Source organism: Episyrphus balteatus, chromosome 1, assembly GCF_945859705.1.
Source record: "Episyrphus balteatus chromosome 1, idEpiBalt1.1, whole genome shotgun sequence".
Lineage (NCBI taxonomy): Eukaryota > Metazoa > Arthropoda > Insecta > Diptera > Syrphidae > Episyrphus > Episyrphus balteatus.
This window is the reverse complement of record NC_079134.1, coordinates 3,833,073-3,975,348: the sequence shown is the minus strand read 5'-3', so window position 1 is coordinate 3,975,348 and position 142,276 is coordinate 3,833,073. Positions and strand designations below refer to the sequence as shown.

The window sequence follows — 142,276 nt, the reverse complement described above, 5'->3', positions numbered from 1 at the left end:
ATGCAATCTTATGGGAACTCGTGTTACGGAAATTGATATTTTAAGCTTTAAGGCAACAGATGGATGATTGGGGTCGAAGCAGTGGATAGAGGGACCGATAACAAGTTAAATGATGCATTAAAGTCAAAATGTCCAAAAATGCAGATTCGCAGTTTTGGCTTTGTGCCGACGATTTAACCTTATCACTAAATCAGGAATTACATCAACGTATGTTTCTCGTGCGGCTTGGGGTTGGAAAACCTTTTTATAAAATTTCGTTCAAACATTTAAATATACATGTGCTTTTCATTCATTTCCTTAAATATCCATTTTGAATAAATGTAAATGCAATGAAAAGCGGATCTACGTATAAACTTTCGTCACAGCAATTTTCAGACAAAATAGAAGCAATCAGGAAAAAAAAAACTTTAATCACCAGCTTGTTACAGTAAATAAAAAAAAAAGAAAACGCCACTCCCAACATTTGGTCTCAATTCTTGGACTACAAAATCTAATAACAATTAGTTTCACGGTTGAGGGGAAATTACTTCGTCAAAATCAACATTATATCGCCCCTTGAGATCAAGTAGGTAATTTAATTACTTTGGTTTTGCCATTAAGCAACGTTCATTCTCCTGGGATCTTGTTAAGTCAGCATTTAATTTGTTTGCTTGTATTTGAAAGAGAAAGGAATGTTCAATTTGGTTTATGGCAAGCTACATACATTCATAAACTTGATACGATGATTGAGAATTCAAAAATAGGAGCATACTATTTGGAAATTTGTAGTTACATTTCAATAAATAATGGTATGCATTCTGTGTTTTCAAAACTCTTGTGAATTAATTAATAAGATATCGAAATTTAATATTTATCAACTATCAATTTATAGTTGAAAAGATTAAAAAGGGGAGTAACATTTTTGAATTTTTTTATTTTTTTTAGCGAATAAAACGGTCAAAAGACAACTTAAATTTTGGTTCAATTGCCATTCATTTAGTTCCCTTAGCTTAAAAGTTAGCCTTAGATCATTTTTCTAAACCTTTCTCATTTTCATACAAAAACCCATAAACCAAAAACTTTAAACGACGATTACTCAAAACTCGAAATATGTCACTTAACCACACAGTACTGTGACTTAACCCCTTCTCATTCTCAACGCTTCAGTTGTAAATCGCAATAAGGGTGATATAAATTTTTTTTTATATCACCGTTTTCATCTGATTTAGACTAGGTAGATTTGAGTTTCTGCGTTAAAAATTAATTTTTTCTTCATATCGTTTCGCTCGAAATGATTTATTTATACTTTTCTGTACCTAAATAAATCAAAAACAAAATAGAACAAAAACATACAAAATATTAATAATAAAGCGATTTATGATGGTATAATCTATCAAAATGCCTTTTGAACCTGAGAGCGAAAACCCTAATTTAAATGTATGTACCTGTTAACAAAAAAAAAATCATCCAAGTTATAATCATTAACAAATTAAAAAATCCATTGCAAACTTGAGTTATCACATATTTATATACCTGTGTTTACTTTATTTATCTACAAGAAGTCATTCAGCATGTTGTGTTTGGTGTTGTTGCATTGAAAAACGCATGCAAAATATAATGTCACCACCAAAACCATGAGTTTCTCATCCGCACGCACCCTCATATCCTAACATCCATATACAATGGCCTACTCATGAAAATTATTTGAAAATGTTAACTTATTCAACGAGTTATTTTGACAGTAGCCTAAACAAAAGAATGTTTTTTTCGATTGGACGTACAGAAACATCTGAAAGCATTTGCAAACTTTCGCAGAACAATTCTCAGAAGAGAAATTAGCTTAACGTAAAAATGCACTAAGATGGATTTTTACTCTAGTGCAGCGTTAAACACAGATTTCTTGGTGCTAATGGTATTAGAATTTTGTTTCATTATTTACCAACACCGATTTAAGTTCTTTGAATTGAGTGAACGGTAATGAATGATTTCTAATTATTCCGAAAATTAAATGTTCTGTTAAGACACATCTGAACCAGTTGAAATTTCGTTAAATATTTCGGACGCAAAATTGAACTCTTTATCATGAGACAGAACTAGCATCCCGTTTATGGAAAAAAACTACAAAATATATTCAAGCTACTTTCAAAATAACTCAAAATTGTTTACATTAATCAAAGGCTTTAATCATTGTTTTTCATGTGTGCACGTAACTAAACCATATCAATAAATTATTCTTACACTTTCTTTCTTTCTTTATTTTTTTTTTTTTTTTTGAAAATTAAATTTAGTAAATCCCGGAGCCAAAGAGAGATTGGTGCAGATTACTGGACCAAGCGAAGAGAAGATTAAGTAAATTTTATAATTAATAACACCTGAATCATTTTGAATGCTTTTTTTCTCCAACCAGCTACGCTAAACAACTTATCGAAGATACAATACGCAGAAATGCATCGCCTGTTCGTTTGGATCCATCAATGGGTGGCGGACATAGCGGCGGTGGTGGTGCTGGTGGCTCATGTAGTTCTCTAGCTTCATCCGCATCGGATGAAGCCCAACCGAGAACTGTTAGTGGCAGCATTTCTCACAACATGCCCAATCGATTGAGTCTTAATTCGACGTCAGCTGGTAATTTCCTTACTGGCTCAACAAACAGTCCAAATTTGATGTCTTCGACCCCATCAACCAAAATGATGCGCAATAATCAACAAGCGTTACTTCATTCATTCTCAACGAATGATGCTTCACTTGGTGAATACAAGTATACAGTTAATGTGGGTCAGCATTTAATCAAAATAACAGGAGATTGTTGTGATTTAGTTCGAGTATGTGTTAAAACAATTTTTGTTACTTTGGAGATAGCATCTTTTATATGCATTTGTTTTTAGGTAGCTAAACTGGTACTTGATGACTATTTTAGCAGCAATGAGTTTCTGGCATCTGTGGAAGCAGGTGCAGCCTTCGATGGATCAATGGTCAGTCCAATTTCAACACCAAGTACTCCAATGGGTGGTCCCCCTCAGTTTATAATGGGAACACCCCTTCAAATGGCTCCTCCATTGGCCGACAGTGGAATTGGCTTAAACTATATGGCTGGACAGATTTCCAATACAATGGCCGAAGGCGATGATGATGTCTTTGTAGATGGTAAAATATTTTATTTGCTTAAAAAAAAAGAGAAACAGAATTTATCATCATTTATGTATTTCATCAGCTTCATCGCTTAGCAATGGTTTAGCCCGGTCAAGAAGAAGCCATTTTTCACGCAAGGATTCAGTGCCAGAAACTAATCGTATCAAAAGCGAAGGATCAAATGCGGACTCTGGTAAATAAAAACAAACAAATTAGGTCATTTCTAACATCCTTTTAACTTTTATAATAATTAACAAAAATTTCAGTGCGAATTATCCACGAATACGAACACCTTTTGTTCTATTCAAAAAGTCCACATTCATGGTCATTGCCCAGTGATTGGCAGAAAATCTGTGAGCGATTTCCAAAGATCATAAGGAACAAGGTAAAGCATGCCAATTCCAATACTTCTCCTACTACCACATCTAGTTGTGATAGGAATTACGATGATATCATAAGCACATTGCCACCACCGAATATCAAACGCAAAGGCTTCTTTAGTCGCAGCACATATAGCATTGATGAAGGCTCATCTTATGAATTTAATAATTACAATAACAATAATAATAACAACAACAGTATTACTAGTAATAATAACAATAACAATGACAATTCCAAAGATGAAAAAAATCATCAAACCACTGCTGGCAGTGGTGTTAGTAGTGGTGGTGAATGTTTTGATGATAAACAGAAGAAAGATGTCGATTATGTTCGACCAAAGCTTTCAATGGATTTTCGTTCAAATTCCACTTGCGATTAATTTTGTTTTTTTTTTTGTTTTTTTCGTTTTCGTTTGGAATGATATCCTTTTTTTTGTATTCTTTTCTTTGACTAACTTTGATTTTATTGGAAGAGAGACTAACTTTCAAATTTTCTTTTTTAATGTTTATTTTTTATTTAAATAATCTAAATCTAACAAATCAAACAAAATGTTAGTACTTCATTGATAAAGTACTTATCGCATTCATCCAATTAATGTTTTATATTATTTATTTAAACCTTGTGCCTGAAAAAAAAACGGTATTTCAGGTTTTTGTTTGCTTTTCAAGTAACATTTTATAAAACGAACAAATAAAATATTTAATTTACTCGAATTTCTTTAACCCTAAACTATGATCAGATATTCGATCCTGCATCGTAAAAGAGTAACTTTTCTAGTTGCTTTCCTACAAGTGTGATGTAAAGCGAGACTTGAAGTTTTGCTTAAAAATATTCTTTTTAACTTCAAATAAAAGTTTGAACTTGATAAACTTTCATCTTCTTACCTGTATTTCATTTTAAATTTAAAAAGCTAAATATTAAATGAAACGCTTCAAATTCAGATTTCAATTTTTAAGAAACTTCAGGTATTTATTCTTTGTTTTTCTTTTTTTTGCTGTGCATTATTTTTTTTTATTTAGTTCTAATAGTGATAAAACTTTGCTAAATGCTTTCGTAAGCCACCAAAAATACTACATTTTCTATGGTGCTAAGTCCTGTTGTTGTAAATTCATGCAATTAATTCTTGTAAAATCTGAAATTCTACTTGATATGCAACTGTTTTTTGTCACACGTATATTGCACTTTTTTTATACCATAACAACAGCCTTATGAATTAAACAAAATACATAGTCTCTCCATTGTTTTTTTTTCTCTTGTGCCAAGCCATATTAAATCCCCTGATTTTGGCTTAATTGATGAATAAAAACTTTCGCTGAATTGTGTCAGGAAGAAGAGCTCACAATCGAAAAAATCTCGTGTTTGCTATTCCTTTCGATTGAAAGTCTTTTTTTTAGGAAAAGCAAACATTTTTTACAATCTCCGTTAATATTTCGATTGGAACCTCCTATCCCGAAAACATTTATATTCAGAGTAGGACCGTGGCATACTTTTTTGAAAATAATCAATACAATGCTGAACGAAAAATTTGCCAGAAAAGGGTATTAGGAAAAGCTGAATTACCAGTGACTGGTTTTTTATCGTTGCGTCTAAATAAGAATAACCAAAAAGGTAAAGAAAAAAAAAAACAAATTTTCCGGGAACTTTCGGATTACGTTGAAGATAAATTTCTTCTTTGTTCCTTCTAATGCTCTTTCGCATTGTCGAAGCCGAACGAAAAATAGACCTATTTTTGTATTTGAACTAAGTATTTTTGCAATTTTGTATATGCTTAATTTAAAGTATTTTTTGTTAATGTTTCATCACTATTAGAATTTAAAATTAGCAAAAACAAACAAAAAATATCCACCCCAATGCACAACTCGTTGTTTTCGTTTTTTTACCTCTTTTAATTCTAAACGTTTAATTCTAAAGCGTATTCAATATCTTAATATTTCTGAAGACATAACTTTGTCAAACGGTTGCTCAGTAAGGAATTATGAACAGTTGCAATAGAAATTTTATTTATTTTTTTAGTTGTAGTGAAGTAAAATCTAATCAAGAAACAGAATAGATTCTATTTTTTTTGTTGTAGACACACGAAACATTAGGCATAAGAAAAACCTTGAAAGTGCATAGATTTTTTTTTCGTCGGACAGAAATCGTTTTCAGCTTTTATTTTCATTAAAAAAAAAAAAAACAATTTTATAAAAATATATTTGTGCAACACTTTTATATTAAAAAGTATTAAATCATCAAAAGTATTTATCATGTATTTGGAAAAGGTTCTCATTAAAAAAATCATCCCTTTTTTTCATAATTCACAATTCAGTATTACTAAATTATTATTATTAGCTTGGCTTGCCACAAAATCAAAATTTAAACAAAATTATAAAAACAGAATCTGTGTTTGGCTGTGAAACAGAGGAAAATTAAAAAAAAAAAGTAACAATAGCAATAAATGTGTTGAACAAAAAAAAATTCTGTATAACAGAACTAAAACAAAAAAAAAAAACTCATATACAAATAAACATATATATTTTTGTATTTAATATATAGTATATATTATTAATATATATTTTAAATCAAAAGAGTTAAAAAATGATTCTCAATGATTTAAGAAAAAAAAAAAAACAAATTACTTACAATTCATCTTAATCTGTTTTTATACTCTTGGGGTTGTATACTAATAATGATTTTATGAATTAATTTATATTTACATTATATATTTTTTTTTGTTTTGTTTCTTTTTAACTACCTACCAACTGGTTTATGATTTTTTCGTTGTTGTTTAACTATATAATATATTTATACATATATAATGCCCCATAATAATATATATATTTTTGTCAATAAAAAAAAAAATAAAGCTATGAATTTCGATTCATTTTGAACAAAAAAAAAATTATTATACGTTTATTAATCGCATGTCGTCTTAAGTCCGGGAGTTATAGAGTGATTTTCATAAAATTTAAAATATAGCGTCATCTATCGAAATATTACATACATCGTCGAAAATATGAAATCCAATTTCAATTGATAATGCAATATTGTAAGTCGGGTTTATTTTAATTATTGTGAAAATTGTTCTCAAAAAGCTAAATTATTTAAATATTTTTTTAATTATTATTACTTGTGTAAATTTTCTGATGAAGTTTAAAATTACTGAAATCAGGTATCCATGTGTCAATAGTAAAAGTCCAAGAACTCCTAAGATCAGAACCTCATTATAAAAAAAAAAAAAACAAGAATTGATTCTATACTCTTTTAATGTTGATAGCGATGATTTTTCTTCTGAAAACTCCCTTTATAGTCAAGTACAGACAAATCGAACTACTTTTATCCAAATAATTGAAAGTTATTGCAGATGTGAGAACAAAAGTTGAAATTTAGTAGTCATTTTTAAAATATGTTGGTTTTAATGAACAAAAATATTGATATTCGAATTTTTGGTTTGACGCTTTGCCATGGCAAAACAATCATTATTTAAAAGAGTAGAGAACAAAAATCAAAAACTAATAAGTGTCATATTTTGTTAATAGCTGCACAAATCAAATTTTAAAATTCCACGGTGACTGTGGTGTATGCGTAACTTTTTTTTTATTTTTGATTAAAAACTATTTTTTTACTAAATAAAATAGAAGCAGTTGACCTTTTGTAGCCAACTTTTTTGATAATTAACATTTATATCGCAATGAAATTATAAAGACACGACAAGCTTTATTTTATAACTTTATTGTACGGATTCATACTTATGACTAAAATATAGGTTATTATGAAACCCAAAATAATTTTAAATCTGACTCTGTCTTATAAATGTATCGCAAGATGTCGGAACTGGTGTTGTGCGAGCACCTTCGTCAGAATGTCTGCCTCCTGACTCGTAGTTATTACATAATTCAAACTGATTTCGCATTCTTCTATCTTTTGCCGGATGACGTGGTGTTGCATTTCTATATAATTAATTCGTTTAATCTCCAAACTGATTGCCATTTTAATCAAAGTTGATTACCTTCCATTAACAAAATACTTCTTACTTCAATCACTAAATCAAAAAATAGTCCTAGCAGGCATACGCCTTCCTGTAAAGCTAGGGCAAACACTTAATATTCGGATTCAGTTGTGAAGCAAGCAACGACTTTGTCCAAGAATGTGTGAATTAATTCATAAATTGTTGCTTTGAGGCATCTTACCAATCTATAAGTACTTTGCCAGTGATTATCTTCTGGAGTATCTTGATGACGGCTGAGCAGAGAAATAGCAAAGCAAATACAGAGCCTGAACATTAAAAAAATCACTTTTCCAATTACCTCTCAGTTTGGGCACTTATTTTTAAATTTGCATCTTGCTCTTTTTAGTGAGTGAACAGTCCATCAAAAAAGACTGTCTCATGTACGCCAACATATTATAATATTGATCGATTTGTTACATTCTTTTTAATCGTATTTATTGTTTGAAACTAATACACAAGGGATATTACAACTTTAAACTTCATCAGAAAAATCTTAAACTTTTAAAACGAATCGGACAACCAAATAAAACTAATAAATTTGAATTGAATACAGCATGTTGTTTTGCACCTAACTATATCACCAAGATTTCGAGTCCTCTATCACTCGCTCTAAATCTTAACATCATCATTCCCACATTGTTAACGCTCGACAGTCTCATCAATCGATCATAATCTATCACATCATCCTAATTGCTTGTGCTTCATTGTCATCATGGTAAGATATATTCTACACACATAAATCTATAATAGATGCTCGTCGTGCTTTGAATAGTATTTTATTGTTATTATTTCCAGGTAAGCTTTTTTTCACACATTTTCACATCAAGTTTTTTTTGTATGTAAAGATTACAAATCTATGCACATTAATGCATAATGTGTACCAAACAACTTTTAATCAAATATACAAAATCCAAAAAAAAAAACAAAAAAATATTTATTCTTTCACAGAACATCAACGATGAGACGGATCGATTTGACGGTGAGAAATACTTGCAGCTGGTTAAATCAGCCAGCAAACGAAACATAGCAACAGCTGATGAAACGACAAATGATACAGACAACCCCCATGATAACGAGTGAATCAAAGATATTATTTTTGTATTAAATTATTATTATTTTTTTTTTATTTTCAAATTTTGTTATTTGATGATGATGGGTAAAATCATTTAACGCATCCTTTTTTTTTTATTATTTTTAAAACTTTATTTGTGCGAAAATTATTATTATTAACGAAATGTTCGTATAAGTGCAATTAGAGAGGCGCGTTTTTGTGATAAAATGTATAAACTTAGTCACAGTTCAGGAATTTGTATCTTATTTTGTTTGGAAAAGAGACAAGTTTTTGAATGAATTCATTTTTGACTTGGTTAATAATTACTCATGTTGTACTAGGTTTTTATACATTTTAGCACAAAAATACGACCTACAATAATTTTTGTCTTCAATATCAAAACACGCGTTGTTTCATACAAGATTTAGACCTAAGTTCTTATCACATTTATACACACATATACACACACAATTTTTATCTATTAACGACGATTAATTAATTTTCCTTTTTCCAATTTGATTTTTTTTTTTTTGGTTTGATATTTTTAATTTTGGGTTCTTAGTAAAAATTACTGTCCTAGTTAAGAATATTAATTAAGTCACCTATACTTATTACTAACTTATTTTTCTGAGTTTATAAAAGTGCTGTACATACAAAAGTAAAGATTTTTAAAATCTTAAATTATGGTCCTCCAGATTAATTCTCTGATTCAGTTAGTTGCATTCACACCACGTTGTTGTGCAGGATTAAGCAGCATTCATTATGTATGCGAATCTTAGAACAAAAAGTTCCTATGTACCGTTAAATAGATAAGGAGAGAACAGAAATCAATTCTTGAATATTTTTCAAATAGAATTTTACTAAAATCATATAAAGAAAATCTTTATTAATAGAAAAATGCTCAATATTAAAGGGACTGCAAACATTGTTCCGATTTAACGTGATGTAATGGCACCCAATTTTGTGTGTTTTGTTTTGAGACCATTTTTTCAAGTCTTTTGATTGCACTTTTTATTTTTTTCCAAGAATTCACTTCTAGTTCGTTTGATCTACAAGACCCTTAAGTTGAGAATTATATCACAGTATGGCATAGGCAAATACGTTGATATACATATAATTTTTCTCGGCATTCCAAAATCAATTTTTTCGAGTTAAGCATTTTCCAGTTTTAGTCATTTCATAATTTAAAAAAAGAAAAACAAAATATTAAACAACAGGTGAATATCCAGGGAAAAAAACTTCACACATTAAAATTAAACAATTCCTAGAAAGGCCAAAATATAAAAGAATTATTACTGTCATGTGAATACGTACTGTGATTTAGAAAGTACTGTGATTTAGAAATTTTCATAGTAAAATATGTATGTAACTTGCGAAGATGTTAATTTTCCTAAATAAAACTCATGGCTCTAAGATAAAGTAAAGGCATTCAGGACATGAGCAAGTGGTATTTAGAGAAACCTTTTTTGAGTAAGAGGCTTGTACATTGAGTATTCTGCTGGAAGAAGTCGATTCGGCTCTGCTGGTCTGAATAAGAACCAAAGCTTAAAACAGCAGCCTGGCACATAGACGGCTTTAGGCCCTGTGAGTTTTTGGTATATTCCAGAAGGCTACTATTGGTTAGTAAAATTTAAACGAATTAACAGCCGTTTATTTTGAGGCACTAAATCCCATTTAGCATCACAGAATCCAAAACGACTCCTTTCATCTTGTCTTTTCCGGAAGTCTTTTTTGTTCTATGAATTTCTTTTGGTAATGGTACTACCTTTTTGAAGAATTTCCGTTTTTGAAGCGTATGTCGACGGACGGTGTACTCTCATTTACTACAAGATGAACAATTTTAGTCTGTTCTTGAATTGCATCTACATTCTCTGCAATTGAACAAGATTGGAGAAAAAAATAATAGCGCAACTCTTTGCCAAAGTTCTACATGATTTGCATATTTTGGACGAGCTATTTCCCAGTGGCATATTGCAATGTCATTCGACACATCCGGATCAGTTTTTTTCGGACTCGATTTGAAATTCGTTCGTCTACAAATAGTGTGGTTATTTGATAAAGTGATTGATCTACCTGACGAGAATCCAAATATTTACAAGGTGCCGTTTTTCCCCTGGACCGTTCAGTTATTCTAAATCATCGAAAACAATGTTTTACAAAAATGTTAATAAATAACAGTGATTTGTAAGCCTTTTATGCTGCCCCTTAGGAGAACTTTATTTGCATTAAGCCCTGTGATATAATTCGAAGCAAAAAAAAAATTACTTTATTTTCACTTTTGAGGTTTTAATCCCGAAAGAAAAATATTTTCAATTTTATTGAATCTTTATTTTAACTGTATGTATTTGATGTCTTTTTCCTTCCTTAATAAAGAATTTGATAAATTAAAAGCACATTAACTGCCCTTAGAGAGGTCTAAAATTTGTATAATCCTTTTTATAATTTTTGTTTTTAACATATTATTAATATATTTTGTTTTTAATTTTATTATAATTTTGTATTTCCTTTTATAATTTATTTAATTTATTTGAAATCAAAAGCAAAGCATGCATATATCGAAAAATTATCTAGTCTTCTAAAGAAATTAAACAAACAACAAAAACAAAACTAAATTTAACATTTAAAATTTCATTATTTTAAATAAAAATAAAATACTTAACAAAAAAAAGTTAAAAAAACAATTATTTTATAATAATAATAATTTATAAATTTCTATTCTATATAGAGAATTCTCTTATATTGTATATAAGAAACAAAAAAAAAAAAAAAAAAAACAAAATTTAAATACTTTCCAATTTATTATTTTTATTTTATTATTTTGTTTCTTTTGTTTTGTTTTATACTTGTGTATTCAATAATAATATTTTAATAATTATATATAATAATTAATAATTTATAAATCTTATATAATACAAAAATAATCAAGTAACGGTTTAAAATTTAAATATTTAAATTGCAAGGCTAGGTCCAGATTGAGTGCCTTTGAAAAATAAAAAAAATGTATACACTCGAAAGTTAGTTTTTAAAATTGATTTAGCATGATAATAAATAAAACAAAGAAGTAATTTTTGATACACTTAAACAAAAATGGCTTTTTATTAAAATGAGAAATATTCTTTTTCAGTCGGTCACAGTTTTTGTGATTTTGAATAACTAATAACACTGGTCGGCAAAAACAAAAAAAAAATTTGAGAGCAAGAACTTTGTTACGTGATTTGAATTGTATTTAGTGTGTTGAATTCAAAACAGTTTACAGATATATCCTATCACGTCCAGTATCCGAGCTGTACTCAGTACTATGTTCGCTATAAGATCTCAATGAAGCTATAAGGTTTTTAATGAAGTTCTTTTTAATGTTTAATCAAAAATACATAATATATTTTTCCGTTATATTGCTTTTTTACTTGCGATATAGGTACAGCTGTGTTCAAAATAATAGTAGTGCCTGCAACAAAATAACATTTGTTATATTTACGGTGCTTCTATGGTTAAAAATTTAATTTCTTTGATGTCAAAGTTTGTAACGGTCAATTACTAATAAATGTATCGTAATTTTAAAATGAAAAAGAAGGTGCCAAATAATTTTTCATTGATTTTTGGTTGTTCCTTCGAATTTGACCTGTTCAAAATAATAGTAGTTAAAGTTATTTTTTAAGAATTTAAAAGCGGTTTATAACTTAGAATATTTATTTTTGGTTTAAAAATAAGTACTCATATAATTTAAATAATTTTTCAACAAAAAACGATTTGTTTCTGTTTTAAACTATTTAAATTTCGAAGAGCAAAACACTGCAGCTCGGATAACGGAAACTTATACGAAAGCTGCTTGAAGAAGGGAAAACCCACTTGGAAATTCAAGTTTATATTAGGATGCTCCCCTACAATGGTAGCCAATGCAATAAAGTCAACGAAAGACCCGAAACGCGCGGTTGAAAAAGAAAAAAAACCGCCGTACATGACAGGCGTATTGTCCAGACGAGCAAAGTTGAGCCTTCTGCATCGTTGTTTCACATCCAGAAGGCTTTAAGCCTGGATTGCAGTGCAGTGAACATTCGGAGGCGAATGTTAGACACTAATTTGTACGCTTGAAGTCCACGAAAAGTACCGCTGTTAACAAAGAAATATGTTAAAATACTAAAATTTTCGACCCTCCATGTTTAACCGTTTCCGTCGTATACTTTGGAACATATTACGTATTGGGTGGACGCCGAACGTATTGTGGAGATGCAGTACCACCAAAGAGGACAAATTTGCTCTCATCAGTAAATAATATGTTACGCCATTACTTCGCTGGCCAGTTTATGTGGTCTTTTACAAACTGGATACGCTTTTTAACATGTTTCGCTGAACTTTTCGTGGACTTCAAGCGTACAAATTAGTGTCTAACATTCGCCTCCGAATGTTCACTGCACTGCAATCCAGGCTTAAAGCCTTCTGGATGTGAAACAACGATGCAGAAGGCTCAACTTTGCTCGTCTGGACAATACGCCTGTCATGTACGGCGGTTTTTTTTCTTTTTCAACCGCGCGTTTCGGGTCTTTCGTTGACTTTATTGCATTGGCTACCATTGTAGGGGAGCATCCTAATATAAACTTGAATTTCCAAGTGGGTTTTCCCTTCTTCAAGCAGCTTTCGTATAAGTTTCCGTTATCCGAGCTGCAGTGTTTTGCTCTTCGAAATTTAAATAGTTTAAAACAGAAACAAATCGTTTTTTGTTGAAAAATTATTTAAATTATATGAGTACTTATTTTTAAACCAAAAATAAATATTCTAAGTTATAAACCGCTTTTAAATTCTTAAAAAATAACTTTAACTACTATTATTTTGAACAGGTCAAATTCGAAGGAACAACCAAAAATCAATGAAAAATTATTTGGCACCTTCTTTTTCATTTTAAAATTACGATACATTTATTAGTAATTGACCGTTACAAACTTTGACATCAAAGAAATTAAATTTTTATCCATAGAAGCACCGTAAATATAACAAATGTTATTTTGTTGCAGGCACTACTATTATTTTGAACACAACTGTATATATTAAGTTATGCATTCGTACAAAAAAAAAGTTCAGATAACATTTTTCATGACATCACGATGATAGAGAATGCCAAAAAAGTGGGTCCCGGAAGTCCGTCTGTATACAAAGCTACAGCCTAAACAGATGGACCGATTAACATCAATCTTTCTATGTAGCGTTTTTTGACGACTTACCAGAGGGTTTTTTGGAATTATTTTTTTTTTGACCAAAAATAACGGTACCTATCATTTATCGATGTTAGTAAAGTTGAATTTGTTCAAAAATGGCTCCAACGATATTGTTAAAAAATTCCAATGTAAGTTTTAAGACATGGTCTACTTTTAAGAATTTTTTTTTTTGAATATCATTAACGGTAGGTAACGTACCTACCTGCAGGCCATTGAACGGTTTTTTTTTTTCTTCAATCCGATTTGCTCCGAAACTACTAATTCGATTTCAACGATACTTTTTACAAAAAAGCATTTATATAATTTTAATAAAAGCCAAAAACAAAATTTTGAAAAAATTAATTTTTTGATTTAAAAAAAAAAATTGAAAAATCAAATTTTCGAAAACGGAGCATTGATTTTTTTTGAAGTTTTGGTTTTAGATGTTGATTAGTGATTTCTACAATACCAATTTTGTTTTAAAATATTTTTTTTTCAAAAAATCATTTATAAAAAATTAGTTTAAAAAAAAAACGGATCTAACGATTTTGCATCTTAATAAAACAAATGAAATTGCATAGGCACTTGTTTTTTAGGGCAATTTGATATCAGATGTTGTTTTATTATTTTGAAAAACGATTTTTATGTTCAAGTTCGTGCGACCGAGTCGCGCATTTCATTTAAATTCATATGGCGTTTGGGGTTTTGGAAACAAAATTAATGGTGATGTAACTCGACGTTAAAAGTACCCAAAAAAACGCCTTTTGGACCTGTTAACATTCTAATATTTGAAAAAAGGTGACTTTCCAGTGAAATTTTGACTTCGGAATTCCAATCAGCTCACAAAGCACAAAGTGGTTTAAATTTGTTATAAATAAAATAACCCCCATTTCTCGATTTATTTATTTAACAACTATTTAACTAAAAAGTACCTTGCAATGAGAAACAACCAATGGAGGCTTTTTTAAGCAGAAGAAATCCATAAATTAACTTAAAAGAAAATTCAAAATGTGTGCTTTATGAGCCCATTTTTGTTCTTTGCTATTTTTTTTAAATTTTCAATGGGACCATTTAAAAAAAACTCATTTTTGACTTTTAAAAATTCAGATACATAAAATACCTACCATCAAATTGTATTATGATCTACATTCTAGAATATCACATGAAAATAGAAAAGGAATAATATATCTTTTTAAAACACTTTATATTTATTTTATTTTTAACATCAATTCAAATTTAATTTTACGTTTTTGTGGCTTGTGGAATAGTTTCTCCCAGCAACTCTTTCCTCTTCTGTTTGCCACGAAGAATGGCAGCTTTAAATAGATTACAATACAATTCAATTGCTGCCGGTGAATCATCATTCCCTGGCACAGGATAAGTTATAAGACTGGGATTACAATTTGAATCAACAATACCAATAGTCGGTATGGCCATTTTAGCTGAATCCCTTACAGCAACATGTTGATGCAACACATTATTCTGTGTATTAAGGAAAATACAAAGATCTGGTAACCTCGTGACAGCTCCAAATTGAACATTGGCATTGGTGAAAATACCACCACGCCAGAATCGTGTGTGTGAGAATTCTCCAGCTTCCATGGCTTTTTTCTCCACCAAATGGGCATTCAGCGCATTACGATTCAGAAACAGAATTATGCCATCTCTAAAGGCAATATGCGCTGTTACATTGAGTGCATCACGTAAATGTTGAGCGGTTTTGTCTAAATCAAATATGATGTGACCTAAGCGACTGCCATACACATAGGGAAGCATTCGTTCATCCAATGATCCTTCCTTGTGGCCGTAATGCACTCGAGCATTAAATAAATCACGAATGGTGAACAAGTTGTGGACTTGGAAATAATCGGGATTTTGTAATGCACGTTTTTCTTTTGAAGAAATTGAAATATACAAAATTGAGAAATAGAAAACAAAACAAACTTTATGTGGAATTATGTAAAACTCACCGAATTCGGAAATGTCTTCGGGTTCAGTTTTGATTGCTTCTTGTGCCATGGTTTGTTGCCATCGTGTCAGGCTTTGTAGTGGCCTTATGGCACATAATTTTTGTACTTGAAACATAAATAAACATTTTATAATAATTAATTGTTTTTTAAAATTTAGGATTTTACCTTTTTTAATTGAATTTAGCATCTTTTTTAGAAGATCATGAAAATTTAACCCAATACTTTACGGCACACTACAATATTTTGACAGTTTTAATGACAGCTGACATTCAATGCAGGGATGTTAGCTATGGTTTGGGAGTTTTTAAATATTAAAGAACACGTTACATTTAAAGAGAAAAAAATCCCACTATAATTTTTGGGCGATTTGAAAACAAAATTCTTTTTTTTTTTCACTATTTGGATCTACAAAGATAACATTTTGGAGAGGGTAAACATCTCATGCAATATTAAGCTTAGTGCCAGTTGTACAAATGTGGTTCAGATATTTCAATTTGCCGATTTGGGTGGATTAGCTGTGGTTCAATATTAGTTCGAGCATGGATTTGGCTATTTTAACATACATTATATGGATCTCAAACCAGTGCTAACCTCAGCATTAGTACCGATTTTAGAACATAAAAGTTGCTGAACCACGGATTAAATATTTTTAAAACTGACCCTAATCAGAATAAAGAAATTACTGGATCTGTTGAAGTTAAATGAGACAAAAAAATGATAACCACGGTTTTTTTCTCTTACTTTTCTTAGAAATTTTTCCATTACTGTTATGGACATAAACTAAATTAATGCACAGTTCCCAACTAACGCATAAAGCTTCTGTAAATTTAAATCTCGAAGGTAAAAACTTTTATAGAGTTTGCTTCAAAATTTAATTGCTTAGTCAGCTATTACATGAAGCCTCAAGAGGCGCGCCTCTTTTCAAAACTAATGAGTGCAAAAGAGAAAGAAGATAAAACAAAAAATTATTCGACCGGAGAGTCGTGGGCCAAAATTCTGAGACTCTTTTTTGACGTTTCTTTTTCCACTCTTTCTTTTTTCAACATTCCCTTTGATTTCATTTTGCTTCTTGGTGGAATACAACAACAACAATACTTAAATCAAAAGAGAAATGTCAAATTTGAGTCTTTGACTCAAGAGGCATCGTGTAATAGTACGCGCCTCACAGAATGATTATCAAAAGAAAATTCGAAAAAAGAGTCAAGCCTCTTGAGGCTTCATGTAATAGTTGACTTAGGTGTTCGAACTTGTAAAAAAAACTTCTTATAAGTGTTTAAATTCTTTTATAGCCTATTTTCGCTACAGTCCAAATTAGATTATTTCGCAAATTATCTCATTTCGAATGTCGTATAGAAAAAAAAATTTAATTGAAACCAGTGCTAAACAGGCTATTAATTGCTGAAAACAGGCTATTAAATGAACTTAACTGAAGAAAGCTTAATGTTCGGATAAGCTTCGGTAAATTAACTTATAGATGCTTTACATAAATAACTTAACATAAATAGCTGTAGTGAAAACAGGCTATTAAATGAACTTAACTGAAGAAAGCTTAATGTTCGGATAAGCTTCGGTAAATTAACTTATAGATGCTTTACATAAATAACCAAGTTTTGTATTTTTTTTTTTTTTTTTTTTTTACATTAAAAAATAGTATGCGTTTACCACATTTACCATTTCCCAGGTTCACCTGGTTTCATAAATACCCCTGATAAAATTATAAACAAAAAACACAAGAAAAACACCAGAAAACAAGTTTTAAAACAAAAACAAAAAAAAATTAAATTTCGTTTAAGATTTCATTGTGCTATTTTTGTATGGAAAATTTCTTTTCGTTACAGCAGCGTTTTAGGCTTAAAGGCTTAACTACATACACCACTTTTTGAAAATGTACAAAAGTGAAAATATTTTTTTTCTGGTTAGCGCAATTGTTTTGTGAAAAAGAGCATACAAATTATTTATTAGACCATAAAAATAAGCTTTCTGCATTATTTGTTTTAATTTTTCAGGCCGAAAAGCTATTCAAAAATGCGTTTGAAAATGTTCACTTTTTTACTTTTTCACTTTTTGAGCCAATGTAGTTAAGGCTTAAGTCAGTAAAAAAAATGTTGTGAGGTTTTCGCATCTCAAAAACTTTCGAATTTGTGATCTCCTCTGAAGGAGGTCACAAATTGGACTTTTGCTATAAAGAAGTGAGAAATAAATCCTTACAAAATATAGTTATGATCACCTTTTGAGGTTTTTGTGACTTTTGAGGTTTTCCAGAAAAAAAATGTCAGCTAAAATTTTAGTTCGGCTAAATTCTTTAGTGCCAGTTGTACAAACGTGGGTATCAGCCTTGGTCCAGGAACTTAACCCGCCGATTTCGGCGGATTAGCTCCGGTTATGAATGTGGCTATTTTTACACATTTGAACCTTGAACCGGTGCTAAGCCTGAGCCTTATTACCGAATTCAGAAGATAAAAGCTGCTGATCCACGGATTAAAGATTTGTACAACTGGCCCTTAGAGTATATTGAATGTCAGCTATAATTTATGTCGTTTTCTATTGACGAGATTCAGAATGAGATTTGTGAATCTGACAACTGTCGTTTTCTATTGACGAGATTCAGAATGAGATTTGTGAATCTGACAGCTGAAAGGGGGGGTGAAGAGGGGAAATAGTGGCAAAATCTCAGATTTCATGATCTATTTGCGTCTTGAGATTCAAAAAAATGACAAAAAAATGAATCTGATGTCGAATTCCTTTAAATTTTTTGAATCGCCTCAAAAAAATCGAATTTTTGGTGTTAAAAAGGAACATGAAAACAGATTGTATGTGTGTCATTTGACAACAATTTTTACACGAACGTCAAGCTGAAACCAAAACAATTTCTGCAAAATAAAACCAGAGATTCCTTTGATCAATAATTTTGTTTATTTTATTCGGTAATATAGATTTATTTTAATCAGAATCAAAGGGAAATTGCAGTTATTATTAAGATCTGAGTGAAAATGAAGTAGAAGGTTATTATTTTGGCCGTATGCTGTGGTTTTACAGAGAACAAATTTTCTGACGACAATTTGTAACCGCTTTAGTTATTGTATCTTAAAAATTGTATCTAATATAAATAAGAAGGCACTTTGTTTTAAAAGAATCGATAGATTCATGTTGTAGTCGCTACTGCAACCATGTTGTACTTGATAGTGCAACAATGTTGTACTCGATAGTGCAACAATGTAGCAATAAATTGTGCAACCATGTTGCTGTAAGTGAAGTTGAGGCAACAACTGTTGCTACAAATGCCCAAAGAGAATGTCCAATAATATCGGTAAAAGAAGCTTTCTTTTATTATAAAAATTTTTGAACGCTATCTTACGGTAGGAAAAAACATTCGACAAATTACCGTCATCACGAAAACACAAAAGTGGTACTTCTCGTGTGTGAAAAGAAATTTAAAGAAATTTAAGACAATTAAGATTGCAAGATAGTTAAACTATCCTTTTGATATATAAGTTGTGAACTCAAGTTTTAAGGTAAATTAATTGACCCTTAGTTTTTGATTTTTTTGTTTAATTAATAAATTTTTTTAAATTATAGGCGGTTCTTGAATATAAGAGCCGTCATCTATTCTACTCCGGTGCTAGACAAGAAATTTCCATTAGGAAAATTGTTTCCGGAAAAACCCGGAAAAGTCTCACCGAATATCCCTAATAATACCAGGCGAGCAGGAAAATTAGGCAGTGACATAACAAGGAAATACATAAGTTGAAATCAACTAAATTTAAACCGACCGAAACATAATACCTGTCGACTAAAAATAGTCCACCGATTCTTCAGCAAGTACATAGCTCAGAGGTCTTACGCTCCGATATATGCGAACGAGCTGGGAGGGTTCGACGTTCAAATCCCGAGCCGAACCAATTCAAAAATAATTTTTTTTTAATTTTTTTTATATTTTTTTTTTAATTTTTAAAATAAGATTTTTTGTTTAATAAGTAGTGTTTCTGATAATTCGCTATATTTTTGCTCACCGCGTCGCTTTAACAAAAGAAAAGTGTTAGAACAATTTTATCAGTACGCGAACCGTATTTAAAGTAAAGTAACTCACGAAATTAGAAGTGTTGTATATATATATAGTATCAAAATTTGAAATTTGTGAGTGAACGAGGGTTGAAATCCTCAAAATCAAAAAAATCAACACCTACTTCAGCAGTGGCCACTTAAGAAGGGAATAAAGGGTGAGTTTTCTCTTTAAAATTGATTTCATAAATACATATTTACTTATATATATATATCTACTTATTATAATAATTGCGGGAGTTAAAAGGGTATATATTGTGTGGGGATCAATGATAAATTAATTAATATTAAAATTGAATTAAAGAGGATTTTTATATCCCAGAACTATATAATAAATCGAAGACGTATTTATAAAATTGCGAAGAACAATTATTTTAAGAAAGTGATTCCGTGGCATAATAAAGCAAATTAATACATGAACTTACTTAAAACTTAAACTTATATATCTATACTAAAAAAAAAAAACTTAAACTTATAAATCTATACAAAAGAAACTTAAACTTTATATTTTTTTATTATAAATATCAAATTACATTTGAATTTTTAAACGAATTTCATCTATAAACCTAAAGTAGTAAATAAAAACATATGTATTAAAACCTTAAGTAATAAAACTTTTTTTATTTAAAACCAATATGAATACAATTTATCTATTTTCATGAAGATTTTGAGAATCTCACTATGAAGAGTGAATAGAGTAATTTTATAAAGAGATGGGGAGGGCAGTTTGAGAGAATGATGTTCTGGGAGTGAGAAGATACCTAGTTAAGGGATCGTCTAAGCGAGTACGACGACAATGGTAGGGAGGGCAGGAAGGATTCTCGCGCATCTTCAAACACCTATAGATGCTTAAAGTCTGATATGATTAATTTTTTTTTGTAAGGTATAATAAGGTCAAACAACCCACCCCACCGACGAGCTAAAATGGGAACTAGCATATCAGCACTGACCGAAAGCCTAAAATAATACGTTACAAATTACGAGAAGAAAAGTCACAGTAATTTGACTTTTTCACAAGAACTATGCCAGTAAAAAATATATTTTGATCGCACATTGTTTTTTTTTTTATTTATTTCATATTTTTCCGCAATAAAAATGCGATATTCTATTAAAATTTACTCTTTATTTGAAGTTGGTGTTCTCAAAAAAACAAACAACACGAAGAAAACTTTCAGCTTGACGTTTGAGAAATGTCAAATGTTCCAAGTGTGTGTGCATATCCGTGTAAATCTCTCAAAAAAGAGGGATTAAAAAAAAATTCGAATTCTGCTTCGTTTGAGGCGAATTTTTTTCTATGGAACATGAATTTCAGAAAAAATTCGCTTCGAGATCGCCGAAAATTCGATTTTTCAATTGAAAGGAATTCGACATGAGAATCAGAAATCTGAATCTGGATTTTTATCAAGATTCACGCATACAAACACACGCACTCCTCTGTTTGACCTTTTTTTTTTATACGCACAGATTTCGTACACAATTACAAAACTAGATTTCATACTCTATTTGCAGTGGAAAATCTGAGATTTTTACACAAAAATCTCAAAAGTCATCAGAAAACGACATTAGTTGGATCTGCGTACTAGGCTTTCAACTTAATTAAGATCGTGGTGTTTTTTTTAATCTGTTCCTTTCGTTTTGTCCAAAAGAATTGAAAAGTGATACTTCATAGACCCCTAATTCATAAAAATAAAATATAATTTCCCATTATTTTGTCCACCATATGTATTTACCATCCCTGTCCTGATAATTGACAAATCATAAATCAAAATTATTTTTTTTTGTTTTTTTTTTTACCTTTTTCTCTACATATCCTCCCTGCTTTCTGACCCTGCTCGATGTACAAAAAAAAAAAATTCTTTCGATCTCAACAACTTTTATCTCCTCACACAAAAAGTTATTTTTTTTTTTAAATTGTAATGTTTAAATAAATCAACATTTATCTTATCTTGTGGTTCATGAATATGTTTAATATGAATAAACAAAGATAAAATAAAAAATACCTAACCCTTTTCTTTTTTCTCTCTGGTGTCTTATCGTTGTTCGTCGTTGTTATTTTCGATTCCGATATAATAAATGAAAAAATCGGTCACGCATTCACTTTCAGACGACGACAGTGGGAGGAGGAATGTTCATTTTCATTTTCATTAGTGTGACTCGTCCTTCCAATAAATAAATTTTAAATTAAAACGAAAGAAAACTAATTAGAAACCACCAAAACCATTACAAAGTCACAATAGCCCAAAAAGTCTGTGTTCCCAATTTAAATGATGATTGGCCATGAAGATCGACCTCACCCTCGCTAAATAAAATACATAATTGTATTTACAAAAAAAGCTAAAATAATAAATTTTTAGGTAAAGATTTTTCTTTTATTATTTGGTTATTTTATTTAATAAAAAAAAAATATAAAATATTCAAGTGTCCTTGGAAGAATTTGGTGGTGAATAGAAAATAAAACAGAAAAAATACAAAAAATGCATTGGACAGTAAGATTGGATGGTGGACCAAGGCGAGTGAATCATGCAGCTGTTAGTGTCGGCGAATTCATTTATTCATTCGGTGGCTATTGCACTGGCGGCGATTACAAAATCTATGAATCTATCGATGTTCATATATTAAATACCAACACTTTGAGATGGTCACTGGTGCCAACGAAGAAAGATGAAAGTGGACTTCCTTGGAAGTATCCAGAAGTTCCATTTCAAAGGTAAAGTATAAGTTTGATCTTTTTATATTGAATCTTGATTATAATTTTATTTTTTTATTGAAATATTCTGGAAATAGGAAACCTCTTTAAAGTTTGTACATAAGCCTTTTTTGACTTTAACAAGTGACCCTTGAAGGTCAAAATTATAATGCGTAAAGCTTCTCGATTTATATTGATATTGTCATTTGGAACGACCTTTTTCATTCTTACCTGAGTTAATGGCTGATATGCATAAAAAATAGCAAATGCTTTTACTAGAGAATTTTCAAGAATATACTATTTTTCATATGCATAACAATCAAGTAAATGCTGGAAATTAAGTATTTATAATCATTCATAGTAACTACTTTTTTGGATGAACTTTTTCAGTAAATACTTTTTAGGAATTACTAGATTTTTTCAAGATTACAAAATACCAACTTGTAAAATTGATAGTATATATGTACTTTTTTGTTTTAAAACCGCAATTATGAAGCCATGAAACTTATGAATAGAAGTCTTGAGTCATATTTTGACGCAATCTTTTCATGGTATTTCTTAAAAATGGATGGTTGTTAATATTTGTCGAAATGGCAGAATTTTTATGTATCAATTACCAAAAAGTTTAGAATGATCGATTATCGGGCTCAGAGTTAAATTTAAAAAAACTTTATCAATAAGTCATTATTGTAAATGAATAGTAATTTTTTTTCAATAAGTTTTTATTTTAAGTAATGTCAAGTTTCAAAACTGTTGAGATAATTTCATCTCTGAATCATATTTGAATTGCCAACAGTATATTAACTTTACTAGCCATGAATAATATATTTTAAGGAATTCGCAATGAAAAAATAAAAAAATGAAAAACTGTGTCGCACGTACTAGCTCTTATGTCAAAAGTTGCTTGAAATATTAAAGCTTTTTACAAATTCATAAAAGATTATTTTTAAAAAATATAAAAAAAACTTTAAAATCATATAAAATTTGGTTTAAAGGTAAATAACGTTTTTTTTTTTTTTTAATGCATCACAAAGAATTGGAAATCTAGAGCCGCTTTTTTAAAAAGAAGTTTTTTTTTTCATATAAAAATGTTCACAAATTTTTTTTTAAAATAAAAATGGTATTCCATTAAAAAGAAGATATATTAATTGATAAATAAAAATAAAGTTTCAATAGATAGATTTTTCATACAAAATTTCGATCTTTTTTAATCCAAAAATGATTTTATTGAAAATTTTGTTTTATTTTAATATTAAGGCCACTAAAAAGTTTTTGTTCATATTTTTTTTTATTGAAATTGGTCGTTTACTAGTCCATATTTTCAATATTAAATTTTTTAAAGAAAATCGTTAGAGCCATCATGTAATATCTCATTGTTATCTCAAGTTCAATTTTTTTATGCTGCTGTTAAGTTCACTTTTGACTCACAAAAAAAGCACGAACAGATGTTCACATCACAAACTCAAATTTAAGAAACAGTAAAAATTTGTATTGGATTACACGGTAAAACTTTCAGAACAATTTATTTGTAAGCCCTAGTACGCTGCTAAAGCTAAACGAAAATTTGTCTAGGTCTCCAAAGTCAAAAAACTCTTTATGCTAGTGACAAATGATTTTAATTTTTCCAAATGTGCGGGCATAGCTAAGAATTTCGTTGGCTAAGCTGAAAATAATTTTTCGTTCAATTTAGTTGTGCTTTTTTTTTGTAAGAAAATTTTCGTATCGCTTCAGCAGCATACGTACCAGGCTTAAATTCGAAACGAATACCAATCATCTAAAAAAAAGTATTTACTATCATTTTTGGGTGAATTCTAGTATTTACTTGGATGAATTTAGTATCTACTTAAAGTATTTGCCTGCTAGCAGGTACTTTTTTTTATGAATACGAAATTAAGTATTTAGTATTTACTATGAATTTTACCTTTTACTAGAATTTATAGTATTTACTTTCACTACTTTGAGTAAGTACTACTTTTTTATGCATATCACCCAATATTTAAATTCAATTTTAAAGTTCAAGTGACCTCAACTCTTAATTTATAAAGCGTTTAGCTCAGGTACGCTTTATAAATTTGGAGTTGAGGTCACTTGAACTTTAAAATTGAATTATATTCAATCGCTCCACTTAAAATAAAAATAATTTTAATAATTTTTTATTATTTTTGTTATTTTTCTTCGTTAGGTATGTTAATATTTAAATGTCGAGGTATGGAAACAAAATAAAGTTGTCAAAACTAGGAAGTGCCCTCTGATCAAAAATGAATTCATAATATTGTATTCAGAGTTCAATTTGAATGATGAATTTTTGTCATGCAAAACATGTACCGAACATACCCCAAATGACCTGGCAATTATTTGGTCGGGCAGCAGACTAAATAGTCGGCTAGGTAGGAAACATTTTTGATTGAAGGCAATTATGTAAGAAAACAAACTTTTTTTTTCGATCTTTCAAACTTTTTGATCGGCCGATACTTAGTCGTTATAATGTGCGCACTTTAGTACATTTTCATATTGATTAAGAAACCGACTAACTTGTCGGCTGATAAAAAGTTTTGTGCGGGAGCTCTAAGAGCCCTCGCACACTACAAACTTTCTATCGGCCTACAGTTTAGTCCAGTGTTTCCCAACCTTTTATTGTAACGTGCCGCACCAAAACCATTCCGAAATCCCCATGCCCCCCCTGCCATCATGAGCTCACAAAATTTTAAGCCCTTGAAATTTCAAATCTTCAAAATATTATGAATTATGAAAATATAAATAGAAAATAAGTACCTACACAAGTTTTTTTTTGTTAAAAAATATAGGTATTATTATGTAATTGAACTTATAAATTGAATTATGTAATTATTTTATAGTAGGTAGTTATTTTTAAAATTTAGTGATATATGTACTTGTGATTAGAGCCTTCTGCAGATGGCTTTAATATTAGGTTCAAGGCCTGAAATTTTCAGTCTCAAGACTCCCCATTTTACAATATCAAGACGATCTCGTTTTTATAACAGCAAGTCATTTATGGCACTAAATCCGCAATTCGTCAAATATAAAGAGGGAAAAGGTAGTAAAAGTTTTCTAGCTTGTTGTCCGTTCCTTTTATGCCAAATAAAGTTTTAATTGAGTTCTTCTTGATACTCGTTGTTGGAAATATCAAAAAGATTTACTAACATGGGTTACATCATCACATTTGGGAAATCGATTTGTTTTAAATTTGAAGAATCTTTCTTTAAAATCAGCTGATACATTTTTCAAATGGTCGACAATTACATTCATAGCAGTATCAGTGTCTTCTTTTATGTAGCCAAGGAAAACTTTCAAAATTTTTGTTCATAATTTATTTCTAGCATAGTTCATAGTTCATTAACGAAAGCAAATATCTTTGTTTTGGCTTAAACAATAGTTTTGTTTTTTCCTTGAAGTTGCTTAAGGGTGGACACACAAGAATTATAGGTTTTTGCCTGTGCGCACACTAGGAGCCCAACCCGACTCAACTATCGGCCGATAGAAAGTCTGTATTGTGCGGGGGCTCTAAATGTAATAAGTAAATATGACATTTTTATTTGACAAAAATAGAGTGTATCTTCTGTTATAAAACTTCTTACTTATAACAGAAGTTACTTCTTATAAGTAAGAAGTTATACCCTGTTACTTTTTACTTATATTATAACAGAAGATATGGCATTCTTTAAGATTTAGATTTGGGGAGATCCGCCTTTTTCATGATTTTAACATTTTGGTTCTAAAAACTCTAGACTTTTGATGAAGTGTTTATTGACGTGATTATTCTTGTAATCTTTTTTTTCTTCATATGAGTTTCAAAAAAATAAATCTGGTAATATAAGATCTGACCTCTTGGTGCAATGGGTAGTGCGATGGACTATGGCGCCATGGGTCTGGTTTGGACTCCCAGCCTCCAATACTTAAAATCCTGCGAGGATTTTAATGTAAATGACATGATACTCCAAGAGTATCATGTCATGAAAAAGTGCATCTCTGATTAGCTTTTCGGACTTGGCGGTATATAATTGTAGGTCCCTTCCATTCAAATTAATTAAACGCACACAAGAATGGTTAAGATTTGTTAGTCCCTAGGCCTATCTTCTTCATAGATTGTCGTGCCACAAATGTATTTATTTATACATTTTCTCAGTTTTGAAAATCACAAATTTTGTTTGATTAACGTCTTTTTCAAAACTTTTTTATCAATTTGTTTAAAATATTTGAACGAAACGAATACCTGCCATAAACTACAACATATTAGAACGCTCAAGATAAGTATTATTTTAAATTATATTAGCATTTTTTAGAATTATTTTAATTTTTTAGTCACGCCAAACGTCGACGAAAAAATAAAAAACAATTCAAACTTAGACCTAGAGCCAATGAAGAAGATAACTTATTAGTTAAAGAAAAGGTCACGAAAACAGTAATAATTTAATGAAAAAAACAACAACAACAAATCTTAGCGTTAAATTAAAAAATATTGCACTCCAACTTTTTAAAGCTCTCAGGTAACAGACTTACGATTATTTCTTAAGAGCGATTTTAAGGATTTAAAGGAACCTCCTACTTGAATTGAAAAATGTACAGCCCATTTTAAATCCTTTTCATATATCATTTCACGGTTTTATTCACCTTATCGTCGGTCATTTGCATAAAGAGTTTTAAATCCTTCATTTGAATTAAAAACAAGAGTTAACATTTCCAACACTTATTTGAAATCGGCTCTTCCAGTTTTTCTTCCTTAAATGTGTCTTAAATCAATCCCTAGCATTGTCATATACAATTGCGTTTTAGGTATCCAAGCAAAAAAAGCTGTCTTTTAGAATTAAAAAAAAAAAAAAAATGTATCCATCAGCGGGTTTTTTTTTTCGGCCCTTATTTAGCTTTAAATGAAAGTTATTAAATTAATACACTTTATGAAAGTTAAAACGCTTTAGAGTGTTGCAAAATGTCCTAATCAAACAAGTGTGATATTCTCCCATCTCCTATTGAAAAATTATTTACTATCTTGTAAAGTTAATTACGAACTTGATATTAAATTTAATAACTAAGTGTTTAACTTAAGATAACATCATACTACCCGGATTTTTACTATGACACTTAACTAATTTGGTTTAGAGAAAATTGTTGTCACATATAATAAACAATATCACAACAAAGTATCTTTGCAATGCAATTACCTACTATCAGCCCTCCTACAAAATAATACAATTTATTAACTATTCAGCCAACTGTTCGCTTACCTTAAAAAAAATCACCTACAAACACAAAATCGCAAAATACAACATTTGTAAGTACACAAATTGCAACAAAGTTTGCATTTTGTATTAAAAGAGTGAAAACACACTCAAAAGGGGAACGACCAGCAGCACAGAACGCCACCGCCGACCGTCACAACCATCACCGCGACCGAAGCTAACATGCACTTATCACTTAATTAAGCCACTTTGTGTATGCATTCAACTTAAATTGTTGTGCTGGAAAATACAAATTACTCACAATGTTATCCGATGTTTGTTGCTTTGTATGAATGAAGTACAAACAAAAATATATGCGCGCATGCAGTATAGACTGAAATTAATTACATTTTTGCAGATTATAACGAAATTTAGTTTTTTGAAACATTGTATGGAGCAAGTTATATCCGCTTGTTAAGTATTATTTGGCGAGATAAACAACAGCTTACGGTGCTGGATTGTTTGCGTAAAAAAATACTCTATGGGCCCTAAGGGCAGGAGTAAGATTAACTAAAGTACTTGTTTCTTCTTCCATAATAATGTAAAGCTAATGCAAGACCTTCCAGGTACATTGTAGTTATAATGGTATATCATTATATCCTAAGAGCGTACCATCTGCATTCAGGCCATAAATTATGCTTCAATGTAGCTTTGTATCGATAAAAAAGAATTGAAAGGCACCTATTACCTTATGCCCTGGACTAAGGAAAAGGCAATTGGTTTTAACGCTGCTACATTGTACATTCTTTTGGTCAGCAGTGTCATTTCTTTTAATGGTGTTTAGTTTGTATCGGCGTGTCGGATTAATTTGTAAAACTGAGAGACCATTTTTCCATTGATTTGATTGATTTGAAGTTTTTATGTTTTCGTATGTCATTTTCTTCGCTAAAACTACAACTGCTTTAATAAAAAATATGATTTATGTATAGCCATTTCAACTTGTTTTACAGCTTGTTCGTTCTCCTTTAGATAGTTTTTTTTTTTGGAATGCTTTATCAAAGAATATTTTGGGGCATTCCATGAAAAATGGTAACTTTTTATAATTATAAAAAAGAGTAATAGATGGGATTTATTGCAATGAAAAACTTCTTTAGAGGCAGAAAACTCTTTATCAAGAGTTAATAAGTATTGTTTGCGAACTTAACTCCTAGCCAAACTTTTCATCAAGTTTAAAGTAAAAATAAACGCTTAAACGTGGTTGACTTAATGTCGCATACGTTACACAACATACATACATATTTATCTAATTTATGGTAACTTTATTTGTTAAACTGCGACTTGTGGATGCTTCATTACATAGAAGGGATAATCTTTTACGGCACTAAAATTCTAATTCAAACACCAAATAACATGCAAAAATTTCATATACGTTACAATGGAAAACTCCTTTTAATCATTTAATTTATTTAAGAACCAGTTAATAATATTTTTTTTATTCCTATTCAAAATTAACTTCTCTTTCCGGTATCTGAAAAATTTTCGTTTAAAAGTTCTAAACTGGACCTTAAGTCTTGCATCCTATATGCACAGCATTTAAAATAATTGCTCTAGAACAGATCAATAAGTATTTTCACTAAATTTCAATGCAAAATATGTATCACATACGCCACAGTGACCCCTGAAGCTTACAATAAATATAATGCCTGATTAGCACTAACACGAATTCTTAAAGCTTATATAACACACAAATTTATTAAATGAAAATAAAAAACAAAGTTTTGAAAAATTGTTTTTCCAATTTTTTTTTTATTAATCCAAAAATTGATTTTATTTTTGATTTATTTGATTTTATGTTTATAAGACTGGACTAGTCCTTTGGGAGAAAGTGTTTTAAAAGATTTTTTATAGTTATTAGAATGTAAATTAAACTAAATTAAAAAAAAAAATGTTTCTATTATGTTAACTATTGAAAAAACATGGTGCATTAACACAAGGTACCGAAACGTTTACCCATAAAATAATTAAATTTTTTTTTAAATAAAAAACAAACGACTAGAAAGTTATGTTTCAAATAAAATTCCATTTTTTAAATTTGAAAAAATTTTTTGGAGTAAATATTCCACTGTAGTTAGGCTGTTTTTGTCTAGATTTAGAAAAAATAATAAAGCACCAGCTTGTATATTTATAATTTCAAAAAGTATAAATTTAGCCCATTCACATTAAGTGGAAAAGTTAAGTTATTTAACCCCCCGAAAACCGTATAAAGCACAAAATTAGAGTTGTCAGACATTTGAAATCGATATTAAGACGCGTATGGCTGCAAAACTGCGTACTTATATTTTGGTTGTACCTCTACTCCCAAAATTTGCTCGGCCTACTAGCAAAAAAACAGCTTTTTTCTTACTTTTGACTAGTACATGGAGAGATTCGGAGTTAGATTACTTCTACAATACGATGGTGACAATAACGATTGTGGGCTCATTTTATAGGTAATTATAAGTACTACAATTCATTCATGAAGAATTATCCAAACAAATCGAAAGTTCGTCAGATATATGAAAAAATGTCATTTTGTCCCAACCTTGCGATACAAAGCCGCACTTTGACCAACTATAAAATTTTATTTAATCAACTCACGGAATTGTTTTGTATATCATTTCTTAGATAATTTTATTGTTAATAAGTCTTACCTTTGTCATTTTTTGTTAAAATGAATAACAATTTAGCTATTCAATAAAAACGATACCAATCTCTTTTCCAAGATGGCGGCTGTTCCCAACCTCCAATTATGCCAACAAATTGACTTTTATGATAAGGACAACCACCCGAACACATTCCATGAAAAAAATTTTGTCCCGCGAAAAATGCGATTTAAATTACTAATTTCCCTGGGCTATTCGTTTTTTTTTAATTTTTTTTTTTTCGAAACTTAACAAAATCTTAAATTGCCAATAGATATTTAAGATAAAGATACTTTGAACTACTATTTTAAAATTTTGTAAGAAAAAATAAATAATCGATTGTAAGTCGATTTTTTTGTTGTTTGGAATTCGACACTAGTTTGAAGAGTCATCTTTTGATGGGATATGAATCTCTATAGTAAATAGTCTACATTCCCTGTACATGTAAAACCACATTTCATAAAGTGTCACTTGAAGTCTGCCTCATAAGCAGACCTAGTAACTGCACCTTTTAGTGAATGATGAGTTTGGAATGAAAATTGGTCAGTTGGGTGTTGTAAAAACGAAGTACCTATATAACCTGATCGTTTCATTTTCTAACTTTTTGCTTCAAAAACCCTACAATTTTTTAAATGAAAGTGCATTTGTTTCACTTCGATTTTTTATATGAGAAAAATATCGCTGACGCCTTTTTATAAGGTTTCCTTGTTAGTTTTTTGCCTATAATAATTGAGCTGGACAGTTCAGTGTTTAGAAGTCAATATCCCAGCTAAATCAGTCAGGCCAGTTAAGTCGTTTACATAAAGATTTCAAGTATTCAGTGTTTTTCCTTTGCTTTCTGGCTTGTCTTAAAACTGCTCATATTTTAACTGTTGATATAATCCTTAAGAAAGCAAACTACCAAGCTCCACACATAAAATTGGGTTATTAAATAATATGGTTCTAGACTTAAATACATTTTTTATTTTTATGATTGAAAATTACAAATTTTCTGAATACAACTTCTCGCTTTGTATTTTACTTACATTATAATTTCATTCCTTTTCAGATATGGCCACACAGCTGTTGCCTACAATGACAAAATCTACCTTTGGGGTGGACGCAATGACGACAATCTATGCAATGTTTTGTATTGTTTTGATCCCAAAACCCTAACTTGGTCCCGACCAAAAGTAACAGGCTCAATTCCCGGGGCACGTGATGGCCATTCAGCATGTGTCTATGGCAATTTTATGTATATTTTCGGAGGATTCGAAGATGACATCAATGAATTCTCTTGTGATGTTCATAGTTTGAATTTTGACACAATGGAATGGAAATATAATCAGACATTTGGTGTAGCACCATCATTTCGTGATTTTCATTCGGCAGCTGCTATTCAAGATCGAATGTACATATTTGGGGGTAGAGGTGATAAGCATAGTCCTTATCATAGTCGCGAAGAGATGTACTGCCCAGAGATAGTTTATTTAGATTTGAAGACAAAGGTATGGCATCGACCATCGACAACGGGAAAAGTTCCAGTTGGTAGAAGGAGTCATTCTATGTGTAAGTTGTTTGTTTGTTATACAAAATAAATTATTAATATTTACTTTTTTTGTTCTTTAAAGTTATTTATAACGGACTGATATATGTATTTGGAGGTTATAATGGACTTTTGGATCAGCATTTCAATGACTTGTATACATTCGATATTAAAACGAATCTATGGAACTTAGTCAAGCCCAGAGGTAAAGCACCATCTGCTCGTCGAAGACAAGTCTGTCTAGTCAAAGGGAATCGTATGTTCTTATTTGGAGGAACGAGGTAAGTAAACAAAGAATTTCAACATTGATGATGATTTTTTTTTAAATTTGTTTTTATTTCTTTTAGTCCCTACAACTTTTTACCAGATCTTCCACCGCTCATAGATAATAACGACACTCATGTTCTGGATTTCGATCCAAGTCTCAAAACGTTAGCATTATTAAAGGTTGTTGAGCATCGAATCGACACATCTTGGCTGCCTAAGGAAGTGAGGTATAGTTCTTGAAATTTACTTTGTGTAGCCTCAGAATTCATATGGATTTTTATGTCTTTTGTTTAGGTGGGAAATTCGTTCGATGACTTTGCCCAACTCAATAAGTAGGCCCATCAATCATGCTGGTTAATAAGATATAATTTTTGTTTAAGGCCTAAAACAAATTGGTTTAGTCAGTAGAATTATGATGAAAGTTTTTTGAGCTAAGAGAAGAATACAAAAGTGTTCCGAAAAGATGATAATTATTGGCAGCTCAATCAACTAGCCAACAAAATATTATTGTTCTATCTTCGAATAACAACATCTCTGCCACTTAAATCGATTCATATCAATTTTCCAACGAGTAGAATTTTTTGTTTGTCGAGGACTCATGCTTCTTTCGACTCTTTATAAACTGCTTTATGTCTCTAAGTTTAATTTTTTTTGTTTAAATAAGAAACCACCGACAAAAGCGAAAGGTTATTTTTTGAGAATCGATTACAATAATATTGTCCAAGGAAACTCGTAATTGCATCATCAAACAAATTCTACTGACTCAGCTAAAAAAAAAATCAATGGCACAAAGACATGAATGATGGCTTCACCATAATAAAGCTCCAATTCTGCCCAATTAAATTATAACAAAATGAAAAAAAAAAACTTTACACTCGCCACATACGTAAACTTGTATACCTATTGTTCAATTCATAATCCTTTTTTGCATTATTATAATAATAATAGAAAGATGTACGCACTAAATACCGTAAATACAGTAAGCTTCTACTCTCTATTTCGATTATTATTTGAGTTTAATTATCTCTATTTAAAGGCACAAAACATAATAAAAAATCGAAATACCGAGTAAAGCCAAGTTAGATTTGTTTTTATTTTCAAGTTAATATATATAAAAGAAATATAAATATGTATTCTATATATAAGAAAAATATAAAAATTAATTAAAAACAAAAAATGACCCTTGGTCCGACTGAAAATATATATCAATCTTCTCTTGACACAGCCCACATAATAATAAAAAGTTCAGTTGTTATATATCGGGCTAAAAATAATATAGTTTGCATCATTGTATTACATCTAGGCAAAAAAAAAAAAAATTGTATTTGAATTGATTCAATAAATTTGTTGTGTTCTTCTTCAGTTGTTAGTTTTAAGTTAGTTTATTTTTTTTTGTTCTTTTGCATTTTCTTTTGAATTTGTACAAAAAATTGCAATATTTATAATAATTTTTTAATGAGACAATTTATTATGAATACAAAAATTAACGATGAAAAAAAATTAAGAAATAGAAACGTTATTTATTAATTATGAGTATTGTGTATAATGTATTAATAAAATTGACTATTTTTGATTATTATTATTTTTTTTTTAAATAAATAAATTTGTTTATTGTGAAAAATATAGAATTGTGTGTAATATTTTAAAAAGAGTGTACAGAAAAGAGAATATATTTTTTTATTTCAACAGAAACCATATTTTGACGGGAAAATTTCAAGAATTACTAATGTACATTAAGCTTGTTTTTTCATGCTGCCTAATTGAACGGTTTTTAATTTATGCCAAAAATAAAATGCATTGAATCTAATTTATTTATATTTTGCGAATTAATGAAATTATTTACGCATCTACATATTTTTCTTTATCTACAAATCTAAAAAGCGACGTTCCCTGAATTTGAATAATTCTTTCCAATATTGGCCATTCCTCTAAACCCTCGCCCTCACTCCTTCTCATATCATTCCAAAAATAGGCCCGTCTCGCTGAACCAGACAGTGCACGTGCTTCAGCCGTTTGGGCTTATGATTTTATTAAAGTTTTTGTATACATCATTATTTTATAAAGTAAAAACCGTTATGAAGACCATTTTTTTAACCGACTTCCAAACAGGAGGAGGTTCTCAATTCGTCTGTATTTTTTTTTATGTTTGTTACATCAGATCTTTTTACAGGGTGAACCGATTTTGATGATTCTTTTTGAACTTGAAAGCTGGTAACGCTAGGTCCCATTTAGTCCAGTGTTGACTATGGCATCGATGACAAAAAAGTTTAGATCCATAGAAGTCGATTATATATTTTTTTTTTTTTTGATAAAAAGGATTTTTTCTGAATATGAAATTTCAATTTTAAAATTACTTAAAATTTTTTTTAGAAAATAGTAAATTCTTAATTTTTATTTTCACCAACTCGTTACAACCGTTAACGCAAGCCTGTTTTTAATTTAAAATCATGTCTTAAAATATAATAAAACGAATATGAATTTAAAAATTACCATCGCTAAAGTTGGTCACTCTGACGTATACGTACTTTTTTGTATTTGTATGAAAACTTACCTGAGAGCGCAGCAATAGAGCTGTACTGTTAGGCAGAAAATTAATTCTACCCTTCCTAAGAAAATCCGATCACCCTAATCAAAATTTCACTATCTGATTTAAATGAATTAAAAATGATTTCACACAGTTTCGTTTCAATGATGGAGTAGAACATGAAATCAAAGTTATAGACAAAAATTTTATATGGCATTGGCATGTTCGGACAATTTTTGAGTTTTGTCGGTTTGCAGGCATGTTTTGAATTTATCACTAAAAATGATAAGGACCAAGTTGCAAACAAAATTATTTATTGCTAATAACTAGTAACCAAAAAGCCGAAAATGAAAAATTTATGAGAATAACATTTTTACCATGTGCTTTCTGAAAAAAAAAAAAAATTTTAAATTTCCATTGCTAAGCAAAGGAGCATGAGAAAGAGGTGAAAATTATCACGAAGTTAAACTAATAGAATTATCTTCAGTTATAATACATTTTTCTTACTTGATATGACATAGCCGATATCAAATTTTGGTATAAAGCCGTGAATTTATGTTGTACTCCATCACACATTGGTATCTAATTGTGTCAATAAATTTCATAATTCATTAAGCTGAAAAATATAATTCTTAGATTGACTGTGCTATAAATGTTGAAACAGATGAGAGTTATTTCCTTCACATATCCTTCTGTTAGGACAAGGCAACATCCAAACAGGGTCAGGTTTAAAGTAGGCAATTTAATAGAAATGAACAACAGTTCCACGAATCTTTTCTTACCTTTTCTGACAAAAAAAGCAGAAGCACGCAATCACTCGCTTTTAGGGTTCCGTTATCTCTTACACAAAAAGTCAGCTCCAAGCTTTCCAATACAAATTATAAAAATATAAACAACTTTTTTAAATTATTTGGTTAATATTTTTGCTTTTATTATATTGCAAAAAAATAAATGTCTTCAATAGTTTATATTATGTATAATGCCTAGATGTGAAGTTGAAAATGACCATTCTATATATTTTTGTTATTATTTTATATTTTAAATTAAAATTAATTCAGAAATAAAAAAGGTTTTTGTGTGAGGCACTACTTTCTAAACTACAACAGAAGGCTCTCAAATAAATACCACAAATTTACGAACAATGTTTCTAAGATGAATTTACGAGGTGACAACAAGACTAAGACTGTTAATACCAGGCCGAGAGCTAGCGCGATCCATGTCAGCCGCCTCGACGTCTCCAACTATAACGATTGCTTGTGATTCTCGTTGAATTTCTTGCGAGCCTCATTCCAATCGACTGCTACCTCAATTGTCTGCCAGTTGGGTGAATGGACATCGGGGGAAAGCCAATTAAAATCAGCAATGTCAGTGTAGTTGTTGATGGTCTTATCCAGTGCGGCTTTTGTGAAATCACAATCAATCTGGGGATAGGTGTAGTTGTACGAGCCAACGTCTATTTTGGTGCAGTCTTCAATGATGGCGCGGCATGTGACATGCAGGAAAAGCCGACATCCGAATGAGGAATGCAGTCTGAGCTGTTGACATGCGGCTGCTACGTGTGAATTCTTACAGTTCTCGGCGAAAAGTGATCTGGCAATGGGACCACAAAGGAATGTGCAGTTTTCCATGCCAGATATTTGCACTGAACCAGCATGACCTTGGATCTCTACAAAGCAATTGCTAAGGTTGGAAATGGTGATGTCTTGGCCATCAACTTGATCTGGGGTGAGTAATAGATATTCATTCGATTTGTTGGCTAAGGTCCAAGTGAACGCAGACGAAGAGATGCTACTCTTCTCGCTGAGATCAACCTTGTCAGCGGCAATCACTTTTGGATTGACGACAACTTTGGGGGCAACTTTCTTGCTGTTAAAACCAAACTTCTTCTTGGGCATCAACTTCTGACGAACCTCATCAGCATGAGCACTGATTTCATTGAGAACGTTCTGACTGGCTTTGATTTTGTAGTCGGGCAAGAATATAGTCGAGTTCGACAGATACCTCTGTAGTTCCTGGATTTCTACTGTAATAGCTGATAGAACTCGAAGAAGCTCAGCTCCTTCGGGTTTCGAAATGCTGACATTGTTGATGTTTGCTCTGATTTCCTTTGAGCGGTCTCCAAATGTTTGTGAGAAATAATCGATTCCCTCAAGATCTAAGTTTTCTTTATTACGGAGCTCAAGTTTCACATCGATGTAGTTTTGTCTGTCTTTGTTGCGTTTATTTATGCGCTCCAAAACGGTTTCTTTCTTGGCATTAACATCTAAGCTATTGTCGACTTCCATTTTTGTGTTTAATCTTTCTTTGCAAGATAGACGGGTTTTTCTTCAGCAGCTTGTTTGAGTTTTCTCAAAAAGAGGATCTTTTGTTTTTCCTGTTCGGTGAGAGATGATACAGGTGTTGATTTTCGGATTTCTTGTAGCTTTGCTTCAGATGGTTCGGTTATTTTGAGGAGAGCGTAACCAACACCGCCTAGTGATAGCAACCATATTAAAGATTTAACATATGGATTAGAAGCCATTAATTGAACTTGTTAGATTTTTTTTGAATGTATATATAGAATGGAGATAAGAGGATTGGAAAGAGTTGTTTTGGATTTAACTAGATTGTAATAAAAAAAAAATGTATTTACTTCGTAGAATCGGTTATGAAGATCGTGATGGTGAAGTTATTCTGATTTTTTAGCTTCTGCTCGCCAATATGTTGAGTCAATTGAACGAATATTGCTGTCGCCAAGTGTTTCTCCGATTTTGTAGTAGTAATCGAGGACAAATGGGAAATTTGTGTTCATGTATTGACGAAAATCTGTAAAAAGAAGAACAAAAATTAAAATTATTATGTAGAGAAAAATGTATAAGGAGTAGAAATCAAATGGACGTTGTATTATTTCAAACGAAATGATATAACAAAAATGTTTGGATTGTAGATGTCTCCAAAACCTCTTCAGAACAGTCGAAAAAAAAGAAACGAGCGATCGAAAAAAGACCCCTAAGCTGAAAGAAAGGCTCTAAACCTTCGCGTCATAAATACCGTTTTCAACATAATACAGCTCAGCCGAGCAAGTTTATACTAGCTGTGTTTTTTGGCATTACTATCCGTATCCGCAGTGGTGTCCGATAGGAATAGAAGCTAAACCAAGCTACTGATAGAATTTTGACAAGATTTAAAAGTTTACGTTTTCACGCCTACTGTCATGTAAAAAGAATAAGTTCTGAAGAAAAAAAATGCAACGACACTTAGATTAAGTTGGTCTCAGACATGGAACACCTGAATTTGATTCTGAACATATTTTCTAATAAATAAGTCAGATTTATTGCTATTCAGCCATCTTCACTAAAAGTTAAAATTATTTAGGGATATTCTAAGAGAAATTTCAAAAAATTAAATATATTTTCGTCGATTCGACGAAGCCAAACCATCTAGGTTTAAATTCGATTACATTTTTGTATAATTCTTGGCATTCTAGCGATAAGTTTCTAATTTTTTTTGTGGTATTATTCCAAAAATCTTGAAGTATATTTCAGATTCTTATGAAATACATTGACCCCGGACCATTCTATACAGCTCCTCGCACAACAACTCTATTAGTTTTATAAGCGGTGATTGCGGTGGTCATATAACTTGACTTGAAGAATTTTTTCATCTAGAATATTCTATTCTGTTTCACGGTTATAAGGACAATGGCTTATTCAGTGTTGTATTTATTTTGGCACGTAAGAGTTTTTTGACAATCTCGTTTGCTTGTTGTTATATATATATATAAGCAGATCTCGGCATGATTCGGACGAAAGGGTCAATGATGGCAGAGTTGGAAAGTCTTGCAACCGAATGCGGTATAAATTTAATGATCACTTCAAATGAAGGCCCCCACTGAAAATTAAGTTTAGCTCCATGCTTGAAAAATTTGGAAGTGTCTTGCATGACAGAACTGTAGTAGAAGCAAAATCCTCGCTGTTTAGATGCTTTTACAGACGTCTTGAATATAATCTTGGATATAGTACTTATTTACTGAATAGTAGCGAAGGAGCGAGAAGATACTTATCATTATGCCCTGGGGGGTCATTCCGTAACTTTCAAAACGATAATCGTCAAAACGTTAATAGAGGACGTGATCGTCCACAATTTGCTTCACGTAACTCAGCGAAATTCGTTTCGTCTACGTTTATTTCTTGACACAGTTTGAAAGGTTTCAAAAATTCTCAAACTGCTTTAAATGTCATACTGACTCTGTCTGGCACTAAGCAAAAGAAGAAGAAGAAGCGTGGTTGCATTTTATATTTGTGTTTGCGTCCTGTCATTTTTTTTTGTTGGTGGTATGAATTGAATAAAAATGGAAAATAAATTTTGTGGTAATTTTTTTTTCTTTGCATTTTTCTAGCAAAAAGAATTTTTATATGCACATGTAAATGTAACAAATAATACATTGTACGTTTGTTAGGACAAACTTGTCATTTTAATTTTTTTTAGAGTAACCCCAAAAATTAACCATCGTTTGATGGTTTTTGTATTTAATATAATAATAAAAAATAAAAAAAAAACTTAAAATGGGTATAAACGTATAGAAAACGTGAGCTATTTAGCTATCGTCCAAACGTCAACGTTTTTCCGTGTACGTTTAGACGATTTTCGTCTTCCGTGAAGCAAACAAATTATAGCGAAAACGTGATCGTCCAAACGATTGACGTTTTCAATTTTACGTGAAGCAAGTCTATCGTCCAAACGTTAACGTCTGACGATAATCGAGATACGGAATGACCCCCTGTTTTGAAGTTTAGGATGATGTATTTCAAGAAGAGCTTCCTGAATGATGATGAGTTGCTTAGTGCGCTAAATAGAGAGAAAGTATGGGATGAACTAAGTAGCTATATGTTGTTGCTGCACTACGTTTCAGAAATCTTATAATTGAAGAAGACTTTTTAAACAATATATCTTATGTAGGTATGTAATTAGAAATTTTGTTTCCTTTTTGTTATAACTGTCAGTCTGGCAGACGGCCATAGGCCAAACCATAAAGACTTAAGTATATATTATAATCACAATGTACAATCTTTTTGAAATAAAGTCAATAACTAACTAATTAACTAACTATAAGCAGATCCTTTTGTTTAGCAGTCGTCCTAATCACATCTCACTAAAATCCATATACGTCGATATTTATTTTAAACAAAAGGCCGCACTGTGGGCTAGAACGCTATTTTAGCTGGAATTAATTATAGAAATTCTCAAAATAGTCTAAAATTGCAATTAAAGGCATTAAAATGATGTGGAATGATATAATAATGATAATTTTATGGCACAACAGACACTAATGATAAGAAAAACAACAAAAATAGGGGAATTATTATATAAAATGAGGTTCTCAAATTTAAAACACATATTATTGGTCTAAAAAACAAAAAATGGGGTCTTTAAAGTTTGAACGCATCAAATTCGAAAATGGTATCATTGAAGCGAACAAAAGTTGTTTTTACTTAATATGGAATGTAAAATGTTAATGCAAATAAAAAAACCGTTATATGAAAACATTCAACTCTTTGTTTTAATCGTAAGTGGTTTTTCTGAATATTTTGCTCCCTATACTTTCGGAGTTACAGCGAAAAAAGTTTGCTCTTGTAGGACATAGTTTTACATATATAAAACATAAAGCCATATAGGCTAGCTACTTTTTAAAATTATTTCTAGAGTGTGCCTACGCGTGCCTTTTTTTTAAAGCTTAGGAACATTCGTTTTATATAAAATCGGTGCTAGTAACATACTTTACTTTAAAATGTATACACAAAAGTTCAATATAATAACAATTTACTAGCAAATACTATATTTGGACACATCACTCGTTGATAAACTAGCAAAATTATCACAATCAATCCGTTAAAACAAACTCAGTAAAAGAATATCTGGATAGAAGAAAAAAAGGCCTTTTTTGTTTTTTTTCCGAAAAATTGCTTTCGATTGTGTTTTTTGATGTAGCCAATGAATGTTTTGACCTCAACTTTGAATGAGAAATTATAGCTAGTTCATTTATCTATCGAATGAGACCAAAATTATCAATTTTGGAAGAAGTTGACATTTTAATTAATTCCAGCTAAAATAGCTTTCTAGCCCACAGTGGGCCGCTTTCAAAAAAAAATATTTGATCAAAAATCCAACCTTTACTAAATTTTCGTGTGGTATATTGTTCAGGTAATAAAATATTTTCATTCGATATGAGCACACAAACCATTGCACTTGGGTAGTTGCTACAACTTTGCAAAAGACAAGAGAAAGATAGGATGGAAAAGTGGGCCTCAGATAAATGAAGTTCAATCCTTACGTATAGAATAAACAACAAAATTCTCAAATTTTTGCGCATTAAAATCAAAAACGAAAGAGTTCATAAGAACACCAGACTGAACAATTTTACCTAAACTGCAACAGAATAAAAAAAACTCCAGATCAGAACTATAAACAAGTGTTTCATTTCCTGCATCAGTAGAAAAGACCGTGGGTAGTATCTCTAAATGAAGGCAAATAGACGCCATGAAATTTCTTTAGATTCTTAATTTATTGAAAGAAATCTAAAAGGAAGAGCAAGAGCTGCAACACGAAGAACCATTGCACTCGGTTTAAAGGGCAAAGTAGTTTTGTGGGTTACAGATTACAGTGCATGTTACACCCTTTTACTTTAAATACTGCGTCATTAATTTGCGATGTTACAATTGATTTTGCAAAAAAGCTTTTATATCGACTAGAATGCGAATATTACAAGATTTCTAACGCAAATTTGATTGACTTGTCTTGTGTTATTGATGAAAAAAGTAATTAGACCTATTTGTTGATTAAAAACCTAATTTTATTTTCTAAAAATAGGATTGAATTTATTTTTAGGTCTTATAAGGTGGTATAATGCACTTGCACTTCTTTGTTCACATACAAATAGTAACCAAAAAAAAAAAAAATGGGCAGGGTTGGGTTAAAGATTTTCTTCAGCCCAAATTACAATTTCTATAAACAAATTAGTAAATAAAAGCAAGAAACTCACGTATATTTTAGATTGCAGAAACTTTTATATTTTTTCCATAAATTATATTTGTTTCTAAAAAACCAGAAACAAAAAAAAAACTATCGGAAAAATTCACCTGCAACACCGAAAAGGATTCCAGAAAAACAGAAGATATAACCAAACCAAAGAATAGAGAACAATAACAACAACAACAAACGACCATTCACCATAGCAAATTTGGTGTGTCATAGAACTGTCAGTGAAAGAAGGAAATTTTCCTACTGCGACAAGTTCGCATATATTTCCCATTGCCCAACCATCTGTTTTCTTTTTTTCATTCTTTCGATTGAAAATTTTCAGAATATTCGGGAAGTATTACATAAAAATGGAAAATCACAGTTCTAATTTCAAAAACATTAATTATACAATAAAAAGATATCGATGAAATAGATGAATTTTTGCTATATAAATTCTAACCTCGATTTGTGTTCATGCGATAATAAACACCGTAAGTAACAGCAAAGCACACAGCTTCAATGACAAATAATGTTTTAGCGCCGCCTTTAACGAATTTCCAGAATCCTGTTTTTTGTGTTTTAGGTAACATAGTCTATATTATTTTACAATTAATTTATTGTAAAATATAAAAACACATTTCAATTGAAAAGAAAAACACACTCACTTGACAAGGAAAATTTTGAGAATTTTCTGCTGCTGCAGGTTCGATGACGGATGATGACGAAATTAATTTTGTGACTCATTCACAATGCGGATATATTTTTATTTTGTGTTATGGGAATTTTTTTTATTGGGGAATTTTTATTTTCAGTGGAAACGTTCAGTCTACGATTTAGGTTTTTGGTTTAATTTTTTGTTTGGAAAATTATTAAATAAAAAAATTTCAAAAGCATCTTTCTATATTTTTGCACATCAGTTAGTCAAAAACTTATTTTATTCAAACATTAGTTCTGTTTCATTGGAGGTGGTAGTTTACTACTAGTAGATGTTTTGGTTAATCTAGTACTTTTATCTACTTATGCTCTTCCTACTAACAATTTTGCTTTTTTAATGCTTTACAGAAGCAACAATTGCATCTGTAAAGCTTTATAGAACCAAAATTGTTTGTCGGGCTTCCCGCGTAGATACGATTTGTATTGAATTCGTTGAAAGTACGTTCCATTGAAAATCGCAAGTAAACTACTAGTAGTACTTTGCCACCTCCCAAAGGAACAGGGCTATTTACATTATGGTGGTCGTTATTTAAAAAAAAAAAATGGAATTTTTATGTTCCCAAGGGCTTATATGGTTGTATAACAATGCACAAAACTAATTAAATATATAGATAACTATGAATTAAATATAAATTATTTATTACTCGTATATAAAAATCGTGAATAAAAATGTTTATTTTTGAATTTTTTGACATTAAACGTGAAAAAAGCGACTTTTTGAAAATGTACGAAAAAATTGTTTTCTTTCCCAAGCTAAATCTTCAAAATTGTAACAGTTACGGCCATATTATTCACTAGTTTAAAAAATACACCTGGATGTAAAGAAATTGAAATATCAAAAATAAATCCAAATCCATAATATTCACTATCACACAGAGAAAAAAAATAGTATTTTTTAACTATTTTTTTTAACTATTTACATAGTGAAAATATGGATAACTATTTTGGATTTTGATTTATTTTTGACATTTGACAATTTTACATCCAGATGTATTTTTTAAACTTGTGAATAATATGGCCGTTAAACATCTGAAAAAAATCCATATGATAGCTACAACTATAAGGTTTAAGTTTGCAAAGTTTTAAATTTTTGAAACAAATAGTTTGGCTGGAATTTAAAATTGATCGGACAAGGTCCGAAACCCCATGTTATTCCCATAAGAAACTTCAACCGCTTGGCGGCACGGGTTAAAATTAAATTAGAGACTTGAAACTTGGGGAATATTTTTTTTTTAATTTATTTCCAACCATTTCCATATTCATATTCGAATTTTTTTTTTAAATAACGACATTATATGTCTTTAAAAAGAAATAACATAGGAATTGACATACAGAAAATTAACAAAGCGTGTCCCACAACCCACACCAACGACGACCGACGCGCGACGACAAGAAAAGCTTCTGAAAGCTTTTTTTAATTTAAAAATATTTAAAACCGGAACATCGACGTTCAGGTGTGAAACTTTTTTCATCGGTCGTCGTTGCCAACTAACAATGTTGCTTCAATAAAGCCATACAGATGCTAATGACGCTTCTGTAAAGGTTTATAAAAGGAAAATTGTTGGTTGGGTGGTGGAGAACACCCTTAAAAGTAGCAGGACTAGCTGGGAAACCTCACAAGTCACAAAAACCTCACAAGGTGATCATAACTCAATTTTGTGAGGATTTATTTCTCACAAACTTCTTACTAGCAAAAATCCAACTTGTGAGAGTTGTGATCTCAGTGGCTTCAGAGCAGATCACAAATTCAGATGTTTTTGTGATACGAAAACCTCACAAAATCAATCAATCAATCAGCTCACCTTTCGAGCTTGTAACTTGTGAGGTTTGCCAGAATAGAGCTGTAAATTAAATTTTTTAATTTAAGTGAAAAACCTCACATTTTAATGGAAATATAAAGACATTTTATGAAGTTAATTCCAGTGCGCAGCTGACTTTTTTTCTGTTTTTCTTAACTAATTTTTTTATCGTATAGTTGAAAACGAATGAGATTTTCTTGCTGAATTTTCGCACAATGCGACTGAAATTCTTATATAAATTTTAACTCGGCTAAACTTTAAAGATAGTTGTTATAGGAGCTAATATTTATCTCAATCTGGGTACTAGGTACGATCTTCGGCGATCTTTCTCAAAATCAACCAATACGATATGAAAATTTTTCAAGTAAGTCAACGATCTTAATAGTGGGTTACATGAGATTTATCGAAACGGTAAATATCAAAACTTTGTGTATCATCCTTCTCCTTGTAGACTTTAAGTAGGAAACTTTTCCTCCAATGATAAGGCATGTCTATAAGCATGGAAACAAGAATCATGAGCCATCTAAACCCGATATCTCTCATCTCATTTCCAAAACTCTGAGGGTATTTCGTCACCATACTCTTCCCACCTGTGAAGAATTTCATCGTCTTTTACAAGAAGTTAGTCTTGAACATTGTTGATAAAGGAAATGGCTTTTTATAAACATGAAGTGTATTGAAGAAAAAAAGTTCAAGGACTTGGAAACTAACATGTTAAATAATTTACTCTCAGGGTAATTTAGGGCCAGCCCCTCTATAATAAAATAATAAAAAAAAAACAGAAACTAAAACTAAAACCCAACTACTCTAAACTTAACTCATTTCATTTCGTTAAAGTTATTCCTAAGTTATAGTTCTAGATTTCATACCAATTTCATTATTGTCCACCTATTACGTTCATAATCCCTAATCTCCTTTATGTTTTTGTCACTTTTGACCTTTTAATTTTCAGCCAAAGATAGTTCTAGTCTATCTAGATTGGTTCAAGTTAAAAGTTAGAACTTTGAATCGGAATTGGTTCTTACCTGAAATCGTAGCTGATATAAAAGTTTCCGGTTTTGAAGGTCACCTTTTCGATTTTCTGATAAATCATTTACTAGTAAAATCTTATTATTTTGAAGAAATGCCTCGTAAGTATGTACCTTGTACCTAGTAGATCCTAAACAAAAATATTGATTTATAGTTTATCAAACTTTTTTAGATTAACAAATAGCCTAGTGACGTTAATCGGCTACCAAATTGTTTTTTTTTTCCACTATCCATTGATAGTGTAAATCTAAAGTCATTGATTGATTTTTAATAATTTCACAGATTTCTGTGTAACTTCATTATCGAGATTTCTAAAAGTTGTTAAAAAAGTTTTGTGTATTTAAGTTTTATCTGCTCTTAAAAGTGCTGGAAGTGAAAATTTACAAGGAAAAGATAAAAAATTTGTTTTCGTTTTTTAATTCTATAGAAAAAGGTTACCTATTTAAGATTAGATCAATCGATAGTTGTTATGTCGATTGGGTCTCACTAGAGAGGAAAGAAATTTTGAAAGAAAAATACTGACATAAAAATTTTTAAAAATAAAACATAACCCAATATTTCTACAAATTTTGTTACTCATACGCCCGAGTGACTGTATACTCTTAGCTACAGCTCTTTGTATGGGAAGTCAACGGACAGCAGTGAATTTGTAGTAATTTAAATTGTAATTATTGTAAAAAATAACTTTGCAAAAATATTGAAATATAAACAAAAACATTAAATTATCTATTAGCGTTGTTTTGCCCGGAAGTGACTAAGCATGATATTCTTTTGAAGAAACGCCGCGTACGTACTTTGAACCCAGTACGTATCTTGTATGTTTATACAAAAAACCACTTATTGATTAAAATTTTGTATCACTTTATCAGCTACTAATGATTGATTAAGTTGAACCAAGCCCTCAATTAATACTTTAATGGAAAGATAGTTAGTAAAGATTACTGAATTAATCTTTATCCAGATCTTGGATTTTGTTCGAAAAATTATGCGTTCAAATTTCATATGTTTCTTAAATTAAGAAAAAGTACCTACTTTATCTGTTTTTTAAATTAAAAAGAAATTTCAGGCAAAGTAGAACATTTTACTGGAAGTGCAAATTTACAAAGAAAAGATAAAAATTTAGCTATCGTATCTATTCTAATTCTCAAGAACAGGGTAACGCGTTTAAGATTGGACCAATCGATATTGAAAAAAAAAATGTTTCTCATACGCCCGAGTGACCTTTCTATCAGCTGCAGCTACACAAAAAGGGACGCTGATCTGTAGGCTGTAAAAGCACAAGAGTGAAATCTTAATATTTTTAATTTTTCATGTAAATTATAGTAGAGGTCTATAGGTATTTTGCAAAAAATAAAATGATAATAAATTCTAAGATTTGGCTTGAAATTTGTATCCATTAAATTTTGATGGTTTAACTTGCCAAACATCGAATTTTTATTAAAAATTCTCTTAACCTTGTCTTACCCGGAAGTGACTAAACATGATATTCTTTTGAAATAGTGCTTAAACTTTGAACCTTGATTAAAATTCTGTATCACTTTCTTAGACTTTCACTATGCCTAGCGCCGTTATCAGCTTCCAATACCATTGATAAATGTGGATCACTAATAACTTGAATGAATAGATAGATAGTAAAGTAACATACGAAAGTAAACCACTAAAGATTTCTAAGGCACTCCTTATCGAGATTTCGAACAAGTTGGAAATGTGGTGTGATCGTATTTTATCTTTATTTTAAATTAAGAAGAAATATTGGTCAAATTCACTAGAAGTAAAAGTTTACTAGGAAAAGATACAAATTTTGATTTCTTTTTAAATTTTGTTTAACTGGGTTATTCAATTAGGATTAGACCAAAAGATAATTGCAAAGGTTAGGTTGGGACAATAAACGTGTTTATTTCTCGTTATTTAGGTTAGAAGGACATTTTTGACAAGGTTTAAGAAAAAAAAACAGGTAATAAATATAAGAATAAACTAAATTATAGAATAATGCATATTCTGTTTCCCATAGGTATGACCGATTATTTGAAAATTATTTATTTCAAAAAAGGTGATTTTATGAATTTCTAAAAGATACCTGATATTTGGTATCTAATAATTCTATCAAGAAATGAATCAAAGAAATAGAACCCAAAACATTATTATTCAAAAATTCGTGCCAAAAGTGCAATCTTACTGAAAATTTAAAAGTAACTTTAACAACTTTAAACGTTATAGACGCACTATCATATCGTTGCTTTTGTATGCAGCACTCTGTTTCAAACATGTGTTTATGTTTAAAATGCACTAAAGCTTAATTTAAATAAAAATAAAAAAGTACGTATACGCCATAGAATATTCTTCAACTAGTACTTTTTCGATATAAATTTATTTAAAATATACAAAACGTACATATTTATAAAAAAAAACACTCATTACAAAAATATGAATATACATCAAACTATAGCTGAGAGTCTCTTCTCTCTGAAAAAACACCGGGAGTCATACCATAAATAGATACTACCCCAAGATTACTTTGGAAAATTCAATCTAGTCTTTTAGTTTAAAGGGGGTTTTATTATTCAACTGTTTATTATTCAACTGCTTGAATTTAAAAAGGTTCTTTAATTAGTTTTGTCATGAATTTGTCAAGCGCAAAAAGCTTAAGAACCTTCGATTGGATTGCAAGTAAGATTACATTTTTCAATCAGCAATTCAACTGTAGAAAATGGTGAATGCATTAAACAAATTTTCAACTTTCAATTAAACTGTTTATAAATTAAACTCGTTTCTTTAAGTGGAGCTATAATATGTATCAAACGGGTGTGATAAATTCAACTTAATTTATCTTCAGTCCTGTCGATAATATCATGTTAAAAAAATTTCTTCAAAAATTTAGACAGCTCCAATTTTGATTTTACATATTTTGTTCAAAGTAAAACAACTAAAATGTTTAATAGTGCAATGTTTGTATTAGCTAATGAAGAAGCAACGTAAGTTGGGAGTTTATATTTTTAACGTTTACCTCAATTATTATTTTTAGATTTAAAAAATACTATCGTACAAATAAGTCGATGTTTATTTTCTTGTTGGAAATTCTGACAAGTTCATTTCCAAAATCAAAAAAAACATTTGGTATTCCCCCCATTGTAAAGCTAAGTGCATGCTTGCGCTTCTTTGCAGAAGGAGGATACCAAAAAGGAGTTGGAAACGACCATAACGTCGGTCTAGCTCAGTCTACGTTTTCAGACGTTCTTACGGATGTATTGAATATATTTGAAGACAAGTTATGTTCAACTTGGATAAACATGGACATGACACCCCAGGAGAAACGGAACACATCCATTAAATTCTATGAAAAATATCGTATTCCAAGCGTTATCGGGTGTGTAGATGGTACACACATTCGCATAATCGCGCCTAAACAAAACAAACACTTATTTTACAATCGAAAAGGATTTTTTAGCTTAAATGCTTTATTGGTAAAAAATTAACAATATACTTACTGAACACATTCATTTAAACATTAAGAATAGATTTGTGATGCTGACATGCGAATTCGGTTTGTTGATGCTAGCCGCCCGGGATCATCTCATGATGCGCTCATTTGGAAGGTGAGCGAAGTAAGATCATGGTTGGAACAAAAGTATTTAAATGGAGAAGAAAACTCATGGTTGCTGGGTAAGATCATTTCATGGTGTAATTTTGTGAAATACATTTTTTTTAAATAGTTTTTTTTCTATTTAGGAGACGCTGGTTATCCACTAGAACCATGGCTTTTAACTCCCCATAGAAATCCAGAGGTTGGCACATCTCAGAGCCGTTTCAATATGAAACATAGGCAATGCCGCAACATTATTGAGAGAGTAAATGGTGTTCTCAAAAACAGGTGGAGATGCCTGCTTGGTGCAAGGGAACTTCCCTACCAACCTGATAAAGCTGTGCAGATAGTTAATGTTTGTTGTGCATTACATAACATTTGCATTCATTTCAACGCTGATTTTGATTCAATGGACCTTCCAAGAACGAGAGATGAGGTCAATACTGATATCGAAGAACCAGAAAATCCCCTTAATAATTCAGAGTATATGAATTTAGCTCAAACCATTAGAACGCAAATTGGAGATTCAATTTAAAATTATGTTTATTCAAACAAAATAAATAAATTTAAAAAAAAAAATCATTGTACAAAAATTGCTTAATTTAAAAGTCGAAGCTGGGCTTCTACATTTTCAATTCCTATTTGCTTATATTGAATATTCGTTTCAAGTTTACATTTTCGAAATCGTTCCATTTCAATGTTATTACGCTTTTGTTCGTCAAGCTGACATCTTCGAAATTGTTCCATTTCCAAATTATTACGTTTTTGTTCTTCAAAATATTTTTGCTGGTGGTCACAGAGACGATCAATTGATTTGCATATTTTTTGTAGGCTAATTTTTATTTCATTATGTTGGACTTGATTGTTTGCTCTTTCTTTGTCATATTTTTCTATTGCTAGCCCAATTTTATCACAAATTTCCCTATGAAGTTGAAGTTCTTTTTCCAAAAATTCAGCAGTGCTTTTTGTTGCTGTTGCGTTTTTAGATGGACATGAGATTGGCTTTGCTATATGACTGAAAGACTCACTTGTATTTGCATTAATTTGCCCGAAGTCGTCGCCCTCAGACATTGGTGAAAATTCCAATTCTTCAGCTGTGGGTATGGTCTCCGAAGTTTTGTATTTTTTAGATGGTGGAGATACTAACACATTTTCTATTTTGGCATCTTGGTTTTCATTTTGTCGTTTTGAGCACGAAGGCAACCCAAATTTCCGAGAATCAGAACAACCTTCTACAGATTGAGTCATTCCACATAATTTGATTATTGTTTGGTCCAAAGGAGCAAATTTATACTCTCGGAATGGGCCCCCTCCAGTTGACTGCTTCATTTTAAGGTTTTCCGATATTTTATTTTTTATATACTTCCTTTTATCTGTCCACACCTAAAAAGATAAATACCTAATAATAATTTTAAAAATTGAATTCAACAAAAAACATTAACCTTTTTCCATTCCAATATTGACTTAATAGGTGGTCCAATACTGTTGAGCTCACGTTCCACAGTTTGCCAAAAACTTGTTACTTCCTCCTTGCTCTTTTTGGTATATCCAGAGGCGATATCCGGATTTTTCTCCATAAAACCAACCAAAGTTTCCATTTGGTTTTTGGTGGTTGAACTCGTCCTAAGAATGTAAATAATTGTACCTTTATTTTTTACAGAATTTTTTTTGTTTTGTTTTTGAAAAAATACTTACATTTTTTGATTCTAAAGATCTGTTCCCTATCAAAACAAAAATAGAAATAACTCGAGTCTCGAGGGAGAAACTTCATTGCCGATAGGGATTTTCATTAAAAGGTAAGTTTTTTTTACATTGTAAAAAAAAAACCACCAAATCATCAAGACATCATAGTAATACAAACTTTACCTACATCTGATAATTCATACAACTGCAATTGTATAAGCGCCAGCAAACAAACCGATTTACAACATACTGTCACACACTGCCCGATCCCAAGATAAGATTTTTGTTTGTTTTTATGAATGAAAAACTGAAATCATCCGTATATAGTAAAAGATGATTCATTCTTCAACAAATTAAAAACGATTCATATAAATTGACTGCAACAATGTTTCGATGATAAAACCTAATAATTCCAAGAAGACAAAAAATTGTATCTACACATCAATCCACAAAAAAAAAAGTGCTTTGCAATATAATTTTCCTCTCTCCCATTCAACGAATCTAACAATTTTTCTGAGAAACAATGACGCAACCACACAATTGTCTACCAAAACTCAACTCTATACAACCACCGATCGTTTTTTTAATAGCAGACGGAATCCCATTTGGGAATCTCCCCAAGTGAACTTTTTATAATGTATCACAACAACAACAAAAACATTTGAAAGCGTTGAAAACAAGTTTATTTTCCACGGATCTCTCTCATATGAATCATCAGTCTATTTGTTCAATGTAAACGTCATCGATCGTCGGTCGATTGAACATTGAACGGCAAACGACCTATGTGGGGAAGAGAAGGGAACAAAGCGATTGAGAGTTTGAAAAATTTCCTACACTCAACATTTGAACAATTTCATTCATAAAAACAAATATTGCATGAGAGTTGAGAGAAGAGAGTGATAAAAGCTTTTCATTTTATACTCTCTTGTACCTAAATGATGATCGTCATCGTATTTCTATTTGACTTTTATGGCTTTTATGAATGGAGTCACTCTGAGAGAAGACCATTGATCGTGTATGAAAGAGCTTAATTCTCTCTGCGATATTTCTCTCAATGAATTTAATTGAAGACTTCAATAGCTTACTCATTTGAAATAAGTTTTATTTTGAAATTGCGAACCCGCGAAGAAGGACGCGTTTTTTTGTGAATCAAAGGACACCGGTTGGATCTTTGAAACGGAAACTTATCCGCCTTTGGGTTTCAATTATAAATTGTTTGTTCATTTCTTTTAAAACTAAACTTATTGTTTATAACGGTTTTTTGTTATTTTGTGTTGAGTAAATATTGTAAAGCTTTCTCTGTGTGTGTTGTCTCTATGTTGAATTTGGAACGATGGTCAAGTGAATCATTTTAATGACTTTTTCGTAGAAATTTTCTTAGAAATCCAAGTTCAAAATAGTTTATGCTGATTCACACTATTTCCGATAGTTGTTCGATCGATTTTTCGTTGTGGCGGTTTCTCCTTTTTTGAATAAAAATACAAATTCAGTGACAGTTTGATTGTGTTTACCATAGAGAGGGAGACTGTCAAACTAAACTTACCACAATTCACCGCGACAGCGTCCGTGACGGCGACGATGTTATGCGTCTATATTGAGCTTTCCAGGAATTTTTTGACTTTATTTTGGCGCCGCTGAGTGAATCATTAAAAGCCAAATAAATTAACCAGTGCCAACAAAATGAATTTAACAATAATTTTGAGTTGTATGTGTGATCTTGAAAAATAACAAAAATACTATACATAATAACAACATTCTTGATATCATGCAAGAAAATGACCCCCAGCGGTATGATGAAAGGACGTTTAGGGAAAGTGACGAAACCCACGTGGAAGAGGCGGAAAAATTAAGTAGAACAAGTGGTAGTGAACGTTTAGATTTAAGTCCTAGTGAGAGTAGTAGAATTAGTGAAAAAGACAAAAAGGAAACAGAAGACAAAGATGATGATGAAGAAGATGACGAAGATGAAGAAGAAGGTGATCCTGTACTTCCAGTCGATCCAAGAGTATGGGACTCTTCACACATTCGTAGTTGGGTTAAATGGATGACTAGAAAATTTAACATCGATCCCAAGCCGGATCTTTCCAGATTTCCAAAGAATGGAAATGAATTGTGCGAACTGTCAAAAGCTGACTTTTGGGTTTGTGCCGGCTCTAAAGATGGTGGAATATTGGTGGCGAAGCATTTTGCGTATACATTGTATTCGGCGACGGGAAGAGAAACTAGTCCGATGTTAAATGATAATGAACCAAGTGAGTATAAAGAAGATTTATTATAACTTACCATAGTTTGTGTTGTGCATTATGTAGGTATACCTTACCTACCATTAACTTTCTTAAGAGATGAGTAATTTCCGGTTGACATTATTGTGTGTTATTTGGCTTGAATTCGAAAATATAATCCTGTTTGAAATAGACAAAAACAAGATTCTTCAATATGGCTTCAAATTTCTTGGAAAATGAAACTTGAATTTGTTGAAAATGCCATACAAGATATAGACTTTCTCATTTTTTTAGTTTAGTGAATAAACTTTAGGAAGATATTGGTGATATTTAAGAAATTTTAATCAGTTTTACATTTTATAGAACACTTTTGTGTTAATTATGAGATCTTATTTGTGCATTTTCTTGATTCTATTTAAAAAGCGGAACCTTTTAAAATAAAAAAAAAAAAACAACGGAAATGGCCGACGGGATGTCGGTATTTTTTTTTTTTTTTTTGAGTTTTTTGTATGAAAATTAAAAAAATACCAAATATTAATTTGTCCAGAACTAACAAAGGTTGGTCCTTATATTGATGGACATTAATTAGTTCTCTAATTTTTGTAGAATTTTATTTCCACAAAACAAACTCTGTTTTTCGCAAGTTTGATTGTCGAACTGGTTACAATGAGTTTAATAGAATAGGTACCTGGATTTGTTCAACTGTATATATGTCCGTTAGAAGAATCATCCTTCCTTGCATATATAGACAAATTTAAAATTAATTTTTTTTTATTTTAAGCAAATGTTATTTTCTAAAAATAACAAAAAAAGTTTTTCAACATGATTTAGAAAATTTGCCTACATTTTTGAACCCAAGTTTACGCAACGTGTTCAGCGTGGTTGAATCTGGATTACATAAACAAATATTTTTTATAGATAGATACATACATTCGTATCTATCATTTAATATATGCGTGATCATTTCAAATATAAGTGCGGCACAATTGTATAAGTAGATTAAAGTGGCGCCATCTTGTTTTCGATAGTAAAAGGATAATTTTCATATTGTGTATAGGTACTTTGTTTACTTATCAATGGCATTATCTTTTTGATAACTCAAAGGCCGGCACTTACTTATAGAAAAAATATTTTCATATCTTTAAATTTTTGTTTTATTTATTTTTTTAATCATATAATTTATATTTTTAGGTTAAACTTTGTTCCTATTTAATATTTAAAAAGCGTTTGGATCTGAAATACTTTGTAGATTTTCACTAGTGACAAAATTTTATGAATTGTTTCAAGCTCTTAGGGCCATTTGCTGAAACGAAACCTAAACAGTTTATGTTGAACATAAACTCTTCTCTACTTTTTCTTCACATAAGGATTTTTGTTGAACTTAAATGTTTATATTAAGTCTATTAAGTTTCGATTCAGCAAACGGCTCTTAATAATATAATGAAAATTATATCTCAAAAAGAAATCAGTTTTTATTTTTTCTTGTTTTCCTCCATTTAAACGGCTCCGTGAAACTATTCAGAAAATAACTAATATGAAGTACAATTCAATAATGGCATGGGTCTAGTTCTGAGTGAAAATTTAATATCAAAATAGGTCTTTATAGGGTCTTTACATTTTAGTTAGGTTATCATTAGTAAATCATTCACTATTCCAATGGTGTTTCCATGTTTTTTCGACTTAGTTCATGTTAATTATAATTTGTTTTTGTTCGCACGTGCAGTATACTAGAAAAGAAGCAGTTCCCACTATTTGATAGTGAAAACGTTAAAAAATATCAATTATTTTGCAAAAAAAAAGTAAACAAAAATTATAGCGCAAAATTTTAAACGAATAAGTAAATTGCTAAGCCATTTTAGTAAGTTACTAAGCCAAAAAGATGACTGATTTTTAACTTCGTAACTTACTAAATGGCTTTAGCAATTTACTAAGTCGTTTAAAATTTTGCGCTTATATTTTTCAGACCCGGTTTGATAAAAATATTTTTTAAGGTACTCAAAAACTAAACCAAATAAAACATAAACCATTTTTAACATATGTATATTTCAGCATATACATTAGCGTGGGTCAAAAAAAATGGAAATTGGTTTTTTTGATTTGGTACTTCGAGAACTCGATTGCTAGACACCTCTAGAATATACTCACCAAATATGAGCTCTTTATCTTAATTTCTTAATGGGAAGGTCCTCCGCTTTTCAATTTTTCTTTTTACATCAAGCTTCTACTAAAAAAAAATATTTTTTTTATTAATTGAATTTTTAGCCAATTTTTTTACATATTCTTGTAGAAAATTTAACGCTCTACAAAAAAAGGTTAAATACACTTTTTTGAATTATCTAACCGTTTTTGTAAATCGAGAAAATCTTTAAAAATTCGTTTTTTGTTCTTAATTTTGTGACAAATTGAAAAATTATAATAATCAAACGCGCATGACATATTCTTGTAGAAAACAGATTGCTCCACAAAAAAGGTCCTAATAACTTTTTTTATTTATCTAACCATTTGAAAGATATTCGAGGTCAAAGTTAAACAAAAATATAAAAACTTTTTTTACTTTTCAAAATTTTCTAATTCACTGAAAAGTCATTATTATTAAATTAGTAAGATGGATTATTTTGGGGGCTTAAATGTTCTACAAAAAAGTCACTGGCCTCAAATTGGTTGCTTTAACCGTTCAGAACATATTCGCATCCATGCGCGTTTGATTATTATAATTTTTCAATTTGTTACAAAATTAAGAACAAAAAACGAATTTTTAGAGATTTTCTCGATTTTTGAAATTTTTTGATAATTCAAAAAAGTGTATTCAACCTTTTTTGTAGAGCGTTTAATTTTCTACAAGAATATGTAAAAAAAATTGGCTAATAATTCAATTATTAAAAAAAATATTTTTTTTAGTAGAAGCTTGATGTAAAAATGGAAAATTAAAAAGCGGAGGACCTTCCCATTAAGATAAAGAGCTCTTATTTGGTGAGTATATTCTAGATGTGTCTAGCAATCGAGTTTTCGAGGTACCAAATCAAAAAAACAAATTTCGATTTTTTTGACCCACCCTAATATACATAATAAACAATAAGATCTTTATTAAATCGAATTTTAATCAGTTAGACCCCCAAATAGCCTTAAAAAAGCAAAGTTCTTACTCAAGCAAAGTTCTTACTCAAACAAAGTTGAGGCGGTAGAACTTTGTGAAGAAAGGAAATTAAACGAAGTTGCGTTCTATTTTTGCCTTAAACCAAACTTTATGAGTTAGAATTTTGTCGAGCGTGTTTTAATTTTTAAACATGTGACACGCCAAAAGAATTCAGTTCAATTCAATTTTTCAACGGCACTTTTGGCTATTTCGTTTATGACGCTCCATTAGAGGACTACTGGTGTTTTGTTGGCTATGCTATGACCCTGAGTAACGTCTTTACGCTCTTTGCGCCCTCTGCCAACCTTATATATGGTAATGTGTCCAATCAATACACACAGAACAACGAAAGGAAAAATTCAAGATTTTGAGCAATTGTCTCATATTCCAGATAAAAACTTCCAAAAATGTCAATATCAATTAGGTATGAATGTCAAAATGCAATTTCAATATTGCAATTTCCTTTACCGATAACCCTTTTCGTAAATTCTTTATAATTACTATGGTTACATTTGTATTAAATAGGAATAAAGTAAAATCACTATCCATTGTTTTTAAAACAAAGTTAACGATTCTTTTATTACCTACCATTCCATCAGATTATATGATGAAAGTTAATAAGATTTTTATCCACTCTCAGTATGATATCTTAATGAACACATGAAATCCTCCATACACTTACACATCCATAAATAAATTCGTCAATACCTTTACCTATACAAAAGTTCATCAAATCGACAGATACATATAGCTATTTAAAAAAATAGATAACACTTTCATTCGTTAAAAAAAGAAAAGACAAACAACAAAAGTCAATGACAGCCAGGAAGGAAGGTATAAACTAAATCTAAGGAAGTAGGAGTAAATTGTATACCTACTCTTTTTCCCAAATCAAATCACGTCACTGCAAACATACCTTCAAACCAATACCCACACTGCCAACTAATAGAAAAAAAAAACACATATTACACTGCATCTTATCCAAGAAGAATCTTTCTCTACTTTATACGTTAACCCATTATTGACCGATCTAAAACGTACTTTAGCGAAAGAAGGGGTGGATAAATTTTCCTCATAAAAGGATTCAATTGAAATTGCAATGTGATTAAATAAATGGTCATGGGAATTTCACGCTCTCCCATCTCATCAAGGGTTAGGGTGAAAATAAAAGAAATCCGTTTTGGTCAAGTGTGTAAAAACCATTCTTTTACTTCTTAAAAGATTTATGCGGTAAGTGATAAGAGAGTGCGGCAACAACGGTAATTGCACACACTTGAATTGAAAGATACAATATTTCATCATACTCGTACCTTTACGATACAATTTATTCCCCTTCATTGAGTTTGTTCTGATGGTTGTTTAATTTAAGCCGCCCTCTCTCTACTCGACTACTCATTCAATATGATAATAATTATTCATAACAATCACGCCAAAAAGAACAAACCCATCATATTATAATATCATAACGGTATATGAAAGCTCACCGTTATAGAGAGCAGCACAGGAGTTAATAAAAAAGTTCAAGTGAAGTTAATAAACGACGTAAATATGATAATTTTTCACAGAGTGTGGTATCTAATAATAAAATCACAATAATCCTCTGCCGAAAAATATGCAACCCCACCAATGAAAATGATCACAGCAGGTGGTTTGACTTCCCATCTCGCATCTCGCAGTCAAACAATGGGATCGCTTTCCGTTTCCTTGGCAGAGTGTGTAAGTATAGCATCCTTCCTTCCTGTACTAGCATCAAACAGGGATGACAGGATTGTTATAGGATTTTTGTTTTGTCAAATGGAAGAGAAACGGGAATAAAGGTACCATAAGATAGTTAATGTATTGAAGCTATGAGTATTTTGACAGCAGCTTAGTGACTACCTACTTGACAGCTTGTCAGTATTGAATCTTCCTGTTTTAAAAGTTATGGTACTGACTTAAATTTTGAGGCAGTAGTGGATCTCAGACAAAGTCGACGTTCTATCGCAATCCATGATGTAGTTCATCTTCTAGAAGACTGTTAACAGCACAAACTTTGCCTTTTTTGAGGGTTTTCACATTCGACTCAGAACCATTTTGATGTCTATGTGTTCCTTTTTTACTAGGACTTCACGGTCGTTATTTCTTTCTTATCAAGAAATGCAATTTATAAAGCAACACAGAACGGTGTTCACATTGGCTTCACTCCGCAGTCTAATTTTGACGTTTATTTGTTGCTTTCTGACTTGCACTTCATGGTGAGAAAGAGATGTCAAAATCAAAAAGAGGCAAGAAATTTAAAACTCATTTAAAATCTTCGCCCTTCAAGCAAACAGGTCCGACCTCGGTCCGAATCCGCTCAGCCTCAGGCGGAGCTGAGTCCGACTTCGAGGCAGAAACTGGTCCGAAGGCGGCTCAAATTAGTATGGAAATTAGAATCACCGCGGAGCCGATTTTATATGTATTGGTTTTTTCACCACGATTTCTCCTTCGACTTTGTGTTCATATACAAAAAGTTGCAAGTGTGTGAGTACAACCCCGTCTTTCGCGGTCTCAGGTCCGAGTGTCTTTTCTGAACTCCGTTTTCTTGCTTGAAGGGCGGACTCACATAGCTGTCAGAATGAACACCGTCCAGAGATGTCAAAACAAGTCGAAGGACTGAGTTCAATGTCAACTGCGTCTAAATGCAATATGCACTTACGACTTAACTACTAAAAAAAAAAACAATTTTTCTTCTGTAAATCTTCACATGTGCTTCTAAAACTTCTGTAAAGTTTTACAGAAGCAAAATTGTTTATTGGCTAGTCCTCCCGATTATGTTAATATTATTTCTGCAATCTGTGTAAACACGCCTAATTTTGTTTGAATTTATCATACTTTATACACCACGGTTTAGATTTAGAATATTCACGTCCGTCAGTTTGTAGGTAACCTAAACAGGGTCTTAGACGTTTTCTACATAGGCCTCAACTCATTTTAATGTTTCTGTCGTGCTTTCTCACTTGCACTTGATGGTGAGAAAAAACCAAAAGAGGCTAGACATTTTAAACTCATTCAATATCGGAAGAGTGAGTATCAAATAATAAAGAAATAAATTGCACGACTGGGGTCGCACGTACTTGCTCTTATGCTTAAAGTAACTATAATGTTAAAGCTTTTTATTCAAGAAATTTAAAATTCGATATTTTGAAGAAATTTCATAAGTTATAAAATTAAATCTGTTTTTATAATTAATAAAACTCCGTTTTAAAATATCTTAAAAAAAAAAACAAATATGCCATTTTATTTCTCGTATAAAAAGGTATTTTTAGAAAAAAAATTTTGAAAATTGTAGGAGCCGTTTTTTAAAAAAATAATTTTTTATATATAAAATTTTTTTAACATTTTTCAAAAAAAAAGTTGGTATGCCATTTTGAAGAAATAATTAATTTACACATAAAAACTAAATTTCAACATTTTTCATTGATCCGTTTTCAAAAAATTGATTTTTCAAAAAAAAACTTTGAAATATTTTTTAAAAAACCAAAAATGCGTTTTTTGAAAATTTTCTAAAATTTTAATATTATCTTTACTTACACACTTTTGTATAAAAATTTTCATTTAAATCGGGTTAATTTTGTACGAGATATTCAGAAACGAAAAAAACCGTTCTATGACAGGTACCGTTAATAACGGTACAAAAAATATTTTTTTTATTTAAAAAGTTGGCCCTTATGCGTAGTATTACACACAAAAATTTTAATCAAAATCGTTAGAGCCGTTTTTGAAAAAAATTAACTTTTCTATTTCCGTTATATGGCAGGTACCGTTAGTTTTGGTCATAAAAAAAAAATTTCAATTTCCCCTCTAGGGAATCACCAAAAACTGCTAACTACCAAGTTTGAAGAAAATCACTTCACTCGTTTAGGCTGCAGCTCCAGATAGAGACAGACGGACAGACAGACAGACAGACAGACAGACAGACAGACAGAATTGCCGGACCCACTTTTTTGGCATTCTCCATCATCGTAATGTCATGTAAAATTGTTATCTCGAGTTCGATTTTTTTTACGAATCCTAAACTTGCCCTATAGTACCTATATCGCAAGTAAAAATAATGTGACAGCTGTCAAAAATCCGTTCATTAGACGTGTTTCACTAAAAGAGATTTCTGACCTACAGAAGAGTGTCATATTTTAGCTAGGAAAATTGACAAATATGTAAGTGAAAATCGTAAGAAAAAAAATAGATAAATGTACTATAACAACGCTGGTTATAGTGATAGGGACTGTCAATTCGGTCGCTGTTGCTCTCGTCACCATTGACGAGGGTGTCATTTAATTGATTTGTTTTTTATTCATACAGGGATCATTGGTTAGATTTGCGTTAATCGCCTAGTAAGACATATGTTTCACGTCCACCCACCAGGTGATGTTGATGTTATTGCAAAAAACTACCCCTTGTTGACTTATACTATACCGTCATCCATGCCCTTTCGCCCCGCATTCATGACGATGGCAATCCATAAATGGTGTATGAAGGTGGTGGGTGGATGATGATAGTGAATGGGTGTTTTCTTTTAAGGATGCTTAGACGAACTTTGTGCTTTTTTATTCATTTCAGTTTCTTCGGCGAGTTGTTGGCGTTTGGACGTGTTTAGAAAATTTTAGTCATTGTATGCTTTGAAAATTCGGTGTGTTCACAAAATCAAAAAGTTTATAACAAATTCCAAGAAAAGATTTTGACACATTTTGAAAAAAAAAAAAAAAATAAACAAAAAATACTGTTAAAGCTTGAAATAATGAGTGTGAGTGTTGATGTGGGCGTAATGTGGCGCCTTTCAGAGGATTTTAATCGGCGTTTTGGCGTCCGGATGCAACCGCATCACCCTCACCATCATCATTACCATCATCCATCTGCAGCCGCGGCCGCCGCTGCTGCAAGGCCAATGCTTTATAATGGTTTGTCTCTGTTAAAAATAAAATGGACAGAAAAATTAGCAATACTCGTAGATGATGGTTTTAAATTTATTAATTTTGTTTTTTATTTTTATCAAGGCTTGGCTGATGGTATAGTTCAGCGTCTTCTTGGCGCATATACAATTTTTAACAATAAATTAGTCATACAAGTTTGTGTTGTTTTGTTTTCGCAATGTCGAATTCTAAGAAATCCGTTTTGACTTAACATACATATGTGTGTGCGGTGCGGATAACGAGATCATGAATTAACGATTATTTCAAAATATTTTTTTTGAGATCGAAAAAAGATTATGATTCATACGAAAAACCATTTGTTTTGTGATTCATTATATTATTTTGTTTTTGACGAAAATATAATGAAAGCTGTCTATGTTATGGGGATTTTTTTTTTCCAAAATTAACCGACTCTTTCCGGTCTCTTGGTTGTTTATGACCAAAAGTTTTAAAAGGTTACAATTAGTATTAAGATCTCTTTAAAGTGACCAACAAAATAATTGTGATGAGTTTCAAATAATAATTTTTTTGTATGCCAAAGCAATATCAATGAATAAGTACCTGAATTTTAAAGGACTCTATAAATTTTCTATAAATCCTTTTGTATTCAAATACTGAAATAATGAGTCTCAAGATTCGTTCGGTTCCAAGTGTTCTTAATATCAATCAAAATTTTAAAAAAGTAGGTATCTAATTTTTGGAGTTCCATTTTTGGAGCGCCATATTAAATTTAATGTAACGGTTTATAGCTTATAAACTGCAGAAAAGGAAGACGCTTTCAATGTTCCTCAATTTGTGAATTTAAAATAAGAATTTTAGAACTTATGATGGAACAAATGAACCACTTGAAACAAAATGAAATTTTACTTTTTTTTTCAAACCAAGTCCTATTCAGTTCTGTTCCTTACATTTTAATCCTCAATTAAATAAGCTCAAGTTAACTGAAAACAAAAAATCAACCTCTCAAATCGAGGACTGAAAATATGCAAAAACTTGAAATCATATGAAAAAGTACAACTTCGTTTCTTGTTTTTGACAAAAAGTACATAGTTTTATTACTCCTCATACATTCCTACTTTTCATTTCACCGTAGTCGGATAAAAAGTATTAAGTTTATTTTTAGTTGTTATGGTTTGTAAAAGATAGCATCTCTAATGCCGAATTTTTACGAGTCGCACAATATGACACACGGCTAAAGTCGACTAGGATTCTTCTATGGGGATTCTCACTTAAGTCACCTGAGGCTTACGTTCAAAACAGTCGACTTACGCCAAAAAACTCCGTAGCACGGCAAAAATCGAAACGTGAAAAGTCAGCATAATTTGATTAAAAAAACTTAACTTAATTTTATTCTATCTCAAAGAATGATTCCAGGAACGCTTGCAGAAAATTTAGAAACCAAAATGAAAGTTACACGACTACAAGTGTTGTCAATTTGGTCAAGAAATTTGTTGTGGATTCCATCACCAGGGGTCTATTTCTCGTCAAGCTACATCAGCTTCATTAACTTCATCAACGACTTTAAACTTTAATGTATCCGCCCAACCGGACCTCACGTATAAAATTTTAGTATTTTTGAATTATTATGACCGCCAACTATATTTCGAAATATTAAACGGAACTTTACTATTGGTTTTTAGGGTCGTCGATATAGTAAATGTAGCTGATGTAGATTAGAACATAGTTTCAAAAATATTTTCTTTTCTTTAACGATACAAAGAAAAAGACAACAGTTGTTGTCAAAACATCATTTATTTGAAACGCGTCATTTCCTTTTCCTTATCTCAAATCGATCAAGATTGATTTATCTATTTCTCGAACTCTAAAAAACCCCATATTATACAAAAATTTAATAGACAATATTCAAACCGTTTCCAACTAAATTTTCAATTTAAGCGATTTGTCTCACAGATTAAGTAATTGATTGCAAATTTAATCAGTGACACTTTGTCTACAAAACTCATTGATAAGGTAAATTGGAAGTACGGTCGCAAGACAAAAGTTCGATATGCAGAGATTTTTACGTTATTTTTGTCTTCTTTTTATCATGATTTAAAAACAAGTAGACAAAACCACTTAAATACTTATAATTTCCTACTTGTTAGATATGCAGAGATTTTGCGGACTTTTGGCTTCTTGTTATCTCAAGACAAGTAGACAAAACAACTTAAATAATTTTTTTTTCATACTTATTTTAAAATCTTGATAAAAAGAAGCGAAAAGTTCGTAGCAATCTTAGCATATCGAACTTTTGTCTTTTGTTATGAACTATATACTTACAATTTACTTTATCAAAAGTTTTTTGAAGAAAAAGTGTGGCTGATTAACGTACTAAAGTACATAGGCTGTTTATTTTATATGTTTGAAAAAAAAACTTTTTAATCAATTTTGTTTTTACGAAGAAAAAAATAATAGAGATCTTTTCTCCTGAAGTATAAAGTTTAATTAAATATATTTAATATATAAAATGAATTTTGGTTCTGTTACCTCCGGTTAAAATCAAATTTTGGAAATACTGAACCCGCATTAAATATAAAAAAAAATATTTTTTTAATGGAAGCAGGTGACAGTTCTTTCCAATTTTATGCAATACTTGGTATTGTCTTCTCTAGCGCATATGGCAACTTGGAGTCTTCTGTTCATTCCACGAGTTGAATCATTTATTTTCAAAACATGATAAGTCCACTTTTTTTCAAAATTCGTTTTTTTTGACTAACTTGTTACTCTAGGGATAACCACGTCTATCTTCAAAATAATGAAGTATCTACTCCATCTATATCCGATTTTACAGCTAAGCGAAATATTTTTTAGTATCAAAAACAGGATAAATCCAGGACTTATCATCTTTTGAAAATAAACAACAGCTTTTTTATGTGTAAATGCTATATTAAGCTACTGGCTGAAAATCTTAAGTTTAAAGAGTCTTTAAAGTTAAAGAAGTACTCCGGAAATTATATTTTAATCTCATATACAATTTTGTGATAGACTGGGGATGAAAGCAAAATTGTGTACCCATTTTAAAACTAATTTCACATCCGTTTATTTTCAAAGCATGATAAGTCCAAAAGCGTTTTTATTTTTTATCTTTTGAACTATGTCTCCAAAAATTAAAAACAAAACGGTATTTTGTACCTAGGCTAAAATTCTACAGAATATATTTTTTATAAATTTTGCTACACACATCAAAAGAAAATAGAACGTTTTTTTCTTCTCCTGCAAAATTTAAAATCATGGACTTATCGTGTTTTGAAAATAAATGATTCAATTAACTTAAAGGTTTTTTCACTCCAGTTTTCAGTTGATCAAGACTGCTTGGAGGTGGATTTCGGTCGCGAATGTATTTCTGGAATATTTCCTAGACGTCTTCTATTGAATTTAAATCCGCGACTTCTGTGTGGTAAATCCAAAGCTGGAATACTTAAATCTTGAATATATTCTCAAATCACTCTAGCATGCATTATCGTGCAGCAGACTAAACTGTGGACAAAATCTACAGGGGATTGGAAGCGCATGCTGTTCGAGGATAAAAGTCAAGTATCTTTGGGTTCTTAACGTAGGCCTAGGAGAGCTCACTAACTCTGTACGTGTACGTGTTGTAAAGCTGATTTTACTCCATAAAAATGTATGACTCTCCTCTAAAAGATTCGCGGGTTGACAGACAGACTTCAGCAAATCTCTCCCCAAATCTTCCCACAAACATTTTATTCCATACCTTGAAAATAAGATCACTCCATAAAATTGAAATAACTTATATCTGGTTTGAAAAAAAAAGAATTATTAAAAATTTTCAACAGAGATTTTCTTGAAATTCAAGTTATTCACAAAACAATTTTTTCGTATGAGTCCAAATAACTAAATTTTTGTTCCATTATTATAAGTCTTTTCGTTATTTTTGTTCATCTTAAAAAGGTTTTAAATAAATTAAACAATTTTTTTTTCTTTGTCAAATGAAACACGAAATAAATTGCCACCATTTTGAACTTCATTTACCATTAACTTTCAAAAGAAGGAGAGGTTTTCTTTCTCATTAACCATACTTGTTTAGCCAAAAAAAAAAAGTCTTAATAATTCCTCAATCTCACCACACAAACAACCACTCTACATCAGTTTGTCTTTATTTTTGTCTGTTTTTAGATCCATATCAACTGTTAAATGCCGCTTCACACCGATTGGTGGCACAAGGTTCGGGGCAGATCCAATTGTGGCAATTCCTGCTGGAGCTACTAGCCGATTCGTCGAATGCCAATTGTATAACATGGGAGGGCACCAACGGTGAATTTAAGCTCATCGACCCAGACGAAGTTGCAAAGCGCTGGGGAGAGCGCAAGGCCAAACCAAACATGAACTATGATAAGCTCAGTAGAGCTTTAAGGTAAGTTAAAGAAGAACTTTTTCTCTCAAACTCTCATGAAATATTTTTTTTTTTTATTGAAATCGCATACGATTGTGTTTAAATTTTGATATTTATTTTAAGTGGCAGTGCCACAGTACATGTCGTCAATAATTCTTGAAATTATCTTCGGGGGCTTCTGTTCTTTGGGTGATAAAAAAATTTCCATGAACTTGAGATTTTCATAATTAACGTCATCAAAGTCTGATAGACCTAGAGACGTAGAAATTTTTATATGACAAAGCAGTTTTTTTTTGTAGTTTGTAACCGAAACGTGAACGAGTGAACGTGTTTAGGAAAAAGATAGATACGAGTGTAGTAGGTACAATCAAATACCGAAGAGGATTACCTACGTTGCTGAAGAGATGAAGCAGTGTGGTTAAATGGTGACTCATTAGATTGGGATTTCATTTTAACCGGCTCTTTCACGGATTTTGTGCAAGGCAAGCACAAACAGGATCTTTATCTCGAATATAGAAACAGTTTTTGCGGTTTTAACTTTCAAGCCTCTATTTATGCATTTCAATGATTTCTTGGAATTTTCTTGGAAGTGTCTAGAGTTGGAAATATATTGTGCGTAGGTTTCTAGATACCGCTGTATGTGAGTTTAATTCATTCATAGATACATAAAGTATTTTGTTTGCCAATAATATTCAACACAACTTTATTATTAGATCCTGAGTTAAAAAAAATCTAGAGTACCTATATGTTTAAATCTTAATGAGTACTTACCTACCTAGGTATTCACTTATTCTAAAATCTAAAGGGACACGTTACAATGTATTCCACCATTGCATAATTTATAGAAGTGACACCGGGAAAAAAATCCGCTATGAATAAGATGTGGCGCTACAGTCAGTGTTTAGTCGAAAGCGAAAAAATCCATTAAAACGAATTTGTTGGTTACTAAGTAGCTAAAACTATAAAAAAAAATCTATTTATATTTTTGTATAGTAGAGTAACTAAAGCAAACGGCTTAGGAACCCGACTTATGGCTCCGATTTTGATGATTTGTTTTTTCAAAACGTAGGTTATCTTATCTTATCTTTAACCTCTTTTAGTTAAAAATGTAGTTTAAACTTCATATACTAAATGATTATTTAAAGAAACAAATTCTATGGAAGTCAGGGACAATTTTCTATCGTCTCCTTTTTATTTTTCAGTTTTGCCCAAGAGCCTTTTGAAATCATTAAATTTATGAAATTAAAACAAAATTTTTGAAAAAATATTATTTTTGTTCGTAAATATCTTAATTTTAATTTTTAAAACTTAAAAATATTTTTTATTATCGATGTTTAAAAAAAAAAATCATCTCAATCGGAACTGTTCAGCTCGGTTCCCTAGTATTGCAATTTTTTAGCTTTAGTGACTCCACTATTATTTGTAGGTATTTGTTTTTATTAGGTTCCTATTTTTTTAATTTTTTTTTTCGTTATATTTAAAAATAAGCAGAATTTACGAGGGTGAAGAAATTTTTTTTTAAATTTGATTATTATTAAAGTACCTACTCTGTTTTTTTAAATTTAACATCACAAAAAAAACTTGAAGGTTTTGTTCAGAGTTGAAGTGTGCCTTAGTTGCAATTCACATTATTTTCAAGTTGTTCACATTCACTGTGGCGTATACTTGCTCTATTTTTCATTTATATGTAAAACCGCTTGTGAAAGCGTAAGGAGAAATTGATTTACTATAGATATAAGCCGTGTTTTATTGGTACTCAGTATTTGACTGAGTAAACATTTTATGCTATAAACAACAAAAAACGATTACTTTTATGTGTTTTTAATAATCCTTTTTTATTGAAGGGTCAAAAATGTATAAGTTTAGAAAAAAATTGTCCCTGTAAATCAACAAATAAAAAACTTTTGTTTATCCTAAGCAATCATTATTTGTTGTTTACCGTGTAAAATTTTACTAAGTTACCAATAAAACACGGCTATATTTATTACGCAGTTGTTGTTTCAATATTTTTGTTTGACATTTTTTGTTGCATTGTTGATTTTGAATGCATGAGTAAAATGCATTATTTTCTTTTTTCTGTTATGGGATGACGAAGTGTCAATAGATTTATTTTTGTTTGATATTGGTTTTCCTAATATTTGTATACCTAAGTGAAATTTCCATTTTTATAAACAAATTTTTGGAAGCAGAATTATCTAGGACAAGCTCCATTCTCTTTGTGGATTTTTTAATACATCTGATGAAAAAAAAACTAAAATTGTAGGACTTGAGAAACTATCGGCTTCACTTCTATACATATATAATTATAATTATTCAATGCCTATATCAAATACGAAAAAGTTATTTTTTTGCGCTTACTGATATACAATTTAAAATTGGCTTTAAAAGCCAATCAATTTTTATATTCGATTTAAACACAGATTTCTCAGTTAAGATACGATTTGTTGTTAATATCTTGATATCTTGAAGTGCTGCTGTTCGTCATTAATCGATTGTAATCAATTTTATCAGTACAAATAAATTAATGTTAGTATCACATGTGTTTGTAGGTACATTTGTTGAAACGTGACGAAAATCAAAACAATTTATATTTTAACTGATTTTCATAACAGTTTTAGAGATCATTCAATATTCTTATTGGTAGAAATCACAGAAAACGAGCAAAACAAAAAAATTATCAAAAATAACTTTAAACTCTTTACAATCAAAAAAATATTTCGGGTCACTTGGGCGTATGAGAAACATTTTTTCCATAATATGTAAGGAATAAATAAAATTAAGTTTAACAAATGATGAACACTTAAGGGTTAATAAGGGCAATTTAGACAATTTAACTGGCATGAAAAAAACAAAATCAAGTTCAACTTACTTTTTCATTGCGCAATCTATTACAAACAGGTTCAAGTTCAAAACCCATAAGTTTTATTAGATACTCACATTTCTTTACCAGATTACTTATTTTCCCATTAACAGTTTTATATTCTTGACTTAATTTGTTTTTATATATTTTAAAACATAATTTACTTATTTTCATTTGTTTTCTTTCTAGATATTACTACGACAAAAACTTCATGACAAAAGTTCACGGCAAGCGATACGCCTACAAATTTGATTTCCATGGTCTAATGGCAGCTTGTCAAGCTCAGGCTCAAGGCTGTGATTCTGCTGCTGCATACAGTTCCTATAAACATCTTCATCATCACCATCCTGGCCTACAACCTGACCACTCTCCATCGTCATCATCCAGCCTGGGCTATCCCTGACCATCAGCAACGATGTCATCGCCCATTACCGCCGCAACTTCTCATTCCCCGAGTAATATCACAACCTCAAGTACAAATCTTCTTCCACCATCAACGACTACTTCCGCACCGATGTTTCCATCTGGTCCATATTGGCCCTACTCACCACCGAGTTTTGAACCTCGCCCATCAGCCAATGGATTTAATTAAACGTAACTTGTTGAATTACCTCATCTCAATTACAGCAATCCTTTTAATATTGTTCCTTAAATGCATCATCCTTGTCGTCTCACATATCCATATAAAAAAGGTATATTTTATGAGTGTGCTAGTGGTCATTGGGAGTTCCGGTATAATATAATAAACTCCCAATTCATTAAAAGACCACCCATGGATGGGACACTGGAGCTCTAGTCCAGTGTCTTTGTCCTTGCACTCATAATAATTTAATTAGATGCTATGATAACCTCTTCTTGTGTGATAACAAAAATTTGTCCGAAAAGGATTACCTTGAAGTAGAATGGTTACCGTTCGTTGAACGATTATGTGTTATTTTATACTAATTGTAATTGTTATACAATCTTTTTTCTTGATAAACCTTTTTGTCTCTCCATTTGAATAAGTTTAGTTTATAAGCCAGTAGATAATATGTTTTGTGTACTTAATTTATTAAAATTAATTAAATGTAAATAAATGATTGTCTTTAAAAAAACAGTATACATATGAATAATGTAGTAATTATAAGAAAAATATAGAAATTGTTCAAAAGAATTGTTTTTGTTGTTTTGATTTGAGAACGAAATTTCAAAGGAAGAGTTGTTAGGTTTATGTTGAAGTCGTCGGTTGGTTGGTTACACAGTCATTAATTTATGATTTAAATGACTTAACAACATTTTCATTGCAGCCAGCGGTAGATAATTTTGTTTTAATATTCGGTCACTGTGGTGTATGTGTAACATTTTTTTAAAACATTCTTTATTGGTTAAGAAAAAGTTTTGTTTTGTTGAATAAATTTATGAACTAAGATGATTTTTGAGGCAAGTCAAAAATTTACATAACTGGTGGTCACTAAGGACTTTACAGCGGCCCCGTTGATAAATTTAAAGAAAAGAAAAGGACTTCAGAAACAGTGTGTTTTATTCTATGGTATCAAAACCCCTTTGGATATTTTCAATTACAAGAAGTATTTAACACTATTTCAAAGTGTACAGATCGTTTTCAAAATCTGCATGTCTCTTTAAGGCCTCTTCGAATGTTTTATACAGAGTGTGAGCAAAAATAGTTGATTATTTTTTATCAGTCAATAAAATCAAAATAGTTCAACGTTAACGTGCTTCCATTATTTGAGATAACGTCCATGATCATGTCGAAATTTTAAACTGAAAGGTAATCGCTAAAGGATCTGCACAGGTATATACTTTGTGGAAATTTTCCGCTTTTTTCATGAAGTCAAATAAAATGCTCTAAAAGAAATTAAGTGTCAAAAAAAGACCATCTTCTTAATTGAAATTTTGCGCAAATAGAAGCCTGTCTATTATTTTTCCTCCCTTTTATTTATCTATCTATACAAAAAAGATACAAATAAAATGCATGACTGCACTTACTTGCTCTTATGGTAAAAGTTACTTTAATGTTAAAGCCTTTTACTGAACAAAATTAGGGAAAATTTGATATTTTTAAGTAGTGAAAAAAAATCTGTTTTTTATAATTAACTAAACACCGTTTTAAATGATCTTGTACACATAACCAAGTACGCCATTTGATTTCTTGTATCCAAAAGAATTTTTAGAAAAAAAAATTCTAGGCTTAAAAATTAATTTTTTATATGTAGGTATTATAAAAATTTTCTAACATTTTTCAAAAAAAAAATTGGTTTGTCAATTTAGAGAAATAATTAATTCACACATAAAAACAAATTTTCAAAATTTTTGACCGAACCGTTTTCAAAATAATTGATTTTTCAAAAAAAAAAAATTTAATATTTTTTAAAAATGCAAAAATGTGTTGTTTGAAAATTTTCCAAAATTTTAATATTACCTTTACCTAAACGCTGGCAGGGACCGTTGGTTTTGGTCGTTAAAAACAATTAAATTTCCCCTCTAGGGAATCACCAAAACTTTTAACTTCCAAGTTGGAAGAAAATCACTTCAATCGTTTAGGCTGTAACTCGAGGTACATATATACAGACAGACAGACAGAATTGCCGGACTTGTAAACTTGTACCTATATCTTTGCGTCTATTGAAGATATCGAGTTGATTTAAGATTTATTTTGTTCAAAAATATCTATATTTAATATTTGGTTAGTATAACCCTCCTACATAGAATAGCTAAGGTTCTGAAGCCAGTCAAAAACCATGAAAAATCAGCAAAATTACCAGTTTTTCAAAATTTGTTTTTAATTCAGGGATAATAAATACGTATTTTTACTTGCTCTATAGGGCAAGTATTGGTTTCGTGTCGAAAAAAAAAATTGAGGTTTTAATCAAAACCAACATTACGATGATGGAGAATTCCGAAAAAGTGGGTCCCGCAATTCCGTCCGTGCGTCTGTACGTCTGTGCGTCTGTGCGGTTGTGCGTCCATCTGTACACATTTCCACAGCCTAAACGGGTGGATGGATTTTCTTCAAATTTGGTACAGATGATTTTTATGGAATTCTGAAAGTTGGTTTTTTTTTGTTTTTTTATATCTCGTTTAGAACGTATACCTCCCATACAAAAAAATACGATATTACGAATTTCTCGAAAACGGCTCTAACGATTTTGATTAAACTTTGTATACGTAATATTTAAAGCAGTGGCAATAAAACTGCATTTTTATTTTTTTCTCAAAAAGTCAAATAACAAAAAAAAATTTTTTCATTTAACAAAATGTTGCCCTAAATGTCGGCTCTTCCCCAATTTCAGTTTTTTTTTAAATTTAGATCCAGCTTTTAAAATCTACAAGTAGACTAACATAAAAATGCTTTGAGCTGCAAGAGCAAGTACGTGCGACCCCAGTCGTGCATTTTATTTAAATATTTATTCAAAAATTACTATTCTTAAGCGTTAAAATACCGTTTCCAACAAAAAGATATCTTCAATAGACGCAAAACTATAGTAACATGAAAATGACGTTTTGCAAAAGTTCAAATGCGGGTAGCGGGGAAACCACGCAACTTAAAATTAAATCATAATGGATTTGCTTCCTTACAGTCCTAGAGAACATCCCTACAATGTTTGAGCAAAATCTAAAACGAGACAGCAATTCCGATTGAACGCTTGTAAACGGTCTTTAAAAATTGTTGTAATCGAGAGCGGTGAAATTGTTTTTTTACTTTCTTATTTGACCTATTTATAATGCAGCCCAATACTAGTTTTACAGATTCAGCGACTTCCCTGGACTCCGAGATTTTACCAATTGTATGCTTAATTTTACTCGACTATTTCCGAAAATTCCTAAAAATAGAAAAACTCTCAAAAATACCCTTTAAAAATAGTAGTTTTTCATCCATATTTCATATTTCGAATATCAGGGCCCGAGAAAAAATTTGTATTAGACCCTAATTTTTGTATTTTATTACCTTTCCATTGGTTTTAACTCAAATATCTGAAAAAAAAACTTCCCCTAACTAGGTATAATAATAATAACCACTTTGTGGAAGGCTTGCCTCTTGCATAGTTAAAAAAAACTTTTCTCTACTCAGTATTGAATTTTTCAAAACGTTTGCCATTCTACTTACAAATTTATCTATCGATTAAAAGAAAATTCAATAAATACAAAACAAATCCCTATTTACCCTAAGTAATGATTGAATTTTTAGAAACCCTTCCTTGTTTTCATTTTCAAGTAATAATCTTTCAAATGTGATACATATAGTGGATTTTGTCTTTAAGATGAAATTGCAATCTATATTACACTGGTTACAGTCGGGATTCATCGATTTATAAGACGTTAATATGTCAAAAAAAAAAACTAAAGGTAAGTACTGAAAAATGATAAAAAAGTTAGTTTGACAATCAATTCCGATAAAGCCGTTGAAATAAAATGAGAAAGTTTTTCAGTTTGAAATAAAGTTTTATAAATTTTGAAGCAAGCTGAGCTATTCCCTTTTTTTTTTTTCTTTACTTCTGGCAACCCAGTTCATAACATTTCATAAAATTTAATTTTAAGTGACTTTATTCAAATTAGTATAATCGTTATTAGATACAAAAAGAACAAGCATTATTTTACACTGAGTAGGTTATGGCCAGAATGACAAATACTATGCAATAAAAGATGAACATTATGCGATCTATAGCTGTGGCCAAAACGATCCAATCAAATTGGATTGATCTTGTTGTCGATGCGAACATACTTTGTTGATCGTCAAAGCCTGGTGATACATCAGGTGTTTGTTCGGTCAATTCATTCTGCGCGTTATGCTTTGGATCAATATCTGGACTCAAATGTGACAAAAAAAGAAAATAGCTCAAAGGTCCATTGAGAAGATTTCTTATAAACGATGGCACCCGTCGACGATGTTTAGCACTCGACAAGTAGAGTACAATCACAGATACAATTGTTGATAAACTAACAAGCAATAAACTGCTACTGTAAAACAACACTGAAAAAAAAAGAACAACAATTTTGAAAAATAATTTTCATGATTTTTGAAAACATACCAACTAAAGGTGTATTTTGTGCTAGCACAGGAAGCAGCTGAGCAAAGTACATTAGAAATGCTGAAATTACAATGATAACGATTCCATTGAGTAACAGTTTTTCACCCATTTGAGGAGGTAACCAAAAACTGGAAAGCACCAGAAGAACTATACAAGATGCTGGAGTAAAGATCAATGCTTTGTACATGGCAGCACGGCGATCAAGTACAAATTCAAATTTAACAAAATTATAAAACTGCTCGCTAGTTTCGAATTTCGTCGAAACTTTTCGAATGGCCCATTCGTTGTTTTCCACCATTGAGTCTACTTCAGTTTCAGAATCCTTTCCACCATAAAGACTTAATTTCATATCAGCCATTGACCATGAACCGATTTTCAAATTACAGACTTGAGTATCGAATGGCCAAAGTTGAAGATCTAAACTGCAAAAGGCTGTGAAGACTGCTGGTGGCACCCACAAAACAGTGCCTGTTTGGGCAACAATCAGCTGACTTCCACCTAAATGATCGTCACGATCAGTAGCACTGTTGAAGAGGGCAATATCAGGTCGCCAAACATCATCAGCAGCTACATGCATGGTTGCAATATTTCCGTAATCCGATGGTGACCATTTGAATTTATCATCTTGCCATTGCTAAAAAAATGGACTCTAATTGTATTTAATCAGTATTTACAGAGACAGAAAACAACGCCAGGGATAGCTTTACTTCTGGTATATTTAATCATACAGTGGTTAAATATGTATATCAGAAATTAGTCAAATATACCAGAAATAAAGTTAAATATACCAGAAGCAAAGTTATCCTTGCGTTATTTTTTCTCCGTGTATAATCATTTTTGGTGTTACCATTCTAATCCACCCGTAAACAGTTATTTTTCCTTTTAATTCGTCTATATCTACATGACGCACTGTTAGTCCAATTTTAACGTCGGTAGGCTTGTTATTAAACATTGGCAGAGCAAACTTGTTATAGTTGACAAAAAGATCACGTTTAAGGTTGTCATTGAAGGTGGAATTCCACAGTACGTTTGTTTTGTTATGCACATCTATAAGAAAACAAAATATAAGTTACAAAGTTATCATTGGAGAATAAAACACGAAAGTTTAGTTTCTTCAGTTAATTTTCAATTTTGAAAGAAATTCACAGCCCAAAAAAAGTTACAGGTTTACGGTTTTTGTATTGACATTTTTTTCAATTAAAAAAAAAACACTATTATCAAACTTTTGCTTTGTTTTCGAGATAGATTGAAAAAAGGGGGCTTTTGTACCCCCTATCTTCAGTTTCCATTTTCCAAGCAGACCTAAAGCTATGATTACACGGTCAACGAAATCGGTCAACGCGTTGACTCTCTGACGTCAAGATAAAATCCATATTATCTCTGTCATCTCACTGTCAACGTTCACAGTCTCTGAAATGTAAATATTTCGAGATATACCTACGCAATCCACTAAAAAGTTTTAAATGAATTCTGATAAGATTGTTGAACAAATATAAATGTAAAATTACTAAAGTTTTGTAGAAAAATTAAAAAAAAAAAAATAAAAAAGTTTCGACACTTGATTTTAAAAAAATTGAAAAAAAAAATCAATATGGCCACCTTCAAACGCTTATAGCATAGAAACTTCGTACCGAATGTTAATGGTTATGGTCTTAAAATGTAGCTTAGAATATACAAATGGTTTTTGTTTTTTTGTAAAAAAAAAAAAATTTTGCATCCATCATGGATGCCATGGCCATACCCAAAAGTTTCTTTTTTTTTTTGAAAAAAAAAGGTGAAATATGAGAACCCCTCTCCCTCCAAAACGGTACACCATTAAAAAATCCCAATCCAACTTTCATCACACTTCTATACAAAAAAAAAATTTTAATCTGAAACGATGACACGGTATTAAATGACGAAACGATGTTTTTTCAAGAAAGAAAAATGTAGAGGTTATGAACTGAAATTTTATTTGGAGGTATTTTCAGTAGATACATAGTAAAAAAGTTGAAAGTCTTTTTAAAATACATATTGCTGCACGTTTTAACATCATAAAGTTTGAAAAATTTTACCAAAAGAAAGAGGGCATTTTTGGACATTCGGCAGCCATTGAAATCGGTATCAAACTATAACTAAGAAATAATTTATACTATGGACGTTTCGCTTTATATCATTTAGAATGTAAAATATTGCAATATATGTAAGTAGAAAAATATAGAAATATAAGCTAATTGTAAAGTATAAATTGAGGTATGTTTTCATTTTAAGTACTAAGTAGGCACAGTGTTCTGTCGTTTTTTTATGAGCCTGAAGACCACAATCTTGAATATTCGACCAATATAACTCAAAATTATAAGCTCAAGAGTTTTTAAGAAATCGAACAAATAATCTAAAAAAAAAACTCCAAATGGTTTTTGTTTTTAAATTTATATTTTTAATTTAATCGGTCAGATATTCAACATTGAAGTCTTCAGACTCAGGGAAAATGACAAAGTACAATACTTTGCACTTTAAAAATAAGCTTCAAAGTGAGAATATGGAGAAAATCTATATTAAGTGTTAAATGCAAAATGCATATTATCCAATTGTGTATCCATCTTTGCCAAGGAACGTTCCATGCAAATCTGTCCATTCTCCTTTGGAAAGGTCGTTTGATTGTTAGCAGATCTACATTTTCAACTTCCCCTTAAAAAAAAAAACATCAAATTTAGTGTTAAAACAAGTATTTTGATGATTCATTGGAAAGAAACGCATAATTCAGCCTGTTAAACTTCCTGCCGATAATTTTTCACTTCACAATTACTATGCTCCTATTGACTCATGTTAAGTAGATCAAGTTCATTAATTCTCTCCTAAAAGAATTGCTTGATTTTTTCCTGGATATTCACATATGTACATATCTGGATATTTCGCACTTGAAAACAACAACAACAAAAAATGGTCTTATCTTTCACAGTGTTCAGTTCTATTTTCTCATGGAACTGTTTTTGTTTCAGCTGCAACTTTTATTTTAAGTAATTTCCTTATGAAAAATTTATTGGTGGTAGTTATCACAAATACCCACACACTATATACGCACTTTAATCAGGGATTCATTATTTTATTGTATTTAAAAATTAACTCTGGTTTAATTCATGTTAATATAAAGTAGATTAACCAGAACATTCAAGCATGTGTACACTTTTTGGGTTTTTGTAAGCTGAACATTAACATAGAGCTGTAAGATCACTTTAAACCACTTATGTTGAAAGGATTTTTTAAAACTATGTTTTCCAAACCTTTTGATGAGGGGTCCTGAACTGATGGTTCAGCTGAAACTACGGCGCCATGATAAAATATTTGAATCAATAAGCAACCGGATGTTAATATTATCGCAAGTTGCATAGTTTCTTTCTTTTTTTTTGTTGACCGAACAAAAAGTTCTATAGAAATATAATTAATTCTTAAAGAAGTATAAAACCCTCTTTTTTGAGAAAGAGAGAGGGCTTATAGAGTCAAGACTCGCCCGGCTTGTAGTAAAAAACGATGAATATTAGCGAGTTAACGCCGCAACGGTTGAGGAATTACTAAAACTACATCGAGAAATTTTATTTTGAGAAATACTCGAATTAAGGGTGCAGATGTATAAAAATTATATAGGCGAGAGGAGGTACATATAAGTCATCACAGTTTAAAGAAATATTTAATCTTTGTATAGTTATGAATGTCACTCGCAGTGTGGTGGTCAGTCAGTCAGATGTCGTTATTATTATATGATTATGAAGGAAATATATCGCACAACTGTTTTTTGATACCGCGCTTCAGAGTCAAGTCAGTATAAACAGAAAGAACACGCGTACAATTTCTGCCGGTCTAAACTATGTTTTGTGATTTGATGTGATGGGCGAACGATATTAGAAACAAGCTTGTGATGGCTTACTCAATCTTTTGTACATTGATTAAGATTTTGTGCCATACTGTTGCAGTGCAGTGATTGTGCCATTATTCAATTTAAAATATATTTTGTCACCTAGATGAGGCTTTATGATGATAATACTTAAAGCAATTACTGTTATACTGGATGTTTGAAATATTGGAACGCTGTGCGGGTTTTGCCAATTTAACAATTATGTGTGTCTAGATATAGAAGTTATAAATAGAGTCTTAAGTGAGATAGAGTTTGTTGTGTGTTTTTGAAAAATATTTTTTAAGTCTCGATGTGGGATCTCATCATCATCAGTTTATCTTTGAACGTGAATAAGATAGTTTGTTTGTTGAGTGTCATTTCTTGCTGGAGATATAGAGATGACAAGTTGCAATAAAACTTTGATTTTTTGTTACACATTTTTAATTTTGATAATTTTTAAAAATCGTGTACAATGTGAGTTTGATATCAGAGAATAACTTTGTGTATTTGTTTATAGTTCTAAGTTATTAAATCGACTGTTATATGATCAAGTAATACCTTATTCCGGACTTAAATCAGTGGGAAAACAAGTATAATGTTTTATCTCTTAGTATTAGTTCTGTCAATGTGATGTGGGTTGGGCCTTTGATCACTTTTTTTCATTTAAAACCTTTAAGTTTGAACTTTTAAATAATTTCAAACAATCGATACACACCAATTTTTAGCAGGTTAACTAGCGCATTCAACTTACAGACTATTTGCCGGCATGTACAAATTTACTAATATAAATAATCTACACTGTCTGATGTCTTTACTGGGGTTTAGATACTGAAATCTTCAATTTAATTTAATATACTTTCAAAATCCATTTCATTGTTTTGATTAGTTTAGTTATCATGTGTTTATGTTAGAGAGAAAAATATTCCTTCGTCTGATAAAATCTTTCAATAAACTTTTTTTTTTCTTGTAATGCTCTTGGCTAACAATATTTAAGTGTTATATGTTGGATTTTTCTAAGTTTTTGCTGTATTTTCAGCTGTCGAAGATCGGTTTAACTGTGAGAAAATACCTAAGTTTTGATGTACCGTGTTCCGTCATTGTGAACAGAAACCTTGTTTAATCCCATATTGAACATTCAAAAATTAAATTGTCAAATTCACAGTTGATGAAGATCTCAAAATGGATCTTCTTTTGTTTTTTTGTAACCTTCGTGTCGATGTGTATTCTATCTGCATATATATACGTATCCACGCCATTCTAAACGTTTAACGCGCAGCTTCTTCACCCAGTGGCACATTATTAAACAGCTTATATAGGTCCGAATCAACCCAACATTTAGTACATATCATCATATGACAACTCATCATGGCAGCCCATCATGAGACAGGTCACCCTAATTTCCATTCGAACAAACTTATTTTAAGTTCAATTTATTTGAATGCTCTTCTTTAGGAAGGGACATTCTCTAAAGGTTTTTGTTCTTATTTTTCTAAAAAATTGTTTCTTTTGATGAAATATTACTTATGACCATCTGTTCTTTGATATAGGCAGTCCATGATGGCTACTTGTCTTATGCAGGGGCGTACACACCATTGGGGCAAGCGGAGCCGTGCCCCCGACACGCCAGGGCCCTGACAAGATGACAATTCAAAACAAATGATAGGATATTTGACATGAATCACTTCGGACACAAGAGAGACATATTATATTCTTCAGTGTAATGCATAACGAATTGCTTTTTTTAAACAAAAATTACATATTATCTTGGGGCCCCGAAAAATATTACTTGAATAATATAAGCGACCAACAAATGAAAGGTCCCAAGAAAAAAGTAGGGCTTATTTTCTATATCAAAAGGGGCCCCCAAATATCAAAGGGACAAAATTTAGTCTTGCCCCGGGGCCTCCATAACTCAACGTACGCCCCTGGTCGTATGATTAGCTGTAGCGTGATTATTTGAGTTCAAACCATATAGGTCTAATAGCTGCTTATCGAAGCGATACCGGATCACAAATCTTCCTTTAGATTACGTCATGAGACCTTTCATTCTCCGCCAAAAGAATAAACCTAACAACAGGACTGAAATGATAAGTTTTTTCAGGCTCCACAACGGCTAGTTATTGATCTTTTACTTTTCTGTAAAAATCCTTTCACTCTTTGGTAAAAATCTAATTATTAATCATTTCACTGTAGAAATTTTTCACTTGATTTCTCTTGAATCATCTTTCTCTTCTCGGCTTAACAATTGCATACATTGTATCTACATAGGTGTCACGTAGTTTCAGTTTTCTTTCGCAATCTTTAGACTTAAATTTTGGCATGACTTGCCTGAGGACATTCGAAGTACATCCAAGATATTTTCGATGGTGGGTCTGATGGCAATTTGGCAATTTTCCCATAGTCCAATAAAAAAAAAAATAAATAAAAATACGCAATTCTAGGTCTAAACAGGGTTCACAAATTTTATTTCAATAATTTTTTTGATATTCATCACCAAAAAATAGATTATGTCAAAAAACATGGCATGTCCTAAATTTTTGACTTGTTTTTTATCGAAAACGGTCATGATACGCAAAAAATGTGTATGCAAAAAAGCTTCTTTTAAAATTTTCGTATCTCGTCGGATAGCGGAGTTGTTGTTATGTTATCCTTTTTTTCAAAATGGCGGAAAAACCTTATAGGAAATCTGGGTCGAAAACTTCAAGTTAAGCTTTTTTAAGCATCCTCTACAACACATCCATATTTTGCATTTCTAAGTACCAGTTGTACAAACGTGGGTCAGCCTTGGTTCAGGAATTTAACACACCGATTTCGGCGGAATAGCTGCGGGTCAACTTCGGTTCAAGCATGAATGTGACTATTTTTACATATATGAACCTTGAACCAGTGCTTGAACTCAGCTTTACTACCGATTTCAGCAGATAAAAGTTGCTGATCCACGGATTAAATATTTGTACAACTGGCCCTAAGCCGTTTTTTCCGATGAAATGAATGGACTACCATCAATATTTTGTGCCCTTTTCTTTCGTTATACCTATCTGATTTCTCGTACTTTTGCAACCTCGAAGAGAGTTTTCAGTTTAAGTTTTCCCCAGATTGCAGTTTCTCAGTTTACTTTTAAGCTATACAGTTGCACCCATCTTTGCTAAGATATGGTAATAGCTCCTCTTCTCTTATTAGAGATTAAAAAAGAGGCGGTCAGTAAAAAATGTAGAAGTGTCTTGTGGTTTAAGATGCAAACGTCGATTTTTTTTCTTAAAATATCCCATCCATAATTTTTTTTACAATTTACTATGATTTTATAATTTTCAGCTTCTGAAATTGAGGAAAAACTTTTGAGCCACCTCTTCATCCACTATGATAAAACTGTTCGTCCGGCAGCTCCCGATCATACAATAGTAGCAAGTATTGCCTTCCAATTAAATCAAATTGAATTTGATGATGCCAAAGGCTTATTTACTGCTGCAGCACATTTTATTGCAGTAAGTATATTTTCTTCCTAATTTCAAATAGAAATTAAAAATGTTTAATTTAAATTTTAGGAATGGGAAGATCCAAAGCTAAAATGGAAACCCTCCGAATACGGCAATATCACAATGGTCCATCTGAAGAAACACGAAATATGGCTTCCTGATGTGTCACTCTACAACAGTGTTGGAAATAAAGCATTGGACATTTCAGATTCTGGAATCATGGTATTGGACAATACCGGTCTTGTAATTTGGTCAATGAATGTTCGAATGCAAACTCTATGCGATTTGGATATGTTCCGTTGGCCATATGACACTCACAAATGTGTTATTAAGCTGGGCTCATGGACCTACGATGGATATAAAATTGATTTAATTCCCTCTAAGAAGCTTAAGCCCGTCAATGATTTCATTGAAAATCCTGAATTTGTGGTGACTAATTTTACTACAAACCGAGAAACGACTTTTTACGTATGCTGCTCTGAGCCGTATATAACTTTGGAATACTACATTGAATTTGCAAGACGTTCTTCAGCTTTTGCGTCAGTTTTTCTAATGCCAGCATTTTGTGTGGTCATAATGACCTTGGGTGCATTTTGGTTACCACCTCATCGTGGTGAAAAAATTCTACTAAATGGTCTAACTCTTCTTCTAATTACCATGTATCAAATCTATTTCATTGCATATCATTCAACTTTTTCCTTGAGAGTTCCATTAATTGGTATAAACTTATGAATGAACTATTTAAAAGCCTTTTAACTAAATTCACCGAACTTTTCAGCTATCTTTTACAGTCTAAGCTTTGTTATGGTGACCTTGTCTATGATTATATCAGTGCTCGTGTTGGCATCATCAAGATCTCTTTGCAAGGGACATCTTCCACCAGGATTAAGTAAAATTTTAAAAAGTCGAATTGGCCTGATGTTTGGACCAACAGATGATTCGAAGAAACCAGATCAAACAGAACTGAGTCACCATTTTGAAGGAGGAAAATCACATGAAACATATTCATTGATTTGTACCAATAATTCGTATGATGAGTGGACATCACTTGGCATCATTCTTGATCGAGTTTCTTTCATTGTCTATAGTGGAATATATTCAATGATTGGGTTGGTTTGCTATTTGTAAATTATTGAACTTATAGATTTTGTTATAGGTACAAACAACAACTACCAGTATTGTGAATTATTTTTTTGAATAAGGAATTATTTCTTGCCCATAAAATAAAATAAAGAAAAGCATTTTTGAGTGTGAGTTCAACTAAAATTATCGTGTAGCTTGTTTCGACTACGGCAAACTGACCAAAATAAATAAAACTATTTACAAAACTATTGAAGACTACCGGCTGCTCAGTTAGATAATAAATGAAAAACCGAATGCAGTCTATATTTTTAATCAATATTTATTAAATATATATTTCATTAATATAGATTAAAAACAACTGCATTCGGCTTTTCATGTATTTATTCATAAAACTATTGAATATAAGTCGAAAAACAAAAATATGACAAAATAAAATATTTCACAATGTTTGAATAGATCCAAAACGATAAAAAGTTATTCTTTTTAGAGTCCATACTACTAATGTAAGGGAATTGATACGATTTGGAAGCTTTTTTAATTTTAATCAATTTTTTAAATCATTTTTATGTTGCTTCTGAATTTTAAATCCAAAGTCCTATGACAACGGACAGACGGAAAACAAAATTTAAAATAGTGGACCGATTAACATTGGTCAACAAAATTGAACTTTTTTTTGCCACAACAGCCAAGATATACTTTTTTAGAGGTTGAACTCGAATCTGAAGACAGAAAAAATTTATTGGCCTCCGCTTTTGAAATATTTCCGTGATAAAATGTTAAAAAATGCCATTTTGGCTGTTTTCGAGGTTCTGTTTTTAAGTGGGGTAGTTCATTATAAGCAAATTAATAAATAACGGTGATTTTAAGAACAGATATTCTTCTTTCAAAAACTGTTTAAATTTTTTCGATATCTCTTTTATTGCTCGTGATATCTTAAGTTTTAGTTGAAAAGCCAAAGAGAAACTAAACTTAATCTAAAGTTTAAGACAGTGATCACAAAAAAAATTCTACTAGCCGCCGTTCTTGAAGTATAACCGTTATAACAAAACCATTTTTCTTTAATTTTATAACGGTAATATTTCAAGCTGCCGTTCTTGAAGTATAACCGTTATAACAAAACCTTTTTTTTTAATTTTTAGAAAAGTATATTTTGGTTCCTGTGGTTAAAAAAAGTTTAATTTGGTTGGCCAGTGCTGTTTCTGAGTCAAAGACCGCTTCTTAAATGTTAAATATCTCGGGCAATAAAAGAGATATCGGAAAGAATAAAACCAGTTCTTATAGGCACAAATTTATTCATAATGAATTACCCAACATAAAATCATAACGTCGAAAACAGCCAAAATGACGTTTTTTTGGCATTTTTTAACGGTAATATTTCAAAAACGGAGGCCAATAAAAATTTTCTGACTTCAGATTCAAGTTCAGCACATCAAAAACCTATAGAAAAGTATATTTTGGTTCTTGTGAAAAAACGAGTGTTATTTGTCTTTCGTATGTGTTGAAAGCTGTGCCAGTTGCCAGCTGTGCTAGTTATGCTAGCAATGGCATTAGGGAATATACATTTTGACCAACATATTTTTACTCTTCAAATTCAAAATATCAAAATAATCAGTTGAGTACCAAAAAACTAGAATACTATTACGATCATTCGTTAACGTAGTGACTTCTTCTACTGACTGGTACGAACTACGAATTAAGGCTTGACCACACCGAAAGGTGCTTTCTTTTGGGAATATTTAACTACTGCTTAGTACTTAAAACTACATACTTTTTGCTATATTGAAAAAGTAGTTCAAAGCAGCTTAAAGTACTAAATTAAATACCAAGAGACAGCAATGGTCAAAACGTTAAGCCTTACGCAGATCGGGAAACATTTTATTTCTCATACGATTTTATTTCTCGGGACAAATTTTATCTCTAATTTTGCCCGGACAAATAATGTTCGAAGCAATATTCTGCCGAAAAAATTGTGAAAATGAAAAAAAAAATAAATAAAATTGAAAAAAATGAGACAAAATTAAGATGGATTGTTTAATAGAATAATTGGAAAGTGAGGACGAAATAAATAAAAATCAAAACCAAATGAAAGGCAAAAAAGGATTCAATTTAATTCGGTAAAAGAAAAAATGTATGTAAATTGGTAGAATTGTGGATTCTAGACAACCGTGAAGGATGTTTTTTTTTTTTAACTTTTCTTGGAAACAATTACGGCCAAGAGCTGAATAATGCAGTCTTTAGAGATTAAAATTGTTGAAAAAAAAATTGTCTTTTCCCGATCTGCGTACTAGGCTTAAACGTAGAATCGTACCCAAGTAACAATTTTACATGCATAAGGTCCATTTTCATCCATTCGGCAAGCTATAGTTTGTATACGTTTAGTTTAAGGCTTACTTACGCAAATCATCCATTTTGGAAAAAAAGGAGGTCTCCTTAAGGCTATCTCGAAGTGTTTAGAAGAAGCCTTGTAAATATAAGTTAAAGAAGACCTTTATAAGACCTGTTTGAACCGTTCTAAAGAAACCTTGTATTTTAAAGTGACAGAAGACCTGTTCCAAGAGGTTCTTGTAAGTATGCAATGTTTTCATCTCTTAAGTATGCAATGTTTTTCACCAGTAAGTATGCAAAGTTTTTATCCTGCAGATATGCAATGTTTGTAACGCTTTAGAAAAAAAAAATGCATTTTTATGTGAGGGTTCAATTAGCTCCCTTTTTTCCACTCATCTTTAATATTCGAGTATGGTCTACTGGGTAAGGTGCTGGCTTGGTATGCAGAGGTACGTGGGATCGATTCCTGGCTGGGGCATGTGAAAAATAAAAAATGTGTTCTTTTTCAATTAAAATATTTCAGAACAACAGAAAAAGCAGTGGAATTTCCAAAAAAGCAGAAAAAACAAAATAGGAAAAAATTAAAATAAATAAAATAAAAAGTGGAAAATGCAAAATAGAATAAAAATAAAAATAATGAAATAAAATTCAATAATTTTTTTGTATGCATAAATTCAACACCTTATTACAACTTCTATAAGGCCTTATTATAACATCCTATGCAAGTAATCCGGTTTGTGTATTAGATAAACCCTTTGCAGGAAGACCTCCGAAAGGCCATTTTTAGCTGTTTGTCACAAGCTATTAACTTGTGGATTACCTGTGAAGGAAAGTCCTATGCAGTTTCGGCAAAATGCCCCAAAATGATTTGTATAAGACTTGTCCTTCTTCTAATGCAAGCCAGAAAATAGCTTGCATTGACCCTTATGAAAGCTAAATTGATACTTGGGTAATGGGGACTTTTCACGAGTCGATTTTTGCCATGTGGCGAAGCTTTTGGACTCGTGTGAACGTAAGTCGCAGGCGACTAAAGTGACATTCCCCATAGAAAAATTTTAGTCTACCGACATATTGTGCGGCTAAAATCGACTAGTGAAAAGTCGGCATAATCGTTTGCCGTAAATAGCCCCTTATAATGGAATTGACGGAACAAAAAAAGCAGTCACTGCAAAGTATGGAAACATACGAAAAAACTGTAAACATAATATGATGAAAAATAATCAGGGCCCGCGCCTAACATCTTTCTAATCACTTTCCTACTTTCGTATATGCAAACGAATTGTTGCTATGCTTAAGACTATGGAGAAAAACATGAAAGAGCCGAACAAACAATAATCATACTTGAAGGAGCTAGTAAAAATGCTAAGTCTATTCATTTGCATGTTGATAAACTAAGAAAACCAGCAATTGGGTGAAGCTAACCACGTGGGCGAGGTAGCGCAGTGCGTAGTGTACTGGCTTCTGAACTCGCTTGGTCTAGGTTCAATACTCAAGTGTGACGGAAGAAGTTTTTCAAATCAAATGAAAAAATTACTAGACCAAGCACCACACACAAAATGGAATTAAAGGAGTCTGATGATCGGATTGGCATCCGTGAAACAGTACTGTAACTCTAGCCATAAAAACACTTGGTGGTAGCACCTTCAAGATGTTGTTGTTGTTCAAAGATTATAATGGAATTGACGGAACAAAAAAAGCAGTCACTGCAAAGTATGGAAACATACGAAAAAACTGTAAACATAATATGATGAAAAATAATCAGGGCCCGCGCCTAACATCTTTCTAATCACTTTCCTACTTTCGTATATGCAAACGAATTGTTGCTATGCTTAAGACTATGGAGAAAAACATGAAAGAGCCGAACAAACAATAATCATACTTGAAGGAGCTAGTAAAAATGCTAAGTCTATTCATTTGCATGTTGATAAACTAAGAAAACCAGCAATTGGGTGAAGCTAACCACGTGGGCGAGGTAGCGCAGTGCGTAGTGTACTGGCTTCTGAACTCGCTTGGTCTAGGTTCAATACTCAAGTGTGACGGAAGAAGTTTTTCAAATCAAATGTAAAAATTACTAGACCAAGCACCACACACAAAATGGAATTAAAGGAGTCTGATGATCGGATTGGCATCCGTGAAACAGTACTGTAACTCTAGCCATAAAAACACTTGGTGGTAGCACCTTCAAGATGTTGTTGTTGTTCAAAGATTATAATGGTATTGACGGAACAAAAAAAGCAGTCACTGCAAAGTATGGAAACATACGAAAAAACTGTAAACATAATATGATGAAAAATAATCAGGGCCCGCGCCTAACATCTTTCTAATCACTTTCCTACTTTCGTATATGCAAACGAATTGTTGCTATGCTTAAGACTATGGAGAAAAACATGAAAGAGCCGAACAAACAATAATCATACTTGAAGGAGCTAGTAAAAATGCTAAGTCTATTCATTTGCATGTTGATAAACTAAGAAAACCAGCAATTGGGTGAAGCTAACCACGTGGGCGAGGTAGCGCAGTGCGTAGTGTACTGGCTTCTGAACTCGCTTGGTCTAGGTTCAATACTCAAGTGTGACGGAAGAAGTTTTTCAAATCAAATGAAAAAATTACTAGACCAAGCACCACACACAAAATGGAATTAAAGGAGTCTGATGATCGGATTGGCATCCGTGAAACAGTACTGTAACTCTAGCCATAAAAACACTTGGTGGTAGCACCTTCAAGATGTTGTTGTTGTTCAAAGATTATAATGGAATTGACGGAACAAAAAAAGCAGTCACTGCAAAGTATGGAAACATACGAAAAAACTGTAAAGCCCCTGGTTTTGTTTGCTTGCTTCTTATTTCGTATTTTTTTTTTTTTTAATCAGTTACTGCTTCTATTGTACACAAACCCTTAATATTTAAAACCTGAACACTGACGTTTATCAAAGCTTTCCCTTCAAGGCTTGGCCACACCAGAGCCCTTCAAGCAAGAAAACTGAGTTCAACAAAGAAACTCCGACCTCAGACCGCGAAAATCGGGCTTGCACTCACACACTTGCAACTTTTTGTGTATGAACACAAAGTCAAAGGAGAATCGTGGTGAAAAATGAGAAAAGGAAAAGAAAGACAAGGCCAACAAGAGCCAAAGCGTCATTTTGTTATTTTTTGGTGAAGTGGTTGGTCGCGTCGTGTCTCGTGTCGTTGTTTGTATAATGTTAGTTTATTAATTATAAACAATATTATTAAATTATAAACAATATGGAAAACAAAAAAGGTTTGTTTTATATATCGCTCAAAGTGTTTGGGTTAAAATGTTGTTTCTTCTTGTGTGGTAGATGTAATCTCTAATGATGAAGAAAAATCTAGAAGGTGAAACATGCGATTGGGTATCTAAAAAACACCAACAACAGCAGCAGCATCAAATTAAATAAAATGAAAAAAAATGTATTGTATTTTATATTGTATTTATTGTGAAAATTTCGTTTGCCAAAATAAAATAAAAAATAAAACAGTTTCAGTGAAAAAAAAAAATAAATCTTGTTCTTTTTTTGGTCGCAAATGCGAAATGTCATCCCTTTCTTATTCCTCTTTCTGGTAGGTTTTCGCTGCTCCGGCTCAGGTCCGCCTTCGGCTCCGTTTTCTCGGAATGGAGATTTTCACCACACTAATACATATGCAATCGACTTCGCGGTAATTATAATTTCCATACTAATTTGAGCCGCCTTCGGACCAGTTTCTGATCCGAAGTCGGACTCAGCTCCGCCTCAGGCGGAGCGGATTCGGACCGAGGTCGGACCTGTTTGCTTGAAGGGAGGGTACGCGGTAGAGGTACAGGTAACGGTACGGGTATTTGTATGGAAAAAATTCCAAACTGACACATCAACGTTCGGGTGTGGAATTTTTTTAATACAAATATCGTTGCCGCTACCTGTACCGCTACCGCGTACCCTCCGGTGTGGCCAAGCCTTCAAGCAAACAGGTCCGACCTCGGTCCGAATCCGCTCCGCCTGAGGCGGAGCTGAGTCCGACTTCGGATCAGAAACTGGTCCGAAGGCGGCTCAAATTAGTATGGAAATTATAATCACCGCGAAGTCGATTGCATATGTATTGGTGTGGTGAAAATCTCCATTCCGAGAAAACGGAGCCGAAGGCGGACCTGAGCCGGAGCAGCGAAAACCTACCAGAAAGAGGAATAAGAAAGGGATGACATTTCGCATTTGCGACCAAAAAAAGAACAAGATTTATTTTTTTTTCACTGAAACTGTTTTATTTTTTATTTTATTTTGGCAAACGACATTTTCACAATAAATACAATATAAAATACAATACATTTTTTTTCATTTTATTTCATTTGATGCTGCTGCTGTTGTTGGTGTTTTTTTAGATACCCAATCGCATGTTTCACATTCTAGATTTTTCTTCATCATTAGAGATTACATCTACAACACAAGAAGAAACAACATTTTAACCCAAACACTTTGAGCGATATATAAAACATACCTTTTTTGTTTTCCATATAGTTTATAATTTAATAAAATTGTTTATAATTAATAAACTAACATTATACAAACAACGACACGAGACACGACGCGACCAAACACTTCAACAAAAAATAACAAAATGACGCTTTGGCTCTTGTTGGCCTTATCATTCTTTTCCTTTTCTCATTTTTCACCACGATTCTCGTTCGACTTTGTGTTCATACACAAAAAGTTGCAAGTGTGTGAGTGCAAGCCCGATTTTCGCGGTCTGAGGTCGGAGTTTCTTTGTTGAACTCAGTTTTCTTGCTTGAAGGGATTTCTTCGAAAAGCTTTAAATTCGAAGTCAGCTGATTTATTATCTGTCAAAATTTCAAACGTCAGTTTATTTTAACTTTTATTTTAACATATCGTCCCTTTTGCCCTTTCTTTATTAAGCCAAAAATAAAACAATTATGGAATACCAAAAAGATGCAACCATTTCTTCAGCAGTTCCTAAAGTTGATCCTAAAAATCCTCATGGATTAGGTAAATTTATTCTCAATGACAATATATAAATTCTTTAATCCATTTGATGAAAATTTTGTAGGTGATCCAAATGATAGATCCTTACGAAAAGTCGAAGTGGAAGTTCTAATTCCAAAAATAATGCGTGATCGTGCCAAGGCCGAACATTGTCTCAAAGAAGTCAAAGCCTTCGAGAGTTGTTGCCGGGACAATAGCCTTTTGATGGTAATCAATTGCAGGCAACAAAATGATGTCCTAAAGACTTGTCTCGCCAATTGGTACAGCAATGAAGCATTCAAAGCGGAATGCAAGGAAATCTATTTGAAAGAAAGATCCGAATATCGTGCAACTGGTATTCCAAAGAAACACAGAATGGCTAGGTTGTAAATGTTATTTATTCTTCTATATTTTTATTTTGACTGAACAAATGCACTGTAGTTAAATCGTTTAATAATATTTTCTGAAAGAGTAAATTTGTCCAGATTCTGTAAGATATTTTCCATTTCTTTTGGTCGACTGATTTCTAAAAGGAGTACGTCTTTGTCTGATGTTTCAGCGATTCTTTGAATTCCTTTGATATCTTTTGGTTGGTGGGCTTCTTCTTGCAGGTCAACAAATACGATAAAGCTGGCGTGAAAGAATCGCAGTCCTTTCTTGTAAATCACTGAAAAGAGTCTGTCTAAAATGGGTTTTTACTAGAATTCAGTTTGCTTACAGAAATTGGCTCCAAATTTAGTGCCACTTCTAACAATCCAGTTTTTTGCTCTTAAATAAAGATAGGCTACTAAATTCTCTACAAAATTAGGCTTTACTTTTATGAATTTCTCAAAAATTTGATCTGAATTCAGTAAAATTCCATTGATATCTTCTATTTGTATTACTTTGAGAAAATGAGCAAGGAAAAACGCCTCTTCCAAGTCTAATAGTAGACTTTCACTAAGTTCATCATTAAATTCATCAAATGATAACTTTTGTTTAATAAATTCTGGACAACTACGAGATTTTGATCCTTTTCCAAAACAACCGGCATCGTATAGTCTACGAATATGCTCGGGATTCCTTACCTCTACTGTGAAACCAGTGAATAATCCTTGGACTTGATCTTCTAAGGTACACGTCGGGAGGATATCATGTGGAGTCTTGAATTGAGATATTCGTTTGCGTTTAAAATTTGGTGTAAATAAAGTTAAATTGGAATTTGATTTTGTTTTGTTGGTTTGCATGGTGATAAGTGTAAATTCTTGTAAAACAAAAACAAAAAATGTGCGACCGTGAATGAGCCATAACTGTCAAAATGACAACCGGAAAAGCTCTCGGGTGGTGTCACACTAATCGAATTCGTTCCATGGCGTCTTTTTATTAAGGACCGTATTCACTAAGCACCCTTAAATTTTTCATAATTTATGAAATTTTATTTCAAAATGACTACTGTCAGAGCTGCAACTGAAACGGGAAAGGCTATCTGTAATAAAGTCAGCTATTCAAATTTTAAAGTAGTATTTCGCAAATTATCTAATTTCGAATGTCAAATTTAATAATATTTTACTATACGATTCAACATTCGAAATGAGATAATTTGAGGAATTAATTCATTTTTCACAAGAGCCTAAAGGCTTGGCCACACCGGAGGGTATGCGGTAGAGGTACGGGTAGCGGTAACGATATTTGTATGAAAAAAATTCCACATCTGAACGTTGATATTTCAGTTTGGAATTTTTTCATACAAGTACCGTTACCTCTACCCGTACCGCTACCGCATACCCTCCGGTGTGGCCAAGCCTTAAATGAGATATTTTCGCAAAATATCTCATGTGGGATGTCAAACCGTATAAGAAATTAATTTAATTTGAAATTCGAGCTGACCAAATTTTCGTAACTATTTCATTTGGTATCTAGTGAAAACAGGATATAGCCATAACCAGTGGCGTATCCAGAAAAAATGTTGGAGGGGACTGGAAAATTTTTCAAACATTTTTTTAGAGGGTAAATGTGCGAAAAAAATTTCATTTCTTTTTATTAATCTTTCATCTTTCCGGTGTGGCCAAGCCTTTAAAGGCTTGGCCACACCGGAGGGTATGCTGTATAGCGGTAACGATATTTGTACTAAAAAAATTCCACACCTGAACGTTGATGTGTCAGTTTGGAATTTTTTTCATACAAGTACCCTCACCGCTACCCGTACCGCTACCGCATACCCTCCAGTGTGGCCAAACCTTAAACGCTGTGCTGCGGTACTGAAAGTGGTAAAGTAGCATTAAAGGCTTGGCCACACCGGAGGGTACGCGGTAGAGGTACAGGTAACGGTACGGGTATTTGTATGGAAAAAATTCCAAACTGACACATCAACGTTCGGGTGTGGAATTTTTTTAATACAAATATCGTTGCCGCTACCCGTACCGCTACCGCGTACCCTCCGGTGTGGCCAAGCCTTAAGGCCTGGCCACACCGGAGGGTATGCGGTATAGCGGTAAAGATATTTGTATGATATATGTTCCGCAATTCGAACGAAAGTGAATTCAAATCACTTTTCAATTTCACGTGAAATGAAATATCAATATTCTTCATTTCGATCGGTTTTGAAAACTTCGAAATTGCTTCTAATTGCCAAAACTGAAGGATCTTCCATTTTTATTTTGTTTCTATTGAAATTACTGCAATTGCAGATTCATTGAAAAAGGCCCCCAAATTCACGAACATAAACAAAGTGAATTGAATTCGATTAGAAAATCTAAATGAGTTAAAAAATCCAGAACACCTATTTCACTTTCGGCTAGTGAATACGCAAAAAGTGAAATGTCAGCTATTACATGAAGCCTCAAGAGGCTTGACTCTTTTTTCGAATTTTCTTTTGATAATCATTCTGTGAGGCGCGTACTATTACACGATGCCTCTTGAGTCAAAGACTCAAATTTGACATTTCTCTTTTGATTTAAGTATTGTTGTTGTTGTATTCCACCAAGAAGCAAAAAGAAATGAAAGGGAATGTTGGAAAAAGAAAGAGTGGAAAAAGAAACGTCAAAAAAGAGTCTCAGAATTTTGGCCCACGACTCTCCGGTCGGATAATTTTTTGTTTTATCTTCTTTCTCTTTTGCACTCATTAGCTTTGAAAAGAGGCGCGCCTCTTGAGGCTTCATGTAATAGCTGACAATGCAGAACGTGAAAGTCTCAAAAACTAATTTGAATGAAATTCTTTTTGATGTTTAATTCGAAATATATATGTTTTTTCGTAATATGTTGCTCTTTAATCCAAATCGAAAGCGCAAACTGCAATTTGCTTAAGGAAACCTGTTGACCACTTAGATTTTGAGATATCAAAAATTTCTATTTCCAATATCTTTGAGAAAAATAATATTAAAAAAAAAGTAAATACATATATGATCAAATACGGCGTTTTGAGAATGCATAAGATGTATTGCAAAAATTTAATGGTAATGTAATTGGACGTCAAAATACTAAGAAAATTATCTAAAGAATTCGGAATTGGACTAAAATCTGAAAAAAAAATTATTACAACCCTCATCGTCAACTAAGGCTCTTACTCAAACAAACCCAAACAGCCGTTTCAGAATTTGGAGGGGGCTCGAGCATCTGTGATTCCTCTAAATCTCTAAGGGCCAGTTGTACAAATATTTAATCCGTGGTTCAGCAACTTTTATCTTCTGAAATCAGTGGTAAGGTACCGGTTTAGCACTGGTGCAAGGTCCAAATATGTAAAAATAGCCACATCCATGCTTGAACCGAAGTTGACCCTTAGCTAATCCGCCGAAATCGGTGGGTTAAATTCCTGATCTGAGGCTGAACCACGTTTGTACAACTGGCCCTAAGATTTACGAACAAGTTTCAATTAATCATGTACATTTTGATGAAATCAGCTAAATAAAAACATGATCTTGAAGGCTTGAAGGGGGGGCTTGAGCCCCCTGAGCCCCCCCCCTCAATACGCCACTGGTCATAACTACAATGACATAGAAAGTGAAAAAGTGGGAAATTTACAAAAGTAAACATTTTTTAGTTCTTTCTAGCGCTATTTGTTTTTGCAAAAAACTACAAAATTTGTTTTTTTTTTTAACCAAAAAATAACCCAACTAGCACAACAGCTTCTATAAATTGAGATCTCACAGGTACTACTTTTTATACAGCTTGTATTGAGCTTGCTTCAGAATTTAATTGTTTATAGAAGTTCGCACTTGTTTAACAACTTCTAATAAGTTGTTTAAATACTGTTAAAGAAACTTAAACGAAAAAAGTTTGTTTTCGGAAAAGCCTGCTTAGTGAGTTTATAGGAGCTTTTTAGAAATTACCAAGTTTAGTATTTGATTTTTGGTTTTGATATTGAATAAACTAGCTCGGACACTTTTTGGTTTTGACATTGAATAATTTAGCTCAGACATTTTTTTTGACATTTCTGCTATTTGAACTGATTAAGTTTTTGATTTCATTAATGAATATAATAGGATGGCCGAGTGTGTTGAGTGGCGGACTGCCACCAAGTAGGTACGAAGTTCGATTCCTGGGTGTGGTAAAAAAAATTATATACTTTTAAAATTATTATCAATAGATATACTTAAAACTAATGGAATAATATATATTATTTCAGGTCAAAAGATAAAATTCATGATTTAAAATAAAATAAAAACCAGTTAAAAAAGAATTTTTTTTTGTTTTTGTAGTTGTTTTTTTAATTTCGATAAGACATGTATTAAAGAGCTATACAAGCTCTTCCGAAGCTATCTGTCAAATCTCAACGCTTCGGTAGAGCTTCGGTAAAGCTTCGTTTAAACTTCTAATAGAGGGTCAAACTTGTATAACGTTCTCCTTTTTCCATGCCCAACAACCTTACTAAAGTTTAAAAGAAGCTGAAATGTAGCTTTTGTAATACCTTAACCGAAGCTGAAATGTTAGTTGGGAAGCTTTCTACATAAGTCCGTTCCACACTCAGTTTGCAACTGCCGAATTTAGTAATTTTTGGTTATTTTTGGTCAGAGTCTGTTCCCAACTTCAAAAATTGTGTAGAGGAGAGCGCTCACGAGAGAGTAAAAAGTTTTCCCACCCTGACAAATTTAGCCCAGAGAATTTCTTCCGGCAGAAATATGAGTTCTGTCAAATGAAAAGTTGACGTATGTCAAACAAATAAATAGAGAAGAAAACAAATCAAATTGTAGTGATTTTTTAAATTGAATCGCATTTACGTGTTTTTTGCATTAAAAAAGTGTTAATGTTTATCGAATAAAGCATAAAATATGAAATTGTGTTGTATAATGGTGTTCAACTTGTTTCAGACTTTTTGGCAGTCTTTCGTAGTTTTATTTCTTACTGAGAGAATTCTCTCCCAACTCTCATTAATTTGACAGACTTCCTAATTAAGTGCACAAAAGTCTGGAACAGACCTATTATTTTTAATTTTGTGGTCAGAAAAACTGTCACAAAATGAGTTTGAAAATTTTCACTTTTTGACTTTTTTCAAAAAATGGCCATTGTAGTTATACCTTCATTCTGAAATTTAAAAATCGATTTTCCAAAGTTTTGAAAAATTGACATTGAATAAGATAGCATCCAAGCGACGAAGTCGAAAGTCTGCTTTTACATGAAGACGCAAGAGTCAAGATTCAATGAAGAGTAAGGAGAAAGAAAGTTCGAAAAAGAGGGATGGAAAATTTTTTAACCTGTGAGTCCCCGGTCGAAAATTTTGAGACTCATTTTGACGTCTCTCTTTGATCTTGTTCTTTTTTTGGCTGTTTTGCTTTAATTGATTTCGTCAGTGGCAGAGTTCGCTTCGTCGGATGTATATTATTTGGGTGTATACTAACTTTTGTTAATTTATTTAAATGTTTTCGTTGCACATAGAGCCCCCTGATGTTGTTTTTTGTATATTTTGGTGCTTTTTTTTTAAATAAAAATAGATACGAAAACAAGAACAAGATAAAATAAAAAAATAGCTGTCAAATTTGCGTCTTATAAAAATTACTACGTGTAGAAGCGCGCGACGCACCAAAGGGAAAATCAAAAGGAAATTCGAAGATAATTTCTGCGCCTTGCGTCTTCATGTAAAAGCAGACAAACAGTTACAAAAAAAAATCTTTTTGGTAAAACCTGGAACGCACTAATATTCTGCGGGCGAATTTAAAATTGACAGCTATTTTCGAACATTCAATTTCGAAATCTCTGTGGCACTAATTTTTTTTTTCTCATGCGAAAAAGTCACAAGACCTGTCACCTGAACTAAATCGCAAAAGAAGAAAATTTTTCATAGCTTATTTTTGCTGTGAAAAATAAAAATTCCAACAATAAAATCAATTAAAATTTGTTCAATACTCCAATAATATCGTCTCCATAATATATTGAATCATCAATTTTCACAATGGCTGACGTCAAAGGACTAATAAATCTTCCCGATGAGAACATCGGTAAGAATATATCTACGACACAAGATGGCAGACAAAAAGTTAAATATCATTTTCTCTATTTTATTATTTCTCTGGTACTCCTCCTATAGACATGATTGCTGCCACTAGTGTGCTCCAACAGCAAGCCACTGACATTCGTCAGAAAACAATCAATTGGCAATCGTATATGCAATCCCAGATGATCTCCCAGGAAGACTATCAATGTATTAGTGCTCTTGATACTTCCAAGGTCGCTTATCTCCAACAAAATCCCAGTCAGGCTGTTAAGACTTTCTTAAATCTCCTTGCCCATGTGTCCAAGGACTCTACCATTCAGTATATCCTTGTCATGATTGATGACATCCTTCAGGAGGATCGTTCTCGTGTCGAATACTTTCACGATTATGCTTTAAAGAAGAAAGAATGTGTCTGGGGACCATTTTTGAATCTTCTCAATCGACAGGATGGTTTCATTGTCAACATGTCATCGAGAATTCTTGCCAAATTGGCATGCTGGGGCAAGGAATTGATGCCCAAGTCTGACTTGAACTTTTATTTGCAATTCTTAAAGGATCAGCTTACCGTTAATGTGAGTAGTCTCTTTTTAACAAAATAACAATTAATTTCTCCCATTTCTGCATTTTGATCATATTATATTGTTGTTGGACATAAAATGTATATATAATTTATATACCTTCCTTCTTGATGTATTTATATATAATGTCTGTTATATCTTACATTTATTTCTATCAAAAAAATATTGTTATGTAAATTTTCTTGCATGAAACTAATAATTTATTATTCTTTGTAGTTTATTATTTTTTTTTTGAGTTGAGTTATCTTGGTTTTCTTCACACTCAAAAAAAAAAAAAAGTGACAATAACCCCACCGTCATGAGGTTGTACAGATAAAAAACTATTTGAAACTTATGTTTTTTCTATTTGTCACGTGATTTTAATTTATGTTTTTTTTGCATTTCATAAGTTTCACACCTTCACATTTTGTAGTTTTTTTTTTTTCTTTCTTTTGTTTGGAATCATATTGACATCTTACACTCTCTTGTGGACAGGAAATTCAATAGACGAAAGAAATTCAAATTACTAATTAGACGCATTTTAATTTCAATCAATTGAATGATGATGACGATGAATAAAGTTTCCAAGTAGTGGCAGTGTTTAAATTGGGAGTGATGATAAGTTGGATTGTTTTTGTTTTATTGATTTTGTTTCATGGATGGAAATTTTAGCTTTCTTCTCTTCTCTCAAGTAGAAAATTGTTTATTTTCTTGTATTTACATACTGCCAATAATGAATCAACTTTAAAAAAAAATATATGCAGGGTCAAAAACATGTAACTAAACAACAAATGAGAGACTTTAAATCAATTTTATTGAAATTATTTTTCTTTATAAATTGTTTATTTTTTATTATAAATTAGTCATAGTCAAGTTGAAATACAAAAAAAAAAAAACAAAGGCAATAAATATTCTTTTAATTGATTGTTTTATAAGAAACGTAAACATATTAGAGATAAATAATAGAAACAAAAATAAATCCTTGAAACTTGAAATTGTCCCATTTGTTTTTGGAATTTATTGGCCTTTGGCCAAATTTTTGAGAAATGTAAGTTCTCAATTGTATAATATTGTGTGGCCTTGTTATTGTAAAAAAAAAATCAACCAAGCATCATATTTTCTTTTTGGAGAGTATTGTTTTTTTTTTTTTTTTGCTTACTTTTGACCCACCTATCTATGGGTAGAGATTTGTTGGTATATTGCAATATATTTTGAATCGTTTACAACATTTTGAGTTGCCCCACCGATTCAAATTGGACCAAAGTCCAGTAATACATACATATTTGTGTGAAATTTGTTGACTCTCTGCGTATCGATTTTTTTCTCTCCCACTGTAAAAACTTTTTTTAATTTTTTGATCCTTTTATTATTGTCAAGTCAATAAAGTTAATTTTTTAGCTTGCGATTTTTAAGACTTGAAGTAGTACGGAGCAACTCTAAACCTTGAATTACTAAAATAATATTTTGATTAATTGCTCGTGAACTACATACAGCTATGGACAAAGAAATAGCACTCTTTTGATTTTTCTCACAAAAATTGGATTTATTTGAGACCTTTTCTTTACAATTTCCAATAAATTCAATACTACTAAGTTAGTAACTTGTTAGTAGATCACGGTTTTTTAAAGTTCCTTGGCATCTCTTTGGTAAACTTTCAACTAACGTCTGGTATGGGGTTAAGATCGTGAATTTGAGATGGCTAAGTGGAAACATCGATTTTTTCGTCCGAAAACCTATCGTGTACTATTTACAAATTTATCAATTCTGCCATCCACCTAACCAATGGGTCATCACCATGCCAGGAAAATGCGCCCCAGACCATCAAATCCAATCCTAGTTTCATCGTCTTGAGATAATACTTTGGCTTGTCCTTTTTACATTTAGAGCGATGGACAAATGTTTTGTCATCGGTTCCAATGCGGTTAACCTTTATTTCATCACTCCAAAAGACTCTCATTCAAAACTGCATGTTTTTATTAGATATTTTTTATCTAATGTTAGGCGATCTTTCATGTGTCTTTTTATATCATTGGATTTTTCTTGCTTACCAGTGTATATAACTCATCATCATTAAGTGGACTGCTTTTCACTTTTTTCACCGAATTCTATATTTACTTCGGGCAAAATCGTGCGAGATGACTTAAAAGGCCCAGATTTTCGTTTCTTTGTAATCGCTCTATCCACTCGCATTGAAGTTTTACGGGGAAGAAGTTAACGCAATTTAATTACAGATTTAAATTTCTATTTGCTCTTTCTAAATAAATAGCTTTATCCATCATTTATTCGAAAAATTTAGAGTTAAAGCTAATTGAGAAGGATTTTTCCCTTTACTATGAAGATCGAAAGTAATTCTGCCTTTTTTCGTAGTTTAAATGATTTTTTCTGCCTATTTATTTCAAAAATAATTGTTAATTAAATAGTAACAATAAAATAAATGCATTTTCGTTTACAACTTTTGAACGCGAAATAAAAATTTAACGATGCTATTTCTATGTCCACTAGCGAAAGAGACAGGAAAAGCATTATATTGCTAGTGCAAATAAATATAGAAAATAACGGTACTTTTAAGATATTTTTGTCTCCATCAATTTATTTCGACAATATACCAAAAGAAAAAAAATTACAAAAAAGCATTCTCTGTCCATGGCTATTTTGTGCGATTAAAAGAGGAAGTTTAAAATGTACTATACTATAGCGTGAAGAAATTAATTAAATTAAGTAATACAACCACAAATTATTGATAAATCTTAATGTGCACTACCTATCATGTGTTCATTTCGTGAAAATTTGAAAAGAAAGTAAACCGACAATTAATTTAAATTGGCTTTAGAAAAAAAAAAAAAAATAATTAGATAAACGATCTTTTTAGATAATTTGTTTATCTACCTTTTGGAATTTGTTTTGTTTAACTTGCTGCTTTAAATAAAAAAAAAAGACAAGAAACACTGAACGCATATTTTTGATACTTTCAAACATTATAGGTTATGCCTGGAAAAAGATTGCAGATTATTTTTCTATCTTGGTTTTTACAATTCTTTCATTTAGAAGTATATTGCTTAGTCAAAACGTGAATGAACTCAAACAAAACATCTTTATTTGAAAGCAAAATGAGTCTTTTGAATTAGTACATACTTTTTGGATTGGATGGAATGTTACAACTAGGTGTGTTTCCACTGAATTTCCCTTATTGGTCAATTAATATGTGGTTTGCTTTAGAAATCAATCTTAGCTCTACGGCATTATCAAGTTGTTGTCTATCAGTCTTTTTAAAGTTTTTAGAGGAAACGATGATTGACTCACAAATCGATCTAAAGTCTTTAGAGTTAATATTCGTCAGTTTTTGGTATGACTTTTCTAAAGTGAGGTAGTATGAATGTGAATCAGGTTTAAACATCCGTTCAAGATTATCTTCAGATTGAGTAAGATAATATCTGTACTAATTTGTTTGTTTGTTATTTAATTTTTGATTTTTCACTGATGTGACAGTGAATTTATTTTGGTTTTATTTATTTTTCACAATGAAAATCGATCTAAAAGCCATTTATTATTTTTAAGAAACTAAGCATGGCTGGATCTGTTGAGAGGATTTATTTCTTAATCTAAATTTTTTTCAGGAGTATCTACTATTTTGTTTTATAAATTTTCAGAATTTTTGATTTTTTGTTGAGATTTAATTACTTTTTATTAGGTCAATAAATAATGCGTTTGAAATTTCTGGCGTTTTTGGTAGTGCCAAAGTTGCCAGAGAACTTGGCTGATAAATCCCCTTCTAAAAAATCTTTTCCAGAATTTTACCAATTACATATTTTTCCTTTTAAATCTTATTTAAGTAAAAAGATTAAAAATGCTAATTGAGTTTTTATTGTTTCTCCAATTGTTACTGTTTTCAAATATCCAGGTTCGATATTTTATGTGTTTGTATCTGTAATCAGAAAATGAATGTTCGTCTTATACTTTTCCAATTTGTTATTTTTTGCTGAATTCTATCGGAGGCCTGCATTTTTATAATAAAAAAATGTATAATGTTAAAATTGAGAATAAAGAAAAAAAGCTGTATACAAAATTAATTTATAATATTCATGGAGAAAATGTAAAAACAAATAATAAGTTAATCGAAAACCGTTATTAAAATTTAATTTAATTTTATATTTCATCCTCATTTAGAAATAAGTTTCTAGTGTAGTATACAAAAATAAGATTTACCTGAAAACAAAACCTTATGGTATTTGGTGCATAAAATTATACCGGTTTGCTGTATGTTTGACAATATTTGAACGAAAATATAAGATACCTTCTTCTAGTAGAGTTATATCTTAATCAATAAAACACGATTATATGCTTGTTTTTAAATATACCGACTACATAATTGATTTCCTCTTCACAATTGGTGGAACATGCAATATGTATGTCGGTTATTCTTTTCCTTATTTTTATTATGTTTATAAAATCGTTCTCACCACAAAAAAAAAAATCACTTGTAATTTTTTCTTTTTTCATACTTTTGAGTGCCATTGTAGTTTTGATTTCCATAAAATTATAATATCTTTCGCTCCTCTCTATTTAATTTTTCAATTTGATCATAAATTTTCATAAAATAATACGGAAAGGCACAAACCATACACATTTACATTTGAAACACACAAAATCAATAAAAAAAAAATTGTAAAAACCAACCACATCAAGCCATTTGCAATCAGAACTTTGTGTGCGCTTTGTATGTTGTTTCTCTAGCTGACAAGGATCGATCTTGTGCATCCCGTTTGTATGTTGTTAAAAAAAAAAAAAAACAAAAAAACATATAAAACAACTAAATCAATAAGCAAGTGTAAATAACAAAAAAAAAAACAGAACATGATTTTGAAAAAATATTTTTAAAAAATATTTAAAAAAAATAAACAAAAAAACAAAAACACAAAAATTATCGCCAGGCTAAATCCTACATTAACGACATGGCATTGCTGGCTAAGCGTGTCCAAACAGTGGTCACCCACCAGCACGGACACAGCGGTCACCACAAAGAGCATCACGGTGGAAACCATCATTACAGTCCTTTTAGCAGTCAGCACTCCGCCAATGAATCGCAATCTCACGAGTCTTATCGCCCTGTGTCTGGTGATTCGACCAGCTCGTCAACTGCAGCAGGAGGTCCTTCGGGTGCTATTCCGGTAGAGTGTCTGTGTGGTTTAAGTTTAATTTTTAATTCGAAACAGAAAAAAAAAAAAAACTCTCATTTTTAAAATCAAATTTTTTCTCTCTCGTCCTGTGTGTGTGTTTTATTTCTTTCTTTTTTAAAAAAACATGTAATTTGAAATTAAACGGAAAAGAACTTTGCGTCATCAGAAAAAGAAATTAGAACTTTTTGTTAGGGAACAAACAAAGCATAACATAACTGAGCTGTGTGTCTACAAACGCCGTGTCCGTCGTGATAACTAACCCACTAACAAAAACCTTCCCTCCCACCAACAAACAAAAAAAATAATACAAAAAACAACACAAAAAATACTTTGTAAAAAAGGAACACATTCACACAAAATACAAAATATTTAGTTTGCCCTCCATAAATATTTAAATAATGGAAAGGTGTTGGTATAACTTTATAAAATACAAAAACAAAATATATATATTTCTCACTTTTTTATTTGTTTACTGTTATTTCAACAAAATTTGGACAATATAAAAATTCAAAATTAAACAAAATTAAATATCAAGTAATTTTTCGAATCCCCCTAAATTTTGCTATCGGTGTCGTTTAGTAAATCTATTGTTATTTTATTATTATTGTTCGTTATTTGTTACTAAAACCACTAACTCAATTTTTATTATTTTTATTTAAACTTGGATTTTGCTATAATGTTTCTTTTTTGTTTATTTTTTTGTTTCCTGATATGAATTAATTTAGAGTAACGAATACATCCAATCGGTTGGACGTTGTTTGCAAATGATGCTGCGCATCGATGAATATCGTTTTGCTTTTGTGTCAGTCGATGGAATTAGTACTTTGATCAGTATTCTTTCTTCAAGAGTTAATTTCCAGGTGAGTTTAAGAAAAAATATAGTAAAAGAAAAATGTTTTTGAAATAATTGTTTCTTTCAAGGTTCAATATCAACTGGTATTCTGCTTGTGGGTGCTTACTTTTAACCCATTGTTGGCTGGAAAGATGAACAAGTTCAGCGTTATTCCCATCTTAGCTGACATTCTTAACGATTGTGCTAAAGAAAAGGTAAGTTAACAAGGTACAAATTTGATAAGCATTATTAAGTCAGAAAAACTATCTATGAAAGAGCCAATTACATCAAAATGCTGACATAACTGATCCTCGCATCTAACCCCGAAAAAAGTTTTGTATAGTAAATTCCCTTAATTCTATTGGCAACAAGAATGCTTTTTTTAAGCCCATAAATAATTTTTTAAGGCCTAGTATGTTACGAAAATTTTGTTATGCTTTTCGTTGCACAGTTCGCAGCTTGACCAACAAAATTTTGACCTGTGCTAGAATATTTAAAGAGTTTTAAATCATTTCGTGAGCACAATGCCAAAATCACGAATTTGCAAAATTGTAGTTTTGAGAAAAACGGCTTAAAAGTTTTGGAAACTCACGCAATCTTATAAACTCGTGTAACAGAAATTGATAGTTTAGGCTTCTAGGCAACAGATGGAGGATTGGGAACGACGCAGTGAATAGAGGGATAACAAGTAAAATGACGCAATAAACTGAAAATGTCCAGAAATCCAGATTCGCGGTTTTGGCGTTGTGCGACGATTTGTTCCAAATTTTTTCTTGTCCCAAAAGAGTTTTTAACTTTGGAGACTTAGAAAAATTTTCGTTTCGCTTCAGCAGCATACAAAGAAACGGCAAACCTAGAGCCAAATAAACTCATTACAATCACAATTACAATTACAATTACAATTACAATTACAATTACAATTACAATTACAATTACAATTACAATTACAATTACAATTACAATTACAATTACAATTACAATTACAATTACAATTACAATTACAATTACAATTACAATTACAATTACAATTACAATTACAATTACAATTACAATTACAATTACAATTACAATTACAATTACAATTACAATTACAATTACAATTACAATTACAATTACAATTACAATTACAATTACAATTACAATTACAATTACAATTACAATTACAATTACAATTACAATTGCAGTTACAATTACAATTACAATTACAATTACAATTACAATTACAATTACAATTACAATTACAATTACAATTACAATTACAATTACAATTACAATTACAATTACAATTACAATTACAATTACAATTACAATTACAATTACAATTACAATTACAATTACAATTACAATTACAATTACAATTACAATTACAATTACAATTACAATTACAATTACAATTACAATTACAATTACAATTACAATTACAATAACAATTGCAATTACAATTACAATTACAATTACAATTACAATACTACTCTTAAGAGATTGGCCTTCCCAAGGAATAACATCAAAATAGTTGGTTCCGTTTTGAAGAAATTTAAACTTTTACAGATCTTATATGAAAGATACTGTAAGTTTTGGCCCAAAGAATCATTACCGAAAACCGCTCTGTACAATCTTCAAAAACCGTTACACCCAAGTTCAAAGTGGATCGACCCATTCATTTGAAATGCAACCTCTTATACTAAGACCGATAGAATCTTGACAGACGGACAAACGGACTTGTGCGAGTCACATTCTCTATTGATTGTCGTCTTGCAAATTATTAACGAAAAGTTACAAAAATTATCCAATTTTAGATAAAAAAATTGATAGTGTAAAAAAAAATATGATTAATATTTTTTATTCGCACTTCCCTTTGACACCGCCCAATAAAGTTGCAATATGATTTAGGTCGTTAGGTTGTGCTAGCAATCAAGTTCTAAAGGTATAGATGGAATTTCCAACTATATTTTAAAGGCTGTTGGACCCAACATAGTAGATATTCTGACTTCTCTTTTTAATTCAAGCATTATGTCTGGCGTTTTTCCAGACGACCTTAAATGTGCCGTTATTATTCCTTTGTTCAAAAAGGGCAATAAAACTGAAAAATCAAACTATAGGCCTATATCATTGTTATCTTCAGTCTCAAAAATATTTGAAAAAACAGTCAAATCTAGAATGCTGGCTTATCTAGATAAAATTAAATTTTTTAGTACAATGCAGTTTGGTTTTAGATCTAGCCTTTCAACAGAAGACGCACTTTTAGAGTTTTGTTGTATTGTGCAAGAAGGTTTAGATAACAAAGATATGTGCGCTGGACTCTTCGTCGATATAGCTAAAGCGTTTGACATGGTCAATCATAAAATACTCTTAGGAAAATTTTTTGAAATAGGATTTAGAGGTTTTATCTACAACTGGTTGGAATCTTATCTTAAAGACCGATCGCATTATGTTAAAATTTGAAATAAATTAAGTAATAAAAAAATGTGTAACTTGGGTGTTCCCCAAGGATCGGTTCTCGGTCCGATTTTATTTCTAGTTTATATAAATTCGTTATTTTCCCTTCCATTTACGGGTAAGATTCGGGCCTTTGCTGATGACCTTGGAATCGCTTACTGCTCAACTAGTCGATTAAATTTAATATCCAACATAAACCATGATGTTTATTTATTGAGATGCTGGTTCAAAGATCAAGAACTAATTGTAAGTAATAAAACAAAAATTATGTATTTTGGTGTTCCTAGAAATGAATCTCCTCCAGATATCGATATAATGTTTCATTCTTATGATTGTGCTAACCACGCACTTAAAAATAGCAGATGTATTGTACAACGAAGCCATTCTTTTAATATAAATACCAATTGTAACTGTAGTTGCTTTAAAATTGAAGCGGTGGATGATTTTAAATACCTTGGTGTTACAATAGATCGCAATTTGAACTGGGCTAAGCATATTCAAAATTTAAAAAACTATTTTCTTTCAACCACCCGCTGCTTTTATCGTCTCGGAAAATACTGTTCTCCGAATATCTTGAAAATGGTATACTATGGGATATTTCAGTCAAAACTACAATACGGTATATGCTGTTGGGGTGGAGCTTATCAAAACAAAATAAATCAAATCTTAACAATTCAAAAATCTGCTATACGAAAAGTGTTTAAGTCACATAGATTAGCGCACACGATGAATCTTTTCAGAGTTTCAAAAATTTTACCAGTTCGCCAGTTATATTATTTTAAGGTTTTGAAAGTTTTCTTCGTCAGAGGTGGTTATCAGCAAAGCCCTATTTCTGATGTTCGGAACCTCCGAAGCAACTCCAGGTTCATCATTAATATACCTTACTTCCGCACTACACAATACAGAAATTTTTATTCCATCATCTCATGTAAGCTTTTTAATACGCTCCCCATTGAAATTCGAATGCAAAGAAATATATCCATGTTCTCAAAACAAGTTAAGATATGGCTCCTTGATATCGACCATAGTGAAATCGAAACGCTACTACAGTATGTAATATAAAAAAAAAAAAAAAAAAAAAAAAAAAAAAAAAAAAACTTGGCCTCCGTTTTTAAAGTCTCATTTGTTTTTTTTAATAAGTAAAAAAAAAAAAAAAAAAAAAAAAAAAAAAAAAAAAAAAAAAAAAAATGTTTTTCTTTGTCCTTTATCTTTTTCTTTTCCATTTTGTTAATTTCATTTAAATTTTCTTCTCTTTGTCCACCCCACACAAAGTATTATTTTTTTAATAAAGTGGCATCATCTCAATTATTTTTAATATAAAAGATGTCACTAACTATTCTCATTATTATGTTAAAAATTTTATTAATGAAATTGTTAAGATACTTTTAAGTGAGAATAAAGAAAAAATTGAATTGAATTGAAATCATATAACATCAATACTTTTTGTTGGAAAAAAGGCTGATCTGTCTCGGGTCGTTGTCCTGTTGGAAGACCAATTTTATGGCATGTCATACTCAGTGTAAGCTAGCATAATTTAGTTTGCAAGGTGATCCACGATGCCGTCGTGTCGATTAGAAGCATCGGCCCTACATCTAATTATGAAAAACAACCCAAACCATTATTCAACCCTTCGCGTTTTTGTGGTATACGAGATCGAATGGTATTTGTTTTTTTGGTGTATGACAAAAATGTTTCCCTGCATCCTGAAAATTAAATTTTCGGAAAGGAATAGACCATTAAGATCATAAATGCAATTTATAAGAAATTGTGATAATTTAATTCATGGCCCTAAAAAAGGACATATGTTTGTGAAATTAAAAACAAACGATTTTTGAAAAAAAAGTTGCGCATACGTCATGGTGAATAAATAATAAAATAAATGTTTTATATCAAACATATCAAAAAACCCAAGAAATATGAATTTGGTGAATGTTAAGAATTATAAATTATAGATGATTGGGTAGATGAGAAACAAAACTCGCTATATCCATAATCATTAATTTTTAGAAAAATCGAAATAACCTATGAAGTCTTATATGAGGCTAGTAGTTAAGACCGATATTTATTGAGTTTTGAATAATTTTTCTACAAAACTAGTTTGCAAAACTGTTCAATGATACATATTCTATAAATATGGATCAAAATCTCATTTTTGAAAAAAAAAAAAAAAAAAATGGATATAGCAAGTTTTGTTTCTCATCGCCATTTATTGACTAATAAAAATTTTAGTAAAGCGTTATAGCGAGAATACATTCAAAATCATTGTTTTCATTTTTTAAAGGAAATTTTTAATTATTTTATTTGTTTCTGTAGGTTACTCGCATTATTCTCGCAGTGTTCCGCAATTTAATTGAAAAGCCCGAGGAGGCCCAAGTCGCTAAGGAGCACTGCATTGCAATGGTCCAGTGCAAGGTTCTGAAACAGTTGTCTATTTTGGAACAACGCCGCATCGACGATGAGGATATTACCGCAGATGTTGAATTCCTCACTGAGAAGCTTCAGAATTCTGTACAGGACTTGAGCTCGTTTGATGAGTACGCCACCGAGTTGAAGAGTGCCCGTTTGGAATGGTCTCCAGTGCATAAGTCGGCCAAATTTTGGCGTGAAAATGCCCAACGTCTCAATGAGAAAAACTATGAGCTGTTGAGAATTTTGGTTCACTTGCTGGAGACATCCAAGGATCCCGTCATTCTCTCGGTTGCCTGCTTTGATATTGGCGAGTATGTACGTCATTACCCAAGGGGCAAACAGTAAGTTCGAAAAATTCTGACTGTATATTAAAAATTATAATTGTCATGTTTGTGTGTGTTTTTTTAAGTGTCCTTGAGCAACTGGGTGGAAAGCAGATTGTTATGCAACTCCTCGGCCATGATGATCCAAATGTTCGTTATGAAGCTCTTCTTGCCGTTCAAAAATTGATGGTTCACAATTGGTAAGTGTTTGTATTTTCATTTCTCATTTCTCGTCCCATTTCCAATAACACCCTTCCATCATCACATTAGAACATCAAGAATTCTCAAGATTTTTCAAGATTTTTAACTTTCAAATTATAAACTTTATTTTATCAAAAAAAACAAAAATAAACAAAAAAACAGGGAATACCTTGGCAAGCAGCTCGAAAAAGAAAACGAGAAAACACAACCCTCTGGAGGTTCGGCTATCAGTGGAAAAGCTTAAACACACCCGTAATCACTTAAGATTACTTCTAAAAAAAAATACATAAATCATATATTTAACAAAAAAATACTATAATAAAGTAACTGTCTATCGATGCCAACTTTAAAATTTCATCTCCCATAATAAAATGATTAAAACCATTCCAAATTCGAATTCTTCAAGGATTTTAGCAAAAACAATATAAACGAAAATATTGGAGGCATCTCATCTCTTTGTTCTCGCGGGTCGCAGCAATAGCAGAGGACTTGTTATTAAAATAAAATTTTAAAAAATAAAATAAAATATTTTGTTTGTTCTTGTTTTTTTCTTTGTATTAATCCTGCGTGTATATAAGAAGTAAGAAAAAGTATTGTTTATAATTTTTGTTTGTTTGTTGTAAAGAACTATCTTTGAATATAATGTAATTAATTCGAGAAAATTCTATTTTTAAATCAATAATAATAATTTTTTGTTGTTGTGTTTACCAATAACTGCTGATCAATTAAAGCCTGGTTATTTACTAAACGTTGTTAATTTAAAAGAAAAAAATATATATACATAAATGTTTTATCTTAAAATTTAATATCTATTATTGTTTTTTTTTTTTCATTTACACTTTTTTTTCGGCTACGAGAAATTAAAATTTTGAGCCATTCGGCAGATTCAGAAATGTAATGGACTAATATTTAGTCTTCTTCGATTGGTTAAATGTGAAAAAAAAAATCATTCAAAGGAGAATGGGCAATTTTGTATGGAACTTGGACGTTCCGCGGCCAAGAACGATTTTGTTATTTTTTGATGTAGTTAAGTCTTACATACATTGTGCAGAAGTTTTATCCTTCTAACGTTCTTCACAAACCGATAAGATGCATTTTTGCATTTAAAAGTTAATGCAAATTGTCTCAATGTTTAAAATTGAACGTGTATTTTAAGTGCAAGATATGATAATCTGTCATTTTCCCTGAGCCTGAAGACCTTTATCTTGGATATCCAACCAATAGAACTCAAAATATTGGTTTTTTAAAACATCAATTTCGAGTCTATTTTAAGACTTTTTTCTCAATTTTTTATTTGTTTTTTTCCTTTTGAAAACTCAAAAACAAAATCTTGAAGTGGTTGGCTTAAAAAACTTATATTTTGAGTTCCATTGGTCGGATATTCAAGATTAAGGTTTTAAATCATAGAAAAAATGACATAAAATCATATTTCATAATTTAATTAAAATAGTAATTCAATTTGCACTTCGCATATTGCTCGATGCATTAACAACACTAATATTGCAATATCTTCCATTCCAAATGCAATACAACGAAACGGCCATAGTAAAAATTTTTCCTACGTTATAGTTCTTTCATTTGATACCAATTTCATTACTGACCGCCAAACGTCCAATATGCCCATTCTCCTTTAGGCAATTTAATTGGAAAGCTGGCTGGAAAGTAAGGCAAGAAAAATCCCCCTAACTCGATTTACTCGTCTTCATAAATTTGCGCTCAGAAAATGACGTTTTCTAAAAATGTCTACTTCCTAATATTTCCTAAACTTGACCTTGCTTTAGGCTAGGAACTAACTTTCCAGTCAACTTTCCCAAAAAAACGAGTACCTAGATTCTGAGGAGTTTTTTTTTTAATAGCCTAGATATCAGTTCACTTATACTTTTTGTTCATAATCAAGAGACTTTTTAAATATTTTTGTACTTTAAATTTGAAATTTAATTTCAAAATGGGAATTCAGCCTGGAAATGCTGAAAATGGAAAGAGAATCTTTGTTCAACGCTGTGCTCAGTGTCATACAGTTGAAGCTGGTGGCAAACATAAGGTCGGACCTAATCTTCATGGTCTCTTTGGTCGAAAATCGGGGCAAGCAGCTGGCTATTTATATACTGATGCCAATAAGAATAAAGGAGTGACATGGAATGATGATTCTCTCTTTGTTTATTTAGAAAATCCAAAGAAATATATTCCTGGCACAAAGATGGTGTTCGCTGGCTTAAAGAAAGCCGAAGAACGTGCTGATCTAATTGCATATCTCAAGAGCGCAACAAAATAAATGTTTTGCCAAATCGAAAAAATAAAATAAAATTGAATTTCATTTAATTCAAAATGCTTGTTTTTTCTTCAAACGATTGTTTTCGTTTATTATTAGAAATCGTTCGTTGTTTTTTAAGCATTGTACGCAGATCGCGCTAAACTGAATTTTTTCTCGACAATTTTTATCTTTGCCAAAAGCCAAGATGATTTTAAAAATATAAGGGATTTTGTATTAAATTAGGCGGATTTCTGCATGTTTTTGTCCAAGATGACTTCCGTTTTAAATTAAACAAATAAATCTTCTTAATTTCGTAGATGTGAAAATTCAAAAGATTTTTTTTTTGGTCCGTGGGTAGATCCACTTACTTTTAGAGGAAGATAATATTATTTTTATGTGGAATCATCCTACAACTGTTGGAACACTAGAGTGCTTTACCATCAGGCTATCTCACTATTGGAAATAAGTATGATAAACTGCAACTAAAGCTGAAGGCTGACAATAATTTTTTATTTTTAAGTCGGTTTTTAAGGATAAAAATTCATATTAAAATGAAATGAAGTTAACCTCAAATTTAACAGAATTTTAACGGCAATCGTATCGTTTTAATTTAAGTGCCTTTTTTTCTCCCTGTAGAAGTGGCAACAACTGAGTGATGACAGTTTTACGCCCACATTCAAACATTATTGTTTGATTAAAACCTGTGGTTGGGCCTTCTCAACTAACACAACAGCTTCTAAAAATTGAAATCTCGCAGGTACTACTTTTTATACAGCCTGTATTGGGCTTGCTACAGAATTTAATTGCTTATAGAAGTTTGAACTTGTTTAACAACTTCTAATAAGTTGTTTAAATACTGTTCCAGAAACTTAATCGAAGAAAGCTTTTTTTCGGATAAGCTTGTTTAATGATTTATAGAATCTGTACAGAAATTACCAAGTTTTGTATTTGATTTTTGGTTTTGATATTGAATAATTTAGCTCGGACACTTTTGGGTTTTGACATTGTATTATTTAGCTCAGACATTTTTTTTGACATTTCTGCTACTTGAACTGATTAAGTTTTTGATTTCATTAATGAATATACTAGGATGACCGAGTGGGTAGAGTGGTGGACTGCCACCAAGCAGGTACGAACATCGACAAACTATACAAAGACTGGAAACTTTCGTACGTCTTACCCCCGAAAACCCTTTTCTGTACAGTGTTGTCTGCGAATATATGTGAAAGTCACCACGTTGGTAAATATTTTGTTTATGGGTACGAAGTTCAATGCCTTTGTGTGGTAAAAAAATTATTTGTGTAACGTTCTCCTTTTCCCATGGCGAACAACCTTACTTAAGTTAAAAAGAAGCTGAAATGTAGCTTCTGTAATACCTTTACCAAAGCTGAAATGTTAGTTGGGTTAGGATGTGTTTTTTTTTTGTTTAAATAACTGCCAATTTTCAAATTCAACGGATAACTTTAGCCACCACTGTGGTGAATGACGTCCCAATAAGTTTCTGAGTGTGCGTAAACACGCACGCAACACAAACAAAACTCATCTCTTAATTTGTTGTTGCTTTGTACATTTATTCACAGACTTCATGTGAAAATTACAAAAACAACTGATCCAGATCCAAACAAATAATAAAACACGGCTATTTGAAATGAGCATGATGAAGGTACTTTTATTGATGAACACAGCCATTTGCAGCGAATTCAACTGCCTCACTGAATGCATTCGATAATTTCTTTCGCTAGCACATTCCAGGTGGCGCAACTGTATTTGTCATTTTTTTCATCTGACAGTTTCATTCATTTTGTATTTTGAAAATAAAATAAACTGAAATTGGCGGCTTTAATTTTCAACCGACAAACACAACTCGATATTTTCTGTTTTCCTTCATTTTTCCTTAAAAAAATTATATTTCTTCTAAAAAAATCATGAACAAATTAAAGAAAAAAGCTCCAACTAGAGATCAATTGCCAGCTTTGTTAAGCGAAGTGCCTGATCCATATCAAGAACGTGTATTGGACATGTCGAAAAAAATGATGTCGCATCCAGCTTATGGGCGTCCGTAAGTTTTTTAATATTTCTTAACTTTTTCTGTTAAATATATCTTACAAATTCATTATGTCTGTTTTTAAGATATGATTGGTCAACAGACGACTTTGAACTTGGAGCACCTCTGGGCCGAGGAAAATTCGGTCGTGTATACATTGCCAGAGAGCGTCACAGCCATTACATGGTTGCAATGAAAGTGATGTTCAAATCAGAACTCCAAAAAGGCGGCGTACAGCGACAAGTTTTACGAGAAATTGAAATTCAATCGAGATTAAAGTAAGTATCTGGATAAATCGTCTATTGAATAGATCCTTTTGAATGAAACATGAATGAATTTTTATTTCTGAATATGATTCCTTGGCATAAAAGTATACTTGAGTCAAAAATGCATTGGTGCAACGCTGCGAAAACGGCAACAATGGTCGGTAATTTAGCTCATAAACCAAGCCTTCTTTAAAATGGTTCAAATACACTTTTCATAGTCAACTGAAAAAAGCCCGAAAATTTAGTAGTTTTTTTTCCAGAACCGCTGTATCAGCTCAGGTCTTTCAAAGCTGCAAACTTGATTTTAAACTACTGGTGGGTATCCTTACAACATCCTAAAAAATCAGTAGGACTACAATTGAATCGTCAGTTTTAAGAACGCAATAAGTCCACTTTTTTTCGAAATTAACTTTTGGATGCAAATGTTATCTTTAGGCGTAGACAAATATTCTAAAATGAAAAAAATATTTTGCGTGTCGAAGTTAAAAGGCTTGAAAAATTTTATAAGTTAACAGAATAAATCCAAGATTTCAGGCTACTGATTATGCCTTAACTAAGACGTTCACGGGTTTTAATTACATGAAACGTTGAATGGGTTATAGTACAGGTAAAATAGGCATTTAAAAAAGAAAAAATTGTTACACTCATGAAACTTGGCACAAAGTTTTGCTTTTGGGATCATAACAACCAAGAATACAAAAAGTATATAAAAAAAAAAATTGGGTGGAAGGGTGTTTTTTCGCGGACAAGAGGGAGGGGGCGGACTGGCTTTTTGGGACCAATTACAGATTTAACTGTCTGTTCGAAAAAAACACCCTTTCACCTAAATTTTGTTTATAAAAACTTTATTCTTGCTTTCTATCCCAAATTCAACGTTTTTACCAAATTTCATTAGGGTGACCCATCATTTTTGTTTTCACTCAAAAAAACACCCTTTTAACCACGATATTACACTAAGTTATCATTCACCCTTCTGTCTTCTGATTGTTTGCATGATTCCACTGCATCCTATAATGAAAACCTGTTATGTTCTGGTGGTTGTTTTAAAATTAAACGCGTTGAATGTTTCAAATACCTAGGTATACTGATAGATTTTCGAATGAGTTGGATAAACCACACTTCTAACTTGAAAGGTTATCTGAACAAAGTTGTTAGGCAAATCTACCATCTCAGCCTGTATTGTAGCCTGCCAATTTTGAAATTGGTATACAATGGCTTATTTAAATCAAAGCTCCAATATGGACTTTCTTGTTGGGGCGGAACGCATAGTAACAAAATTGAGCCCTTACTTATTAAGCAAAAACATGCTATACGAATTATTGCTAGGGTTAATCGTAGAACTCCAAGTTTTGAGTTATTCAGGAATCTTAATATTCTGCCACTTAAGCATTTATATTTTTATAAAGTATTGAAAATATTTTTCGAAAATTCTGGGTATACGGCTGCTAGATTGTATGGATCTCATAGTTTACGTGTAAACGGCATGAGTTTGGTCACTGTACCTAACATTAAAAAAGCGCACTTTTCTCACTTTTATTTGGTTACTGCACCTCGTTTATTTAATAACCTGCCAGAAAATATAAGGTGCGAGAGAGTTGTATCAACCTTTTTAGGTAATATTAAGCTTTTCCTATTTTCGTTGAACTACAGTGAAATAGATATAATAATATAAAAAAAAAATATATATACACATAAGTAAATAAAAATATATACACATAAGTAAATTTCTTTTGTAATTTCCTTACTTGAATTTTTCAATTTTTTATATTATAAATGATCCCCATCAATAGTTTTTTGATTACTTTTGTAATTTAATGGTACATCCAACTCTTGCCTTTGGGCAACAGGATGTTCCTAACTATTTTAGTTGAAGTTTAATGCTATTTTTTGAATTATTGTAAGCTATAAGTATTGTTATTATTGTAATAGCTTTAAGTCTTTTTCTGAAATAAAGTATAAAAAAAAAAAAAAAAAACGATATTCTCATAGATTCTTTAGATTCTTGTTTCTTATCTCAACATAATTCCTGAATTTGAATAGTATACCACTAGTATTACTCTTGTATTGCACACTTTTCCAAATATACCCATATTTTCTCTACACATGAAAAAAAATTATAGTTTTACTTTATTCGTAATTCCCATGGGAAAGACAAAATTTTTAATAAATTTCGTTTTAGCAGAGAATAAATAGAATAAAACGTCTTGTTTCAAATAGAGCAAACAACAGAATAAATATTTTATTGAAAATAATTTTCTTTCAAACAACAAACTCAAAACTTAGTTACTTATAAATTTTGATCGCAAGTATAATCTAAACAAGTATTTCAACACCCCCACTCGAACAAAATTTACCTCAAATTTAAACCCATGTTATTGGAACAGAAATTATGATTTTCGGCAGATACTGGTTTTGTTAAATAATCTGCGACCATTAATTCAGTCCCAATTCCAATGAAAGAGATAATATTCATGTTCTTCTTCTCACGAATAAAATGATGTCGAACATCAATATGTTTAGATCTTGATAGATACTTGCTTGTCGATGCCAGATGAACTGCACTTTGGTTGTCGCAATGTATGTTCATGACCGAGTTGTTTTGGTTGAGTTCAGACTCGAGGCCACGAATCCACATTGCTTCTTGAGTTGAGGCGGAAAGTGCCATATATTCAGCTTCTGTTGTGGATAACGCAACAGTTGGTTGATGTTTTGTCGCCCAGGACACGGCACCTCCTTGCAAGATACATACGTATCCTGTGACAGATCTTCTTTCGTCACAATCACTTGCCCAGTCTGAATCCGAGTAAATTTTGAATTCAGAATTACTATTTCTTGAAAATTTTAGTTTGGCTGATTTTGTTCCTTTTAGATATCTGAACAATCTCTTCACAGCAGCCCAATGTTCTTTGCCAGGACAGTTATTGAATTTGCTTAATTTGTTGACTGCGAAGCAAATATCCGGTCGAGTACACTGTGCTGCAAACAATAAACTTTCGATTGCTTGCTGATAAGGAATCTTCGCCATTTCTCTTTCTTCTTCCGTAGATTTAGGTGACATCTCTTTTGACAGTTTTATGTTGATGTCCATAGGAGTTGCTACAGGATTTGACTCATCCATGTTAAATTTAATCAGCATCTCAGATATGTATTTTTCTTGATCTAGGTACACTGCATCTTTGTCACGTGTAATCTTCATTCCTAAACAATTCTTCGCGGTTCCCAAAAACTTCATCTTGAACTCTTTCATCAGATTTAGTTTGAGGTTTTCATAGAATGCAGTCTCGTTAGTGAAGATTAAGATATCATCGACATAGATTGCTAAAAACGTCATGGTCTTATTGTTTCGATGGAAGTATATGCAAGGATCCACTTCTGAACGCTTCAATTCAAATTTTTGGAGGACTCGATCTAGCTTGGTGTTCCAAACTAAACTTGATTGCTTCAGTCCATACACAGCTTTATTGAGTTTCATCACTTGACCTTCTCTTCCCACCGAAAACCCCTTCGGTTTCTCAACATAGATGTCTTCACTTAACTCACCCTGGAGAAAAGCAGTAATAGCATCCATTTGTTGTATTTGCAGATCATACTTCACTGACAATGCTATTAAATATCGTATGGAAGAGTACCTCACGACAGGTGAATTGGTTTCATCATAATCAATACCTTTTTTTCTGTGTAAAACCTTTCACCACTAATCGAGCCTTGTATCGTACATCATTTTTTTCGTCAAGCTTCTTCTTGAACACCCATTTGGTCTTGATAATGTTGGCTCCAGCAGGTTTGTCTACACATTTCCAGGTATCGTTTTCTTCAAATGACCTCATTTCACTCTGCATCGCTTCTACCCATTTTTCTTTATCACTTCTGGATAAAGCATCTTCCAAGTCTTCGGGATCTTCCAAGATGTTGACCGTCTCAGCATTGTAAACTGCCCTTGGCAATTTTGAAATTCTTTCGCTTCGGCGTGGGAGAGCTGGTTCTTCAGGTTCTGATAGTTGTGGCGTTATTTCAACTATCTGCTCATTACTCACATCAGATTGGATACCAAGCGGTTAGCAGAGTTAAATAAATAAAAACGTCTTGATTCCAATAGAGCAAACAACAGAATAAATATTTTATTGAAAATTATTTTCTTTAAATTATATAATTCCTTATTTTGTTATTGGACTGGGCCCATAACCTTTTAGCAGAGAATAAATAGAATAAAACGTCTTGTTTCAAATAGAGCAAACAACAGATTAAATATTTTATTGAAAATTATTTTCTTTCAAACAACAAACTCAAAACTTAGTTACTTATAAATTTTGATCGCAAGTATAATCTAAACAAGTATTTCAACATTTCGTAAGGGTAACTTTTATACCATTGATTTTATCGGACTTATCCCGAATTTTCCCTATTTCCCAAAATAAAACACCCTTTAACCTAAAGTATTTGTATAGTCTGCTTAGATTCTTGGTTTCTGTTATAAATGAAATATTTTTACCAATTTTTATTGGTGTAACAATTTTTTCCCAGTTTTTATGGTACTAATTCCGAGTTTCAGCATATCTTTAAAAAAAAACACCCTTTAACTCAAGAAATTTTTGTACACTTAATGGATTCTTAAATCGTATACCAAATAATATAAGTCAAAAAATATAAGTCAACTGTTATGATACCTTTCTCACAAACAACTCAACCCACCAAAAAAAACAACCTTTCACCAAAAATATTTTTAAGAACTTTATGAATCCTTTGTCCATGGTTTATCTCAAACCTTCATCCCGAATTTTATAAGTGTAGCATGTTTTTCACATGGGTTTCGGTTATATTTTATCCAATCTCGTTAAATCCAAACAAATTAAAACTGCAGGTCTGTTTAACTTTATAAATCCAGATGTAAAGTTCATTTTCACAGTGTTCAGTTGTTTTGTCAAGTATTTTGTGAAGGAAAAATAAAGATAAATGCAAATTATACTAAATTTATTAAATAATCTCATAATTTTTTTTGAGTGAATAATATGAACAAAAAATTAAATCCTTGGATTTATGAAATTCAGATTTAATGGATTGGATTTAAAATTAACTTTCCAAACTTCCAATCAAATCCAAACTTAATCCAGAGTGAATAATATGGCCGTAAAACTAACCAATTACACTGGCCGGCAACGAAAATAGAGCTTTAACCCTAGTTTACATCCCCAAAAAACTTACTACCTTTCTTGCCTAGGGTGTATTACACCCCAACAGTTTTCAGCGCATATATTTGTTTAAATTAATGTTCTGGTGAATTATTTACGTTTTTTTTGCAATCGAGTTGACATTAAAATTGTTTTTGTTTATAAATACGTGAATTGTTCGGCAAAATTTAAGGCGATTTTGTAGATAAGTGCGAAAAGCTTTGCAATTTATCAAAAATTAAGTATGAAAATATTGTTTTCTAACATAATTGTTAAAAGTGAAATAACTTTTTAAATGTAATTTTTGTTTTAGTGTCTTATTTACATAGATAAATTATTGAAAAAAATATAATAAAGGTGATGAAAAAGAAAGAGCAACAGCGTTGAGAGCAATGCTAGACTTGGGTTCCAAAACCCAGGAAACAAGTTGGACTGCTTTCAACACAGCACATTGTTGATAAAGTAGTTTTTGGACCTCAAAATAAACCTGTCATGATATTATTCTATAACGGAATAAAAGGAGTCGACTTGTTTGACCAAATGGTATCTTTTTATTCATGTTCTCACCAAACCATTCGGTGGCCCATGGTTGTATTTTACAATTTATTGGATAATTCAGCATTAGCCACAGTTCTTATTTTTCGCCATTTTAACCCTCCTTCAAGAAATATAAAGTTATTTCGAAACGAAAAGCTTATCCAACTTGTAGAAGAACAAATGGAAATAGAGTTGGATGATCGTTCGCATCCTTCTATAGAAAAAAAGGTTATCCAAAGCTAGTCTTGATGCTCTCTATGATGCAGTATGGGAAGACAATCGCAGTTTTTCATTCAGTTCACGAGAAGCTTCCACGCAAACAGTTATTGCTAGTCATAAAAAAAACGTTCGTAAAATTGCCACCTTTGTCCGAGAGCAGGAGACAGGAAATCGAGATCAACTTGCGATGTTTGTGAAAAAAACACTTGTCAACACCACATCAATACAGTTTGTACTAAATTTTTTCCAGAAATTCGATCTACCTATACCAGAATAAGCTTACACATCGAAATGTTAATTATGATTTACTTATAATTCATGAAAAATAAAATAAACACTTAAAAAAAATTGATTTATTTCACATTTTGATCATTGGGGTGTAACACACCCCAGGCAAGTGTGGACGACCTTTTTTCACACGAAATTTCCAAAAAATCAAATGGAAGCTCTTTGATAAAATAAAGAAGAAAACTATTTAGAAAAAAGAATTTTGTTCACTGATTTTGTATCCCAAGTCGAAAAACTGATTTTCTAAAAAGTTACAAGCATTTAAAAGTCGTCTGGGGTGTATCACACCCCAGGATGTAAACTAGGGTTAACCTACTTTTCTAAAGGATTTTTATGTGAAATACTCTAATATTAACAGGCCAAAATGCGTTGTTTTTTTTTGGGTACATTTGACGTCTCCGTTAAATTTCGTTTGGCAAAAATATGTATGCACTCTCAAAATGCCATATCAATACGTCCTAAAGGTTGTTATTTTTTTTTTCAAAATTATTTTTTTCGCAAAGATATTGGAAAAGGAAATTTATGATACAAACAAATCTCAAAACCTTGATTGTTTTTTTCAAAGTAATGACTGTTTTTTGAACGCAACATATTACGGAAAAATATATTTTTTTGACTAAACATCAAGAAGAAAGAAACATATTTTTTGAGACTTAGCGAAAATAGTGATGTGTGTAGCTCAAAAACTAGACGTGATAGAATAAATCTGTAAACAGTTTTGAAATCAGCCCACTAAAGTCAATTAAAATCACCTCACAGAGTTGTTGCTCCTGACTTTTTTTTTGTTATTTTCCGACCAGTGTTTTTACCTTTTCATCAAATTTAAAAATCTTGCTTTCAACTAAAAAAGTCAAAAATGAAAAAAGTGATAATTTTTGAAAAGGTGCATTCCTGTCGTGTCTTGGCAAAATAAATTAATAGTTGCATATTATCAAAGTTAACCTCTACTCTATTTTATTAGTTGGGGTGTACCGGCTTTATACACCGAATGCCCCTTGATTTAGTAAAAAAAATAAAATCGTCAATTTTGCAACTTTTTTTTTCATTGATTTTAGGTTAGAATTAGTCAAAACTACTTTTTTTAAATTCCTTAACAACCTTAACTTGATAGAAAATTTAATTGACTATGAAAACTGTCTTTGAACCATTTTAAAGAAAGGCTTAGTTTATGAGTTAAATAAAAAAAACTAAGGAATCATATTCAGCAATAAAAACGAATTTATTTTTTTTTTTTGCTCTGGAGCTTAGGTCTATTAAATATGTAGACTAAAGTCACAAAAGGTTTTAATTAAAATTTCAATTTCTACAGACATCCACATATTTTGCGTTTGCTTACTTGGTTCCATGACGAGTCAAAGATTTATTTGGCTCTGGAAATCGCCTCAGAAGGTGAACTCTATAAACATCTTCGAAATGCACCAGGTCATCGTTTTGATGAGTTCCGTTCGGCCAAGTACACTTACCAAGTTGCAGATGCATTAAACTATTGCCACATGAACAATGTTATTCACAGAGATTTAAAACCAGAGAATATTCTTCTCACTTCTGATGATAATGTTAAATTAGCTGATTTCGGATGGTCAGCTCACACAATGTCAAATAAGTAATTTGTTTTTTTCTTTTCGAAATTTGAAAAATATTTAAATTTATCTTGTTTTCTCCTTTAAGACGACGAACAATGTGCGGAACACTTGATTACCTTCCACCAGAGATGGTTGATGGTACAAGTTATGATGACTCTGTAGATCAATGGTGTCTGGGAATTCTGTGTTATGAATTCTTGGTTGGGAATCCACCATTCGAATCGAGCAACACTGAATTGACATATGAAAAAATTCGACGTCTTGAGATTAATTATCCAAAGCATATGAGTTCGGGGGCTAAAGATCTTATATCAAGAGTAAGCAGATTAATACTTTGGTCAGAGTCGTATAATATAATTATTTTGTATTTTCAGCTTCTTCGGAAAAACTCAGCTCGCATAACACTTGTTCAAGTAATGACCCATCCCTGGGTTAAGGAGAATATGCAGAAGCGTAACGCTTTGCTAGCTGGGAAGTAGTTTTAAATATTTTTAACTCAATTATTTTTATAATATTTATCCTTTGAATGTTAGAACTAGAAACTGTTTCTTTTGTTTTTCAATGTTTCATTTTTAATCTTCTAAAAATTCATTAAACAATTTTATATTCATTTTTATCAAATTTATGTTGCCTTTTTCTTAAAAGATTTATTTCCTCAACTCAGGTATTTCATTACATCTTCAGTTTACGTGTAGGAATCCGATATGAACCAGCGTCAGCGGACTGCTAATTTTTTCTTAAGTATTTTCTTATTTAACCTCATAACAGCTAGTGCGCTGGTGATGGCCAACACGACTTAGCTTGCTAAATTAATAATTCTTAATTTTGAGCATTTTCCATACTTTTTGTATGGAAAGAAAACACTACACGATTGCACCAAAAATATTTTTGATGCATCACTGTGTAACGACCATCTTTATTTTCTACAATCAACATTTATAAATCATTCATTTTACTTTAATTAATATTTTACTTGTTCACTTGTTTCACTTTTATAAACCATTCATTTCACTTCAATTAATATTTTTACTTGTGTTTATATAAATCATTCATGAAATACATTCAAACAACTTTACTGTAATACTTTTCATCTTCACTCATGTTATAAAAAAGTATAATTTTCTAATACTAAGTATTGTCAAAGAGGCAACACTAATTTTAGTCCTACACAACGTGGCATTGTGACATTTCTATAAAGCACCTCCAGTTTTCCAATAAAAAAAACATATGTTCTAAAAGCTTTTCCAATAATACAAAAAAGCTCTTCTGAAATTGTATAAAACAGCGACACCCATGGTATAAAAAGAGAAGGTATGATCATTAGAAAAAGCTCAGTATCGAGAACTGTCAAAACTTATGGCTACTTAAGGTTTTGACAGCCCAGCCCATTGAAATTGTTGTTGTTTACAAATTTGTCTTGGAAATTGTTGTTGCTTTTGACTTTGCCAAATGCCAAACGTCAAAACCTTATTACCCCATTTTGTAAGATGGGGCCTCTAATGATCATACCTTGTCTTTTTATACCATGAGCGACACCGATCAGAACAAATTCAATTCTTCTCAGCGATCTGAGGTGCGAAGTTATCACATAGCGTTCGCCAAAGTGACCTGAAAAGGGTTCACCAGTATTGGTGTTATTGCGCATTCATATTGTGCGACGTTTCACAAGCGTTCTTCAATGCAACGTTTTACAAGCGTCCACATATGGATGAGCAACCACACCAATACACATTCAACTGAAGTTGCATCTCGGTTGGTGGAGTGTGCGGAGTTTATACTAAGCGCCCACACGAAGCTAATCTGAACAGCATATTTCTTTTAAACGGCAAAAGCAACTCGGCTGGTGGAGTGTGCGGAGTTTACACTAAGCGCCCACACAAAGCTTGTCTGGTTAGCTGTCATTTCCTTTTCACCCTTTTTTCTTCTTTTATTTGCCATGATTGCCACATGGGTTTATATAATAATAATAATGAATAATTTGTAATGATTACCACCCTATCTAGATTTAAGATTTAAATTCAATAAAATTGTTGTTAATTTTTAATACCTACTTTAAATTAATTGTTTTCATTCAAAGGGAAGAATAAAAAAATAATTTGCTACACTGCCTATTCAACGTGTACTGCGGTCCTCGAACAGCATACAACGTGGTAGAGAGTTTAGCAAAGCAGCGTTGTTTGTAATCGATTTCCTTCAGTGTTATCCACGCCCCAGAAAAGCAGAAATCGTAAAAATCCTAGCCGACAATAACAACATCTCGCCACTATAAATAATTTCGCTACAACTGTGATTTTATTTTCACACCTCAAAATTGATTCTCCCTTGGACAAATTTTTTTCCGCTTCGCGTTTGGACTTTGAGATTAAATAGAATTTACTGATAGTAAGCTCAATTTAATTAATTTTGGACTTAAAAAAAGTGCAATTAGGTGTTCTGCATTTCACCTATTTACATTTTCTAATCGAATTCAACTCACTTTGTTTCTGTTCGTGAAATTGGTGTCTTGTCTTTGTCAAAGAATCTGGAATTTTGGGGCAAAATATTACCAAACCTTATATTTGCATTGTTTTGTAGTGTTTATTTGTTACTAATTTAGTACAAAATACATAAAACACATGAGGCATGAACTATCATCATTTTTTTGGGTAGGTACACTGGAAATTTAACACAACCTGTTAGTTCGCCACCTCATTCACTATTTTTACACTTTATTTTACTATTAAAACATGCATTAATATTGCAATAATTTGCTTTACATGCAGTCATTTAAGAAACAATATAAAAATGGACGAACCTTCTGTTCTGATAATTCGAAGCAATTTCGAAGGTCATGCACTTTCATTTCAAGTGAAATTGCAGAGTGATTTCAATTCACTTTCGATTGAATTTCTCACATTCAGTAGGAATTAGCTTCACCAGAAAAAGGTGAAATTATTTCCCATGTGAATTGTGAAGTTATTTCCCTGCACTATATTTTTAGACAAAATTATTTTCATCAAAGACCCGAAGATTTTATATAAAAAGAAATAGCATGTTGTAAAACTGAAACCAAAGCTCTCGAAACACCGAATGCAAACCAGACACCAAAGCGGAGGGTTAAAGATGTAGATATGTGTTTTTCAATGAACTTGAACTAACAACATCCATTAAATCATTGTCTACCCGTTGCGACTTGATGTTTTTAAAATGATTAGAAGAAAAAATCCAAATCCATCATTCGTCATGGAGATAACGACCATTAAAAATCTAGCAAAAACTAAATTCCTTCAAAATCGTAAAATATGAATAAAGTAAAAAAATGAAAAAGACTTATAAGTTTGTTCGTTTTTGTCTAGGTTTTTTTTTTTTATAGATTTGTTCAACAATTCAATTGATAGTCCACCTCTCAATCGATCGACTCAGCTCTCTCTTGAAATAATATAAGTTTACTTATAATTAATAATAAATTGATTAATTTTTTTGTATTTTATCATTTTTACATGTGTTTTGTATTGTTTTATTGAAAAATAAAAATTTTAAATAAATTATTATAATAAATATTATAGACTACAACAGCACTGTAGACGATTATAGGCTATAATTCGAAATTATTATATTTTTTTTTTTCGTTTTTCTTCATCTTTCAATTGGGGGGTTATAACTTATTGTTTTAATATAAATATTAAATTTACCTACTTTTTTTGTTTTATTATATTTTTTTTTGACAATAACGACGATGGGGTGTTAAATTGTTTTTTGGGGCTCAATTAAAAGAGATTCCCACTTAGAACCTAATAGAGCTTAAAAATCTATTATGCCATTCGCATATTCGCGGGACTCTCTTTTGCTTGAGCCTTAATTATACATTATGTACTTATATACTGGCGGTGTTATTTGCAGTTTTTTGTAATTATGTTTTAATTGTTTTTTACTTAAAAATTTACTTAGTTGCGGACTTAAGATAAGCGATGAGATCTCCACGTTCGTTGGCCTTTTTCAAACCGGCGAAGATCATTTTTGTGCCGGGGATGTACTTCTTTGGGTTTTCCAAGTATTCGAAGAGGGTATCCTCGTTCCAGGTAATGCCCTTGGATTTGTTGGCATCTGTGTAGGCGAATCCGGGTGCTTGACCGGTCTTGCGGCCGAACACACCGTGTAGATTGGGTCCAACCTTGTGCTTGCCGCCGGCTTCAACGGTGTGGCATTGTGCGCAACGTTGCACGAAGATTTTCTTGCCCTTTTCAACATCACCAGCTGGAACTCCCATTTTAGTTTAGTGTTTTGTTTAAGATTCTGCAAAAAATTAAAACAAGAAAAATCAATTAATAAAAAACATTTGATAAAATTGATAAAGGGTTTATATTAGATAACTTCTAGTCATTTAATTGATAAATTGATTTTTAAGTGTCGTTATAATTTTATTTATTTCGCACTTGGAATTTTGATGTGATTACAAAAATTTGATAACACCAAAATCAATTCAATAGTTTAGATAATGATATTAAACTATTTTATTTATTTAAGTAAGCTGTTAGTTGTGATATAACTCATATCGTATAAATATGAATAAAAAAGTCTGCATTTCACGAGAGAACAAAAAAAATATATAAAACAAAATTTCAGCGATACTCTTAAAACAACAAATAAAAAGTAATTTAATAAATCATCAATTTCATTCACGCTAAACGCTGACCTCTGACAAATTAGTGATTTCTAGTTTGTTGTGGACATTTCAAGTCGTTATAAACCACAACATTTCCTATCACGTGTGCGTTAACTGATACACAATTTATTTATTTTGTGGAGCCTACATTTATGATTAAAGTATACGAGAAATTGTTATTTGCGATGAGAAGAAGAAAGTTGAAAGTTGAATTCCAAATGTTATCTAGTTGCAGTTATTACTGTTTGACTAAGATTTTGGAAGAATTTTTTTTTTTTCAAATTGTTGTAAGTTTTGATTTTAACCCTTTCCCGTTTGATTTTTCTTGTTTTGGCTATATATATGGCGTGAAATAAGAAATATAGACCTTGTTAATTTTATGAAATTAAAATTGGTTAGTTATCAGCCGAAAAGTGGGGTATTTGAGATTTTCAAAATTTAATGATAAATATAAAAATAAGCACACTATAAACTTTATATCTGTCTGAGCTATGGCCGCACACTGCGCCGATTAGATATAGACAGATATTTGGCCAGTTTTCTCAAAAGATACTGAAATAAAACACTCACATAAAAGTAGGTTTTTTCATCTAAATCTTTTCAAAGGATATTTTTTTAGAGTTTGTGTTAGGTCGGACCATTTCATTAACAAAACAAAATACAAACAAAAAGGAAAATTGTCAGAATGGAGCAATTTTGTTTAATTGTTAACACGACTGAAAATTCAGAGAAATAGGTTAAAATTTGTCCCTCTCGCTTTTCAAATAAGGAGTCTCGAAAGTTCTCAAACGAAAACAATTTACGATACTGGAAATTTATAAGTATTCATGCAAACATGTTATAAAATCGCCTGGTCCTTGGACTTTATTGCATATGTTACTATATTTTTCGAAAGTTATAAAGGTGCTGTTTTTTTTTAAAGCTTTTGTCTAGGTTGTTGTGACAGGGACTGTCACAACATGGTGCCAAGCACTCGTAATTACCTTGATGGGAAAAAAGTGTTTTAATTTCCCAGTTGGTAGACACTGCTTACAACAGCATAAGAGTCGATTTTTTGTTGTAACATTGTCAGTAGCAGGTTTGTCAATATTCTGCTAATGGCATTTTGTGATGCTTTTTACATTAATAACTGAATGCTCAAAACAGGGAAGCGATTAGACTTTCGCAAATTACGAACTGACTGCACTAGTTCTAGTTCCGTTCTGTAAGTTTTTTTTTTCAAATTTGCTATTTAATGAATTAAATGTAATAAAGATGTATTTTTTAACAGCGAATCCCACATGCGGAGAGCAGTAGAGTTGTGATAACATCCTAGATTATGACTATCGTCGGTAATGGAGAAGAAGAAGAAAGATGTATTTTTTAAGAAATCGCTTGAAACGTTTTCCGAGGAAACAAGCTTTTGAAAAGGTAAAAGCCAAGTTTGAATTAATTTTTTAGTTTATAAGAATAATATTAAGTAATCATTAAAAAATAAATATTAATCAAGTATAAATTTCAATCATTTCAATTTCGGTCTGCGCTTCTAAGAATCCAAAAAATTGACTTGGTTGAAAATTTGACTTTGAAGCAATCACTTAGTTTACCAAGGTGACAAGTTAAAGTTAAGCTCGATCTGCATTCTAGGCTTTACAGGGTAAAAGTTACAAAAAGTTGCATATAAGTAGCAAGTTTTGTGTTTCTTTTTTCTGGTTATTAGATACTTTTTACATAATAGCCGTGTTTCATTGGTACTCAGTATTTTACTGAGTTAACATTTTATGCTTTAAGCAACAACAAACGATTACTTTTATTTATTATTAATAATTCTTTTTTGTTGAACGGTCAAAAATCTACATACACTCCTTTTCATCAGAATAGGTACACAACTTTTCAAATGTTCATTAACCGTTTGTCCCCAATAGTGGTACGTGACCTAACAAGTTTTTATTGTTTTTTTGATAGTTTAAGATGTTGGGAAAAGCAACAGCTAAAATTATTTCAAAATGGACCATAACTTTCGCATTGTTTTTCTTGTAAAGTTTTTTTTTTTAGGGAAAATCAACTTATTTTTTTCTTCATCAGAATAGGTACACCCTTGTTATCTTTAATGTTTTTGTGGATTTCGAGCAAATTTACCATTAAAACAAATAAGTGGACTTTCCTAAGTGTAATTTAGTAATCATACTACCATTTTGAAAAACATGGGTGGATTAAAATCGATAAATTTTGGCGAAAACACCTTAAGAAAAAAAAACACACAATGAAGGATCCACCAGTACTAGTATGATTAAAAAAAATTACGAATTGTGAATATGCACTATACAGACTTCAAATACAAACATTCTGGGGTTAAAAAAAAAGAATGGTGGTACAAAAAATGCAAAAAACTCACTCTAAGACGAGTAAATTTTTACATGTGCTACCAGTTTTGGTGGATTAACGACAAGAATAAAAGTGAAAAACAGTTGTTATTTGTAATTTTAGGACAGTAAATAGAATGGTCATTAGCCCCAATCTTCTAAAATGGCTGAATTTTGAAAAGACACCATTACTACACCAAGAACAGAATTGTATGCGTTCAAGGTTTTTGAAATCCTTTACCACATGAAAAGTTGAGTGGTATTTCTTGTTATTTTTGGATCAACGAACATTTAATTTTGATGTCCTTGGTGAGTTAAACTATCAGTTTAACATTCTGCGAAAGGAGAAACCATTTTGAGACCAACTTCATTGTTAAAAAAGAAGTGTTAAGACATGGAAGAAAGTAATCTTCTACGATAATACAAATAATGAATTTCATACGTGAAGAATGGTCACAATTATTTGTAAATGCATATTCAAGAAACTTTTCCTTAATTCTCTAGTATTTGTGAACCAGTATTCTGAATTTTTTAACAGGACCACGTCTCCTACCACAAAAAATGCTCTGTAAAATATTGGGAGAAAGTGCAAATTTAGAAAGTACTTGAGTATCTACCATAGAAAACAACCCTGAACCTTGTTGAAAATGTTTGGAAATGGCTAGCCCGTACTGATAAAATTTGTGATATTCGATTTTAAGACAAAAATATTTCCTAACCCACCATTTAACAATTTAGGGAAGAGATTCAGATAGATTGCATAAAGAGATTTAACAATGCAATTTCTGGACAGTTTTGTTATTTTTTTATGCATAAAAACGCAACTATTCAAAAAATAAAATTAGTAAAATACATTTTTAAGAAGAACTTGGTTTAAATTCATTTCATAAACCACTTTCACATCATTCTCTATTCTGATGAAACAAAAAATTACTCAGTTTTTCGATGTGAAATGCTTTGCCATAGAGAAACAAGAAAAATAACCACACGTTTTGAATTATTTTTTTTGCTGACTCTGCTAACATCTTAAACAATGACTTGACATCAAAAAATTATTATTTTTCCTACACTGTGAGGAAAAAACGAATACTGAATATTTGAAAAGTTGTGTACCTATTCTGATGAAAAGGAGTGTACATATATGTTAAGAAAAAAAAATTTTCTGTAAACTTACAAATAAAAAAGTTTTTTTTATCCTTAGCAAACATTTGTTGCTGTTTCCCGTGCAAAATTTTACTGACCTAAGTACTGAGTTACCAATAAAACACGGCTAATATCTAACATAACATCTAAGCAATAGCACATTATGTAAATATATGTACAAGATTACATCATGTGGGAGATTTTTGTTTCAAATAATCTAATTTCTTTTTTAGAAATAACATTTTAGCTAACAGTAATAATTTATCAGTTGCCGAAAAAAATTGCAATACAAATCTGAAGGACTGCAAAAGAATGAAATAAATGCATCATTTCTAAATGACTGCAATCATTTGAAAACTGTAAAGAAAATGGGAAAAAAGAGATTGCAATCATTTGACAAAAAATTAATGGTTATTGCAAAATTTGAAATCTAATGGCTAATTTCATTAAGTCCTTTTAAATATTTATAAGGCTTTTACATCCTAAAATGACGTTTGTCCCATACAAAAAAATGTTATTTAAAATTTCAAAAGCCTGTGGTCTGTTCTTTTATTAAACAAAGTTAACTTTGGTTGTTGTGTCAAAAAATCGTTGTTGTTGTTTTCGTTACATTTTGTTAGAAAATTTCATTTTGTTGATCTGTCAAAACAAATTTTTTGAGATCAATTTTATGAATAAATAAACAAGAAATAGTTAATTTGACACTGAAATAATTCTTTCAAATTGAATTCTTAGCAAATTGAAAGAAAAATATGCATCAAATAATTTCAAATATGAAAACAAACAAGAAATTCTCTTCTCACATCATCCCCTCTCTTCCTCATTTAGTTGTGTTTGACAGATTGACATTGAAACTCAAGTCCAGGAGCTGAGTTGGAAAAAGTAACAAAATGTAACTATTTGACACTTCAACATTGGATTTAGGAACGATGTTGTGACGTCACGATGTTACACTTTGTAACTTTTTTCTCATTTAGGAACGATGAAAGTTAACTATTGTTAACAATAGTTAACATCGTCGAATAAAAGAACGCACCAAAGCTGAGTTGGAAAAGTTACAAAATGTAAATATTTGACACTTCAAAATTGGATTTAGGAACGATGTTGTGACGTCACGATGTTACAATTTGTAACTTTTTTCTCATTTAGGAACGATGAAAGTTAACTATTGTTAACAATAGTTAACATCGTCGAATAAAAGAACGCACCAAAGCTGAGTTGGAAAAGTTACAAAATGTAAATATTTGACACTTCAAAATTGGATTTAGGAACGATGTTGTGACGTCACGATGTTACATTTCGTAACTTTTTTCTCATTTAGGAACGATGAAAGTTAACTATTGTTTATAAAATCGGTCATAAGTCTCAAAGAAAGTTAATTGTAAATGCAATCTTTTAACTGAATTTTAAAGATTATGTTCTTCTTTTACTAAATTAGGTAGGTACTAGGTAATTTGTTTTTAACAAAAAAATTGTATTTATTTTCTAATTTTCATTACTCCTACCTCACTTCATTTTGCCATTTTTGTAATAATCAGTTAGATGCTATTGTACCCTTCTAAGATGCAAATTTTTTCTCAATGGTTTTCATAGCAACAATTATGTAACTGGCAGACAAAAAAAAAACTACTGTCTGTATTATAAAATAAATATCTAATTATTACTTATTATCAACCTATCTAGACAGATTAGTATTATTTATTTTCCATATCTTGAAACCTTGACGCGTGTATATGGTGTATGTACACTTTCTGATTCATAAACATTCTAATTTCTAATTTTACACAAGCAATTGACACGATAACTACATTTTTAACGTATTGGTCGACTACATTTTCTTAACCATAATCGATTACTAATTTACGCGGAAACAATATAATTCTAGATATTTCTTGCTACCATTGCAATATACATAATTTAAATTTAAAAATAATAATAATCAAGCTTGGTTACCAGATATGGAATTAAAACAAAAAAATAAAAAAAAAACTTATCTAATCTAGTCTACTATTGCCAATTTCCCATTTGATAAGATTCTCAATGATTGACTCAAAGCCAAATACAAATACTAAAAAAAATTAACCATTGATCATCACAAACACGTGATGGAATTTTAAATTAATTTAAAAAAAATACAAAAAAAAAGTATCAACGTCAGCTTATTATAGAGTTCAAGTTAAACTCCACATGAGTCGGAATTTGTTGTAGTCAAGCGATCATTGCGTCAGCAATTTAATAAAACACAAGTAAGACCTTGCGCGACGTCATCACCATCGACGACGCCGCCAACTCTTCTCGCCAAATAAAGTAAAAAAAAAAAGCTTATATGAACAAAGTCTGACTCTTGCTTATGTCACGAGATCATTGTACAAAGTTCTTATTCATTTTTTTTTATCAAATCAATTCATAATAAATTTCCATGTCTTTCAATCTACAATTCCAAAGTCTTGTAGGTTTCAACTCCGCCTTTTAAAGTATTTCACAACAAAAGTAAATCGGATTATGAATTGGTTTTGTGCCTTCCTGTTTTTCCAGGAAAAAAAAACAAGTTGCGATCAATGGAAAATTACAACAAGATGAATAAAAAAAAAAGAAATGAAAATCGATTTTTCAACCTTGAAGGAAAATTAAGCAAAAAGGAAAAATCTGTGTTACTAGTGCAAGAGCGCCAACTGGCCGGAAGCCAATGCGCAGTTGTCCTCAGCACACTTTTCATTTTTTTGTTGTTTTCTCTCGCAAATTCGCTTTTCTCTCCTCGCACATGTCCACCTTCACTTTAGAGCTCTATATTCTCTGTACAAACTAGAATCTCTAAAGTCACACGGTGTAACTTTGAGTATGTACAACATTTTCTCTCGTAAGTTACGTAAGGTGTCTGTGAGATAATTGAAATATTTAAAGATTTCAGGGTTAATTTATTTTTATTTGCAAGGAAATTTACCTTTTTTTAACTGAATTAGTTGTAAATTTGCAATAAAAAAAAAACTTGTTTGATTAAACAAACACGTGGTTGTTCCTAGAACCAATCTGTTCCCCTTTGCCTTTTGTAGCTTAGCTTTTCCCCTCACTTTGTTCCCTACTCAGCTAACACAAGCACTCACTTTATCAAGTCAATGCAAAAAAAATAAGTTCCAGGAAGGTGATTTTTTTTGTATTAATTTATTGTGAATTGAGTCACAATTTGAATGAAAATGATGATAACTTTGTTTGTAAATGACACCCAAGGACAGTTTATTATTTGAATTTTTATATAATCTGTACTATGAACGCCCCATTCGGTTGTTAGAAGAAACAATTATGTAATTCTTTTTGCAAACTTCAAAAATTCACACATTTGAAAAAAAAAATCACTTCCTGTCGTACTTTTGTTTTGTTTGATTGATTTTTCTTTATACGATAAAAGTTGATTCTTTTAAATTCACATATAAAATCAAAAAATTGAAAAATTACACAAGTCGATGAAATTGAGAAGAAATTATGATGAAAAGGTCAGGTACTTACATTGAACACAAAAGATACAATTCAACTGTGGCGAGACAAATTGAAAAACTGTTGTGGAGTGCAAAAAACAAATCTGCAAAACAGTCGAGGCAAATGAAATTTTACGGCGAATTAAATTTTTTGTTTGTGCGAAGCGGCTGCGCTGGATGGTAAATGTCAAAATGGTGGCGACATCTGGTGGGGAATGGATATGATGAGTAAGAAAGATTGGATAGGCCGTAGGGGTGTGCTTGACGCACATTTAAAAAAACTTTTTTTTATTTGGCTTGTACATTCATAATTCGGCTTTTAAGCAATTTGTCTTTGTCTTTTTCCTTTCTATCATAACTGTTTATTTAAGAAGTACAAGAAAAAACCAACCAATCAAATCAAGTCAATTCTGAGGAAAACAAAAGCGTACATGCATAATACACGCCACTTTTCCTCAGAATTGAAATGTCAAAAGTTTTTTTCTGTTTTTTTTTATTTTTTCTTCGACACTGACGTTTAGCTTAGAGAACAAACGTAAAAAAAATAATTTTTATCAATTATTACTATACTAGTCAATAATGATTTAGTTGTTTGAAGTACATACATAATGTAGTATGAACGACTTTTACTACTTCTGGAGCCATGATTGGAAAATTTAATAGAAATTTTTATAACATCGGTTTGTTTTGACATGACATCAACATTCACCCCTATTACGTTAGTCGTTTGTACTAAAACGATAAGAAATCGACTTGCTCTATAAGCGCCAATTTGTGTTAAATTAGAAATTTGTAACTTTGCAGTTACTTCCGCTCTTCGTCCCTTTTCGCTATTGGCTTTCATGGCGAGTCGTTCTTGCAGTAAAAACGACAACGGTAATTACCTTAATTTTTCAAAATAATTTTATGAAACTCATGTCGTTTTCGATTGTTTTCACTCAAGGATTCACTATCACTCATTCTGAAATCGAATGGAACAAGTCGAATCGCTTCCACTCAATTCAGTTTTTTTGTGTTTGTTTTTCTGTGAAATTTCAAATATTAATTAATTTTTTTTTCTTTCAAATGAAATATTATAAATTAATATGGTATTATGGTATTATTCAACAACTTGTTGGGATACTTGGTTTGCAAAATATTTTAAGTAAGTATATAATGCGTTTATTTGTTTAAAAAAAAAAAAAAAAAAAAAAAAAAAAATCCGAAAATCAAAAGAAAAAATTTGACTTTTGAATATTTAAGTATTATGTCCTTTTCGATTGGTTTCACTGAAGGATTCACTCTTTCTGAAATCCAATAAAACAGTCTGATTCCTTTCCACTCAATGCTGAAATTTTTGATCTGTATTTGTGAATAAAGCCTGGTACGCAGCTGAAGCGAAACGAAATTTTCCATACAAAATTTCGTTAACGAAATCCTGAACGGAAAATTTCGTTTTGCTTTTCGTTTTTCAGTACGCAGCTCTAGCGAAAAATTGGAGAGTTTTCACTCGATTATCACTTACTTTTTACTGTCCTGTGCATTTTTCTTTACTCCAAGAGCAGTGTTGACGGTTTTTTCACTTTAAATTCATTTATTTCTTGCTTTAAAAATTATTTTCTGCTGATTTTTCTTGATTTTAAATTAATTTAGATTTTTTTTTTTACTTTGACAGAATACTCGATGATATTTTTTCGTTAGCATTTTCGTTGTCGGCTTTGGAGACTTTGGAGACATTTTTCGTTTCGCATCAGCAGCGTACTATGCTTTACTCCAGATTTTGGGGGTGTTATGGAGCTTTTAAATAACGTTTCGTTATCAGTGCAACTAGCTCTACAAAACGTGATAGGTCTCCGCCCACTTATATTTTAAAACCTTGTTTTTGCTACACATTGTAATTATAAATTAAAAAAAAATCATGTGTGCAATTCACACGTGGTAGAAGTGAAACCTTAAAAATTTTTCTTGAAAAACACTACACTTTAAAAAAGCTTACAAATTTTCCTAAATAATAAAGCCATACTTAAATTTTTACAATGCGCAAAAAGCATAAAAATAACTCATTCAAAACAATCATTTTTCATGAAAAAAGCAAAAAAAATCTTTTATTTTCTATTAAATCAATTTTTTTAAATGGCAATCTATAATACATTTTATATCATCTGAAAGCTTATTATTTCACCTTTTATATGAGGCTTCAATCATATTTTAAGATGCCTATAGTAAATTCTATTTCACTATTATTTCACGTTTTATATGACGCTTCAATCATATTTCTACCATGCCTACAAAAAAAGTAAGAATTTTTTAAAGCCAACCATGTCGAAATTTCAAACTGCGATTACGGTACTTCCTACACTGGTGGCTGGTCATCGGCAACAGATCTTCACAGGTGTTTTGAGGTATTTTACAAGTTTTTCAATTAAAGATTATATAACTTGTAGAGCACGTACTATTATGTGTGATATATCAAATGAAAGGTAATATTATCAGCATGCGTATTCAGAATTTTGAATATGAAATTAATTGAAAGTTTGCACAATTATAATTTATTTAATTAATAGCCTGTTTTCACTACACCCCAAATGAGGTAATTTAGCAAATTACCAAAAAAGTGTTTTCACTACAAATTATCTCATTTGGACTGACAAGTGTCAACTCTGAAAAATGAGTTTTATTTTGACAGACATTTTTTTTGACAATCAATGAATGAAAAAAATAAAAAAATATAAATTGAAAACGTTTCAGAACAAAATAAATATAAATGGAAAACAAAATACCAGTATTATTGGTAAGTTAAATATTTATCTCTTCAAAATTGAATAACAACACATACAAATTATTTACTTAAAATAGAAATAGAATACCGTCCTGCTGTATCTTGTCAACTAGCCTTTTCAAAAACAAACATGCGACGACGACGATGACCAAGGGGATGTGTCCCCTTGGTCATCGTCGTCGTCGCAGCAAGACAATAATGAAGACAACCTTCTTGAAACAATGAAGGAGGCCCAATAGATATGTATTATAAGTTGTTTGTTACAAAATAAGATTAAAACAAAAAAAAAATCAATAAAAGAAAAGAATATTTGTTGGTTGCAAAAAAAGATTGATTGTTTTTTATTTATTTTTCTTCTTTGCGTATTCGAACAGATCAATGGATATAGCTGCAGAAAAACTGTTGAACTGTTTGGAACTACGTTGATTCGTACTGCTCGCCAGGCAGTCCGTGCTTTTGGAAAAATATACTCCTGACCACGTTCAATGGTTTGTTGTGGCGCAGTACATGCAGCTGATGATTTATGTCGACTAAGGAATTTTTCAGTTTTGCTACATGCACTGCTATTCGTTATTGCACGCCATATCCTTGGCACGATATGGGGTAGGGTCGACTTCTTCTATTTAATTGCAACCATAAGCGATACAAAGTCGGGATTTCAAATCTTCATTATACTTTGCTCTTCATAGGAAACAAATACAAAAAAATCAATGGTCCAAATTTTCTTTAAGGCTGCGAATGATTGCTTATTGGTCTTGGCAAAATCTAGATTGTGAGGCTTCATATGGAAGAATCTCATGAGCATCATCGTATCGTCGGATTCAATTTTTATTAACATAAATACACACACGCCTTGTTGGCACTATATCGGATAGATAGATGCATCTATTTAATATGCTCGGTCACGTCCAGCTTTTTCAGCATAAGCTATAATGAAGTTTTATAGGTTTAAAATGTTTTTTTTTTTTATTTTACTGCTATTTGCCGAACGGACGCGAGATATACAAATTTAAATAATTTTACCGCTATGATTTTTTTTTTTTAGATTGACGTTTCGTAAAATGCCACAATTGTGGCCTATTCACAATGAAGTTTTATGTGCGTTCAGGCGATTTGACTTAATTTCCTAGCTAATTTCGTTGAAATGAGATGATAATTATCTCATTTCAAATTTGAAATTTGTATGGGAAATTATCTCATTTCGAACCTCATTTGGCAAATTTGATCGAAATCATCTCATTTGCTCTAGTGAAAACAGGCTATAACTATCTACTGTATAAATTTCATTCATCTATCTATTAAAACAAAAAAGTTATGATCAATTGATTATTCCTGTCGCTTTTTCGTTTCATCTTGTTTCAAATCACTACGATACTAAAGAAGTTTTCACTTCAAAAAGTTAAAATCAATTTCATTTTTCAAATAATTCGAATTAAATTATTTCTACTTTTCCCCAAATGCTGCCCTACTGTATTACGGAAAGAAAGTATTCATAACTTCTCTCATACATCTTTTAAACCAATGTTAAATTGCACCTTCATATTCCCACGCATCTACTAATGAACCAAATACTAATTGTAGCCATGAAACGTAATAGAATTTCATATAAGAAACCTTGAGTACCTTACCTACCTATGCAACCGGGTCCGGGATGCATTTCTATCAGAATGTTCATGTGGCCTGCTATTTAATGGTCAAATGTGTTCTCATACTATCTCTTCCACTACAAATTCCACTTTAGTACCCGCCAAATCTATATGAATTCATCATATATGTCTAGTTCTAGGCTAAAGGACATTATCCATTGCAACAACACAACGTTTTGTTTGAAATTTAAAACGAAAAACCAAGAATATGGAAAGTAAACATCCAATAGAGACCACACAGTATCCGGTGGACTGACACTGAATAGTGAATTTGCATTTGCAAGGAAAATTTTCGATCACAGGGAGCTCTACCACAATAAAGTGTATTATGCAATTTTGCTGGCCTAGTTTTTCACTAAACCATATGGCCGGCTAGGTTATATAGAGTTACAACTTTCCATTAACAATGTTTTTGATTTTTTTTTTTTTTTTTTGGGATCATCCTATCCACTATTACACGGTTTGTTTTTGTTAGAAGAGAAGTGTATTTGCACTAAAATATCAATCTCGTGGTTTTGTAATTGACTTGGTAAATACTTTGATGTATTTATTGCCTTGCAAGTATAGTGTGGTTTTTGGGAACGAAAGAAGCACACACGAAAATTTTGTTTCCAAAATTTAATAGCTGAGTGCATTTCTATAAGCAAGTTCTGAAAATAAACATTGCGCCAAGTAGAAGTGGGAATAGGTAACCTAAAAATGTGTTTAATGTTTAATTCGTGCTGCTATGGATGTTTGGGGAATATTTGTGAAATTAAACTTTAATTTGCCTGAATTTTTATCTAAATATTTTGGAAATTCTTTCCAAGATTTTTATTATAAGTCCTTAAAACTTTTGAACCAATTTATACACAACATTTGGGGATTATAATAAAGACTAATCAAATTTTTTAACTGAAATAGTAATGCTGTTCCTTAAAAAAAAAAACAACAACTTCTTTAAAAGTATAAACGAGTCGCTATTTTCTTTGTTTTGTTTGTTTCTCTGCCATCGACATTTCGACACCCTCTTGTTTCGAATTGATTTACGATCAATTAAATCTTTAATTTTGTAAAGAGAAAGACCTTGAAAGAAATTTCTTAATTTAGCCATAAAATACTTTTATTTGCAATCAAATAATACTTGTGTTTAAATGCACAGTAATTCATTAGCAAAAAAAATAAATTGCACGACTGGGGTCGCACGTACTTGCTCTTATGCTTAAAGTAACAATAATGTTAAAGCTTTTTATTCAAGAAATTTAAAATTTCATAAGTAGTATAAAAAAATTAAATCTGTTTTTATAATTAATTAAACTCCGTTTTAAATTATCTTAAAAAAAAAAAATATGCCATTTTATTTCTTGTATAAAAAGGTATTTTTAGAAAAAAATTTTCGAAAATTGTAGGAGCCGTTTTTTAAAAAAATAATTTTTTATATATAAAAATCGCTATTTTCTTTGTTTTGTTTGTTTCTCTGCCATCGACATTTCGACACCCTCTTGTTTCGAATTGATTTACGATCAATTAAATCTTTAATTTGTAAAGAGAAAGACCTTGAAAGAAATTTCTTAATTTAGCCATAAAATACTTTTATTTGCAATCAAATAATACTTGTGTTTAAATGCACAGTAATTCATTAGCAAAAAAAATAAATTGCACGACTGGGGTCGCACGTACTTGCTCTTATGCTTAAAGTAACAATAATGTTAAAGCTTTTTATTCAAGAAATTTAAAATTTCATAAGTAGTATAAAAAAATTAAATCTGTTTTTATAATTAATTAAACTCCGTTTTAAATTATCTTAAAAAAAAAAAATATGCCATTTTATTTCTTGTATAAAAAGGTATTTTTAGAAAAAAATTTTCGAAAATTGTAGGAGCCGTTTTTTAAAAAAATAATTTTTTATATATAAAAATCGCTATTTTCTTTGTTTTGTTTGTTTCTCTGCCATCGACATTTCGACACCCTCTTGTTTCGAATTGATTTACGATCAATTAAATCTTTAATTTGTAAAGAGAAAGACCTTGAAAGAAATTTCTTAATTTAGCCATAAAATACTTTTATTTGCAATCAAATAATACTTGTGTTTAAATGCACAGTAATTCATTAGCAAAAAAAATAAATTGCACGACTGGGGTCGCACGTACTTGCTCTTATGCTTAAAGTAACAATAATGTTAAAGCTTTTTATTCAAGAAATTTAAAATTTCATAAGTAGTATAAAAAAATTAAATCTGTTTTTATAATTAATTAAACTCCATTTTAAATTATCTTAAAAAAAAAAAAATATGCCATTTTATTTCTTGTATAAAAAGGTATTTTTAGAAAAAAATTTTCGAAAATTGTAGGAGCCGTTTTTTAAAAAAATAATTTTTTATATATAAAAATCGCTATTTTCTTTGTTTTGTTTGTTTCTCTGCCATCGACATTTCGACACCCTCTTGTTTCGAATTGATTTACGATCAATTAAATCTTTAATTTGTAAAGAGAAAGACCTTGAAAGAAATTTCTTAATTTAGCCATAAAATACTTTTATTTGCAATCAAATAATACTTGTGTTTAAATGCACAGTAATTCATTAGCAAAAAAAATAAATTGCACGACTGGGGTCGCACGTACTTGCTCTTATGCTTAAAGTAACAATAATGTTAAAGCTTTTTATTCAAGAAATTTAAAATTTCATAAGTAGTATAAAAAAATTAAATCTGTTTTTATAATTAATTAAACTCCATTTTAAATTATCTTAAAAAAAAAAAAATATGCCATTTTATTTCTTGTATAAAAAGGTATTTTTAGAAAAAAATTTTCGAAAATTGTAGGAGCCGTTTTTTAAAAAAATAATTTTTTATATATAAAAATTTTTTAACATTTTTTAAAAAAAAAGTTGGTATGCCATTTTAAGAAATAATTAATTTACACATAAAAACTAAATTTCAAAATTTTTCATTGATCCGTTTTCAAAAAATTGATTTTTCAAAAAAAAATTTTGAAATATTTTTAAAAAAACCAAAAATGCGTTTTTTGAAAATTTTCTAAAATTTTATTATTATCTTTACTTACACACTTTTGTATACAAATTTTCATTTAAATCGGGTTAATTTTGTACGAGATATTCAGAAACGAAAAAAACCGTTCTATGACAGGTACCGTTAATAACGGTACAAAAAATATTTTTTTTATTTCAAAAGTTGGCTCTTATGTGTTGTACTACACACAAAAATTTTAATCAAAATCGTTAGAGCCGTTTTTGAAAAAAATTAACTTTTCTATTTCCGTTATATGACAGGTACCGTTAGTTTTGGTCATAAAAAAAAAAATTCAATTTCCCCTCTAGGGAATCACCAAAAACTGCTAACTACCAAGTTTGAAGAAAATCACTTCACTCGTTTAGGCTGCAGCTCCAGATAGAGACAGACACAGAGACAGACAGACAGACAGACAGACAGACAGACAGAATTGCCAGACCCACATTTTTGGCATTCTCCATCATCGTAATGTCATGTAAAATTGTTATCTCGAGTTCGATTTTTTTACGAATCCTAAACTTGCCCTATAGTTACGGTGACCATATTTCTAGAAGCGAAACCCGGGACAGATACAAAATTCGTTTTGAAAGTATTGATTTTTCACAAAAAAAAAAATGTATTTTTTTAAAACTAGTTTTCATAATTTCCTTATTTTGATATAATGATTTCTTAAACGATTTGATGGGAGCATTTTCATTGAAATCATTTAAGCCGTTTACGAAATCAAGAAAGCGGATTTATAATATTTACCTACTGTTAATAACTTCTAAAAGAATATTTTGTCAATAAAAAAAAAACTTTTCCTGATGTAGCTTTTCAACTCGACAAATACAAAAAGAATTAACAAAATTGGTTCACTCCGTCCAAAGTTATGAGTTAACAAACATAAAAAAATAAATTAAAAAAATACAGACGAATTGAATACCTCCTCCTTTTTGGAAGTCGGTAAAAAAAATCAGAAAATGTGCAAATACGGGACAATCACGGGACAAATTCCTAAATACGGGACAATAATACGTCCCGGGTTTCTTAAATAAAAACCCGGGACAAGCTGTTGAAATACGGGACAGTCCCGGGTAAACCGGGACGGATGGTCACCGTACTATAGTACCTATATCGCAAGTAAAAACATGTACATTAGGGTGGGTCAAAAAAATCGAAATTAATTTTTTTGATTTGGTACTCCAAAAAATCGATTGCTAGACACCTCTAGAATATACACACCAAATATGAACTCTTTATATTAATGGGAAGGTCCTCCGCTTCGCAATTTTCCATTTTTACATCAAGCTTCTACTAAAAAAAAATCATTTTTTTATTAATTGACTTTTTAGCAAATTTCTTTGCATATTCTTGTAGGAAATTAAACGCTCTACAAAAAAGGCCTTATACACTTTTTTCGTTTATCTTACCGTTTAATAGATATTTGAGGTCCAAAAATCGAAAAAATCTTTAAAAATTCGTTTTTTGTTCTTAATTTCGTAACAAATTGAAAAATTATAATCATCAAACGCGCAAGACATATTCTTATAGGAAATTGATTACTCCACAAAAAAGGTCTTATTAATTTTTTTCATTAATCTTACCATTCTAAAGATATTCGAGGTCAAATTTAAAAAAAATTATAAAAACATTTTTTACTTTTAAAAATTTTCCAGTTCACTGAAAAATTATTATTTTCAAATTAGCAAGATATATTCTTGTAGAGGCTTAAACGTTCTACAAATAATTCATTGACATCAAATTGATTGCTTTAACCGTTTAGAAGATATTCGTATCCAAATCACAATGCATGCGGGTCATAAGAAAACTATTGAAATCAGTGGGCATTGGTTTGGATTCGAATATCTTCTAAACGGTTAAAGCAATCAATTTGATGTCAATGAATTATTTGTAGAACGTTTAAGCCTCTACAAGAATATATCTTGCTAATTTGAAAATAATAATTTTTCAGTGAACTGGAAAATTTTTAAAAGTAAAAAATGTTTTTATAATTTTTTTTAAATTTGACCTCGAATATCTTTAGAATGGTAAGATTAATGAAAAAAATTAATAAGACCTTTTTTGTGGAGTAATCAATTTCCTATAAGAATATGTCTTGCGCGTTTGATGATTATAATTTTTCAATTTGTTACGAAATTAAGAACAAAAAACGAATTTTTAAAGATTTTTTCGATTTTTGGACCTCAAATATCTATTAAACGGTAAGATAAACGAAAAAAGTGTATAAGGCCTTTTTTGTAGAGCGTTTAATTTCCTACAAGAATATGCAAAGAAATTTGCTAAAAAGTCAATTAATAAAAAAATGATTTTTTTTTAGTAGAAGCTTGATGTAAAAATGGAAAATTGCGAAGCGGAGGACCTTCCCATTAATATAAAGAGTTCATATTTGGTGTGTACATTCTAGAGGTGTCTAGCAATCGATTTTTTGGAGTACCAAACCAAAAAAATAAATTTCGATTTTTTTGACCCACCCTAATGTACATAATTGAATTTGTAAGCAACAAAACTTCTTCTAAAAAAATAACTCATAAGGGTTTAACTAATTAGGTAATCTAATAAAATTAAGGGTTTTTGGACTCCTGATCCAGAGCACGTTGACTGTTTTTTGGTAAAGATAATAATAAAATTTTAGAAAATTTTCAAAAAACGCATTTTTGGTTTTTTTAAAAATATTTCAAAATTTTTTTTTGAAAAATCAATTTTTTGAAAACGGATCAATGAAAAATTTTGAAATTTAGTTTTTATGTGTAAATTAATTATTTCTTAAAATGGCATACCAACTTTTTTTTTTTAAAATGTTAAAAAATTTTTATATATAAAAAATTATTTTTTTAAAAAACGGCTCCTACAATTTTCGAAAATTTTTTTCTAAAAATACCTTTTTATACGAGAAATAAAATGGCATATTTGTTTTTTTTTTAAGATATTTTAAAACGGAGTTTTATTAATTATAAAAACAGATTTAATTTTTTTATACTACTTATGAAATTTTAAATTTCTTGAATAAAAAGCTTTAACATTATTGTTACTTTAAGCATAAGAGCAAGTACGTGCGACCCCAGTCGTGCAATTTATTTTTTTATGATGCCTAGTTTGCTAGTTTGTTGTCCAACTTTTTTTTGTGCTATGTGGATGTGTCCCACCTGAACCTTTCCAAAATTCTCATATCCTCCTGACTTATAAAAAAAATTTACACCAGAAATCTTAAACGTTCAATTAAATTGTCATAAATGGGTTGTGGGTAAAAAGACTAATTTGATCGTTTACAATTTGGTATTTGAAGACCGATAGTTCTGAAATTTCACGTAAAAATTTGATTCCCTCAGAAATTTCCGGTGAAAGTTATAGAAGTTACCCAGCCCTTTTTTTTACTTTTAAATTTTTATGAAAAGTGTTTCATAAACGTTTAAAAGTCATGGTTTCTATATAATAAGTCACCAAAAACAAATGAATTTATGTGTAACACTGTAACACGCGAAACGATGTAAAGTATAGCAAAGTGTATTTTGTATGTTATTATGTTATTTGAATGAATTATTTTCCAAGTTTTTTATAATAAAGACTGCCGAATTCTAAATTCGTTGAAATCTCTTATAAGACAAGTTTTCTTAATTCAATGCGAAAAAAATTACTTCAACTTACGTTTACCGGAAAATGTATGAGCGATTAATTTTTACTATTGTAAATAACACTCATACGTTATACATACGTCGACCATATTTCTAGGAGTGAAATCCGGGACACATAAAAAATTCGTTGGATCGATCGTTTTAAAAACATTGGTTTTCAAAAAAAAAAAAAAAAAAAAAAATAATAATAATAATAATAATAATAAAATGAGTTTTCATAATTTTTCCCAATTTTGATATAAAGATTTTATGATTTTTGTTGAAATCCTTTATGTCGTTTCCAAGGAAGACAGAAATCTAAAAACGGTTTT

General features: G+C 31.1%; 16 protein-coding genes and 1 long non-coding RNA gene across 24 annotated transcripts in view; 9 read left to right on the top strand and 8 right to left on the bottom strand.

Moving 5' to 3' along the window:
• LOC129916325 (eukaryotic translation initiation factor 4E-binding protein Mextli) overlaps window positions 1-9,397 on the top strand; it is an 18,518-nt gene extending 9,121 nt beyond the window's left edge. For 2 of the 4 annotated variants that reach the window (XM_055996212.1, XM_055996204.1), the window contains 6 exons: window positions 2,268-2,328; window positions 2,387-2,801; window positions 2,865-3,123; window positions 3,191-3,301; window positions 3,375-3,493; window positions 8,426-9,397. In XM_055996212.1, coding sequence (XP_055852187.1) covers window positions 2,268-2,328; window positions 2,387-2,801; window positions 2,865-3,123; window positions 3,191-3,301; window positions 3,375-3,493; window positions 8,426-8,557 — 1,097 coding nt within the window. In that variant the 3' untranslated portion in view covers window positions 8,558-9,397. Of the gene's footprint in view, window positions 1-2,267; window positions 2,329-2,386; window positions 2,802-2,864; window positions 3,124-3,190; window positions 3,302-3,374; window positions 4,319-8,425 lie in introns of those variants that run through there. The other 2 variants (XM_055996198.1, XM_055996193.1) reach the window with 1 other exon arrangement.
• A 4,169-nt stretch (window positions 9,398-13,566) lies between these two features.
• On the bottom strand, window positions 13,567-14,068 carry LOC129916348 (uncharacterized). The gene is made up of 3 exons (XR_008772445.1): window positions 13,938-14,068; window positions 13,742-13,882; window positions 13,567-13,683 (listed from the first exon to the last, which is right to left on the bottom strand). It is a non-coding gene; the product is annotated as an uncharacterized LOC129916348 (long non-coding RNA).
• An 831-nt stretch (window positions 14,069-14,899) lies between these two features.
• On the bottom strand, window positions 14,900-15,967 carry LOC129921380 (28S ribosomal protein S2, mitochondrial). The gene is made up of 3 exons (XM_056003186.1): window positions 15,850-15,967; window positions 15,685-15,789; window positions 14,900-15,606 (listed from the first exon to the last, which is right to left on the bottom strand). Exons 1-3 carry the CDS (start codon window positions 15,869-15,871, stop codon window positions 14,957-14,959), a joined length of 777 nt encoding a protein of 258 aa, XP_055859161.1. The 5' UTR covers window positions 15,872-15,967; the 3' UTR covers window positions 14,900-14,956.
• A 5,591-nt stretch (window positions 15,968-21,558) lies between these two features.
• On the top strand, window positions 21,559-32,943 carry LOC129905353 (kelch domain-containing protein 3). Its single transcript, XM_055980823.1, has 6 exons — window positions 21,559-22,097; window positions 22,163-22,450; window positions 31,333-31,832; window positions 31,895-32,090; window positions 32,157-32,303; window positions 32,371-32,943. Exons 2-6 carry the CDS (start codon window positions 22,218-22,220, stop codon window positions 32,432-32,434), a joined length of 1,140 nt encoding a protein of 379 aa, XP_055836798.1. The 5' UTR covers window positions 21,559-22,097; window positions 22,163-22,217; the 3' UTR covers window positions 32,435-32,943.
• Window positions 32,944-35,524: 2,581 nt separating this feature from the next.
• LOC129905259 (tubulin-specific chaperone C) lies at window positions 35,525-36,885 on the bottom strand. Its single transcript, XM_055980692.1, has one exon. The coding sequence runs from the start codon at window positions 36,883-36,885 to the stop codon at window positions 35,842-35,844; it is 1,044 nt and encodes a 347-aa protein (XP_055836667.1). The 3' UTR covers window positions 35,525-35,841.
• On the bottom strand, window positions 36,885-42,309 carry LOC129905260 (protein CEBPZOS-like). 3 transcript variants are annotated; one of them, XM_055980694.1, is made up of 3 exons: window positions 41,716-41,801; window positions 37,233-37,405; window positions 36,885-37,129 (listed from the first exon to the last, which is right to left on the bottom strand). In XM_055980694.1, exon 3 carries the CDS (start codon window positions 37,119-37,121, stop codon window positions 36,894-36,896), a length of 228 nt encoding a protein of 75 aa, XP_055836669.1. In that variant the 5' UTR covers window positions 37,122-37,129; window positions 37,233-37,405; window positions 41,716-41,801; the 3' UTR covers window positions 36,885-36,893. The 3 variants fall into 3 exon arrangements, with proteins under 3 accessions (XP_055836669.1, XP_055836670.1, XP_055836668.1); XM_055980695.1 differs by having other exon boundaries at window positions 41,619-41,734; XM_055980693.1 differs by lacking the exons at window positions 36,885-37,129; window positions 41,716-41,801 and adding an exon at window positions 42,057-42,309 and having other exon boundaries at window positions 37,140-37,405.
• Window positions 42,310-48,181: 5,872 nt separating this feature from the next.
• LOC129905689 (putative nuclease HARBI1) lies at window positions 48,182-49,363 on the top strand. The gene is made up of 3 exons (XM_055981228.1): window positions 48,182-48,599; window positions 48,654-48,798; window positions 48,865-49,363. The coding sequence occupies exons 1-3, from the start codon at window positions 48,192-48,194 to the stop codon at window positions 49,251-49,253; spliced, it is 942 nt and encodes a 313-aa protein (XP_055837203.1). The 5' UTR covers window positions 48,182-48,191; the 3' UTR covers window positions 49,254-49,363.
• On the bottom strand, window positions 49,316-50,807 carry LOC129906465 (uncharacterized). Its single transcript, XM_055982253.1, has 3 exons — window positions 50,414-50,807; window positions 50,161-50,341; window positions 49,316-50,101 (listed from the first exon to the last, which is right to left on the bottom strand). Coding segments are annotated over exons 1-3 (969 nt in total). The 5' UTR covers window positions 50,416-50,807.
• A 383-nt stretch (window positions 50,808-51,190) lies between these two features.
• LOC129906479 (DNA-binding protein D-ETS-6) lies at window positions 51,191-68,979 on the top strand. The gene is made up of 3 exons (XM_055982263.1): window positions 51,191-52,653; window positions 64,819-65,056; window positions 68,085-68,979. The coding sequence occupies exons 1-3, from the start codon at window positions 52,167-52,169 to the stop codon at window positions 68,296-68,298; spliced, it is 939 nt and encodes a 312-aa protein (XP_055838238.1). The 5' UTR covers window positions 51,191-52,166; the 3' UTR covers window positions 68,299-68,979.
• Window positions 68,980-72,419: 3,440 nt separating this feature from the next.
• Window positions 72,420-76,487, bottom strand: LOC129906076 (neuronal acetylcholine receptor subunit alpha-5-like). The gene is made up of 4 exons (XM_055981708.1): window positions 76,183-76,487; window positions 73,770-73,969; window positions 72,923-73,556; window positions 72,420-72,864 (listed from the first exon to the last, which is right to left on the bottom strand). The coding sequence occupies exons 1-4, from the start codon at window positions 76,286-76,288 to the stop codon at window positions 72,488-72,490; spliced, it is 1,317 nt and encodes a 438-aa protein (XP_055837683.1). The 5' UTR covers window positions 76,289-76,487; the 3' UTR covers window positions 72,420-72,487.
• Window positions 76,488-77,097: 610 nt separating this feature from the next.
• On the top strand, window positions 77,098-81,457 carry LOC129906078 (acetylcholine receptor subunit alpha-type acr-16-like). Its single transcript, XM_055981709.1, has 4 exons — window positions 77,098-77,264; window positions 80,103-80,272; window positions 80,333-80,981; window positions 81,042-81,457. The coding sequence occupies exons 1-4, from the start codon at window positions 77,189-77,191 to the stop codon at window positions 81,389-81,391; spliced, it is 1,245 nt and encodes a 414-aa protein (XP_055837684.1). The 5' UTR covers window positions 77,098-77,188; the 3' UTR covers window positions 81,392-81,457.
• A 7,040-nt stretch (window positions 81,458-88,497) lies between these two features.
• LOC129921358 (COX assembly mitochondrial protein homolog) lies at window positions 88,498-89,135 on the top strand. Its single transcript, XM_056003152.1, has 2 exons — window positions 88,498-88,661; window positions 88,723-89,135. Exons 1-2 carry the CDS (start codon window positions 88,589-88,591, stop codon window positions 89,025-89,027), a joined length of 378 nt encoding a protein of 125 aa, XP_055859127.1. The 5' UTR covers window positions 88,498-88,588; the 3' UTR covers window positions 89,028-89,135.
• On the bottom strand, window positions 89,018-89,972 carry LOC129921357 (tRNA-splicing endonuclease subunit Sen2). The gene is made up of 2 exons (XM_056003151.1): window positions 89,356-89,972; window positions 89,018-89,304 (listed from the first exon to the last, which is right to left on the bottom strand). Exons 1-2 carry the CDS (start codon window positions 89,861-89,863, stop codon window positions 89,051-89,053), a joined length of 762 nt encoding a protein of 253 aa, XP_055859126.1. The 5' UTR covers window positions 89,864-89,972; the 3' UTR covers window positions 89,018-89,050.
• Window positions 89,973-94,819: 4,847 nt separating this feature from the next.
• LOC129921498 (V-type proton ATPase subunit H) lies at window positions 94,820-107,778 on the top strand. 2 transcript variants are annotated; one of them, XM_056003349.1, is made up of 8 exons: window positions 94,820-95,044; window positions 95,134-95,612; window positions 100,526-100,762; window positions 101,497-101,631; window positions 101,693-101,818; window positions 106,353-106,789; window positions 106,858-106,971; window positions 107,135-107,778. In XM_056003349.1, the coding sequence occupies exons 1-8, from the start codon at window positions 94,999-95,001 to the stop codon at window positions 107,214-107,216; spliced, it is 1,656 nt and encodes a 551-aa protein (XP_055859324.1). In that variant the 5' UTR covers window positions 94,820-94,998; the 3' UTR covers window positions 107,217-107,778. The 2 variants fall into 2 exon arrangements, with proteins under 2 accessions (XP_055859324.1, XP_055859325.1); XM_056003350.1 differs by lacking the exon at window positions 100,526-100,762 and having other exon boundaries at window positions 94,821-95,044.
• A 1,037-nt stretch (window positions 107,779-108,815) lies between these two features.
• Window positions 108,816-109,298, top strand: LOC129921504 (cytochrome c-like). The gene has a single exon (XM_056003357.1). It carries the CDS (start codon window positions 108,918-108,920, stop codon window positions 109,242-109,244), a length of 327 nt encoding a protein of 108 aa, XP_055859332.1. The 5' UTR covers window positions 108,816-108,917; the 3' UTR covers window positions 109,245-109,298.
• Window positions 109,299-111,019: 1,721 nt separating this feature from the next.
• LOC129921500 (aurora kinase B) lies at window positions 111,020-119,946 on the top strand. The gene is made up of 5 exons (XM_056003352.1): window positions 111,020-111,282; window positions 111,354-111,545; window positions 119,052-119,345; window positions 119,411-119,642; window positions 119,700-119,946. The coding sequence occupies exons 1-5, from the start codon at window positions 111,149-111,151 to the stop codon at window positions 119,802-119,804; spliced, it is 957 nt and encodes a 318-aa protein (XP_055859327.1). The 5' UTR covers window positions 111,020-111,148; the 3' UTR covers window positions 119,805-119,946.
• Window positions 119,947-123,016: 3,070 nt separating this feature from the next.
• LOC129921502 (cytochrome c) lies at window positions 123,017-131,076 on the bottom strand. 2 transcript variants are annotated; one of them, XM_056003355.1, is made up of 2 exons: window positions 130,954-131,076; window positions 123,017-123,597 (listed from the first exon to the last, which is right to left on the bottom strand). In XM_056003355.1, the coding sequence occupies exon 2, from the start codon at window positions 123,569-123,571 to the stop codon at window positions 123,245-123,247; it is 327 nt and encodes a 108-aa protein (XP_055859330.1). In that variant the 5' UTR covers window positions 123,572-123,597; window positions 130,954-131,076; the 3' UTR covers window positions 123,017-123,244. The 2 variants fall into 2 exon arrangements, with proteins under 2 accessions (XP_055859330.1, XP_055859331.1); XM_056003356.1 differs by lacking the exon at window positions 130,954-131,076 and adding an exon at window positions 130,903-130,926.
• Window positions 131,077-142,276: the final 11,200 nt, after the last annotated feature.

Coding starts and splice junctions, on each gene's coding strand:
- LOC129905353 (XM_055980823.1), top strand. CDS start 22,218: ATGCATTGGACAGTAAGATTGGATGGTGGACCAAGGCGAGTGAATCAT. Junction 22,451..31,332: donor CCAGAAGTTCCATTTCAAAG/GTAAAGTATAAG, acceptor ATTCCTTTTCAG/ATATGGCCACACAGCTGTTG. Junction 32,304..32,370: donor TGGCTGCCTAAGGAAGTGAG/GTATAGTTCTTG, acceptor TCTTTTGTTTAG/GTGGGAAATTCGTTCGATGA.
- LOC129921504 (XM_056003357.1), top strand. CDS start 108,918: ATGGGAATTCAGCCTGGAAATGCTGAAAATGGAAAGAGAATCTTTGTT.
- LOC129906465 (XM_055982253.1), bottom strand. Junction 50,102..50,160: donor CAATATTGGAATGGAAAAAG/GTTAATGTTTTT, acceptor TTATCTTTTTAG/GTGTGGACAGATAAAAGGAA.
- LOC129905689 (XM_055981228.1), top strand. CDS start 48,192: ATGTTTATTTTCTTGTTGGAAATTCTGACAAGTTCATTTCCAAAATCA. Junction 48,600..48,653: donor TTAGCTTAAATGCTTTATTG/GTAAAAAATTAA, acceptor CATTAAGAATAG/ATTTGTGATGCTGACATGCG. Junction 48,799..48,864: donor AGAAAACTCATGGTTGCTGG/GTAAGATCATTT, acceptor TTTTCTATTTAG/GAGACGCTGGTTATCCACTA.
- LOC129921358 (XM_056003152.1), top strand. CDS start 88,589: ATGGAATACCAAAAAGATGCAACCATTTCTTCAGCAGTTCCTAAAGTT. Junction 88,662..88,722: donor TAAAAATCCTCATGGATTAG/GTAAATTTATTC, acceptor AAAATTTTGTAG/GTGATCCAAATGATAGATCC.
- LOC129905260 (XM_055980693.1), bottom strand. CDS start 42,186: ATGTTACCTAAAACACAAAAAACAGGATTCTGGAAATTCGTTAAAGGC. Junction 37,406..42,056: donor TCGCATGAACACAAATCGAG/GTTAGAATTTAT, acceptor TTCTTTTTACAG/ATTTTCGTCAATACATGAAC.
- LOC129905259 (XM_055980692.1), bottom strand. CDS start 36,885: ATGGAAGTCGACAATAGCTTAGATGTTAATGCCAAGAAAGAAACCGTT.
- LOC129921498 (XM_056003349.1), top strand. CDS start 94,999: ATGGCTGACGTCAAAGGACTAATAAATCTTCCCGATGAGAACATCG. Junction 95,045..95,133: donor TCTTCCCGATGAGAACATCG/GTAAGAATATAT, acceptor CTCCTCCTATAG/ACATGATTGCTGCCACTAGT. Junction 106,790..106,857: donor CATTACCCAAGGGGCAAACA/GTAAGTTCGAAA, acceptor TGTTTTTTTAAG/TGTCCTTGAGCAACTGGGTG.
- LOC129906078 (XM_055981709.1), top strand. CDS start 77,189: ATGACAAGTTGCAATAAAACTTTGATTTTTTGTTACACATTTTTAATT. Junction 77,265..80,102: donor TTTTAAAAATCGTGTACAAT/GTGAGTTTGATA, acceptor TATAATTTTCAG/CTTCTGAAATTGAGGAAAAA. Junction 80,982..81,041: donor CTTGAGAGTTCCATTAATTG/GTATAAACTTAT, acceptor CGAACTTTTCAG/CTATCTTTTACAGTCTAAGC.
- LOC129906076 (XM_055981708.1), bottom strand. CDS start 76,288: ATGCAACTTGCGATAATATTAACATCCGGTTGCTTATTGATTCAAATA. Junction 73,557..73,769: donor TTTACGGGTGGATTAGAATG/GTAACACCAAAA, acceptor CCATTTTTTTAG/CAATGGCAAGATGATAAATT. Junction 72,865..72,922: donor ACAAAATACACCTTTAGTTG/GTATGTTTTCAA, acceptor TTTTTTTTTCAG/TGTTGTTTTACAGTAGCAGT.
- LOC129921500 (XM_056003352.1), top strand. CDS start 111,149: ATGAACAAATTAAAGAAAAAAGCTCCAACTAGAGATCAATTGCCAGCT. Junction 119,346..119,410: donor GCTCACACAATGTCAAATAA/GTAATTTGTTTT, acceptor TTCTCCTTTAAG/ACGACGAACAATGTGCGGAA. Junction 119,643..119,699: donor CTAAAGATCTTATATCAAGA/GTAAGCAGATTA, acceptor TTGTATTTTCAG/CTTCTTCGGAAAAACTCAGC.
- LOC129921502 (XM_056003355.1), bottom strand. CDS start 123,571: ATGGGAGTTCCAGCTGGTGATGTTGAAAAGGGCAAGAAAATCTTCGTG.
- LOC129906479 (XM_055982263.1), top strand. CDS start 52,167: ATGCAAGAAAATGACCCCCAGCGGTATGATGAAAGGACGTTTAGGGAA. Junction 52,654..64,818: donor GTTAAATGATAATGAACCAA/GTGAGTATAAAG, acceptor GTCTGTTTTTAG/ATCCATATCAACTGTTAAAT. Junction 65,057..68,084: donor AAGCTCAGTAGAGCTTTAAG/GTAAGTTAAAGA, acceptor TTTTCTTTCTAG/ATATTACTACGACAAAAACT.
- LOC129921357 (XM_056003151.1), bottom strand. CDS start 89,863: ATGCAAACCAACAAAACAAAATCAAATTCCAATTTAACTTTATTTACA. Junction 89,305..89,355: donor TAAATTTGGAGCCAATTTCT/GTAAGCAAACTG, acceptor GACTCTTTTCAG/TGATTTACAAGAAAGGACTG.
- LOC129921380 (XM_056003186.1), bottom strand. CDS start 15,871: ATGCTAAATTCAATTAAAAAAG. Junction 15,790..15,849: donor GCTAAATTCAATTAAAAAAG/GTAAAATCCTAA, acceptor TTATGTTTCAAG/TACAAAAATTATGTGCCATA. Junction 15,607..15,684: donor CGAAGACATTTCCGAATTCG/GTGAGTTTTACA, acceptor TTTCTTCAAAAG/AAAAACGTGCATTACAAAAT.